This window comes from Zootoca vivipara, chromosome 2, assembly GCF_965207765.1.
Source record: "Zootoca vivipara chromosome 2, rZooViv2.hap1.1, whole genome shotgun sequence".
NCBI lineage: Eukaryota > Metazoa > Chordata > Lepidosauria > Squamata > Lacertidae > Zootoca > Zootoca vivipara.
The window spans coordinates 13,100,750-13,241,622 of NC_142584.1; the positions used below are offsets into that span (position 1 = coordinate 13,100,750).

A 140,873-nucleotide genomic window follows, 5' to 3' on the forward strand; every position below is an offset into this window, starting at 1 on the left:
ACACCTCTCAGCACCCTTAACAAACCACATTTGCCAAGATGCTTTTTGTGGGAGCTATGTCTGTTTAAAGGGATCAATAGAATCATAGAAATGTAGAACTGGATGGGATCTATCTCCTCATCCATGAAGAAGCCAAAGACTGCAAAATAAGGGGAGGGGCCTTTAAGCAGCAAGCCAGGTCCTCCAGGCCTTGGAGGTTCTAGCTCAGGCACCCCCAAACTGCAGCCCTCCAGATCTTTTGGCCTACAACTCCCATGATCCCTAGCTAACAGGACCAGTGGTCGGGGAAGATGGGAATTGTAGTCCAAAACATCTGGAGGGCCGAAGTTTGGGGGTGCCTGTTCTAGCTCCCTGCAGGGACAACATCTTCTGCAGATGTCCACGGAGTTGTCCAACGTTTTGTAGCTGACTAGATTCTGAATGCTTATTTTATGGGCCTCAGACTCCCATGGAATTGGACAGCATGGTGGTAAGCCAGGCTCTGCTTGCCACCCAAATCCAATTCCTCAGTAATGGTGAAACCTACATTCACTTCCCCCGCCCCCCCCAATATGAAACTCCTTATTGAAATTCCCAATTTTGAATGTAAAACCACAAGCCTATATGCATCTCATCAAAAGCAAGCCGCGTTGGTTTGAATGGGATAGACTTCTGAGTAGGCAGATAATTAAGATAATCCAGACTGGTGGGTTCCAAGGTTGCCTGCATATTTTGAATGCAAGCATATTTTGAATTTGGGGTGACGTTGTCAAGGTGTCAAGGTGATTGTTGAGGCTCTCCTGTTGGGTTGCAGTGGGTGAGGTTCTCCATGCAGGTCGTCCTGAGGTAAAACCTGGACTTCACAAAAGGGTGTTGATAGCCCATGATGTTCTGCTGATGTGTTTGCATGAGAGCTAGGGAATCTGGTGATGTTCAGAAGAGATTGCTCGCCCAGAATCCTCCCCTCTATCCACAGGATGCGAGCAATGTGTGTGAACGGAACAATTGTGGGGCAATAGTGGAGTTTGAGTGGAACAAAGGAAGAAAGTCAGAAAACGGATCTTTGTGCTCTGTAAGCATCTTAGGGTGCTGGTCCCTGGAGATTGGATGTGGGACTGGTGGATTCTAGTTATCTGCACATGTGACCTGCTCACTGAGCCTTCATCCTGATTTGCTTGCACAAAGCTTCTGCAGAGGTTAGACCATATCTTTTATTGAGCATTTGCTTTGATTTGTTTATATGACCAAGAGCTTTCATCCTGCATTCATCCTGATCCTGGGCGCCAACCATAGCTGCCAAGTCTCCCGTATTCCCCGGGAAACCCCCGTTTTTCTAGCTGTTCTCAGCTGAAAAAACGGATTTTTTTGTTTTTCCCCGGTTTATTCTGGCGCGGCGGGCATTTTGGAACTGGGCGGAGCATGCTCAGAAGCGACGTTTGATGCAGCTCTGCCCAGTTCCAAAATGGCTGCAGTGCAACTTCTGGCGCGGCGGTCATTTTGGAACTGGGCAAAGCAGCATCAAAAGTCACTTCTGAGCATGCTCCGCCCAGTTCCAAAATGGTGGCAGCGCTACTTCCGGTCTGCTACTTCCGGTCCGGTCCCTTATTTCTCCCACAGGAACTTGGTAGGTATGGCGCCAACTCATTGGGTCTGAGCCGTTTTTTGGGGGGGGCATATATTTGGGGAGGGGGAAGCCCGCCCCCCAAACGTTGAGGGGCTGAAGAAGCTGAGCGTGAGAGAGGAGAAGCCAACATCAATTGAAGCTGCGCTGCACTCGGATCTGTGCTCGGCCTTCTCCCAACAATGCAACATCGCGCATGTGAGTGATGCCGGGCACCTTCAAACTTTGGCACAAGTTGGCGCCCTGATCCTGATTTGCTTGTGCCGTGTTTACACCTCTTCCATTAGACACTTGTTGAAATCACTCTTTTTAATGCATCTCCCTGTCACTTTCCAAATCACAAAAATAAGAGGGATGCCTGGGAAGGTTCTCAGCTCCTGGAACTTCTCACCAGAGATGGTGTATGGTTCACAACAGTATGTTGACATCTCTAGTTCTCCTCTCTGCATTCATTCTCGAACAAAATTCATTGCTGCGTCTTCAGTATCCTTGAGATCATTTTCCTGTATCTTCTAAACGCAGGATCTTGTATCAAAGAAAGTAATATTCAATACAGTGGTACCTTGACTTACGAAGGCGATCCGTTCTGCGGCACTCTTCGTAAGTCGAAACCTTCGGATGTCGAAGCGTCCATTTTGCACACGCGCGAAGTGCGGCTTTGCGCTAGACCGCGCACGCCGCTTCTGCGCAGGCGCAGAACGCGCACGCCACGGAAATACTTCTGGGTTTTCCGACTTCGTAAGTCAAAACCTTCGGAAGTCAAGGCATTCGGATGTCGAGGTACCACTGTACTCTATTAGAATATAATTGTACACAATAAATGTGGATCACTTTTTTCCTTTTTAAAAAAATATATACAATGGTTTGGGCCATGATGATGCATACACCAGTGACCTGGATGGTAAGCAAATATCTTAGTTTATGCGTGTTTCGATTAAGACCACTTGAATTAAAAAAAGTCCTGATCCCTGGGATTGCATGGATGCACATGGAACGAAAGCTCAGCTGACGATTCTCCTAGGCAAATGCACCAGAAGGAGGAGGGGGATCTGAGAAGCCATGCCTGTGTTTAAGCCATGCTTAACCTTAGGGGCTGAGGTCCCTTTAGCCCCCCCCCCAAAAAAAAATATTTGAGAGGGCCGCCCTCCCAAAGTTGATGGGCATTGCCATTCAAACAGTGTGTGTGCATTGTGTCATGTGATCAATTCTGCAAGACAGGGCTTACCTGACCCTCCCCAATATCTTATTCAAGCTGGGACCCCTCCCCACTGGTATATCGCCTTCAGCACTGAATGGCATTGGTCTCTATTTGAAATGCCAGCGAACATTATGTCTTAGCGCTAGCGGCTGAGTCCTGCCTTTAAATTAATGCCGTTTGAAATCCCACCCCCTTACAAATCTTGTGTGCCTCTTTTCTCTCTCCCCTCCCTGGCTCCCCCCCCTCCAACCAGTCTTTCCCTTCTTGCCTGCCAGGAATGCTCTCGTAATCCCTGTGTGTCCCCCCCCCCCACCTCCCACCCTGTGTGCAGAAGCGAGATTTAGCTCCCATCTCCCCGTTTCTGACTTGGACTTTTAATATTTTAATTGAGTGAATTGGCCCGGAGTAGTCTATTGAACTCTACCTGACCTCTTAAATAACAGGTCAAGGATTTAGCTTTTGTGACTTTGACCCCTTCCCTTATCTGATAATGCTGCTCCTCTCTCAATTAGCTGCCTGCCCCGCACTTGGCAAAAGTTTGAACCTCTTTCGCAGGCGCCTGGATGGCTTCCCATCGTTCGCACGTGGATGGGATACAATTGTGGCCCAGCCACGGAGATAATTTGCGGGGCCTGCGCCCTTTGCTGCTGCCTCCTAGCCTCGGCTGGGTGAATCACACCTTTCCTGGGCTTCCCAGTCCTCCAGCTTTGCCATGCACAAGACCCTCCAGGTATTCCTATTTTCCAGGCACAACAATACAAACACAACACATAGGCTTAATAGTTAGTGGAGAATATATAATAGAATAATGATCTCATTCAAATTATAGGAATAAGCCAATCAAAGTTCATATGTACAATGGTAGAGAGGTAGAGAGGACCGTCAAGCCGTGTGTTCAAAACAGATGTCTAAGGACAGTCTCACAATAGTCTCTCAAAAATTTCAACAGAAGACGTCTCAAAAGCAAAGTCTCTCAATAGTCTTTCAAAAGTTCCAACGGAAGATGTCTCAAAAGCTTCAAAAGGACAGGGTCTCCGGAATGATACTGCTGTTTCGTAATAGTCTTCATCAGCTGTAAATAAGATACAAGGCTATTTTCCAGGGACAGTCCTGGATTTACGAAAGCCGCCCTGGTTTCTGATTTGATCCCAGAATGTCCCGCTTTTCCTTAGGACGTCCCTATTTTCACCAGAGAAATGTTGGAGGGTATGGAGTTTGAGACCCCCCCAAGCCATCTGTATAGGGAAGTTTTAAAATGTTTAATGTTTTGTTATGTTTTACTGTGTGTTGGAAGCCTCCCAGAGTGGCTGGGGCAACCCAGTCAGACGGGTGGGCTATAAATAGTAAAACTGTTATTATTATGAATTATTATTATAGTGAATCCCTATTTTTTATTGGCGAAATGTTGGGAGGGTATGCATACAAACAGATTGGAGCAAACCAGAAACCTCGACATTTTGGATCTCTCCATCTTTTGCCTTTTTTCATCATCATCATCATCTTTATTGAATAGGGCGTCCCTATTTTTATTGGAGAAATGTTGGAGGGTATGCATACGAACAGATTGGAGCAAACCAGTAACCTCGACTTGCTCTGATCTCTCCATCTTTTGCTTCCTAGCGCCACAGTTTCCTTTCACTTTGCCCAAGAGCACTCGATGCAGAGTGTGAGTTTTGAGTTGCACGTATTCATGAAATGCACAATGTTTTCCCAGGTTTTGGCCAGGTTGATGTCTAGTTTTTACTCTGTTTACTCTGTTTTTGTCTGCTGGAAAGGATCGAGCACTCGCTGCAGCTTCCTTGTGGCGATTTGCTCAGAAGCCGAGGGAGGGGGGGAAAGGGGACCAGGAGCAGGCGGGCGGGGGGGGGGAGGCAGAGAGCATGGAGTTAGTGAAACCATGACATTAGCTTGATCAAAAAGACCATTTCATATTAAGCTCATAAAACTGCAGCTGCAGCCAGAGCCCAAGGTCATGAAGTGTCATAATAATGCCTCCTCTCGAAACTAATCTTGGCCTCCTCCACCACTGGTAATATCCAAGAGGGGGCGGGTTCTGCTGCCTTCGAGTTAATCCTAGCCGGGTATAGAAATCCCACAGCAGCCTCAGTGGGAAGGCAGACCTAAAATCCTTAAATGAAGCTACAGTGGATTTTTTTAAAAAAAAAATTAAAATTGACCCTACGACGTGAGTCTGGCTTGACAGAACTAATCTTGCACATGCCCATGTCATGGAAGCCATTAGCTAGATTAGCTCTTCATGTAGCTCTTCCTCTTACCCTTCAGATGGGCTCTCTGCAGTAGTTTCTTTTAAGGGGTGGTTTAATAATAATAATAATAATAATAATAATAATAATAATAATACTTTATTTATACCCTCCCATCTGGCTGGGTTTCCCCAGCGACTGTGGGCGGCTCCCAACAGAATATTAAAAACACGATAAATACATCAAACATAAAAAAATATTTCCCGATACAGGGCTGCCTTCAGATGTCTTCTAAAAGTCAGATCATTGTTTATTTCCTTGACATCTGATGGGAGGGCGTTCCACAGGGCGGGCGCCACTACCCAGAAGGCCCTCTGCCTGGTTCCTTGTAACCTCACTTGGTGCTGGAGCTCAATGTCCGGGCTGAACGATGGGGGTGGAGACGCTCCTTCAGGTATACTGGGCTGAATTGCAGAACTGCTCTGTGCGCGTTAGGGACAGGGAGGTATAATGAGGACAAGCTTAAGGGCTTGCTATCGCTTCTGAAGAGGATTTACAGTCTTACGTCTCAGGGCCGGCTCTAATGTTGGGCAGAAGGAGGTGACTGCCTTGGGCCATAGCTGCCAAGTATCCCGTATCCGCCGGGAAAACCCCTTTTTTCTTACCGTTTCCCGGCGGTCTCCCGTTTGGCGGAAAATCCCGACATTGTCCCTTTAATTTGCTTCTTCCCGGCGGCCATTTTTCTGGTGCCGCTTTGCCCTTCTATGGGCACCAGAAAATGGCGGCGCCGGCGCCGGAAGTCGCTTCCGCGCATGACCGGAAGTTGTGTGACGCGACTTCCGGTTGCGGTTTGCCCTTCTATGGGCATCAGAAAATGGCAGCGCCGGCGTCGGAAGTCGCTTTTACGTGTTTCCGGTCATGCGGGGAAGCGACTTCCGGCGCTGGCGCCGCCATTTTCTGGTGCCCATAGAAGGGCGAAGCGCCACCGGAAGTTGCGTCACGCAACTTCCGGTTATGCGCGCGCTGCCGATCCCGGATCTTTACGATCCGGACTTGGCAGCTATGCCTTGGGCATAGATGCCTGTGCCACCCCATTGCCCGTGCCACCACTGCTGCTGCTGCTGGAAGGGCTGCACTGCCGGTTCCACATCCATGAGTCAGAGAGCCCAAGTAAAACCTGGCATTGGACCAGTGAGGGCCGGGTTCATATACACTGCCTTGGGAAAAGCTGGGTGCTTTGGGAAAGTTGCACCGCTCCATTCAAGTTTCCCATCTGATACAATAAAACAGAGATCCACTGCTCCATTCACCAACCTCACCCTGGCAAGTTTCATTGCCTCTAGAGAATGGGCCTTTTCTGTGGTGGTTCCCCGTCTGTGGAATGCTCTCCCCAGAAAGGCTCTCCTGGCACCATCCTTACACCCCAGGTTAAAACATTCCTCTTTACTCAGGCCTTCAGCCATTAAATAATCTATGGTCTGTTATATGGGCAGAGGGGATGGTTATTATGATTATTTTGTAATACTGTGCGTTACTATGCTGCATTCTATGTTTTTATTATTATGCTGTTCTTTTTTATTTTACATTCTTTATTGAAAAATAAAACAGTACTAAATTACAAGTGCACAGAGAAAGAAAAGTCACAAAAAAAGAAAAAAAAATAGTATCCATGTAGAAAACACAACAGGGGAAAAATGTATTGTGTACAAAAAAGGAGGAAATTGTTGTTATAGTTAACTAGACCTTAATCAAATATGGTTTTTTTAAAAAATGAATTCTTGATCCCGTTAAATGTATACATGGCAAGTCTACATTTGTACACAGCTTTTTCCTGTGTAGCGAGTTTGTACATATCTTCAATCCAATCGTTAAAGGGAGCTGCATTTTTATTTTTCTAGTTTACCAATACCAATAATAATAATAATAATAATAATAATTTATTTATTTATACTCCGCCCATCTGGCTGGGTTTCCCCAGCCACTCTGGGAGGCTTCCAACAGAAAAATAAAACACAGTAATCTATTAAACATTAAAAGCCTCTCTGAACAGTCTTTTTGCCATAATAAGGGCTGAGGGATTCCATTCATATTGTCCCTTTGTAAGTTTCCATGTGTTGGGTATCTAATTCAAAAGAATATTTTCCTCTGCAAATTTAAGATTGTTCTTTATAGCCATGCTGACCGTCTCTATTACCTTCTGCCAGAAATTTTTGAATGTAGGACAGTGTCTCAACATAGTGTTCTTAATGTTGTAGACCGCCCTGGGATCTTTGGATAAAGTGTGGTATAGAAATTCAAACAACAACAATATGGAACTGTTGTTTATCCCTCCCAGAGCTACAGTTCCCAGGATTCCTTGTGGCAGGGATTGTGCTTCAAATTCATGGTTGTGTAGTTGGCATTCGTGCGCCTGAAAAACAAAACGCATACAAGTTTCACCCCTGTTAGGACGGAGGATCTTCCCTTTTCTTGCCTTGGGCTTTGCAGCTATGCTGCAACCCTTCCCATTTTGCCGCAGCCGAGCATTGGTACCATTTCACAATTCTCATTAGCAGCAGCTGGCTTGTCCATTCAGGTGGCCCGTGAATTTATAGGAATTGTCAGCTTGGCTTTTTATGAGAAATCGGAGGGAGAGAAGGGGACAAATGCCAGGATTTGTAAGCCCCATAAACCTCGCCTGCTCCAGGTTTTTATCTCTGTGTCAGCCCAGTGAGCAGAGCGGCTTTTGGTTACCCCAGGCCTGTTAAATTAGTACTGGGCCCTGCATTCCAGGGTATAAATATCGGCCATTGTAATGCTCAGGAATGCAAGCGTGTTGGAGTCTAAAATTAAAGACCTAGGAATAAGGCTTCTCGAGTTACCAGAAACAAGACTCCATTGTGTCCCCTCTGGGCTCTGGCCTGATACCGGAAAGTTGCCTGTTAGTATTTAGAGACCATTCCAGGTTAAATGCACGAGCCAAGCAGCCCATGCGCTAGAAAATTAGGATACACGTCTTTAATTGAAACCCTATTGACTGCGCAGTTATCTTGTTCCAAAACCCCACTCGGTCTGTGCAGAGCAGGATGTGTTTCAGGAATCTGAGTATATCCCAAGAGTTTGATCTCCAGTTTGCAGTTTCTCTTGGTGGGTGGGTGTCCACAAACACGAGGACCTGTGTTTTGGAGACTGCCCTGGGAATGCCAATTGACCATTTGAGGGTGCAATATACATTTTAGAAATAAGAACATCCATGTGCCTGCGATTCCTTCCATTTATGCAGCAGCACATCTCCCAAGATTGCCAATAAAACAACTTGCGAAGGTGAGGCCCTACACCCCCGAAGTAATACTTTTAGCTTAGGTAAAGGTAAAGGACCCCTGGACAGTTAAGTCCAGTTGAAGGCGACTACGGGGTTGCGGCGCTCATCTCGCTTTCAGGCCAAGGGAGCTGGTGTTTGTCCACAGACAGCTTTCCGGCTCATGTGGCCAGCATGACTAAACCACTTCTGGCACAACAAGACAACGTGACGGAAACCAGAGCACACGGAAACGCCGTTTACCTTCCTGCCGCAGCGGTACCTATTTATCTACTTGCACTTTGACGTGCCTTCGAACTGCTAGGTTGGTAAGAACTGGGACAGAGCAACGGGAGCTCACCCCGTCATGGGGATTTGAACCGCCGACCTTCCGATCACCAAGCCCAAGAGGCTCAGTGGTTTAGACCACAGCACCACCCACATTCCACAAACGTCTTAAGAAGGTAGAGGTTCTAGGGAAGAGTTGTAGCTCCATGGAACAGAACCTGCCAGGTTCATTCCCAAGGATTTCCAACCAAGGCCGGAATGCCCCCTCTGTGAAATCATGCAGAGCGGCTGCCAGCCAGGGTGGACAATACTGAGCCAATGGTCTGACTTGGTAGAAGACAGCAGACCCTCCAAGTGTCCCTATTTTCCAGGGATAGTCCTAGATTTGCAGTAGCTGTCCCGGTTTCTGATTTGATCTGGAAATGTCCCACTTTCCCTTGTTGTTTGTTGTTTAGTCGTCTTAGTTGTGTTTGACTCTCCGTGACCAGGGCCGCCTTAAGCATATCTGGCGCCCTGGCACCGTGGTGTGAAGATCCCTCCGGCGTCCCCCCCGCCCCGTTTCCCAGCGCAGCTGTCTGGCGGGTGGAGCACAGCTGCTGCAGACTCAGCAGCGCGGCGCCCCCCTGGCAGCCTGCGCCACCCAGCCTTGCCATAGGGCCGGCCCTGTCCGTGACCCCATGAACCAGAGCATGCCTTGGAAACTCTCACTTTCTTCTCAAAGCTTCTCCTTTTTTTATGTCCATGGAGTTTTTGTGGCAAAATACTGGAGTGGATTGCCAGTTCCTTCTCCAGGTGGATCACATTTAGTCTTGACTATGGCCTGTCCGTCTTGGGTGGCCCTGCACGGCATAGCTCATAGCTTCTTGGAGTTATTCAAGCCCCTTCGCCACGACAAGGCAGTGATCCATGAAGGGGCCACTTTCCCTTAGGATGTTGCTATTTTCATCGACAAAAATGTTGGAAGGTATGGTAGAGCATCTCTATTTTCAGTGGAGAAATATTGGAGGGTATGGAGTTATGCAACCTCCAAGCCAAGGGGATAAGTATACAACCTTTAGAAGACATCTGAAGACAGCCCTCTATAGGGTAGTTTTGTAATGTTTCAAGTTTTATTATGTTTTTATAGATGTTGAAAGCTGCCCTGAGTGGCTGGGACAACCCAGTCAGATGAGCAGGGTATAACTATCGACAACAACAATGGAATAGGAGAACAATGGAATATTTGCATGGGAAAAATGTTGGATAGTATGCACCAGCTACCACTGCAAGAGTCTCTGCCAACCTTTTTGACATGTGGGAACCATCATGGTTTGAATACACACAGAGAGAGAGGGGGGGGATGACTGTGTTGAATTATCATGTTGGACTAGGACCTGCGAGACCAGGGGTGGATCTACACACAGGTGAAAAAACGCTATAAAGAAGTCAGAAATCAAATCGTTATAACGAAAGAAAGAAAAAACTGCTATGGAAAACTGCTCAGAAATATTTTTTTGCTCTCCAGTGGCATCTGGTAGTACATGTTTATAACACATTCAAAATGTTGTTTTTTGACTAATGTAGCTGAATCCCAGGTTTCACATTCCTACTCAGCCCTGAAAATAAAGAAGTGGCCTTGGGGGAGACACTGTCTCTCTGTCTGACCCACCTCTCAGGGTGGTTGTGAGGATAAAATGGGGAAGAGGAGAACCACAGAAGCTATCTTGAGCTCTCTGCATGAGAGCTGGGATATCAATGTAACAATAAAGAGAGTTGTGGCCTCATATTGGCAGAGGGAAAAGGCTCCTCACTGCTTTGGCTGGCAAATAAGCCCAACCAAGAAGCTTTTCTAAGAGTCAAGGAGGATCACTTCAGCCGCTCCAGCAAACAGATGCAAAGAAGATTCTTTGCTGGTTTCTCTGCAGTTCTCCCCTTTGTCCCAAGCTGGGAGGTGGCAAGCGGACCGGATTCCTATCTAACGTTCCCCCGGAATGACAGTCAAGCCAGGACTCACTTGAGCCTTGACACTTCGTCCCTGACATAGGCAAGTTGTAGATGTGCTCTCTCTTATCCTTTTGCACCCAAACTGCTGCAAGTCGAATGAAGAAATCAGATTTGCAGCTGTTTCTCTTTATCCAAATGTTTTATTCAAGCAATAGCCTTCTCGTAGTTCTTGTTTCCCAGCAACTAGCACTCAGAGGCATGTTGGTGCCTCTGACTTTGGAGAGCCCATTCAACTTTTGTGGTGTGTGTGGGGGGGGGCACACCACATGGAAGTCACACACTGAGTTTTCAATCAAAGCTGCCTTTAAGACATGCAACATAATCTTAAACTGCTTTCTTCACAGGTTCACATCGGACTTAACTCCCTTGTGAGTTTAGGGTTCAGCCTTCAATGATAATATCTCAAACGATCCCTGTTTAAAGCACATTCAACACGTTTAAAGCATATGGTCCCCCAAAGAATCCCGGGGGTTGTAGTTTCTTAAGGATACTGGGAATTATAGCTTTGTGGATGGGGGAACGACAACCGCCAGGATTCTCTGGGGGAAGTCATGTGCTTCAAATGCATGGTGTAGATTTATTTGCTAGTGAAACAGTGATTATGGTTCATAACAATGGTACAGCTTTATTTTATTTTTTGAATGTGTCAACATGAGCCTTTGCAAGCACTGCAAATGATGCAAATGCCATCTTAGAAGGGGCATTTCCTCCTGTAAGAAAAAGAAGCGACGCTTCTGTCCGGAGACTCTGCCCACTGTCCATAAAGTTCTCCATCTTTTTCTTCAGAACGGTTGCCTTTTTTCTCGAGTGCAAGTTTAGAGCCAGTCAATTCATTTACCAATTGGCTGAAACGCCTACAATAAATAAATGGAAATAAAAGTGGGAAACGATGTGTGTGCCTTTCTCTCTGTGTGTATACTGTAATCACTTTTCAAGGTAGGGTTGCCAACATTTATCCCCGCTCCTGTGCCTTTTACAAGGTGTGACCGGAAGGTTCGGGGAACGGTCACAGAAATCAAACAGCGAAAAATATTCGAACATACAATCGGCATTGGAAACCCACGAAATGCTCACAATTGTGAACAGAGATGAAGTTGTAACTCAAAAGACAGTGTGTGAGTGGTTTAAGCATTTCCGTGAAGGCCGGCAAACCACTGAAGATGACCCTTGGTTTGGCAGACCGTCGACGAGCAGAATGGCGGCAAATGTTGACAGAGTTCGTGAGATATGGGATTGCCGTTTGTCTGTCCGTCCGTCTGTCCGTCCGAATGATGGCGGAAGAATGGTATATTCCGCATGAAATCATTACTGAGGTTACTGAGTTGTCCCACCCTCCATATTCTCCTGATCTGGCCCTACCGGATTTCTTTCTTTTTCCAAAACTGAAATCTGCACTGATAGTGCATGGATTTTCCAACATTTCACACGTCCATGCTGTTGTGATGAGGGAACCGAAAGCAGTACCAAAAGAGGACTTCTCCAGAAGTTTCCAACCAACAGTTCTACGAACGTTGCATTGTATCAGAGGGGGCCTACTTTGAAGGCCTGTAAGGTATGTAAGTTCGAATATTTCTCGCTGTCCGATTTCTGTGACCATTCACCAAACTTTCCAGTCACACCTCGCATATCTAGTTGGTGATATGCTCAAGACGTTAGCAGATCACAGAATTGTAGAGCGTGAAGGGACCATGAACCTCATCCAGTCCAACCCCCTGCAATGCCGGGATCTTTTGCCCAACATGGGGCACGAACTAAGATTACGAGTCTCATGATTTACTGTCTGAGCTGTGATCCTATTTATCTACATGCTGCAAAAAGTTACATCTATGGATCCTTACATATTAAACTGCTGCAAGAGGAACAGGAGGAGGCCACGTTTCCCCTCCCTCCTTTGGTTCGTTTGTTGACAACCCTATTTTAAGGTGAGCGATGAAGCATTTCATCAAATTGCCACAAGGGCAGTACAGTGGTACCTTGGTTCTTGAACTTAATCCGTTCCGGGAGTCCGTTTGACTCCCGAAACCATTCGAAAGCCAAGGCGCGGCTTCCGATGGGCTGCAGGAGCTTCCAGCACTCAATCGCAAGTTGCGGAAGCCGCGTCGGACGTTCGGCTTCTGAAAAACATTCGCAAACTTCCGGGTTTGCAGCGCTTGGGAGCCGATTTGTTTGTCAACTAAGCCGTTCAGGAACCAAAGTATCACTGTACACAGTGCCACGTGCATTGCTGAAACCTCCCTCCCCAGCCTTGAAGTACATTTTCCTTTCCCAAGCAATGCTGCTTGGGGGCGGCTGGGTTCTCTTCCCTACCAATAGAGCCCCTGGCTCCAGCCTTCTGCTTCATCTGTGTGCTAGGCTCCCCCCCCTCTTTCCCTTTTCTTACAAGCAACCCTCCCCCATTAGCAACATGAATTTTAAGCACAACCAGATGTAGGAGGTGAGGCTGATGGACCCCTGTCCCTCTGCCTTTGTGCTCTCCGAGGAGGTTCTTAGGGGAGAGTTACCATCTCAAACCTCTCCTTCTTACATTTCCCCCCCCCCCCCAGTTTTGAAAATCAGCATCTTTATTTGTTCCAGGCAGGCAATAGAGCCAGTTTATATATTGACCTCACAGGATGGACTAGAATTGGTTCAGGGTGTTTAAAGCGGCAGTGTCTTAAAATGGTTGGAAGCCTTGTGCATTAGTAAAAAAAAAAAGCGGGGGGGATATAAACACTTTGGCTGTCCTCTTCATTGCCAAGGAGTCTGAATTCAACACTTCTTGCTCATGGAATTGCTTTTCGGAAATGACTACAACATTATGGGGGGGGATTGTTCTTTACATGCACCATTTTCAGAGGGAAATCCATGAGCAGGCCCTAACAGGAATGTAGGGCTCATTCATAGGAATGGCCCCATGGCTATAGGACTGAGCAATCCAGTTTTTTTGTTTTTTTACGCTACAACATCCCATTTAGAATGATCAACCTTCCTTCTCAGTCTTGAGGCATGTTTGCAAGATCACTAAACGTAAAGGAGTTCTGACAGCGATTCCGATCTGCTTTTACGTTTAACATGCTTAAGGTGCTACAGTGGAACCTCGGTTTTCGAGCGTCTCAGAAGCTGAACCTTTCAAATGCCAAAAACCCAGAAGCAATTGTTTTCAAATGCGCCTTGGAAGTTGAACGGCTTCCGAGGCGCGTTCCCCCATTTTCTCAATGGATTCTGCCAACCGTCCATTGAGCCTCGGTTGCCGGACGTTTCGGAAGTCAAATGGTCTTACGGAACGGACTACGTTCGACAACCGAGGTACCACTGTATTTGCAATACTAGGGTTCAGCCAAAATTTCTCAGAATATATTTTCTTCTACTGTATTTCTTTTCTTTTTGACATTCGTCCCAAACTGTTATCAAGAACTTCAGTCCTCCTCTGGAGACCAGTCAATGAAATGGCAATCCTCCAATTCTGCTATCTATTGGCTTGGGGGGCAACTGTGGATTCCATGTGAACATTGTTGGATATTATTTTAATATAGTCGAAGGAAACAATGGGCTTGGCCCCCGACTTCTCCTGGTATTCCTCTCTTAACTCATTGCTTCCTTCATTCACCCATATGAACTAACAACAATAGACAGAGGCTCTGAGATTACATCTTCAAGCTCCTTTAGTACCCTCGGATGCAGCTCATCAGGCCATGGAGATTTAAATTCCTTTAAAGTTGCCACGTGTTCCTTTACCACCTCTTTTCCTATCTTGGGCTGCAACTCCCTCTTTGCGTCATTGATTCTGTTATCGCCAGGTTTGAGCACTGCTTTCCATTTGGGTGAAGACAGAGGCAAAGCAGGTGTCGAGCAATTCCAGCTTTTCTCGGCCACCCTGCCGCATTTCTCCATCTTCTCCACACAAGGGACATACTAGTTGCATGTTGTTCCTCTTGCTTTGAACGTAAGCAAATAAACCTTTATTATTGCTTTTTACCCTCTCATGCAAGCCCGAAATCACGAGAATTGTGCTGTAAGTGAGTCAATTGCCTTGGATTCCAGAGTCATTGTCTTGGAGTGTTCTCACCCTTACAGACCAGACGACACTCTCTTTATTCTTTAAATGAAAAGAGGCACCATACGCATTAAATAAATTGCCATATTTTTGCCCCTTCTTTTTTATCACACTGCTAGGGAAAGAACAACTCTGCCTTGCCTCATTTGTGAGTTACGTCAGCAGAAGAATTTGAAATTCAAAGACAGCTTGGCACTGCGCTGATGGAGAGGAATGGAGAGATAAGTCATTTAGGCCCCTCTTAACACACATTTTCCCCCAATTAGTGGCATAGCGATATTTGTTAAGCATGCAGATGCATTCATACTTGCGAGAGGTTGAAAAGCACATCCCAATTTTTCCTCTCTGGGGAGCAATAAGAAGAAAGAGTGTTAAATCAACCACCCAACACAACTTTATGTAACGTTAATAAATCAGACAAATGTAATTAGCTCAGGCCACATAAGCTGTTAATCAACTTGCCACTCTGGCATGGCACTTGAAAATAAATTGGCAGATGCAAGACCACCTAGGTGTGAGCTGGGAAGTTTTCTTTTAATGAACATTGTAGTACAGTCATACCTTGGCTCCCGAATGCCTTGGGAGTCCAACGTTTTGGCTCCAAAACAATCGAAAACCGGAAGTGAGTGTTCCAGTTTTTGAACATTCTTTTGGAAGCCGGATGTCCGACAGGGCTTCCGATTGGCTGCAGAAGCTTCCTGCAGCCAATCGGAAGCTGCGTTTTGGAAGTTGAATGTTTCAGAAGTCGAACGGACTTCCAGAACAGATTATGCTCAGCCTCCAAGGTACGACTGTACAGTACTATGATCTCTCTGGTGATCTTCTTGTCCCCAGTTTAATCATCGCACACATACCTGCGAGCAAGAAACTAGGCAATGCTAGATCTTTGATCTCTTGTTAGTCCCTTTTTAGAAGAGGGGCTGTTTGAAATCTGCAAAACTGGGAGCAGTTCATATTCAAATCTGAAAGCTGCACCTCCCCGTTAATTGTTGTTGGTGTTCCCTAGAGCAAACACATGGTGTAATCAGACTTCCCAGGCATGTGTGCATCAGTGTTTAAAAATGTGTGAGTGCGATGGACACATGTTACATGTTTGGTCACTTGCCCCATCCCCAGTTGTCTTTTGCCAATGCTGTGTCTTTTAGGAGATTTTCTCATCCCCAAGCTGATAATTTGTGAGATATGCACAACTGACAGCTCTCCCTTAGCGCTTCATCATCATAGTGGTTACCTATCCTCTGTAGTTTGGAGAGAAGTCAGGATTTTTGCAATAAACAGGAAGGAAAAAATTTGCTGGAATTTTTGCCCTCAAATGACATACCGGTATAAACCGACCCAGATTCTGCCTTCATCATCTGCTTTAATAACTGCTTCTAGTCTTGTTTTCGCACTCCAGTCCAAAGCAGTTAAGTGTCCCTGCTACATATAGGGTTTTTTTGTGATTTTTGCACTAGTGTGTGCTTTGGCGTGTACCACCATCAACACTATGTGTGTATTTTTTTGGGGGGGGGTATTGTGTTTCTGTTGTTGTTATGTTGTGTACTTTCTACTTTTATACAAAAGTTTTTTTATACAAGTTTTTTCCAAAACTTGGGTTGGGTCTCCAGCTGGTTTTGGACTACAACTCCCATCATCCCTAGCTAGCGAGACCAGTGGTCAGACATGATGGGAATTGTAGTTCGAAAACAACCATGCTTGGGAAACACTGTTTTATAGTGCAAACCACCCTGTGATCTTGGGCTGAAGGGCAGTATATAAATTTAATGGTAAGAATAATAATGTCCGTATAGTTAAAGCTATGGTTTTCCCAGTAGTGATGTATGGAAGTGAGAGCTGGACCATAAAGAAGGCTGATCGCCGAAGAATCGATGCTTTTGAATTGTGGTGCTGGAGGAGACTCTTGAGAGTCCCATGGACTGCAAGAAGATCAAACCTATCCATTCTTAAGGAAATCAGCCCTGAGTGCTCACTGGAAGGACAGATCGTGAAGCTGAGGCTGCAATACTTTGGCCACCTCATGAGAAGAGAAGACTCCCTGGAAAAGACCCTGATGTTGGGAAAGATTGAGGGCACTAGGAGAAGGGGACGACAGAGGATGAGATGGTTGGACAGTGTTCTCGAAGCTACGAACATGAGTTTGACCAAACTGCGGGAGGCAGCGCAAAGACAGGAGTGCCTGCCGTGCTCTGGTCCATGGGGTCACGAAGAGTCGGACACGACTAAACGACTAAACAACAACAACAATAATAATGTGCTGGTGAAGGACTTCCTGAAGACATGGTTTGTTTGATGCTGCCACCCTCCTCCCAGGAAAATTAAGAATGAGTCATCTGTCACAAAAGGGGGAACTTGTTTTTGTTAGAAAACTTTAAACTACAGTATACAGTGGAACCTCGGTTGTCAAACGTAATTTGTTCTGGAAGACCGTTCGACTTCCGAGGCGCGTTTGAAAATGGAAGCAATAACTTACGGGTTTTCGGTGTTCGAAAACCGAAATATTTTGCTTCCAAGACACTCGAAAACTGAGGTTCCACGGTACATGGTGCTTTGTTTTTAAATGTGTCTTTTGTTAAATGCAACCTGGACCATTCTGTAGCAGCTGAAACCGAGGTGCAATAATCCTACGGAAATCTTGAGCATGTTTGTCTCCTTCCTCATAGCTTAAGGCAATGAGTCCCGAACCGGGTGCCAGAGCTGCGCAAAATGTCTGAAGTGTGTCTTAGAAAATTAAGCCACAGCACTGGATGCATCCATCCCATGACGCCTGTGGGAGCAAGGAAGCCCAACGCAACATTGATTCCCCTTCTCTCCACTGACATAAAGGCAGTGACAAGCGAACAAGGGAAGACACTCTGGGATTCTCTAATGTAACCAGCACAATTGCTGACAGCTACGGGGGGATAGAGACAGAAGGATGCTCATTGCCTGGACAGCCAAGTCCCATCCTTGAGCCTTGACTGATTGGACAAACAGGAGATGCCAGGAGGCAGCAATAATTGGGCTACCCTACAGTTGCAAGGCGGACGTTTGCTTATTGTCCTGGAAGCTGATTGGATGGACACCCAAACACACACATATATAGATAGGCATGTTGTGGGAATGTTGAGGAAGGTAGGAGAGGATATATTGATTAAATATCATCCCTCCTCACCCACACTAGTGAGCAAGCAGCAGAGCGCACTCCCTTGCAGATTGCTGGAAGCAAGTTGATGGATTCGTTAGAATCATTTAAATTAAGCAATCCCGTCTGGATCGTTCCTCGTAAGTTTCCTCTTTTATTTCCCTCTTAAAAGAACAATAACATAACAATAATTTTCTTTACAAGTAAGAGTAAAGTTCCCTTACATTCAGTTCACAGCAGAAATCTGAAGGCAGGCTTTATCTTGTGGTTACAGTTACATTTGTAGAGAGAAGAAGTCCGAGCTAAACTTTGGACTTTCTGCCTTGTGGAAGAGATGTGCCATGTGATGGCTAAGAGCCGGGAGAAAAGGTCCAAGAGAGAAGTCCGAAAGGAGAAAAGGAAAAAAGAGAAGATGGCCTTTTACTGATCACACCCAGTGCCAGATTTATGTACTGTATAAGCCAAACAAGCTCTAGCTTAGGGCCCCACTCTCTTGCCCCCCCCCAAAAAAAATCAAAGGGGAAAAAACCTGGATGTACATTTCCCAAATATAAGATAAACAAAAAAACAAAAACAAAAAACCCTACACACAGCAACAGTGTTTTGTGTTGTGTAGGCTCCTATGATGTAAGTACAGAGGTACCTCGATTTACGAATTAAATCTGTTCCAGAAGTCCATTCTTAAACTAAAACCGTTCTTGAACAGAGGCGCGCTTTCCCTAATGAGGCCTCCCACCACCGGTTCAGATTCCGTTCTTAGGCCAAGGTAAATTTCGCAAACTGGGACATTACTTCCGGTTTTGTGGAGTTTGTAAACTGAATTGTTTGTAAACAAGACTGTTCTTAAACCAAGGTACCACTGTAATGGGCCCTGCCTGCTAGCCTGCTCCCTAAAATATCACTGGATTGCTCATTTCAATATAGAGTAGTACCTTGGTTCTCAAACTTAACCCGTTCCGGATTTCAGTTCAACAATTACTTTGAAAAAAATACATATTTTGTTATGTGCAAATAATAACAACAACAATACTTTATTATTTATACCCCTTCCATCTGGCTGAGTCTCCCCAGCCACTCTGGGCGGCTCCCAATCGAGTATTAAAACAATACAGCATTAAATATTAAAAGCTTCCCTAAACATGGCTGCCTTCAGATGTCTTTTAAAATTAGGATAGCTGCTTATTTCCTTGACATCTCATGGAAGGGCATTCCACAGGGCGGGTGCTGCTACCGAGAAGGCCCTCTGTCTGGTTCCCTTGTAACCTCACTTCTCACAATGAGGGAACTGCCAGAAGGCCCTTGGCGCTGGATCTCAGTGTCCGGGCTGAATGGTGGGGGTGGAGACGCTTTAGAAACCTATTAGATCCATAAATTACCATATAGCATATATTCAACACAAAAACAGTGACAATTTGTTGTTGACAAAGGACAGCTGGATATATAAAGGGCCCCATTAACTTCAGTAGCTTAGGGCCTCATCAAACCTAGATCCAGCCATGGTTACGCCCAACTACCTGGTTACACGCAAGGGGAGGAGGCTCCAGAACAGGTATGACAGGAGGTCCTCCTTGTCTGCAGCCACATCCCCCTGGGTGTCCACTCTAGGCAACAGGAAAATGTTGTACTTGACTGCTTCAGTGATGATACATCCCACACGTTGAGCAGGAGCGTGGAAAACACATCCAAGTTTAATATCCAGAAAAACCTGAGACCTAGCTAGGAGATGTTAGGGAAATGTTGGCTTAAGGCCATAGCTGCAGGGGTGATGACATGAATAAAATATTGGGGGAGTGGCCAGGTAAGCCTCACCCTGCATAACTGATCACAAGACATGGGGGCATGCACACCATTTGAATGGTAATGCCCATCAACTTGGGGGGGTGCAAGGCCCCCTCAAATATTTTATTGGGAGAGTTGGCTCCTATGTGAGGAACTGATGCACTTTGCACCACATTTTGTGTGATGTGTGTCCTTCTGTTCCATCTCCCAGAGATTTCTGCTTTTGTTGCGCAAAATTGTGCCTTATTCGTTAGTCACAGCGAGCTGCTCCAGAATTGCTTTGAACAAAAGTCATCTTCACTTTGCTACATTTCCCCAGCTAGCTTCTTTGAGCAGAAGTTAAGCCAGCCGACCCATTTCAACACACACACACACACACACACACACACCACATCCTTTTTGTGTCCCCAAGGTCACATTCACAGCATATTTTTAAAGCACCATTATACCGCTTGAGGCGGCCGTGGCTTCCCTCAAAGAATTCTGGGAGCTGTAGTCTGCTGAGAGTTTTTAGGAGACCCCTATATCTTGGGGGCTAGCTGAAGCCTTATATACAGTACCAGCTGAGCCACAGAGATGATTTTGATTGTCCCTCGTGTTGGCAAAGCTCGTTTGACAACAACATGGCACAGATCTTTCACTGTCATCAGCCCAGTATTGTGAAATAATTTGACGACAGAGGTTCATCAAACGCCGCCTGTTTCAACTTTTAAACACCTTCTGAAAACTCTTCTATTCCGTCAAGGTTATGCAGGCAATTGAGAATATATCCTTCCACCATGGTTAGCTGATTTCTGATTTTAAGGTATTATTAAAAATGCAGTTAAATGGTAACCTACAAACTCAATAAAACAGAGAATACAGCACAAAGCAATACATACTGTAGTGTAACAGCAGCAGTTTCAAAGCAGCTCAAAAAACCCAGCCACGATAATTAAAACCTGAGAAAATAAAATTATTTTATTATATGAAGCAGGTGCCAGGCAAATGTCATATTACATTTTAACTTTTTGGTATGTTTCTTATTGTATGTTTTTATGTACAATTATTCTAAAGTGCTCTGATTTTTTTTATGAACAGCAATTTATAAATATTTTTAATAAATAAATTCCCAAAGTAGTTTAACCATCAATCCCTCTTCTCAGGAAACTCTGGGAATGTGTCCCCAAGTTGCGTCACCTCCCTCATCCCAGGGACATGGGGACAGGTAATAAATACGTTAATTAATAAATCACATCTCTGGCCACCACATGGCATTTTGAATTAAATGTCTTGTATATTTCTGTAACACACACACACAGGCATTGGGCTTTAGTGAGTCCTTGGGAAGAGATGAATTTCAAAGTAGAAGGCAAGCCATTTAGCACTTCTTGCTACGCCACCTGTATAATGAGATATTTAAAAGAGGGTTGCCATATTTCAAAAAGTAAAAGCCAGGGCACCCTGGTTGCTGAGCTTTTTTTTTAGACAAAGCCCAAAATTGATGAGCTTCTTCTCCTTCTCCTCCTTACAAAAATGCGATTTTTCAATTGACTTTCCTGAAATTTCAGGACAAAGCAACACATTTTGGAAATTCTCCCTGGATATCAATTCTGCCTTTGAAATTCCGGGAAAACGGCAGCCCTAATTTAAAAGAATTCCAGATTCATTTTAGAAGTTGTGATGGAACATAACGGTGGAAATAGCATCCGAGCGCTGGGTCCAGGCTGACTAGGCTTTTATAGGCCATCATATTTTGCATTATTTGCCTTCCCATTCCTCACGGCGGGGCCCTGAACTAGATGTTTTAGTGAGCTATCAGCAGTGACACCAAGCTCTGTTTCCTGAATAGCGGCACAGCTATAAAGTGGGTCTTAATAGGCCCATCAATTAGAAGGAATGACTGTTAAGTGTGACCGTTCTTTGACCAACATGCTACGAACCTCTTGAGCTAAAAGCATTAAGGTCTGCAGCTTGAACAAAAGTGTCAGGGGGTTGCGACACTCAGAACCATATGTAACCCATGTCTCAAAACCTCGCTTGTCACTTGTTCGTCGCCTCACGTACGGAACGCGGACCCGAAATTCCGTCCCAGCAAGGAAAAAAGGGGGATTACGGACAACGAAGAGCCTCGCTTCCAGCAGGAGACTCTTGAAGCTGAAGAGTTTCTTCCCCTAGGAGCAAAGCTGCTCGCATTTTCTTAGCACAGCTGTGCATTGCCTACTGAAATATAATCTAAGCTGTTGATATGTCACACCCCCACCCCGACCCACCCCAGGTGAACCAAGAGGCCAGGACGGGGCGGGGAAGAGGAGGGAATTATCTGCCGTCACATGTTCTTTCTTTTAAAAAAAATAAAAAATAAAATTCATGGATTTAGGATTATCATATTTTTCTTTTTTTTGCTGTCAAACCACTAATGAGCTTCGAGGAATGTCAACCCCCCCCCCCCGGCAGGATCAACCTGATGTTTTAACAGGGAGGTGTCAGCCTGGATTTCTGCTGATGGTGTCTATGCCTGATCAAACGGAGAGGTAATTAAACAGCAGAGACTTTTTGATCATTGTGTTACTTTTGAAGGGGAACGGGGAGGGGAGGGGTTGCAGGGGAAGGGATTTTTAATCATAACGCTGCGTTCGTTACCTGCGTTGTAAATGATTTGGTTTTTTTAATGAATTGGAATCAAGATTTGATGCTATGTTGCTGTTGCTATAATATGCAGTTTAATTCTCCTCTTGGCTTATGGCAGCGGCAATAAACCCCATATACATAAACAGCAACTTAAAGTATTAAATCAGGCTTCCTCAACCTCGGCCCTCTAGATGTTTTGGACTACAATCCCCATCATCCCTGACCACTGGTCCTGCTAGCTAGGGATCATGGGAGTTGTAGGCCAAAAACATCTGGAGGGCTGAGGTTGAGGAAGCCTGTATTGAATCAAATAAAAAGAAAAAAGAAAATGCCTACAATCACAGCAAGGGACAGTCACCTCAAACAGCAACCAGTTTTCACATAGCTTGTTCAAATCATATTGTAGAGTTTGTCCCAAATCCTGTGTCCTGTTCCCTTAAGCCATGGGTAGGCAAACTAAGGCCCGGGGGCTGGATCTGGCCCAATCGCCTTCTAAATCCAGCCCGCGGACGGTCCGGGAATCAGTGTGTTTTTACATGAGTATAATGTGTAATTTTATTTAAAATGCATCTCTGGGTTATTTGTGGGGCATAGGAATTTTTTCTCTTCAAAATATAGTCCGGCCCCCCCACAAGGTCCAAGGGGGACAGTGGAACGGCTCCCTGCTGAAAAAGTTTGCTGACCCCTGTTTAAGCGATGAACTTCCAGTTTATGCAAACATGGTAAAATAGGTACAGTATCAACTATTGTAATTACGTTACTATGGTCTGGAAATGCGTACGCATGCCCATTTTTTTCTCAGTCCCTTCCTGGGCATCTTGAGTTTTTGTGCCCCTTTCACTAGCCAGCAAGTCCCATCTTCCAATTCTTCAAGGTTTGGAACACACCACAAACTATGCCATGCTTCAGTATTGAAAACTCGTAGAACGCAGTGCTTATTTGCGAGGAAAAACATTTGCGCAATATCCTTTATGCTCAGCCGGAGGTGGAAATCTCCTACGCGAGGGCAGTCTCATTTCCCTCCATGTTATAACCAATTTTTTTAAAAAAATGGTGGCTGCAATCCTAACCCCACTTACCTGGGTGTAAGCGTCATGGGAACTTACTTCTGAGTAGACATAGTTAGGATTGCACTGTAAGCGTCTCCTTTGGGGTCATGCCTGCTACTCTTCTTTCCTTCGGTTTAGAATTCTGGGCTTTCATTCTTCCTAAAGCATCAAAATAACAACAGAAAAAATTCACCACCAGCAGTGATTTGGTCTCAAAGATCCATTTTCTTAGTTGGAAAGCCATGTAGCTCCGTTCTGAGCCTTTAATCACAAGCGTTCGCAATTGAGATACAGTGGTACCTCGGTTTAAGTACTTAATTGGTTCCGGGGTGCCATTCGCTCCCCGAAAAGTACTTAAACCGAGGGGCGATAGTGCGCATGCGTGAAGCGCCGACAGAGCGCTTCTGTGCATGCGCGGACCGCGCAGATCGCTTTTGCGCATGCTCGTGACAGAACCAGGAAGTAAACACTTCCGGGTCCGCGGAGTACTTAAACCGAAAGTACTCAAACTGCAGCGGACTTAAACCGAGGTATGACTGTACTAGTTTCGCAGTTGGTTCTGACTGAGGCCCTGTTCTGGTTAACCATTCCCCTTTTGTTTTGTTTTTACTCTTGCATACTGCTTCCTGGTCTGTTCCACATCCCCCCCATTTCCCAGCCTACAGGATTTTATTCATGCTGGTAGTAAATGGTTACTTGGGTAATTTTCTCCCTGGCTCAGTCCTCTTCCGCGCCCCTCCTTCTGGGGATCCTTTCCTGTTTCTATGGAGACAACCTGTAAATGTGAAGCCCGATCCTTCGTCCACAGAGGCCAAAGGCAAAAGCTGCCACTAATTTTGATTGCAGCGGTGTGCCAATCTCCGCCGGCATCTTCTCTTACGAACAGTTGGGTTTCCGTACAACATTGTACTGAACAGTAATCACTAACATAATGGAAAACACACAGTAATGCATCTGAAATATCACCACAGTCCCCAGTATAGCCTATATATCCTCCAATTAATCCAACCCCAGAATCATAGCTGCCAAGTTCCGGCCTGAGAAATAAGGGACTGGACCGGAAGTAGCAGACCGGAAGTAGTGCTGCAGCCATTTTGGAACTGGGCAAAGCAGCATCAAAAGTCTCTTCTGAACATGCTCTGCCCAGTTCCAAAATGGCCACCGCGCCAGAATAAATCGGGGGGAAAAACAAAAAAATCAGGTTTTTTGGCTGGGGACAGCTGTAAAAACGGGGGTTTCCCAGGGAATACGGGAGACTTGGCAGCTATGCCCAGAATAGCATCGAAAGCATAAACTGTCCCAGAATCTGCGTTCATAACCTGAGGCCCTTCTTTGTGTGTCTCCTCCATGTGAGGTCTGGAGGGTGGCAACAAAAAAACGGGCCTTTTCTGTAGTGGCTCCCTGTTTGTGGAATGCTCTCCCCAGGGAGCTTTGCCTGGCGCTTTCATTATATGTCTTTAGGCACTAAACGAGAACAATCCTCTTTAACCAGGCCTTTGGCTGATTAATATCCTACATCCTTTTCAATGGATCTATGGGAGGGGGGTATTGTTTTGGTTGAATTAATTACTTGTGTTTTAACTGGTATTTTATTGTGTGAACTGCCCTGAGATCTTTTGATGAAGGGTGGTATATAAATTTAATATTATTTAGTAAGGAGGAGGAGGAGAAGGAGGAGGAGGAAATGACCATAGCTGCCAAGTCTCCCGTATTCCCCGGGAAACCCCCGTTTTTCCAGCTGTTCCCAGCAGAAAAAACGGATTTTTTTGTTTCCCCCCGGTTTATTCTGGTGCGGCAGCCATTTTGGAACAGGGCAGAGCAGCATCAAAAGTCGCTTCTGAGCATGCTCCGCCCAGTTCCAAAATGGCGGCAGTGCTACTTCCGGTCCAGTCCCTTATTTTTCAGGCCGGAACTTGGCAGGTATGGAAATGACTACCTAGTCATGTTGAGATTATCCGGTCCATGTCTGGCTTCTTTTTTAAATCTTTTGTTATATGAAATAATGTTTTGAAAAACCCTCCAAACAACAACAACAACCTAGATATATGTAGACTCTGTATAATCTGGGCATGAAGTGAAGATGTGAATTTTGTAATATTCCTGCGCAGCCTTCTCCAACCTGACACCCTCCTTGTTTGTCCTCAGTAACCAAAATTATATTATCAACATATACAAGCAGAAAAGTTGTTTTCCTTCATTTGCAAGGAATCGTACAAAACAAAGTGGCACTAATAAAGAAACATTCCAGGTTAGAAACAGAAAGCAAACTAAAAATGCTTTTGCGGTTCATCAAAACCATCCAGGAATACCAAGTTATGGGAAAACTGGTGCTATTAACAGTAATCCTTCTTGTTGGTTAATTGGTTTAGCAACTTCTATGCACATGGCATGTGATGCTAATTATTTCCCGCAAGGGTTAAATGATAACTAATCAAAGGCAGCTACACTTGCGAATGGCAACAAAATATCTGTGAAAGGAAGAGGAGCAGGTTTGCTCAAGTGTGTTGCAGGTAGAAATATACTGTTTGTAATGAAGTAAGAGCAGTAATTTACTTGCTCGAATTAACAAATAAGAAAGTTTAGAGAATTTAAATTCTAGATTAAAATTGATTACTTAATTGAGAAGGGGATTGTAACAAAAACACTGGGGCCTAATTTGAATAGTAGAGTGCCTGGTATCTGGTGGGCAGACCAAAGCACTCATTAGGAGAGCTACCGGTAGGAGATTCAGGTGAGGGTCAGATGCCTTGTGAATCCCAGCAGGTATATAACAGGAAGACCCGGATTGCCCAAGCCGAGCTATGGTTAAATGCCATGAAGGTTGAACTTGATTCCTTAGAGAGGAACAAGACATGGGAACTAGTTCTAGGCCTGCCCAGGTCACAAAATGATGATGATGATGGAATAGGACTCCCTATTTTTATCAGGGTATGCTTTTTCATTTTGTATTTATAGGTACATAAGGGGGAAAATGCTTTGCGTGAATGTAAGCAAATGCTACAAAGCACCTTTGGAGAGCTAGGTCTATACATGGGTGTAGCCAGGATTTGTTTTAGGGGGCACAGGCTTTATGTTGGGGGCAGAACCGAGTTATCTGCCATGCAATTGGTCATTTAGTTAAGTATTTTTATTTACTTTTGTATTTTGTTTATTTCATGCACCCCCCTGGCTACGCCTATGGATCTATATCTACATACTGTATCTTTAATTGCGTACACACTTAACCAGATTACCTGACCGTGGTGTTTTAAGGGAGGGAATTCCTTCTTTCCTAGGCAGCCTTCGGCAACATTTTGCGGGGCTTCTCCGCGCGCCCAACGCGACGCCACCTCCCCTCGCCTCCTCGCCTGGTACGCGAGGGGAAGATAAGCCCGAGTGGATGGATGGACGGACGGACGGACGGACGGGAAGGGTTAGGTCATCGGAGGCGGGGGGATCGAATGGGCGGTGAATCTGGAGCTGGGAGCCGAAGGGGAGGGGGTGGAGCCGGCTTGAGAGGCGGGTGGGCGCATCGGGGAAAGGGGCGGGTCGGAGCGGGAGACGCCGAGCGAGGCGGGGAGGCAGAGCCTGCCTGGGCAAGCGGAGGGCGGCACGCAGCCTGGAGCTGCTCGACCAGCGGAGGCAGTAGCAGATCCCGGCTCCGTGTTGTCCCGGCCGGGCGGCGGCAGGAGGATGCCGAGTTCCACGGCCACCCACAGCTGCGCCGCGCCCGCCTGCGCCGCCGCAGCGCTCCGGCCACGCGGACCAGGGGGCTGCGCCGGGTTCCGCTAGGGACGCGCCGGGATGAGTAGGTAAGTTAGGGGGCGAGGTGCTGACAGCGGGCCGCATAGGCGACGGGCCGGGCCGGGTTCCGGGCGGCCCTCTCAAGAGCGTCCGGAGGGGTTGGGATGGGGATCGGAGGAAGGGAGCGCAACTCCGGACGGGACCTTTTGGACTTTGGAGTCTCCCCCGGGGCACGGGGTGCGGGTGGGAGACGGCGCTCGGGCTGCCTCGCGTCGAGGCGGGAAGGCAAGCCCTGGGAGACGGGGATCTGATGTGCTCCTGATCCACCAGATCATCGGCAACGTAGGGTGGGCTGAGTTTCCCCGGCCAAAACACGCAGCTCCGAAGGCTTGCTTTCCCTGAAAACTAGCCGGTTGTCGTTTGTGCGGCGGAGCCAACTCCTAGGGGGCGAGGAGTCTTCGCTCCCCCATAAAATATTTGAGGGGGCGCCCCCCACCCAAGTTGATGGGCACTGCCATTCAAATGGTGTGTGAGCACCGCGTCGTGTGATCGATTATGCGGGGGACTGCTTCCCCACCCCACCCCCAATATTTTATTCAAGTTGGCACCCCTGAGGGGAAAACACACGTACATGGGGGGGCGGGGTTCTTTGCTTTGCAAAACGGCCTCTCGGGGGTCTGAGACCCGTGTTGAGGGACATATAGGGAGGTTGTTGTTGTTTTTTTTGCTTTTGTTTTTTGCTTCCTCCTACTTTTTTGGGTCGAGAAACAGGAGTGTCTGAAGCTCCTGTGTTTACGTTGCGCAGGGTAGGCGTGCGCCTGGTGACAGGGTTCCCCTCGTGGATTTTACGCGCGACCTTTATGTCGTGCCAGGCGCGAAACCTCTAAACCACCTAGATCGGGGGTGGGGGCGGGGGCGGGGGCATCTCCTGATCGCCCTTAATAGGGGTGCGGTCATTTTTCACTGGGGCGTGCGGGTTCAGTATTCGGGAATCATTCTCGTGCCGTCGGGGCATAAACCCTGCGCGCAAGAGCAAAGGTCGCCGGGGCTTGTGGGGCGGGGAGAGAGACCTTCCCTGCACGGCTTTTGGGTCTTCGGAAGGCTAGCTCTGTGCGTGTCCGGGGCTGGGAGATGTCCACTATTGCGCGTGGATTGTCTTTCGGAATTGGGGCAGCAGGTTGAGCCATCTGGGGAGCTCGGGAAGGGCCGTGGAATTTATAGGTTTATTGGAAACTGCAGAACTAGTGGAATATGGAGAGATTTCTCTGGATGAGAGCAATGTGGGGCTTTTAAAGGGAACCGGGTGGGGTGGGGTGGGGGGAAAAGATGCTCTGCTTCTTTGTCAGTGCGTTTGTGTACATTTATTTAGCGCCAGTTGGAGAGCAGGGAGCAAACACGGGTATATTTGGGGGCAACCAGAAACCAGGGCCCTTTGTTTGGATGCTGTGTCTGCCCTGACCCCTGGGGCGAGAGAAGCAGCCGTCTCTGGAGGAATTTTGATTCAGCGTGGCAGTGGCTGTTCCCTTTTCTTTGCCACCGTCCAGGGTCCCTCGCTTGCAGGCGGTGGGAGGGAGGGAGCGGGCGGGGCGGGGGGCTTAAAAAACCGGGAGCCTCCCTGGGCTACACATGCATTTCCTATTGATTGCCTTTGAAAATCCCCTCAGGTTGTGGGTTTAGTGAGTTGTCAATTAGCCCAACTTGCAGGGAGCATGCAGAGCGGCTTCAAACAATGTCAGTTTGAGGCAGCGTCTCTCCCATCATCCATGACATTATTTTGCACACTCTAGAAATGCAACCCCAGGCAGGGGAAGGGGAGGAGGGGAGCCTGCGCAGGAATGGAGGAGATGGGGATCATCTCTGGGGGCCCCTTCAAGTATTTGATTCTTGAGTGCTTCATAGCCTGTTAATCGCATGCATGCATATGTGTGGGGGGCAGCTTTCATAAATTCACATGCATGCATGCGCAAGCAGTTTATGGAGGCTGCAAAGGAGAAGATGCCTTTTTGGGGGAAAGTCCTCCTGGAATTCTGAGGTCGCTCTGATTAATCCCAAATTGTTTCTCTGTATCTCTTGCAAATAACAATAACAATTTTATTATTTATACCCCAGCTGCTCTGGGCAGCTTCCAGCACATATAAAAACATAATAAAATGCCAAACATTAAAAAACTTCCCAATGCAGGGTTGCCTTCAGATGTCTTCTAAAAGTTCTGTACTATATATTCCTGCGTATAAGACTACTTTTTAACCCATGAAAATCTTCTCAAAAGTCGGGGGTCGTCTTATACGGCAGGTCGTATTTCTTATACGGCGAGTATATCCCAAACTCTATATTTTAACTGGAAAAGTTGGGGGTCGTCTTATACGTCCAGTCGTCTAATACGCTGGAATATACGGTAGTTCTTTATCTCGTTGACATCTGATGGGAAGGCGTTCCACAGGGAGGGCACCGCAAATATGATGGCTCCCCGTTGTTGTGGACGGGGAAGAGTGGCAAATTTCGAGCACTGTATTTTCTCTACTAACTTCAAATTAAGGAATGCGCATGGAGCCCACGCCAGAGATTATTGGACTCCAACTCTCCTCCAGCAGGGCCTATGGTCAGAGTTGATGGGAGTTGCAGTGCAGCAGTATCTGGAAGGCACCAGTTTAGCTACAGGAGAAGTTGCTTGCTCTGTATCATTCAGTGCCCCCCTTTTCTTGGTGCGGCATGGAGAAAAGCATCAGCAGCAGGTGAGCCAATTTCTGGCTCATAAGGAGCATCATCTTAAAACAGCGGCCGTGATTAGGCTAGGCTGCCTAACAATTGTGTTTTCTGCCAATGGCTTAGTTCTGAATCAGCCTTCCCCTGATTTTGTTGGGGGTTGCAGCTCTCATCTTCCCTGACAATTGGCCATGCTGGTTGGGGGTGATGGGAGCCCAACAACATCTCAGGACTTAAACATGCTGCTTAAGGGTGTGTGTGTGTGCTTGCTTTTGCGAAGCACCATTGAACAGCAAAGTTTTTTTTCTGAGATAATTCAGCTGCCCACTGTTAGATCAAGCTGGCTGGTCCTAGTGGGTGTTTCTGCTGTTGAAATCTAGGAATGCTGAATAGTAGGCTTTACCTACGGTAGATTTATATCCCTTCTCTGCTTTGGGAATCCTTCGAGCAGACATATTAATAATGTTCCTCACCCACCACTCCCAATTGCCCCTGGGAAGAATTACTATACCCTAAGCCAGTCATCCCCAAACTTCAGCACTCCAGATGTTTTGGACTACAATTCCCATTATCTCTGACCACTGGTCCTGTTAGCTAGGGATCATGGGAGTTGTAGGCCAAAACATCTGGAGGGCCGTAGTTTGGGGATGCCTGCCCTAAGCCCAAACATGGCCTCTAGGTTATGTATCCATGGGTTTTGAAGCCCAGGCATTGTTTCTGTTTAATGCGCACATATTTACTGAAGGAATGTGATCTCCAATGTGGTGTGCCTGTAATGGTGAGAAGATCTGTCTTTAATTACCAAATTGATTATGCCGATATGGGATATATGTGCTTCCCCCTCCAAAAATGACAGAGAATGCTTTGTGTGAATTCTGCAGTTTTTTAAGTTGAGGTGCCTGCCTGGTTTTAATTTTTACCCTAGTTTTATCTTCTGCAGTCCTGAAAGTGCTATATACCACTAGGGTGGACTCAACCACAGTTTCTTTGACTGTGGCTTCTTCTTCTTTTTTGGTAAATTGTCAATGGCTGGCCAAATAGCTGCAGTTCAGTCAGCAGGCAAAGCAGCCCAATACAAGGGAGGTTCTTCAATTGATTGTTTTGTGTATTATATATTGTAACTACTGAGTAGTTAAAACTGAGGCTGCAAGATTTAATTAGGTTAATCAGTAGATGGATCAATGAAAGTTTTAGTTGATTAATTGCTGGTACTACAGTAATGATAATCAGTGAGATTCTGAGTTAAGGCTACACTTGCTTTAAAAACAAACAAACAACTATCATGCTTTTGGTGCAATACTGTAATAGGGAGTTTAAACCCTCCCACCCATTAAATATGATCTTGCAACAATGAGTGGAAGCATTTGATTGTTAAGTAACCCTGCACTCCCTTCAGTATCACAAATGGATGTCTGTACTTTGGTTTTGATAAGATGCAAACGTGTTTCTATCTAATCAGTTGCTTTAAAAGCAGATGGCTAATCGACTAAACATTATTTAAGTGACAGGCACTGTTTCAACCGAAGCAATCCTGTGCACATTTACTTAGGAGTAAGTCTCATTGATCTCGGTGGGATTTACCTTTTGAATAAGCATGTGTCGGATTATGCTGTTACAAAGGTTACTTTATTGCAAAAGGGGAGGTTTTCATGATGCGGATCCTTGAAGGATTGTGAAAGAGAGTGCATCCTATAATTACTTTGAAGAAAATAATAATAATAATAATAATAATAATAATAATAATAATAATAATAATAATAATTTATTTATACCCCGCCCATCTGGCCGGGTTCCCCCAGCCACTCTGGGCGGCTTCCAACAAAACATTAAAATACAGAAATCCAATAATAATCCAAAATAAGCACTTAAGCTTTTTTTTTTGCGTAGTTATCCCTGATAACAGAGATTCCCCCCTCCCAATCCAAATTAAAGCATTTTTGTGAAAAGTCTAAATGGAAACAGTTTTGCCTTTTTAAAAACAAACAAACAAACAAACCTGTTACTCTGAATTCAGCAATTACCAGGATAGTGATAAGGAGAATCCCTACTAGTGTAGCACATTTATTAAACTGAGCATTTGCCTTGGATCAGTTTATGAACCATGGACGATTTATTAACCACAAACAAGGTTATACTTTCTCTTGCTGCTCTTTGAGGATTACTTTTGACAAAGAGTGCGTTAACACCATTTGGAAAGGGGTTTGCTGTACGGCGAAGTAGGACAGTAACTTTCTCAAACACACAACTTGCAGAGTCTTGAAGACTCCAGGAGGCCGAAAATGGTCGGCTTGGAGCTTTGCATGATGCAGTTAAAACTTGTGATTGATGAGGTGCATTGCGTTCGTTTTCTGTAGCTGGCGACCTTTAATAAAGAATCCTGCCAGAATTTCCCTACATATAACCGAGGTGTTTTGTTTTGTTTTCTAGCGCAGGAAAAAAACGAGCCTGGGCTTCTGGGGCTTCCTGGTCTTGGATGTGCCAGCGAGTGGGGTGGGGGTAGGGGTGGGGGTGCAGTTCCTTAAGCTGCAAAGAATCAGAAAGCTGCAGCTCCTTTTCACAATGAGTTTTTCTTTTAACTCAGCTCCAGAGAACGCTTTAACTAGCAGGCTTTGTCCCAGCTCTCATTCTCTCCTAGGAACCCCCCCCCTTCCCCTTCCCCTGCATTCTTTGGCCATTATCATTTTGGTTAAACAGAAAGGCAACTTGTGTACCATATGGATCATGTTAACAATTGCTTATCTGGGGAGACCACTGTTTTCTACCCGCTTCTCCCGCACCTCTCTGGCAGACTCTTAGAGTTGGTATTTTTAATAATAGCATCTTAAGGCAAGCAAGTGCTGCTGGTGGAGCCAGTTTGACAAGGATTCTATTAAGAAAGAGAGAGACAAGGGGGCACATATATAGAGTTTTCTTTCTGCCTGTGTTTCTGTTTCGTTTGCCACTGGATAGAAATGTTAGTTTTCTGTTTCTGCTGCTGAGCTTGTCGTGGATAGGAGTGTTCAATCAGTCCTGGAGAAAAAATCAAGGCAGCCAGAACAGTTTGTACTCCCCCAAGTTACTGGGAACACTGCAGGACTCTAGGTGAAAGCCAACCTTTTTTCCAGGGGCCTTAGGGTAGGAGGCTGGGAGGCTGTTGCGGTTCGAGGACCCGCCCCCCGCAGGAAATAAAGACACAGCGACACATGGTATTTGAGTTAATGGGTAGAATAAGGCCACAACTTTATTGGTTAGAGCAAGTGAGAGGTATTGGCTTAGGCATTGGACTCGCTAGCAAGCGTGACTCCACCCGCTCAGTGGGGGGGGGGGTGTCATATCAGGTTAACACCCCAAGGGAGGAGCCTGTTGATGCAAATACAACTGAAAGCTCCCCCTGGTGTCACCGGGGGTCGTGCCATGGCCCTAGCCACCAGCAGGGCGTAGGACGGGATCCACGACCGCCGGATCCCTTAAGGGGATACCCCTATAAGAGGAGGGTTGGATGATGGCCACAACCAGTCCTCGAACACACCAGACAACTCCATATTCCAATGCCTACCGCCAAATACTGAGGAAGTTGTGACGAATTGCTACGAGGTAGGCGAAAAAACCAAGAGGCCGGTGCCAATTAGCCAGTTGGATAAAAAACTCCTACCAGGCCCCTTGGGCAACCAAGGCGACCAACCGAAGTCCATAGCAAGGTCAAAGCAAACACCCTAAGGGAAGACCTAAAGGGAGGGTAGGCGGGGAGATCCGAGGAGCAGCGCGAAAAGGGGCGATTTGGAGGCTGCTGCGCTCTTTTGAAACAGGTAACCCTGCCCACAGCTGGCCCTATTGGCCAGCCAGGGCCCTGAGCGCGGCAGGTACAGGTGGAGCAGGGGGCCGAACACGCCCCCCTGCTTGGTGCGTAGAGCAGGTCCCGCCCGCAAAATTCCCCCCTCTCTGAAGAGGAGGGATCTTCCCGACACACACCAACGAAGCCTGGTTTTGCAATGTTTGTTGATGTGGGTTTAACTTGGTAGCGACTCCCCAGGAAAGAGAGCTTTGGGTGTCCGGAAGGGTTGCAGTGGAAGAAGCTCTTTGGACCATGTCAACTCTGTAGCATTGCTGTGGTAGCGAAACCTTCCGTGTTGCGAATTGTTAGGGCAGAGGCTCAGAATAAGGCGAGCAGCATTATGTCACTAAACAGTGTTAGAAACTCGGAAATATAAGCTAGGCGCCAAATGACTACTTAAACCAGGGTTTACAGTCGCCAAAACAGAGTGCCTAGTTGCTGCCTGGGAGCCAAATGGCTCCAAAGTCGAACTTTTCAATACGACTTTTTGGTTTCTGAAACTAATTCTGATTGTGCACCTAAAATATAGGAGAGAGAATTCTACAGGATGTGTTGCTAGTGTGTGAAAACAGGCAAGATCCAAAGATCCCCAAGCATGCACCTCCAGATGGTGGAGACACCATCCTTGTTCCCGGGCATCTTCACTTGGTCGTAAGTGGTTGATAGAAAGGTGCAAAATGCCCCTGGCACCTGGTGAAATTCAAACTAGGCATATCTAAGATGCATTTTAGAGTACAGTCATACCTTGGATTTCAAACGCCTTGGCTCTTGAACAAATCGGCTTCCGAACCATCGAAACCCGGAAGTGAGTGTTCCGGTTTTCCAACTATTTTTGGAAGCTGAACGTCCGGCACGGCTTCTGATTGGCTGCAGGATGCTTCTGGAGCCAGTCGGAAGCAGCCCCTTGGTTTTTGAATGGTTCCAGGAGTCGAATGGACTTCCGGAAATCATTCTGTTCGAAAACAAAGGTACGACTGTAGTTCAAAAAAAGAAAGAAAGAAAGAGGCAAATGAGTTCTGAATTACTTCCCCTATTTCATCCCCCCCCATCCTTTGAGAACGATTTTTGGGCCCAGTAGTCTGATTATAAAGCCTCAATCCCTTAGACCAGGCATGTCCAACTCCCAAGAGACTGTGATCTACTCCCACTATAAAAACCGGTAGTGATCTACCCATGGTTATTGCCAAGAGTTGTTGATCTTTTTGGGGGGCAGGGGTTGATCAGAGTTGTTAAGATTTGGGGGGAAGGGTGACCCAGAGTTGTTGAGCTTTTCTGGGGGATCGATCAGGAGCACCCCAGAGATCTCGTGATCTACCTGGAACACCCCCGCAATATACCGGCAGATCAAAGCCCACTCCATTGTACCAGCCACGTATCTCCTCCTGATCTCTTCCTTGCTATCTCTTGACATAGCTGCCAAGTCTCCCGTATTCCCCGGGAAACCCCCATTTTTCCAGCCGTTTCCCGCTGGCAGCCCGGATTTTTAAAAACCCCGTAAATCCCCAGGATTCTTACCGGCCTGGGGAGGCTCCTTCTGCGCATGTCTGGAATCTCTGGACATGCGCAGAAGCGATTTCTGGCGCTGGGGCCATTTTGGAAATGGGCAGAGCATGCGTAGAAGCAACTTCCGGTGTCACTCTGCCCTGTTCCAAAATGGCCACAGCGCGACTTCCGGCGCCACGCCACGCTGATCCCGGATTTTTCAATCTGGGAGTTGGCTCCTATGTCCCTTGACTCATTCTACTCAAGTCCAGTAGCCCAGCTCTTCTCTAGCCCAGCTAGAGCTTCTGACCCTTGCCACTGGGCCATGTGTTTAAGCTGCGCAGCTAGGTTTATGCTGCTTGCCAGACTCGGGACACTTTCTAGGGATGCTGTTTGATGGCCACATCTTCCTTCTCCTCGCTTCCAACTGAAGCATGGCTGGTTTCCTGAGGATCTGACACCACCAAAGAAGGAAGGTTAGCTAGATTACAAGTACTGCTGGAGGAGAGAGTTGAAGCCAGTGGCAAAGAAGGCTTTGTTCTCTCCACTGCCACAGCATCTGCAAAGCCTCATTTGCTGGGGGATTTCTTGATGGTGAATGGCCTGGTAAATCCGGGCTGTTTTCACCCAGAGCCAGAGATAAGTCCTGTCTGCTGTGATGAATTTGCCACCTACTTAGCAGATGCTGCTGCTGTTTCAGGGGGACTTGGGGAGGCAGCGGCAGCTTGAACAGGGTGGCAAGGGAATTTGTCTTGCTCTGTTTCAGCTAATCTTTGTGGTGGAATGCAAGCGGCCTTTCTTGTGAGGTGGAGGCTGTAGTGAGCTGTGTGTGTGTGTGCTATAAAGGCCCTCCAGAAGTTACGCTGAAGCCACTTTTCCCTGAGCAGTACATCGCTTTGGAAAATGTAAGGCTTCCAAATTTCCTGGCTTAATGCCTTCATGTGGTTTCCCCATAAGTGAGCTTGGTTGCTTGAATTCCCCGCTGTCTCTTGTGATATTTCAGGCTCCCTGCCTTACTCTGCTTCACCTCGCTTGTTCTTGACTTTCCCTGTGCCTGCGTAATTATCTTGCTTAGTAGACTTTTGCCAAACTTTCTGAGATGGCAGGAGATCAGTGATCCAGCCCCCTTTGTGGGAAACCTGATTGTGGATTTTGTCCAAACAAAGCCTCTAAATACTGTAGTACCGATAGTAGTAGTAGTAGTAGTAGTAGTAATAATAATAATAATATCCTGCCCATCTGGCTGGGTTTCCCCAGCCACTCTGGGCGGCTCCCAACAGAATATTAAAAACACGACAAAACATCAAACATTAAAAACTTTCCTAAACAGGGCTGCCTTCAGATGTCTTCAGATAGTTGTTTATTTCCTTGACATCTGATAGGAGGGCGTTCCACAGGGCGGGCGCCACTACCGAGAAGGCCCTCCACCTGGTTCCCTGTAACCTCACTTCTCGCAGTGAGGGAACCATCAGAAGGCCCTCGGAGATGGACCTCAGTTGCTGTTTCCACATTGTCTCCTGACCCTGCAGGCTGTCACTTAGATTCCCAGTCCCACCAGTCCCTGCCCCTTTCTTACCTGTCTGGACTGCTTTCCATGAATTGGCATGAATTCCATCAATGGATGATGTGTGAAGAAAAGCACTTCCTTTTTTGTTTGCCCAGAACTCTCTCAATTTCTCAGTCCTGAATGCTCATCCGTTTCATTGGATAACCCCCAAATTATAAGTCGGTGGTGAGGAACTTCTGGCCCCCCAGATGTTTTTGGGCTCCATTAGTCCCAGCCAGCGTTGGCCAATTGGCCAAGGGAGTCTAGGAGTTGGTGTCAACATCTGGAGAACCACAGTTTCCCCCATTTCTGCTTTGGTATTGCGAAAGAGGGAGGAAAGACCTGCCGTTTTCACCACACTGTCCAGAACTTGATAGAGTCTGTCAAGTCCTGTCAAACCCCTGTCATACCCTGTCGTCCCAACTCTTAAACCAAGAAAGCCCAAACACGTCACAGTAGTCTTTCCCTTGAAGTGAAGGTCCCTTCGTCCCTTTGATCATTTGGTTTTCCCTTTCTAGCTCTGCGATATCCTTTTAAAATGGCGACTTCCTAACCTTATATCCTGTCATCAGCTGCAGTTGGAGTGAAATGGGACATGCTTTCAGCCTGCCTTTCTTCAGACAGTATTAACCCTGGCTGCCTGTTATCAGGAGACTCTGATCTTTATTGCACCATTTCAGCCTCCACCCCACCCAATAGACATGGGCTGAATTGCTTTCAAGATCATGAAGTAGTGCCATTAAACATACAGCTATTTCCTCAAGTATGTAAACAAACTTCTTCTACCTGAAATACCGCCTAAAATTAATTTCTAGCTTTGCTAGTGAAACTTACCACCTTTCCCCCTTTTTTCTAGTCATTATATTTTATTAAATGTTAAAAATTTCACATGTGCTCTCCAAATCATAATAATTTTTCCTTTGGGTTTTTTTCCGACTTCCCCTCCCATTTTGCATGGTGTTTTTACTTTGTCCCTCATTGCTGCACCCCGTCTTCTCTCTCTCTTATATCGTAACCAACACACAATAATTCCTCATTCCTTCTGTTGTTCACAGTTCAAATCCTGCTCGCGAATTCATCGTACTATAATATTTCTTTAAATATTCTGGAAAAGGGCTTCCATTCTTCCACAAAACAATCGCCATTAGGTTCTCTTATTTTAGCTGTTGGATTTGCTGATTCCACCTAGAGTATCACATTCTTCTTTGGTGAGGAAACAGCTTCCTTAAATTTTTGTGCACAGAAAATCCTAGCTTTCTGCCTTTACATGCTTAAACAGCCTAGTCATCTTGTTTTGGAACTTCTGTCCCGATAATCCCGAAGAGAAAAGCTTCAGAGTTGTTTTTTTGGGGGGGTTGGGTTTATAATTACTATAAACATCTTTTTTATTTCATCATGTATCATATCCCAAAATACCCTCACTTTTTTACAAGTCCACCACGTTTTTTTAAAAAAAGATCAGGAACCATCACCATTCAAGCCCTCACATTTAAATTACAAAAACATTGTGGAACACACAAATCTCTCTCTCTTTCTATCACCTATCTAATAATAATAATAATAATAATAATAATAATAATAATAATAATTTATTTATACCCTGTCCATCTGGCTGGGTTTCCCCAGCCACTCTGGGAGGCTTCCAACAGAAAAATGAAATGAAATAACCGATTAAGCATTAAAAGCCTCCCTAAACAGGGCTGCCTTCAGATGTCTTCTAAAAATCTGGTAGCTGTTTTTCTCTTTGACATCTGATGGGAGGGCGTTCCACAGGGCGGGCGCCACTACTGAGAAGGCCCTCTGCCTGGTTCCCTGCAACTCTATCTATCTATCTATCTATCTATCTATCTATCTATCTATCTATCTATCTATATCTATCTCCATCAACTAGCAGAGCATAATGCTTCTTATGGAAAGAACACACACCAGAATATGTATAGCACATTGCTGCTCCCAATCATTTTGGAAAAAGCAAACCAACAGGAAAAGGCAAAAGCTTTCGTCAGGATATTTGGTATGTACGGTAGTTGTATTGTTTCAGGGCCTCTGTTCTAAAATGGGCTCGGGTGGATGACAAGCTCTCAAAAAGGATGCTGCCAGGAGGGTGGATAGTGGAAGAACAATGGGAATGTGAGAATATTTGTGAGCATGTATGTGCACAGCAACGCAGCCTGTAGTTGTGCATGATGCTCTGTAATTGACAGGTAAAGAAGAGAGGTACTTGACTGCTTGCTAGACCCTTAATGCTTTTTTCGCCTTTTTCCTTTTTTTGAATGGGATAAAGCTCCCGTAATTGATGGCATCAGGATTAATGGTTGCAAAGATGTGTAATTAAAGGGCCAGGGGTGATGCACTGCTAACCCGATCAGTGCAGCGGAGGTTAGCGAGGTTGAGTGTTTTGAAGGTGATGTGTCTTCTCTAGAGTCACAGCTTGGATGGGAAGGTTTGGCGCTTGTTCCGGGTGGCGGCTCCTGTTCAGCAACCTGGCGAAGGTTGTTTGACACGCAAGAGCAAAAAGCACAGTTTAAAAGCATAGTGATCACCTGTGACCCTTTTCTAAACCGCAGGCATGCAAATGTTTTTGTTCTTCAAATGTGGATTGGCTACAATTCTTAGGAAGAAGAATTCTGTCGATCTTCTAGTTTCTCTTTGTTTCTGCAGAGCTGTAGCACGCACAAAATACCCACTGTTTCTCTACTGCAACGGTGTCCTCTTTTGAGAAGGGGAAATTGGTAGCTGAGTGCCTTTACAACTGTGTTTGTGTGAGTGATTTTGCAGAATGGCAGGAACTTAGGTGTCCATGGGATAAACAGGACTACAATACAGTGGTACCTCTACTTACGAATAACTCTACTTATGAATGTTTCTACTTACGAATGGAGCTCCGTCCGCCATATTGGATGTGGTTTAGATAGGATTTTTTCTACTTACGAATTTTTAGATAGGGTTGCTTCGACTTACGAATTTTTTCTCCCAATGCATTCCTATGGGATTCGACTTACAAATTTTTTTGACTTACAAATGTGTGTTTGGAACGCATTAAATTCGTAAGTAGAGGTACCACTGTAGTTACTGGCCATCCTGACTGCCCGAAATCTTTCTGGGATATGACGTAGTATTTGAGATGGAATAATAATGATGATGATAATGATGTGATAAAACATTGAACATTAAAAACTTCCCTAAACAGGGCTGCCTTCAGATGTCTTCAGATAGTTGTTTATTTCCTTGACATCTGATGGGGGGGTGTTCCACAGGGCGGGCGCCACTACCAAGAAGGCCCTCTGCCTGGTTCCCTGTAATTTCACTTCTTGCGGTGAGGGAACTGCCAAAAGGCCCTCGGAGGTGGACTTCAGTGTCCAGACTGAATGATACAGGTGGAGACGCTCCTTCAGGTACACAGGGCTGAGGCCGTATATGGCTTTAAAGCTCAGCCCTTTGAATTTTGCTCGGAAACGAAAGTGAGCATGAAACTTGTACGCTGAATTAGAACTCAATGCACTTGTCTAAGAAGGAGAAGACTAGCCTCCATCATTGGTTTAGTGAGTTCCAGCCCTTCTGTCTTGCCTCAAGACATTGTTAGGAGTTGTTTTCTAGTAGGCAGAAGTTGAAGCACAACAGCAGGGAAGTGCAAGGAAATGTGTCATAGGGATGTCATGCTATTATTCTTCCTGACGTCAGACTTCAGCTTGATTTTTTTGTAAGCCGCTTTGATACCCCTTCGAATGCTTCCCTGCTTGTGGAATATTCTCCCCAGGGAGGCACACCTGATACCATCATTATCTGCTTTTAGGCACCAGACAAAAATTTCTATCCTTTCCTTTGCCCCTCAGTCTGGAGCAGGCATAGGCAAACTTGGCCTTCCAGATGTTTTTGGCCTACAACTCCCATGATCCCTAGCTAACAGGACCAGTGGTCAGGGATGATGGGAACTGTGGTCTCAAAGCATCTGGAATGCTGAGTTTGCCTATGCCTGGTCTGGAGGGGATTTGATATATTTGTGGCATCCTGTTTGGCTGTCTTTTTAGTGGAATGGGCTGAGATACCCTTGCTTACTATTTTGTAGCTGGCTGATGGATCTCTGGATTTTAGCAAAAAAAGAGTAGTGAGCAAAGTAGATACCACAAAAGTCAGCCTTAAAAGTGGGCCTTAGTCCCAGAAAAAAAAAGTAAGAGATATTAGCTCATAGCACAGGGTGAGTATGGATGATATTATATTCTGCCCAAGTTTTATGTCTTCTCAGAACTAGTGCAGTCATAGAATCGTAGGGGTAGAGTGGATCTGAAAACCATCAGACTATGGTCTGTGTTGTAAGACCGCATCTGCCATATGCTAAACTACCTTTCCTAATACCAGTTGTCCAAGGAAAAAGTTGTGGTTATAGGAGCCATTATAACCTGCTTATCAGTAAGGGGATACTGGGTACTTAACTCAATTCCGCTGCAGGATCAACTGTAGGAGAATACATCAATAATCCACCAGGTTCAATTTCCGATTCAGATATTATTTTTCTGTTGCTGCAGACAGGGAGCCTGAATTTCCCTTCTGTCTGATTTACTTTCGGTTCAGCGACTGTAATAATTGGTGGCTGGGGGCACAAACTCTTTTGCAAGCTTGATGGAGATGGGGGAAACAGTCCGAATGCAGCTGTTTCCCAACACTGCATTACTAGCAAAGGGATGCACACTTGAATATTCTTGCCCATAAGCACAACTAGGTACATGCAGCCGAACCTGAACGTATTTTAGGCAACATAAACAAACAAAGCCATAGTTATCTTGGGGTTGCAGCTAGCCCTTTTCAGAATGATCTGTGTGCATCGAGATCCATCTTTGATCATCTCTTCTCAAATTGCACAGGTGTTTGCACATCATGGCAGAGTGGCAAAGTTGAGTAGAAATTGTGGGGCCACCGAGGAACGTTGCACTTGAAAAACACCATGATGCATGACTGCTGGGATAGCTCAGCCAATAAAGCTTGAGACTCTCAATCTCAGGGTTGTGGGTTTGAGCCCCACGTTGGGCAAAAGATTCCTGCATTGGCGGGGTTTGGACTAGAAGTTCCTTGTGGTCCTTTCCAACTTTACAATTCTAGAATCTATGACCTCTGTGCCAGTTTGCTGCTCTAATTCACATTGTTTTGGATAACTGGTTTTTCAGGGAGGGGGGAGAACACATGTACAAAGGTTGTACAGATGAAGATATCCAAAATACTCCCATAGAGATCTGAGAGCGTGGGGAGACAAAGGGGACAAAGAAGTCGAAACTGGGGGACAGGTGTCACAAAAGGTTGCTGTTAGAATGGTAAAATGACCTCATGGATCTATCTCTGAAAATGGTACATTTCTGTGCTATTGTAGCTCATGTGTGTGGATAGAGCTTGAAGCTTGTTACGAAAATTTTGATATATCTGAAATCATATACCGGTACACAGGAATATTTGTCCAACACTTGCCCCATTTATCCATATTTCTTGGTGATTTGAATGCTTTTGATGGCTCTCCAGATGAACAGGACAAATGAGATTGTGGCGGTGGGGGGAAAAAACAACAACACACCCACCAGGTTGACTCTGAAGCCCAGCGACAGTATATCGGCCCTTGGTGGAAATTATATTAATAGCATGATGCTGTAGGCAATTTGCACCCCTCCCCTTTCTTTCAGGGTGACAACTCTTTAATGAGCAGCTGCTGAAAACATACACAATTAGCTCCAGGGAAAAGGAGAGGGTCTGGCGCTAAGAAATGGTTTTGTACAGAACTGGCAATGCTCCGTGTAACCTTTGCACAACACAGCAAGATTCTTAAGAGGCAAAGAAGGCGCCAAACCTTGTCCTTCTCGGAGGCAGGGGAATTTTCTTCTCTCTATGAAGAAACTGAAAACCAATAGGCTTATTTTGTTGCAAGGAATTATGTTTCTTATGTTAAGCTTGTGAAACTTGAAGCCAAAGAGATAGCGGATATACTTGTAGTTTTTTGGTGTGTGTGTTTTTTTAAAGAGTATTTTGCATATCATTGGCTTGCATGTCAATGAGGCTGTATGTACAACATCTGGCATACAATGGTTTGAGGTGCATGGCAGGGAGAACTTGCCATGTGCCGTATTTCACGCTCTAGGTCTAACCTGTGCTCAGTGTTGGATATATAAACTAGGCTCCAAATGGCTCTTTAAACCAAGGTTACATTTGCCAAAATGGAATGTCTAGCTGACGTTTTTGGGCAAGACGCCTATAAAGTCTTGTTTTTCAAATGATGGACTGGCTGGGACTGAATATTGATTAAACATCTGGCTAGTTCAGATGACAAACGTGAGCTAGGTTAAGAACTTACGGAACTTAAAGAAGAAAAGTCCCTTTGTTGTTCACTGTTCCTGCTCAGGCTGCACAGAAAAAGCATTTTGGTGTCTCAAATTCATTCTGATTGTGCAGATAAAATATAGCAGATAGAATTCTGCAGGATGTGGTACTAGTGTGTGAAAACAGTCCACATCCCAGGATCCCCAGGCATGAACCTTCAGATGATGGAGTTGTCAGGCGATGGCGCCCGGGTATCTTAACTTGGTCGCAAATGGTCGATAGCCAGTTGCAAAATGCGCCTGGCGCCTGGCTAATTTCTAACACTGCCTTTGGCCTTCCAGATGTTCTTTGACACCAGTTCTCAAAAGCTTCAGCCACTGTGGCCAGTTGTCAGAGATTATGGGACATGTATGGTGGGGCTCACAGGATAGCTACACCCAGTCTAGACTAAGAAAGAGGCCTGCCAAATTTTGTGTGCCAAGAAAAGTGGGATTTTGCATCATTTTCTTTCTCCTGTGCTTTCCATACTTTATTTTGCGTAATTCTGCTACTGCTAACTGTAGTGAGGGTCAAAGTACAAGAACACTGAAACTCTGCTTCCCCCTCCCGTCACAACAAACACTGGAATCCTTATTTATTTAAGCAACTCCTCTGGCTTCTGAGAGGTAGGCAGGGATTGCCCATATACTTTCAGGCATCATTGCAATCGCAAGTACTATATTTATTTATTACTTAATTTTGAAAGAAAGCTTGAGATCCTTGAAAAGGTGAAATCTGCACCCAGCGCAACATTCTGTGGGATTTTTCTGTGCTCCTGAGAAATTGCGGCTTACACAGCCTCCTGCTTCTGAGTAATGATCAGTTGGAATGCTTGCTTTGGCTAGCGGTAATTTATTTATGCAACACTGCCTAAATATTTTATGTTGGCTTTTTTTAATGTCACATCGTTGGGAAAGGCAAATTGTACAGCCAGGTGTTTATGGCATTCCTGTGTTTTCGAGGATGAGCAGAAGGGATGATTAATACCAGCTATGTAGTTTCTACAGTGCATTGCTATGAATGAACAAACTGATGCTAATTCCTGGATGTTATGCGAGATGGATTCCGAGGGACTAACCCACCAGATTTTACTGAATATCCTGAATAACTTGAGTGATGATAATGGAAAGCCTGACTTCCTTTCTTTCTGGGCTAGGGGCCTCGTGTAGTAGGCTCTGGCTGGCTAGTATTTTGAACCAGGGAGGCTTGGGTTCAAAATACTGTTCGGTGATCTTTTTTAAAAAAATAGGTATTTATAGTAACATTTCTATAGTGCCCTTCTCGGTAGCATTGATCACACAAGACAGCATTACAAAAATCTGGAGAAAACGAAATGACAAGAAGATGATTAAAATCTTTTTTAAAAAAAATGCAAGAGCAGTAAAATCAACAACACAGTTGCAATGAAAGAACAGTCATAACTGAAAATAAAAATAAAACTCCTAAGGACCAGATTAAAGTGGGTAACAATTCCCGGCAGCCCTTAACAAAACTACGGTGCCCAGAATTCTTTGAGGGAAAGAATGTGCTTTGAACATAGGCACCGGGTTCTGCCCAACTTTGGAGGGGGGCATCATACGTGTGACCTCATGCACACAATGCACATATGTGACGTCATGTGGCAGGAGGAGGCCGCAAGATCAGTCAAAGCTGCAGGTACAGTAGGCCTGGCGAGGCCCGATGGCTGTGGGAAGGCCCTATGAGACTCAGCCCCTTGAGATGGGGTGTGTGCATTCATATCTGTCCCAATGTACAGTGGTACCTCTACTTATGAATAACTCTACTTACAAATGTTTCTACTTATGAACAGAGCTCCGTCCGCCATCTTGGATGCGGTTTAGATAGGATTTTTTCTACTTACAAATTTTTAGATAGGGCTGTTTCTACTTACGAATTTTTTCTCCCAATGCATTCCTATGGGATTCGACTTACAAATTTTTTCGACTTACAAATGTGCGTTTGGAACGCATTAAATTCGTAAGTAGAGGTACCACTGTATTGTTTTTGGGGGCTGAGAATCTCAGTCCCATAGGGTTGGCACTTATGGCTTTAAATGTGCTTTAAAGGTATATCAGTGTGTACAAAACCTGGAGTTTCCTGGAGATGGTGAACGTATGCCTGAATTGTACTTCTTACCCAATAATAATAATAATCAGAACACATAGAAAATTACCATAATATATGGAAAGCTAGGATAGAACCTCTCTCTACCTGACATCTAGCTTCTAGTGAGGAGGGAATTTCTTCTTGTGCAGTGAAGAAATATTCTTCGGAAACCGGTATAGACACAGCTTTATCACCTCAAGGAGAGCTAAGCCTTGGGACTGACCCTGGGATAGGCAATCTCTCTCTTGGCATGATTTGTTTTGAAAATAGAGTGGTGCCTCGCTAGACGAACGCCCTGCGAGACGAATTTTTCGCTTAATGAAAGGATTTTTCGAGCGGAGGTTGCCTCGCTAGACGAATTCGTTTTACAAAAAATTCGTCTGGCGAATCGTGGTTTCCCATAGGAATGCATTGAAATTCAGTTAATGTGTTCCTATGGGCAAAAAATGGGACCCAGGTGGCGCTGTGGTTAAACCACTGAGCCTAGGGCTTGCTGATCAGAAGGTCGGCGGTTCGAATCCCTGTGACGGGGTGAGCTCCCGTTGCTTGGTCCCAGCTCCTGCCCACCTAGCAGTTCGAAAGCACATCAAAATGCAAGTAGATAAATAGGAACCGCTATAGCGGGAAGGTAAACGGCGTTTCCATGTGCTGCTCTGGTTTGCCAGAAGCGGCTTTGTCATGCTGGCCACATGACCTGGAAGCTATGCGCCGGCTCCCCCGGCCAATAATGTGAGATGAGCGCACAACCCCAGAGTCGGTCACGACTGGACCGAATGGTCAGGGGCCCCTTTACCTTTACCTATGGGCAAAAAATAAAATAAAATAAAAATTCAATGCATTCCTATGGGATTCGTTAGACGAATTTTTCGTTATAAGAATTGACCCGTGGAACGAATTAAATTCGTCTAGCGAGGCACAACTGTAATATGGGGAAACAACCCCCCCCAACCTTGAATCCTACCAAAATCTCCTTGGAAGGCTGTCATAATAATAAATGAAATCAAAACGGGTTGGAATTCAGTTAGGCTATGAGCATCGCCACGAGGTAGCAAAAAAGCAAGCATGCCGACAGGAAGGGAGATTTTGTATAAGATGCTTCCTTAATACACATGCATGCAAGCACACACACACACACCCCTTTTGAGGGGGAATCCAGGGGGTTGTGATAGGGACCGAGTGTGGGGCGCACACACACAGGCCTGCTAAAGTGGTTAGGCACGGGAAAAGCCTGGCGGTTGGAAAAGCCCATCAGCAAATGGAGCAGAGCAACACTCCAGGCCTTTCAGCCCATAGAGGTGGCATTTAGAAAAGAGCTGTCAGTCAGGGAACAAAGGAAGCCTGGAGAGGCCTAAATGGGCCTAACATGAGCCAGATTGAACATGTCGTCCTCTGAGGCACTCCTCAGGGGTGGGGACTCCTGAAAGCTTCCTCCGCTTATAAGGAAAGGCCTGGAGCTTTGGGAATATGAGATTCCTTTTGATCTCTGCAAAGGGAACAGTGGCTTTTTGGGGTGAGGGGTGTGGGGGAATCAGTGTTTTTTTTGGTGTTTTTTTGCAGGACCCCAATTCCCGAGGCAGGTTATAGCGATGCACAGTGTAGCCCAGGGTTGTAGAATGAAACGGGCCAATATTCACTGTTGTTGTTGCTGCTGCGGTGTGTGAATGGGAACGAAGTTCTGAAAGTGTGGGCCTGGGATAAATGTTTAATATCATTCGGTAGCCACAACGCCAGCCGTGCTCATGTATGTATGGCAGCTACTTTGAGGCCATTGCCCTTTGCTCCATGGTGAATCAGGCATGTTCATACAATGCTTTTGTTACCCCTGGATAATTGCATAGATTTCACAGAGTCCAAGGTCAGAAAGGGTCAGCACATCATCCAGCCCGGCCATTTTTATTTTATATATATATATACTCCGATTTGCTATAGTAGCATATGCATGGAGCAGCTGCCGGCATACTCTAGCTTTTATATTGCAGAAATAACTTCACTTTTTCTTTTTCAATTTGCACATTGTGGAAGCTGATCTTTCTTTGTGATAGTACGGAACAAAGCCGATTAAGCCAGTAACATATCCCAACAACCATTTGTTAATTGTGGATAGCAGGGAGCCAGCGTTATGTGTGCACGGATACACCTGAAGAAGCAGCTCTGATTTACATGTGCAGGTGTGGAAGAACCATTTCCGTGCAACTGTTCATGGCTTCTTCCCAGCAGAAAGTGGTACCGTAAGCTTCGGCCCAGTACACCTGAAGCAGTGCCCCCACCTCCCATCGCTCAGCCAAAACACTGAGGTCCAACTCTGAGCGCCTTCTCTTGGTTCTCTCACTGCGAGAAGTGAGGTTACAGGGAAGCAGGCGGAGGGCCTTCTAGGTGGTGGCACCCTCCCATCAGATGTCAAGGAAATAAACAACTGTCTGACTTTTAGAAGACATCTGAAGGCAGCCCTGTTTAGGGAAGTTTTTGATGTTTTATCACTTTATTATTATTATTATTATTATTATTATTATTATTATTATTATTATTATTTATTCTGTTGGGAGCCACCCAGAGTGCCTGGGGAAGCCCAGCCAGATGGGCGGGGTATAAATAGATAATATAATTCGTGTGCATGCACACTTCTTCAGATACACGTGTATGTATCTGAGGAAGTATGCATGCACACGAAAGGTTATACCCAGAACAAAACAAATAATAATAATAATAATAATAATAATAATAATACATCTACAGATAGACATTCCTGCAGTTTCTGAGCAAGTGATAATCTAGGAGCCCATTGTATTCATATGAGGAGGTCATGCCTTTGGGATGAGATCAGCTGGCTTTGGTGCAAGCGCCAGGAGTCCAAGGGTTTGGACTATGTGGGGTCCTTCCCCAAATCCTTCTGTACTCTCATCCGCTTCCACATTCACTGCAGCCCCTTGTCCTGACCATTTAGAGTAGGGGTCAGCATCTGGATCTGGGCCGTGGGCTCTGCTCCCAAATGCCCTCAAACCCCCCCCCCAATGATGGGACACGTTGACAAGTGGGCAGTGTTCAGAATTAGCCAGGCACCAGGCACACTTTGCGACTAGCGCGGGTCCAATTGCGACCACGTGGAGATCTCTGGATGCCAAGGTGGCGACTGGGGAAAGCAAAATGTCACTTAGAGAAGGATATGGAATATTGCCATTGAAGCTTGCATTCGTTTTATTCTGGATTGTTTTATTTGATGTTTTCATGTTTTGTAAACAGCTTTGAGATTTGTTCTTTGAAATATAAACTGTAATGGAAATGAATAATAATAATAAAGCCCACTGCAAAACAAAGCAAAACAAACTAAAATGGTACCTAGACACCCCAGGTTTAAGGCACCATTTGGCAATTAGATCATATGTCTATATATGAGTTTCTAACACTGCAGGTAGGTCTGTCACCTGACATCATTATGATGCCAGGTGACCACTTAAAAGGGGGTGGTTGTCAATGCTGACAATGAGCCCCCGAAATGGTTATTTGCAGGCATGGTTCGAATCCAAGCTGCACCTGCAAATGGACAGCTTCAGAGGGGCTTTCCTATCAGCGCCAGTCAGCTGATTGGTGCTGTGAGTGGCACCCGCTTGCCTAGGAACAGTTGGGACGGTGCTTTAAGGCTGATTGCTCCTTTGTAGGTGTGGGGTAGTTGGGAGCAGTTTGGGGGAGACTAATTAGGGCCCCTGGACCTGAGGTTCCTCACTGCTAGCTTAGAGATCTCAATGGCCTGCCTCGTCTCGGGAAGTGCAAGTGTGAAAAACGGAAAAGATGGTTGCAACTGTTTTGCTTCAATACAGCTTTAAAACGCTGCAAAAGTGCTCTGGGGAGGGGGAGGGATTTCAAAGCCACAGCCAATTCATTGCTATGCAGAGACAACGTCATATTCCAGGCATCCCCAAACTCCAGCCCTCCAGATGTTTTGGACTACAGTTCCCATCATCCCTGACCACTGGTCCTGTTAGCAAGGGATCATGGGAGTTGTAGGCGAAAACATCTGGAGGGCCGCAGTTTGGGGATGCCTGTCATATTCTAATTGGGGCTTGTTTCCCACAACCTTGGTCTGGGAGAGGCGAGCAGAGCAAACTTCTCCTTGTATGTTTGTCTGCATGCATGAGCTTTCTGCCTTTATCTCACAAAATATTCCTCCTCAGGATCTTTGCTCCTTGCATCTTACCACCCAGCCCTCATCTTCATCTGCCACTCTTCTATTGTTGGAAGTTCCTGTTGCTTCCATTTATGGGCTAAAAGAATCCTAGCTGCCGTTGTTGCATACATAAACAATTTTTGATCTCTCTTTGGAATTTCCTCACCTACTATATCCAATAAAAATGCTTCTGGTTTTTTAACAAATGTACTTTGTACATTTTCTTTAACTCATTATAAATCATTTCCCAGTAAGCTTTTTCTTTCGTGCAAGTCCACCACATATGGTAGAATTTCCCCTCCTTTTCTTTACATTTCCAACATTCCTCATTTCTACTCTTATACATTTTTCTAAAGTCACCTGCTAGTATCCCACACTTACAGCAGTTAATGCCCACAGGTGGTATAACACCTGCATTACCCAGCTGTGTATATTTTGATTTTCTCTCTCGTGTGCACACACATCACAGTCATGTACTAAGGTAAAGGTAAAGGTAAAGGTAAAGGGGCCCCTGACCATCAGGTCCAGTCGTGTCTGACTCTGGGGTTGCGCGCTCTATAGGCCGAGGGAGCCAGCGTTTGTCCGCAGACAGCTTCTGGGTCATGTGGCCAGCATGACAAAGCTGCTTCTGGCGAACCAGAGCAGCACATGGAAACGCCGTTTACCTTCCCGCCAGAGCGGTCCCTATTTATCTACTTGCACTTTGATGTGCTTTCGAACTGCTAGGTGGGCAGGAGCTGGGGCCGAGCAACGGGAGCTCACCCCATTGCAGGGATTCGAACCGCCGACCTTCTGATCAGCAAGCCCTAGACTCTGTGGTTTAACCCACAGCGCCACCTGGGTCCAGTAGGTATCCTTAATTCTGACGATCTACTGCTGCTCTTCGTTGCTATTAGTCTGGTCGAGTGGTATACCATCAGCTGTCACTGTGACGTCTGTCAAAACATGGCTGCGTTGGTGCCATGAGCTTCCACGCAAGCCTTGTTTGTTCTTTCGCTTTTGTTAACCCTGCAGGCTTTGTTATCAGCAGGTTGAGTGGCTCAGATATGTTAATTCTCTCCCTTGGGGATCGAGCCTCTGTGTGTCTATGCATGTTGTGTGTAAATTCTTCGGAGCCTGGTTGCCACTGGGCAGGTGCCTAAAATGAATGTAAGCTGCTTCCCTGCCTCTTGTATAACAAGCAGAGGATTATTAATTCATTATAATCACATAAGGGGAAGGTTTTAAGATAAATGGAAAAATTTCTTTGTTTGCACCTGTCCAGTTGTTCCTGGATTAGTTTGCCAACATGAGTTCCCTTTTAGAACCAGGCTATCAATATGTTATGTGCTTTGATGTGCCTTCTTGGTGGGTTTTTTTTTTTTTTACTTGGGAAATGGTATGCTTGAAGGCTGGTGTGAAGAATACTGGTGTCTAGGGTGGCCGATGTATTATCCAAAGCCCATTTGGAAGTCTATATTGTGAGATCAGTTTCATAATTTTCACCATTCAGCCCGGACACTGAGATCCAGCACCGAGGGCCCGGTTCCCTCATTGCGAGAAATGAGGTTACAGGGAACCAGACAGAGGGCCTTCTCGGTAGTGGCACCCGCCCTGTGGAACGCCCTCCCAGCAGATGTCAAGGCAATAAGTAACTATTCTACTTTCAGAAGACAACTGAAGGCGGCCCTGTTTAGGGAAGTTTTTAATGTTTGATGATGTACTGTTTTTAATATTCGGTTGGAAGCCACCCAGAGTGGCTGGGGAAACCTAGCCAGATGGGTGGGGTATAAATAATAAATTATTATTATTATAATTTTTGACCTAGCAATATATCACGAATCATGATTTGTATCAGGGCTGGGCGGTATATCGATATATCGTCCCAAACCAGTTTGAAGTCCATATCACGATATCGGTTTCAAAAATTTTAAGGTGCAGATATATCGCAAATCGTGATGTGTGTGTGTGTGCTCTCTGCAAAAATCACAGTGTGGGAAAAGCTGTGAAGCCAGCCAGTGTTTCTCTCGATTCCTGCAGCTCCTGTTAATTCTGCTGGCTCATCTCTCTCCCTGCCTCAGTGGGGGGGGGGGGGGGAGCAAATCACAGGAACCAGCGCTGGCCAAAATCATGACACGGGGAAAAACCACGAAGCCAGCCAATACCTCTACATAGCTCCATCCTTATTTCAGACATTGTGATATATTTCTATATTGTGATGTTTAGATGGTGATATATCATGATGTTGAAAACCAGATACTGCCCAGCCCAACTGGTGTGTCCCCCTCACTCTGTACAGGTTAGCGTATTCTCTGTTTTCCCTGGAACAGCTTCTGATTTAGGTCCTTTCCAAATAACCAGTTCAAATAATGCACAGTTGTTACTAAGAGTTGTTACTAGTGGGGGAATTCTGATGCCTCACTTACTGAGATACTGTTATTTTCCTGATTTCAAGCTGCAATTTTCGGTGGCTGGGATCACCTCCCCACCCAGCTAGCAAACAGATTGAGAAAGTGTATTTTGGAAAGCGATTGTGTGAGCCACGTTCGAAATCTGCCAGGTGCCAGGCATGTATTGCGACTAGCACAGGTCCAATTGCGGCCACGTGGAGATATTTGGGCGCCAGGTTGGTGACCGGGGAAAGCAAAATATCACTTGGAGAAGGATCTGAAATATTTTCCTCGAAGCTTGAATTTGTTTTATTGTGGATTGTTTCATTTGCCGTTTTAATGTGTTGTAAAGTGCTTTGAGATTTGTTCATTAAAATTGTACGGCACTATAGAAATGAAATTAACAACAACAACAACAACACAACTGAAAGAAAATAGCATCTAGACCAAGCATCCCCAAACTGCGGCCCTCCAGATGTTTTGGCCTACAACTCCCATGATCCCTAGCTAACAGGACCAATGGTCAGGGATGATGGGAATTGTAGTTCAAAACATCTGGAGGGCCGAAGTTTGGGGATGCCTGATCTAGACGTTCCATTGTGGCGACCGTCACCTGGGTTTAAGGTGGTGCCATTTGGCAATTAGATTATACACCTGAGTTTCTGACATTGGTGGATACTTGTATAAGTGAATCTGGTCTAAAAGCAGAGTTCTGCCTTTCACAGCCACCTGAGTTCAGGGGAGTAAGAGTTAACCTACCTAAGGCCAGTGCAGCCTGCCAGTCAGGTTCTACAGGTGAGATGGGACTGTTAAACTGGCCACTCTTCCTTCAAAAGGAGTCTCTGATCCCCTGCGGTAAGGTTGCCAGATGGTCCCTTATATCTTTGAGTAATGTCAGTTATTTTAGAAAGACTTTTGTGCTTCAGAGCATAAAAGCTATCTATCTAGAATGTTACGTGGGCTTCTCCTTCCAAGAAGCCTGCTCTTTATGCACCTCTGGCCCTCCCATTGACTCAGTTCCTGTGACTGTCACAGAATGTCCGTGGATGCTCCGAGCGTTGAGCGAAAGGGCCTGTTGCAGTATATTAATAATAGCAAGCGCAGCAGCTGCCATGGGGAATTTTGAAGGCTGTGTTCAGTTACAGGGTCTAGTAACAAGAGGAACGCCGTCATACAACACTCTGACGTTGCTGGAATGCCGTGGACAAAGTAGGGTAGTGGGAGGGAAGGAATGTTTTCATTTATTTGTAGGGAAGCTGGTGGCACTGTGGTCTGAAGCGCTGAGCCTCTTCGGCTTGCTGATCAGAAGGTTGGCGGTTTGAATCCCTGCAACCGGGTGAGCTCCCGTTGCTCTGTCCCAGCTCCTGCCCAACCAGCAGTTTGAAACACACGCCAGTGCAAGTAGATAGAAAGGTACCGCTGCGGCGGGACGGTAAGCGGCGCTTCCGTGCGCTCTGGTTTCCGTCATGGTGTCCCATTGTGCCAGAAGCGGTTGTCTGTGGACAAATGCCGGCTCCCTCGGCCTGAAAGTGAGAAGAGTGCCGCAACCTCTTAGTCGCCTTTGACTGGACTTAACCATCCAGGGGTCCTTTACCTTTACCGTTGCCTTTTTATTGATTTATTTATTTAAAAACACCCCCCCCAATGACTGCTTCTGCCACCGTTATGTCAAAGGCATGCATTCAAATTTTATTTTGAGATTTATTTGTGGGAAGGAGCCTATTTAAAAGGCCCAGAGCCATTGACAGACAGCACAAACTAATTCCAGTTTCACCCCCATCCTCCTCACTGCTGGGTTCTACCCTGAGACAGAAGAGGAGCAGGAAGCTGACAGGCAGCAGACTGGTTATATGTAAGAAGGCAGGCAGCCAGGGCCTGGCTGAGGGCGCAGGCAGATTGAGGTTGCCCCAATTGCCCTAATGGACCAGCCTCCATTTGGGTTTAATATAAGCCAGTCTTTCCTTTTGGCTAGAGGATAAACCTTTTTCGTCAGGGCAACATGTAGGAATAGTTATTAAATCGGTAGTAGGAAGGTCTGTCGTTCTTGATGGTTAGCATTTTTTTCATTCTTTAGCTTTCTTTCTCTTGCGGGCAAGCAGCCTGCGGTCCTCTCCGCTCCCATCTGTTTCAGAGCAGACCCCGCCTTCCTTCTCCGGTCTTTGGCTGTCCACTTCCCATGAAAAATGCCCAGAGTTCTTGGTTCAGTGTTTACCTCGGGAAATGTTCCCTTTGTTCTTGCTCAGCCCCCCCCCCCCATGTGCTTTTGCCCAGCTACACAAGATGCTTTCATTATTATTTCCTCCTGGAAATAAAGAAGAACCGTCCCTTTCTTCCCCCTTTGTGAAAAGCAAATAGGCCGACTCAGCCAAAAAGAGGTGTCAGTGGTCCTTGCGGAGAGATTGGATCGCCTAGTTCACTTCCCTGCGCTGCCCACGCGGTGGAACGCAGCATGTCCCTCCTCTGTCATTGTGTTTGCCAGCTGCAAAATGAGAGCTGCCTGAGTATCTGTGTTAGACCGCAATGGGCATGTCTATGCTACGAGCTTATTTGGTTCTATAAAGCTGTCATAGCTTCCCTTCAAAATTTGCCAGGCGCCAGGTGCATTTTGCACCTGGCTATCGGCCACTAGCGACCAAGTGAAGATGCCCGGGCACTAGGATGGCGTCTGACGTCTCCATCTGGAGGTGCATCCCTGGGGATCATTGGATCTTGGCTGTTTTTGCACACTAACAGCACATCCTGTAGAATTCTATGCATGATGTTTTATCTGCACAATCAGAATGAATTTCAGGAACCAAAAAGGTGTATTGAAAACTATTGAAACTAAACATTCCTCTTTGGTGACTGTAACCCTGGTTTAAAGAGACATCTGGCACCTAGCTTATATATATACAGTATAGTGGTGCCTCGACTTACGAATTTAATCCGTTCCAAAAGCACCTTCGTAGGTCTAAAAATTCGTAAGTCGAAAAGTGCCATTGGAAACGTGATTTCCCATAGGAATGCATTGGAAATGGAGAAATTTGTAAGTAGAAGCAACCCCATCTAAAAATTCGTAAGTGGAAAAAACCCTGCCTAAAACTGCCACAGTTTCCGTTCGGATGTCAAGAAATTCGTAAGCGTGCGGCCATTTGCCCCATTCGTAAGTCGAAAAATTCGGTTGTCGAGTCGTTCGTAAGTCGAGGTACCACTGTATCTGAGTTTCTATAACACTGCCTGAGGATGGTGTCTTAGGGAGTGGTACAGATCACTAGACCCTCTCAGAGAAGTAAAAGTCCCACTGGAAGAGGGAATTACTACGAAAACATCTTACATCCATTGGACGAAGCACAAGACGAACAAAAATGTCAGCTAATAGATAAATCTTTGCAAAGGAAGCCCTTTGCTCTTCGACTGCTCTCCCCTGCAATCTCCATTTCAGACTTTGGGAATCCTGGGCTTTAAACCAGGCATAGGCAAACTCGGCCTGCCAGATGTTTTGGGACTACAATTCCCATCATCCCTGACCACCGGTCCTGTTAGCTAGGGATGATGGGAGTTGTAGTTCCAAAACATCTGGAGGGCTGAGTTTGCCTATGCCTGCTTTAAACTATCCGTGCGGAGCAAATCTGCATTAGTTGCCATGCATAATTTGAATAAGTGTTGTCACCAGGGGTAGCACAGCACATTGATGAAGAGTCATGACGGAGGAAATGCAGTAAGCCATTGATAGTTACCTGTGCCATGTGTGTCATTTCAGTGCTAACACACAGCATAAGCTCTAGCCAGCATGGCCAGTAGTCAGAGATGTCCAGAAAAATCAGGTTTTCTATTCAACCACGCTGTGTTTGGAGGCTTTTTTTTTCTTTTTTTTGCTCCAAAAATAGATTTTATTTTTCTAAAGGAAAATTTTCTGTTGAAGACTGTCCAAACTCTGGATGTATTCCCCAACGATTTCAAGTGAAAGTTTACAGGTGTGCGAAGTAGGCATTCTAAGGGCCCAGACATGGCGAGATAAAACACGTGGCAGGATATGGCAGGGCTAGAGCGAGAAGCCATCGGTTTTGCCTGCGGCTGCAGTCAAAACTAAAGCTTGGGATTTCTTTTTTTGGGACTGAAACATCCTTGGGCTCCGGGTTAGCCCCACCCGCCCAGCTTGGTCACTGGATCTTCCCGGACAGAAATAGTGGGGGGGGGGGAAGAGAGAAAAAACCTCTTGTTGCTGCACTAGTTCCCAGGATGATGCAGCAAAGAGGCATGCATTGGGCCCTTGTGATCCATTGAAAGCGCAAAATACCCCATATGCCGCTGAGTGGATTCTGTTGCCTGTTGTTTCCAGCTGCCTGCTGTTCTGATGGGTGAATCGGACTACTTCTCTGAGGTAGGGCTTCCCCTTCAGCAGTGGAGGCTCATTGAGCTGGGGAGGCCTGGGGGGGGTAGTGATCTTGCCTGCCACTCTACCCAACCCCTGTTGAGCATGGGCATTGCTGTGGGATTGCTCTGTTATTTCCTAACCAAATAAAAATGATTTGGCGGCCAGCCCACTTATTAGTAGGCTCTTTCTCCACCCCGGTAACTATTAAAACTTGCTCTGCTGCAGCACCCTAGACCAGCCCCCAGAGTCTTGCAGGTACAGAACCCACAAGAGCCTCTATTTTCCATGGACAGTCCCAGATTTACAGCAGCCATCGCGGTTTCTGTTGATTTCGGAATGTTTCGCTTTTCCTTAGGACGCCCCTCTTTTCATCGGAGAAATGTTCGGGGCTATGCAGGTGCTCAGTGATGGACAAGTTGATGTGGAAATTGTTCTCTGCCATAACCAAGTCCGGAAGCCACCGTTTGGGGCCCACAAGAGCTCTGCAGTCCCCCTACGAACTGCTTTAGCCCATCATCTTGTGCGGACGTACTCACCACAAGGCAACTCTGGCTCAGCCGTAAACATTTTGCTCATAGGTAGAGTGCATGTGGGTTTTCATAAGTTGTGATCCCTAGCAGGAGCGGTGCTAGGGCTTTTTGCGCCCTAGACAAAAACACCTTCTGGCGCCCCCTGGGCGCATGCATCATGACGCACACACGCACACACACCGCTGATGCCTCTGCGTCCCCTCCATTGTCGGGAGGAGCGCAGGCCAAGGGGGGAGCTCGGCGCCCTCCCGCCTGTGGAGGGGACGCTTTGAGCTCCTCAGCGCGGCGGCTGCAGCGAGCGAGCGAGCGGCGGTGGCGGCAGCAGCGCCCATAGCTGAAGGCTTCAGCTGCGGGCGCTGCCGCTGCTTGCTCGCTGCAGCCGCTGGGGAGCTCACAGCGTCGCCTCCGTGGGCGGGAGGGCGCTGAGCTCTCCTTTTGGCTCGCGCTCCTCCCGCCTGTGGAGGGGACGCTGGGGGCTCCTCGGCGAGCGGGCGGCTGGGCGGCGGCAGTGCCCATAGCTGAAGGCCGCCGCTGGGGAGCTCTCGGCATCCCCTCCATAGGCGGGAGGAGCGTGAGCCCACGCCTTGGGAGGGCGGCGGTGGCACGGGGTTTTTGCGGGGCAGGCTCGGCAGCGCCCCCTCCATTTTCGCGCCCTAGGCAATGGCCTAGTCCGCCTAAATGGACACACCGGCCCTGATCCCTAGGATACTGCTTTTGCGGGGGTTACATTTGGATTAATAGGCAGCACAGGATATCGCTGGGGTACTTGATGCCTGTAGCAGTAAAATATCAGGCATCTATGAAACCCCACCTTTGCTATAACCACTTCGTATGGCCATGGGCCTTGCCCTTTTTGCCTCAGTTTCCCATCTGCAGCACAGGAATAGCCGTACCCTACATCATTTGTTCCCAAACTTTGCCTCATAATTAACTTTTCTTCTCCAGGTCAGTGGGCTGGATTCTCTTACCATCTCCAGCTCATGTTCACAGATGGTTCCTATTAGTCTCCTTAAAAGCTGTGAGGCCCCTTAGTGGCAGTAGGAGGCCAGCTGTAAGAATTCCCTGTTAGCAACTCCCTGGCACATTTTCATTATTTTCATTTCATTATTCATATATATAGGACGAGATGCCTCCAGAATGTCCCGGTTGGAGGGCTCCCACCAATAACGTTGTGGAACCATAACGATAGAATGGCTTTGACTTTGAAATTAATTAGGATGTTCAAAGTCTTCCTCTAAAGGAGAAAACCCAGAGGGGAGAAATTCTTACAATAAATATATGGGAGTTTCCCGTCCCGTCCCCCCAACAAAAATGGGCTGAGTGGGCAAATAGGGGTTTCTATCTGCAGCTGCTAGCACTTCCATGGAGAGGTGTGCTTCATGCTCTCCAAGAACTTGCTGTCTAAAAAGATCCTGCTGAGCCCATTTTAAAGGCTTTTCTGAGCGTGCCAGAACCATTTGCGCTGAATGAAGGAGACCCCTGCTTTTTATAGCTCTGTGGAATCTGAGTGCACCCATTGATAAACAGGAGTGGAAATTTGATCTGCTCTGGCCTGCTTGTCTCCCTGCCTTGATCTGCCACCTCCCTGACAGGGATTCCCTGCCAAAGCCTTCATTTTAGCCTTCTAAATAGCTACTTGTCAGCTGAGCTCTGGCAGGCAAAGGCTTAGCTTCTACGCCAGTAACAGATTATCTGGAGATCAAGGCTCACATTTTGCTACATTCTCCTGTGCAAGAAAGGCAAGAGTTGGGACTCAATGGCTTGCACAGTTATTGTATGCCCCGGGAGAAGAAATTACTGCATAATGTGCAGTTGAGTTTCTTCTTCTTCTTCTTCTTCTTCTTCTTCTTCTTCTTCTTCTTCTTCTTCTTCTTCTTCTTCTTCTTCTTCTTCTTCTTCTTCTTCTTCTTCTTCTTCTTCTTCTCCTCCTCCTCCTCCTCCTCCTCCTCCTCCTCCTCCTCCTCCTCCTCCTCCTCCTCCTCCTCCTCCTTTAAAAAAGCTTACCTGTTTTGTTACTTTTTTCTTCTCATTTGCAGATGAGACAGAAATCTTGCAAAACGCATGAAATCAGATAAAGAGATTCCTAGGCAGCTGTTAATAGGACGGCAGTTAAATTTTATTGCTGGGTGCACCATTTCGTGTTATTACATTCAGAAACGCTGAAAATGTCATTTGTAGTCTCTCCCCCCCCCCCCCCGATTTTCTACCTTTGTGGATCATTTCCCACATCTGCCACAGAATTCCTGCAGGTTCTAGGCTACACGCAGATCAGGTGTGGAATTGGCTTCACTACCGCTGTGTGTGAACTAGTGAAACCTAGACCATGCACACCAGTTCTCTGGGTTTGCACATTTGCCAAGAGAGATCGCTAGTAATACTGTAGATCAGTCATGGTAAGCCAGCTTGTCAACCATTGCTCAAAGTTCCCTGGTACAATGACTTTTTCCAGCTGTTTTCCAGTTGAAGGGGAGGAAAAGAGAGAGAGAGAGGAATGAAATGCCCTTCACTCAGCAAGTTAAATTCCTCTCCAATGCGCCCACTGAGTCCCTGCCTCTTCTCCTATCAACCCCTAATTCACATAGCCATCGCTCTTGCATTTCTTAGTTCTACCCATTGGTTGCCAGTATCCTAGACCCAACCATCAGGTTATCGTTATCATAACTCTGCGCTGTCTCAAGAGATGGTGCGTATGACGGGGCACCGGCAAACCATCAGGAATGACACAAGAAGAAAGTTTTGTGGGTAGGTGGTTCCCGTGTCCAGGAATTAGATGGATGACCTGGTCTGGGAGTGGCTGCAGGTTTGTAACCTGGGAGTTCTCCTGGATCCCAACTTGCTAGCCTAGCCTCAAGCAGCTTCAGGAGTGTTTGTGCCCATCTTAGGCTGATTCTCCAGCTACTGCCATTCCTGGACTGGGATAGCCTAGGTGGGGCTGCCCTTGAAAACAGTCTGCAGTCTGCAGCTAGGGCAGAACGCATCTGCTAGGCTGGTAAGGGGCACAATCCTATGGGACCGTGTTTCACCGTTCGTGAAAGCACAGCACTAGATGCCAGTGAGCTTCTGGGCCAAATTCAATGGGTCTGTACTAGTATAAAGGTAAAGGGGCCCCTGACCATCAGGTCCAGTCGTGTCCGACTCTGGGGTTGCGGCGCTCATCTCGCTCTATAGGCCGAGGGAGCCGGCGTTTGTCCGCAGACAGCTTCCGGGTCATGTGGCCAGCATGACAAAGCCGCTTCTGGCGAACCAGAGCAGCGCACGGAAACGCCGTTTACCTTCCCGCTGGAGCGGTACCTATTTATCTACTTGCACTTTGATGTGCTTTCGAACTGCTAGGTGGGCAGGAGCTGGGACCGAGCAACGGGAGCTCACCCCGTTGCAGGGATTCGATCTGTCTCCCTCATTACTGACTTGCAGGAGGAAGTTGAAAATATTCATATTCCCCCGGGCGTTTGATGGCTGAAAGACACTGTTCCTGGCAACCCTAAAATCACTGGTTGAATATCTTAAGTCTTAGCTCTCTTTGCAGCACGGTTTTAGAATGCTTATTTAAAAATAATAATAACATGGTTTAGATCATTGATCCATCTGCTGTCCTGGGTGGCTTCAGGAGCTGGAGGAGGGATATAAATTGAGTGGGGGGGAAAATAAACGTTGAACACATGATAGTTGCCAGGTGTCAGGACAGAGGTGAACTGGGTCATCTTGCAAAATAGGTAGAACCTCTTTGGCTGCCTGGGAAGCCCCCGAGTACTAAGCATGCACACGAAAGGTTTTCGGGAATTGCAACATTGGTGAGGTAAAGTAGGCAGCAACATACAGCAGATTTTCAAACTGTGCTTTTCGAGCTCAGCGTGAAGGGAACCCTGGAAAGATACCATGCTGTCCGCGAATCTTTCCCCCTGTAACGTTTAGTCACCGAGGTGTATTGTGGTGGGATGCTAAGTTCTGGTGAAGCGACACTGGTGCTCTCCAAGAATGCACCCTAAATTATCTTAGAGGTTCTTTGGCAAACAGGGTCAAACAGAAAATGCTATTTAAAGATAAAGGGACCCCTGACCATTAAGTCCAGTCGTGACCTACTCTGGGGTTGCGGCGCTCATCTCGCTTTATTGGCCGAGGGAGCCGGTGTACAGCTTCCAGGTCATGTGGCCAGCATGACTAAGCCGCTTCTGGCGAACCAGAGCAGCGCACAGAAACACTGTTTACCTTCCCTCCGGAGCGGTACCTAATTATCTACTTGCACTTGACGTGCTTTCAAACCGCTAGGTTGGCAGGAGCTGGGACCAAGCAACAGGAGCTCACCCCGTCGCAGGGATTCGAACCGCCGACCTTCTGATCGGCAAACTCTAGGCTCTGTGGTTTAACCCACAGCGCCACCCGCGTCCCTCTTGAAAGGTAGAGAGCATAAAAACATTGCTTTCAGGAATTCAGCGTGCCAGCAAATGAAGAAAGCCACACTGTGTTATCCTTTCCCCACATTGCATTTCCTTCCTCTGTGTGTGTTCCTAGCCCTTATTTCATGTGTGTGCGTTTTTTAAGGGTGGTGGGGCTTCTGCCAAATTAGCTGCTTCTCCTTATCCTAGAGAATGTCCCAAGATCTGCCAACAGACCAAGTATATCTTGCGCTCTCTTTCTCTCCTCTGCTTTTTGCTCCTCTCCTCCTTGCATTTGGCCGAGATTATCCGCTGTCAGCCTTGACAGATGGGTGATGCTCAGCTGCTGGCCACGTACAAATGGATACATATTAATTTTTCAGTTGCTGGACGGAGAGCAAAACGGCACAGATGGGAAATGGCCTATTGGTCAGTGTGATGCCCAGCTGCTCTGCCCTTGATATATGAGTGGACAGAGACTGGACATTAGAGAGCCACAGGGCTTGTGGAAACAAAACCGGGCCGGGGGGGGGGGAAGAGAAAATGTGTGTGTGTGGGAAGAGAGAGCAAGCGTTGAAACCTGATTCCAGGCAGGGGCTGTTCCAGAGAGTGGGGGCAGAATAGGGGCACCATTGAAGTTCGCCTCAATCCTTTTAACATATGTACATTGACCCTGCTTTGATTGCAAAACCATCCTTTCCTTTTGTCAACAAGAGTCACGAGTGTGTGCATTGGTCTACTGCCCCCCCCCCCAAAAAGCAGCAGCAGGTCCAGATCGTTTCGTTTTTAACCTCTGTCCCCAGCAGCCAGAAGCCTTGGGAATTTTATTTTTTTTATTTTTTCCAAGTGCCGCCTTTCCAACCCAGCAATAACTCCGGATTCTTTGATGGTTTGTTTGTTTGGGTGTGGGTCTTGGCTTGGGTCGAGTCAGTGGGAATGATGTCATTTTAGGGAATGCCTACACAACAGATGCCTGGGCTCCTGGGTGGACATTGCAGGGCATAATTGGAAGCACAGGAAAGTCCCCCCCGGGGGGGTAGAGGCAAGTACCATTTTCTTCCAGGGACACTCCCCATGCTGGAAGGAGAGAGGTGGCTTTGCAGACTCTGCAGCCTGCAACGGCCCTACCTATCTGCGCCTTAGAAGAGGACCAACATGAGCTTAAATCCCCAGCTTTTTTCAGTCTATCTATTGTCTCAGCCTCAAAAATCAGCACTGTGTTGGGTGTGCCCTTATTAAATCTTGGGATGGGCATTAAGACCATCTAGCGCAGGGGTCAGCAAGGTTTACCTCACCTGGGCCTGTTCACTCCTGCGGAGATCGCTCTGTGGGCTGGATCGCGTCTACGCAGATGTGATTTCCGGCACTGGGGAAGTGAGTCTCCGCTCCCCGCTGTGCCTGTTTAGCGCAGTGCGCAGGGACTCGCCAAGTGGGTGGCTCAGTTCGGGGGTGGCTCGTGGGCTGTTTAAATGACCCCTGTGGGCCGCTTGTGGCCCATGGGCCGCTGGTTGCCGACCCCTGACCTAGTGAAACCATTTGTTGTTCGGTGGCATGCCTTATGTCCATTGGCATAGCGTGGGTTCATAGAATCATAGAGTTGGGAGAGACCACAAGGGCCATCCAGTCCAACCCCCTGCCAAGCAGGAAACACCATCAAAGCATTCCTGACAGATGGCTGTCAAGCCTCTGCTTAAAGACCTCCAAAGAAGGAGACTCCACCACACTCCTTGGCAGCAAATTCCACTGTCAAACAGCTCTTACTGTCAGGAAGTTATTCCTAATGTTTAGGTGGAATCTTCTTTCTTGTAGTTTGAATCCATTGCTGGTTGCTGGTGCCCAGGGCTGCACAGAGTGGGGTGGATGGGAGGCAGGGAAATGGATGCAGTACATGTGCACATTCAACTGCCCCTAACAGCATCCACATCACCCAGGAGATCGCAGCCACAGAGATAAGAAGAGTCGTTTCATTGCCTGGAGAAGCCACTTCCTGGTTCGCATGGAGAAGCTGTTTTCAACGGAGCCCAGTGACAGAAGCACACAGCTGAATCGAGGCAGCACCAGGTGTTTGAATTTCACGCCCCTGACAATTTTGTGCCTGGGGCAATGGTCAGGGGTCCCTTTACCTTTACGAGTACTTTAGTCCGCTCCTCACCTGAGCACCACCTGACTGTTTTGATTCTGGCGGCCCCCATTGAGTCTTTAGAATGTTACACTTCTGGGTTTGCTTCTGTCCGAATTCTAGAAGGCGGCTTGATGCTATGGAACTTGGATAGGTAGTTCAAGCTGCCGTCAAGATGCTATGGTTATATTTTAGAGAGCCCACTTGGTGTAGTGCTCAGAGTGTTAGACTGGGACCTTGGAGACTAAGCTCTTGGGGTGACCTTAGGCCAGTTTACTATGCCCCCGTTACCTTCCCTCGTAGGATTGTTGTACGGATAAAATGGAAGGAAGAGCCATGTGTGCCTCCTTGGAGGAAAGGTAGGGTAGAAAAGTTAGCTAAAATTGTGACTCTGTGTTTAGAGGTATTGTGGTTGAAGACGGGAGGTGGCACATCAATTCCAGGAAATATTCACATTGATTTCTAATTGCCTTTTTATTGTTTCTTTTTTTCTTGTTCATTGCATTTAATTGTACTGGGATTTGCACTCTGTCACCTGGCATTCAGCACAATTGCTACAGCAGGCAGACACACTGTTTAGTGGTCTGCCAAGGTGCCCAGCAATTTTCAAGTGATCTGTGGGGAGAGAAAAGTTTGGGAGCCACTCATCTAGAGGGCCACGGGGTTCCCCAGCCCTGAGTTAGATGGTCTCGAAATTTAGACATACTGTAAAGTGTGTGGCTTGTGGAGGGCAGATTCCATGTGCTCTGAGGTACAATGTATGAATAGTCGTATTTACCAGACCCTCCAAATGTCCAGCTATTTCCCAGGGACATTCCCGGATTTACAAAAGCCGTCCTGGTTTCTGATTTGATCCCGGAATGTCCCGCTTTTCCTTAGGATGTCCCTGTTTTCATTGGAGAAATGATGGCGGGTATGGAGTTATCCGACCCCTCGGACCAAGGAGATACTGTAAGTAACTAGACAACCTTTAGAAGACATTGGAAGGCAGCCCTGTATAGGGAAGTTTTTTTTAATGTTTAAAGTTTTATTATGTTTTTATATATGTTGGAAGCCGCCAACATATACAAAAACGGAGTGGCTGGGGTATTATTATTAAGGACACCCCTATTTTCATCAGAGAAATGTTGGAGGGTATTATTTGCTCATATCTGCAGGAGAATCTGTATGTGCTGATCTAGCACAAAGCTAAAGAGAAGATGACCTTTCTGCCCCTCCTCCAGGAGGCACAGAAATGTGCAACCTGCCGTGAGCGCTCTCTCTGTGTGTGAATCTTTACTTGTACTTGGAGCTCTCTAGTAAAGGTAAAGGGACCCCTGACCATTAGGTCCAGTCGTGACCGACTCTGGGATTGCGCGCTCATCTCGCATTATTGGCCGAGGGAGCCGGCGTATAGCTTCCAGGTCATGTGGCCAGCATGACAAAGCCGCTTCTGGCAAACCAGAGCAGCACATGGAAACGCCGTTTACCTTCCCGCTGTAGCGGTTCCTATTTATCTACTTGCATTTTGACGTGCTTTCGAACTGCTAGGTTGGCAGGAGCTGGGACCAAGCAACGGGAGCTCACCCCGTCACAGGGATTCGAACCGCCGACCTTCTGATCAGCAAGCCCTAGGCTCAGTGGTTTAACCACAGCGCCACCTGGGTCCCTGGAGCTCTCTACTATTCTCTTATTTCAGTGCTTCAAGAAGATAGGGTTTTTTCCTGTGTGTGTGTGTATTTATTTTAAATGCAAGGAAACTGTTGCCTGTAAATAATTTTGATTGCTTATGTAAAGCCACGCGCAGCCAAACAATGCGGAGCCAAGGGAGAATATGATGAGCTTGCTGGAATAGATTGGCAGCATTTTGCTTAATAACCAACTTTCCTTTCTGTGTGCGATCTGCTCCGTTAATGCAAGTGCGTTAATCATGTGTCCTTTGTGGTTAGCAATCTACAAATTGCTAGGCGGAATTAAAATCATCCAGGCCTCCCCTGCATCTTGTCAGGGATGCTTCAGAGGAACAGCGTGCAAAGAGACACAGAGAGGTCTATGGCTGCACAGGGAGTTTTGTGAGGAAAAATGGTAGGATGCAGACTTTGAAGGACTCTAGCTTGTTAAAGCTTGTGTCTTCTTCTTCTTCTTCTTTGGCGATCACTCATAGCCGAGTAAGATTGTCTTCCATAAACACGGTTTTAACAATAAGTCTGTAATTGACTGTGGAGGCCAATTCTGGATCCACACCTCGTTCCACAGTGGGGACATCGGTTTCCGGGCGGTGTGGATTTGCCAAGCATGCCTTCCTCTTAGCACGTTTCTCCCTTGCATCCTGAGTTCGAGGGTCTTCGAAGCCCATGGCACCTTTGGTAAAGGCTGTTCTCCAACTGAAGTGCTCGCAGGCAAGTCTTTCCCAATTGTTGGTGTTTATACTATACCTCTTTTGTTGACCACCAGCATTACGCTTTCCATTTTTGAGTTCGGAATAGAGTAGTTGCTTTGGGAGACGATAATCGGGCATCTGCACAAAGCTTGTGTATATAAGTGCCAACAGTGATTTACACCCAGACAGCGAATATAACCATGTGATGCAAATCAGGCACTGAGAATTCATGTCCGTCCAACTGGTGGTTTCCCCCCCTGCAGATATATTTTGTAACATGCCACAGATGCAATCATAGTACATTGGTGGTGGGTTTATACAGGGCTGTCCACACGTCACTCCGCTTTAGTGATTGTTCAGCGATGCTTCCCCCATGTTACAGCATCATGGTCTTCCAGAGGTCTTCCTGCATTGTAGCACAATAAATGTGGGATTAAAAAAAAAACACCTCTAATCCAAAACACTTGAGGGATGAAAAGTTACAGGATTTCAGCAGGCAAGGACTTGAACTGACTGGAAGCCAACCAGGGTGTCCGCTGTGAAACTTTTGCAGGTGCAAACGGTATCCAAAGTGTGATCGCTTCTAATCACCCCAATACCATCATGAGCACAAATGATCAGGAATGAACAGTAAATGGGACACCTGTCAAGACCTTTAGGCACAGGAGAAAAGGCACCCTAAATACTGAGCTCAAGTAACATGTTTGTGGCATTTTATGGAATGGTAGAGCTGGAAGGGACCCCAAGGGTCCTCTAGTCTAACCCCCTGCAATGCAGGAATCTCAGCTAAAGCATTCATGGCAGATGGTCATCCAACCTCTGCTTAAAACCCTCCAAGGAAGGAGAGTCCACAACCTCCCGAGGGAAACCATTCCACTGTCAAACAGCTCTTACCATCTGAAAGTCCTTCTTGACATTTAGTTGGAATCTCCTTTCTTATAAGGTGAAGCCATTGGATCAAGTCCTACCCTCCAGAGCAGGAGAAAACAAGCTTGTTCCACTCTCCATGTGACAGCCCTTCAGATATTTGAAGATGGCTATCATATCTCATATCTCCAATACATTGGCCACCTCATGAGAAGAGAAGACTCCCTGGAAAAGATCCTGATGTTGGGAAAGATGGAGGGTACAAGGAGAAGGGGACGACAGAGGACGAGATGGTTGGACAGTGTTCTCAAAGCTACCAACATGAGTCTGACCAAACTGTGGGAGGCAGTGGAAGACAGCAGTGCCTGGCGTGCTCTGGTCCATGGGGTCTGGTCCATGGCGTGCTCTGGTCCAAGAGTCGGACACGACTGAACGACTAAACAACAACATCATATCTCATCTCAGTCTCCTCTTTTCCAGGCTAAATGAGCTCCTTCAACCGTTCCTCATCAGGACCCTTGATCATCTTGGTTGCCCTCCTCTTCACACCTTCCTAAATCGTGGTACCCAGAAATGGACGCTGTATTTCCAGGTGTGGTCTGACCATAGATTGATAAAGTTGGAAGGGACTTCCAAGAGCCAGCTAGTCCAACCCCCTGTAATGCAGGAATCTTCTTCCCAACGTGGGGCTCGAACCCACAACCCCGAGATTAAGAGTCTCCTGCTGTACCAAGCGAGCTATCTGCATCTTTGCAGCCTTTGTTAGAGCTGAGCACGTCAGCTGCCTCTTGGTATAGCAGCCACCAATACACTAGGAAGTCAAAGCTTTTGAGGTTCTCTTAGCCAGAAGCTACTACCCTATTTCTTTGTGTTTCGCCTTGCGAAGAGGCCAAGGTGCAAATGTCTTTCTGGAGCAGTGGGAAAGCTTGATATGAAAAGAGTTCTAGAAACGAGACTTGTAGAACTGGTATTGTTTAATATGGCATTACAGTATTGCTCACTGTAAAGATGCATATATAATTTAACGAGGATGGGGGAACATGTTTCCCTTTCAAAAAATAAATAAATCACAATCAAGGCTTCAACCCTGCCCAAGACGAGCACTTTGATTCCCATTAATTTCAACAGGAGAGGCCGAAACACATGTGTTTAATTCTCTTATTGAAATAAATGGGACTTAAAAATGGCTGAATGATGGCTTGAGCGTTTTGTTTCTTTCTTGATGTATCCCCCTTTCCCTAGCGGCAGCGATTGCAATGCACCATTAGCACACGCTGTTCGGGAGAGGAGGGGCTTCCCACCATTCACTCACTCCCCGACGCAAGCTAGATGCTCTTCGCTAAGCAACTGAACAGCAGAGACATACCCTTCAACATTTCTCAGATGAAAATAGGGGCATCCTAAGGAGAAAAGCAAGACATCCTGAGATCAGATCAGAAACCAGGGCAGCTTCTGTCAATCTGGGTCTGTCTCTGTAAAATAAGGTCTGCAGAGTGTGTTTTTGAATCTAGGAAAAGACATATACATGTATAGAAATATTTCCTTGACCCCCTGCTCTTGGGCAGGCCTGGCTTTTTTGGTGGCCTTTCCTGATTTTGTAAATCCGCCTACAGATGTGCCATTCGTTGCGTGCTTCAGAGGCGCCCCACACAGCCGTGATATTACATTGGTGCACATTGGTGCAAAGTACACGCTGATGTGCTCCTCTTGGGGCATGTAGGTAGAAAACACGGCTGTGCCTGGGAAATTCTAGATTTTGAATTGTTTTGCAGATTTGTGCTCGCATGGGATGGCAACGTCTGGCTGTTGTTTTTTTGTTTTGTTCCTGGAGCTGATTGCTAAGTTTTTTTTTTGTTTAAATAATAAAAAAGTGGGGGGGGGGGAGAGAGACTAGAAAGGAGTTTTTACCTCTGCTGTGGAAGCAGCAGCCAGCAGCCCAGGTTTGGGGAGCAGCAGGGGTGTGGGCTGGGGGAGAAGACACCCATTCAAAACACCGAACAGTTGGAAACCCCTTTGCTGTGGGGAGCAAAAGAGCTCTCTCTTGCCTCCCCTCCGCCCCTCCCCAAACAAAAAACCAGTCCATAGTTGCTCCTGAATAGATTAACCAGATTTCCATAATTAGAGTGTGAGAGGACAATGGGATTCTCTCCTGACCGGCCCCCTCCCTCCTTCCTTTTGTCTTGTGCTTTTAGATAATGGGGAAGCCAAGAGGGTGGGAAACTGACTGCCATTTGGCCACTGGACAGTAATTTTCTCACACTGCCAAGGGAGAGCATTGAAACATCTGCCTTCTCCGGGAGCAGCGTTTATTCACGTTCCATTTCAAATGCTTGACAACTGCTCTCCTCTCCCTCTGGGCCCCTTCCGCCTCCAATCCTGCTTTCTTTCTTTCTCTCCAACTCTCCTTTTCTTATTTACTTACTTATTTACTTTACATTTTAAGGGCCTGCAACTGGTTCGGCTTTTCCCCCCCTTTTGATTTCCATCAAAGGCCGCCTTAATCACACATTCTGTTGTCTTATACCATCTTGCAGATATAATTTCCTACCAGCTCTACCAAAAATTTGGAGGCGCTCCCAACACACACACACACACACAGAGAGAGAGAGAGGGAGAGAGAGAGATTGCTTTTATAAATACATATATTTATTTCTCATATTCAAATGTCCAAAGGGCATTTAGCTTGACCTTCCAAGCAAAGCCCGCCTCCCGGCTGCCATCAGTAAATAAAAGATCGGATACAAAGAAATTGCCCTTAGTTAAAGCATAACTTTTGGAAGAGCAACTTCATTTGAAAGCTGCAAATGACAGAGGATTTTTACTCCCTCCCTTGGGGTGCTGTTCCAATGGTTAATCACCCTCATTGTTAAACCGGGGGGGGGGGGGTCTTAGAGAATTTTGTTCTCTCCACATTTTTAAGTGGATGGCTTTAATTCATACCTCCCGGATCCTTCAGAGCTCACACTTCTCCTAATTTTTCCAATGCAGATCTCAGATCAAAAACATAGCAACTTTTGTTAAGAAAAAAATGACAGATACGGTAGTATGCGTTTTGCTACCCACTTGCACCTGAACACAGTTTTGTAAAATGCGTATGAGAAACACAAATCTATATTTATTTTGCATTATTTACATGCCATTTGATTGCAATAAAACCTCTAAAGTGGTTTACAAAATAAAAATAAAACATCAAACATATCAATAAAAGACGGCTGAAAACAGGTGTTTGAAAATATTCAAAAGTTAGTTAAAATCAGGTAAGCAAGAGAGAGAGAGAGAGAAAGAGGTTAAATTACAGGTCAGCATTGTACATACCAGTACTTTATCTGAATAAGCTTAAAAATGGTTTAAGCATGTGTCAAAAAGAGTGGAGCGAAGGCATCTGCCTGATGTCATGAGGCAGAGAGTTCCAAAGACTCCTTACCAGCGTGGAATAGGCATTATGCGGCACCTGTAGCACTGCCAGTTTCATAGATCAAAGTGGCTGGGTAGGCAAATAAAGGGTAAGGTGATCCTGGAAGTAATGCCACAAAAGGATGTCACAGACTTAGGAAATGAACGCATGCAAAACGGACACTAAGATGGAAAGAAGACTTGATTTGTCCACCCCTAAACATGAGTGTCTGAATTCCTGCTTTATATTCTCCCTCTGTGTCTTAAATTCTAGTCTGGTTGGTGTGTGTGTGTGTGTATGTATCTATACAGTGGAACCTCGGTTTATGAATTTTCGGTTTATGAACGCCGCAGACCCATCTGGAACGGATTAATTCACTTTCCATTACTTTCAGTGGGAAAGTTCACTTCAGTTTATGAACGCTTCAGTTTATGAACAGACTTCCGGAACCAATTGCACCCATGCCTCGGGTTAATTGCGCTTCAGGTTGAGACTCCGCGGACCTGTCTGGAACGGATTAATCCACTTTCCATTACTTTCAATGGGAAAGTTTGCTTCAGTTTATGAACGCTTGAGTTTAAGTACTCCACGGGCCGTCTGGAAAAGATCAATCCACTTTCCATTACTTTCAATGGGAAAGTTCGCTTCAGTTTATGAACGCTTGAGTTTATGAACAGACTTCCGGAACCGAAAATTCCGTAAACCAAAAATTCGTAAACCGAGGTGTTCATAAACCAAGGTTCCACTGTACTCAATAAAGGGTGATGGGAATTGTAGCACTGTTGAGAGTGCTACAACATTCGGGAGTCTTTGGAGGAAGTCATCTGCTTCAAATATAAGGCATGTTTATGTCTTACATAATTTAGCAATTTCGTGTTCTGCTCACATTTTGACTCAGAAAAGGCCCCTTTGCATTGCGTGTTTGTGTGTGAGAGATTTAAGGATCCCTCTCCATTCTGAATTGTAGCACGGATAAATGAAAATTGCAAGATAAGGTAGGCCCCTAGGAGGCTAGAGTGGTAATAAACTCTCCTGTCTCCTATTACATACACATAGTCTGAATTTAAATGGATTGATCTCATAGAATTACTCCTGGGGTGATCGCAGTTCTGCGAGGGGGATTAAATTTTAAAGAACCTTCCGCAAAGAATTTCCAGCAAACCAGTTCCCAATGTCCTTTGCGGGGGGAAAGGTGCTGTTAAAGTGGCAGGACGTGATTTTAAACATAGCTTGGGAGTCTCCAGTTCATAGGAAAGAGTGTGCCCAAGGCTATTTTCAATTTTTTTAAAAATGAAGCGTTTATTTGGAAATATCAACAGAAGCTTCTTAAGGAGAAGGGGGGGGAAATACCTGAATCGTTTTAACAAACCGTGCTGTAAATATTAGAGCACCACTAGCCACAAAGAACAAAGGGCATCAAGATTTCCCCCACCCCCCTTCTGCTGCTTTCAGATGTATTTTATTTTCCTCCGGGGATCCTTTCCTAGGGGACTGTTTTCCTCCAAGACCCTCCCCCTACATCATTTAGTAAAGTGCTAAGGTAACCTCTCTGAGGAATTGTCAGTAGCTCGAGAGCCCAATGGCGGCCTAGGAAACACCATTGGCATAATTAAGTTCACATGCTGTTGCCTGAGAGCGATCTGCGATGAAGCGAGAGTCTGACAAGGTGCTCTCAGTGTTAGGCTGTGGCTGCAGCCAGGAAGGAAACTCAGTGTTTAAAGTCTTCGGAGCTTTAAGCCGGATGATTAAAGTGCACATCTTCAAATTTGTAAAAGCCAGCATCGGATATTTTAGGGGAAAGAGCTACCACATTTCATTTTTTAATTATTATTTTTTGGGGGGGAAATCATTTTTATTTGATTTTACAAATACAAAATATAAACGAACCAAATACCGTACATCTCCATGTGTAGAGCTTACTCTGAATCTCACACTATCCCCTTTGTGGGTCTTGTTCTGAACTTTTATAACTGCATAGTATTCTATAATCTATATTTTATATCAATCCATATTACACATAGTATTTGTTACAAGCGAAATTAAAATCCTGCTAGTTTCCATCTGCTTGCATTGTCTCCTAAATACCGTAATTTTTTTTCTCACGAGCTACCGCATTTCAGATCCCATGTCGTTGGAATCCATTTCCTAAATTGATGCTTTTCCAAGCATAATTCAAAATGTTGGTGCTGAGCTTTACAGCCCTAAATGGCCTCAGCCCTGTCTCCACCCCCATCGTTCTGCCCGGATACTGAGGTCCAGCTCCGGGGGCCTTCCAGGGAACCAGGCAGAGGGCCTTATCGGTGGTGGCCCCCTCCTATCAGATGTAAAGGAAATAAACAACTATCTGACTTTTAGAAGACATCTGAAGGCAGCCCTGTTTAGGGAAGTTTTTAATGTTTGGCCCTCCTAGTGGTGCCGCAATAAAACTACCGCCACATTTGCAAAGCTAAGCAGGGACCAGTATGGTTTCAAGTTGGATGGGAGATTGCATGGTGAGATTCCTGCATTACAGGGCTTAGATGACTCTCGGGATGCCTTCCAACTCTTCAGTTCTATGATTTATTATGTTTTTGTAAGTGTTGGAAGCCACTCAGAGTGGCTAGGGCAACCCAGCAAAATGGGCAGGGTAGAAATAATAGCATCATTAGTCCAGGGCATCCGGGCCCCTGGGATTTTTATAGCCTTGGTTGAGACCTGGCTTGCTTTCAGTAGGGATCCAGTCAAGAGGGAGAAGTTACGGATCACTGTTCTTAACTACGCTTCCTTTTCTTGGTGTAAATAGCAACACTTTTTTAAACAACCAACAGCAACTCTGGATCGCATGCTGCAAAGGAAAAAGAGACCTGTTTCATGTATTGCAGCTACCAAGCAGCTGAGCTATGTGCATTTTGCACCTTTGAGCCCCTTGCTATTTAGTACATATATATATATTTATATGCTGCTAGCATTTCGGCAGGAATAATAATTATCCCAATCAACCTCAGGTTCCACATATATATATATATATATGTATGTATGTATGTATACAGTCATACCTCGGTTTAAGTATGCTTCGGTTTGAGTACTTTCAGTTTAAGTACTCCGCGGACCCGTCTGGAACTTATTAATCCACTTTCCATTACTTTCAATGGGAAAGTTCGCTTCAGGTTAAGTACTCCAAGGACCGTATGGAATGGATTAATCCACTTTCCATTACTTTCAATGGGAAAGTTCGCTTCAGGTTAAGTACGCTTCAGTTTAAGTACTCCATGGACCGTCTGGAACGGATTAATCCACTTTCCATTACTTTCAATGGGAAAGTTCGCTTCAGGTTAAGTACGCTTCAGGTTAAGTACAGACTTCCAGAACCAATTGTGTACTTAAACCGAGGTACCACTGTACTAGGCTTGGAATTGCGTGTCCAAAGGGAGCGTTTTATTGGAAGGCCCCCATTGTCTTCATTTTTCCAAAGCTCCTTCCCCTCCGAGTCCCTTTTATTTGTTTACCCACCCGCCCATTTTAATTTATTTATTTACTGGGCCGGGAGTGGGGTGGGGGTGGGGTAGGGATGAGAGCCCCCTCTCCGTGGAGCTTTCGCCTCATTGTGGCACTTTTTAATATATAATGGGGAGTAAATGAAGGCGGGGAAAGCCCGGTTAAAGCTGCCATTTAAATCCTCCTGTGTAAGTTTTGATATCCAGAGTGAACGTACAAATGCCATATAAGTCAATTAAAGCATTAGGTAATCTAATTGTACTGTGGCCACAAAGTGGCTTAGAGGCTGAATGGCAATGCTAACCCTGATTTTCCCCCACCCACACTTCAGCATTCTGTTCCCCCCTCCCACCCCTCACCGGGCCTTTTGTGAATGAGCAGAGGAGGAGGGACCCTTGAGAAGGCGGGGGCTGGGGCTGGGGTAGTAGATCTGGTGAGCAAATGCACACACACACAACACACACACACACACACAACACACACACACACACACACACACACACCAACAATGCTAAGGAAGGGACCTGGAAATGAAAAACTCGAAAATTTCCCAGAGAGTGGGATATACACAGAGTTTATGTAAAAGAACATTGTCAATCTGTTGGCAGGTTTTGGTTGAGCTTCAGTGTGCCAATAGGATAGTTATATAAAATAAAATTCCTAGTAAGTCAAATAATGCAGAGAAAGTGAATTTTAAGCGTGCTTTTACAGAATTTAAATCTGGAAATGCAAGGGGAAGATCGGGGCTCTTGACTAATTTAATCACAAAGGGATGTACGAAGCAAGCATTGGTTAATGAATAAATAACTCTTCATTTTTTAAATTTCTCATTCTGCCTATAATATCTGTTGTACACTTCTGCTACAAAGTTTTCAATCAATAAAGCATTAAAAAAAAAACACACACACACAGGAAATGAAAAACTAGGATTGCAAGCAGCTGCTTCTTCTTTTTTGCAAGGATTCTGCCAATCTCTATAATGCGATACGTGCTTCTTCTTCGTTCTGTTTTTCCTCCCCTCCTCCTCCTCCTCCTCCTCCTCCGCTTCTCTCACACCCCCTTTCTCTGGAGCCTCGAGGTTTTTTTGGAATTTGCTTGGCCCCACAGCAAGGCTCCTGAAATGTCTCTACTCATTAGATCAGGAGGACGAGAGGAAGCCACGGGGCAGGGGCAGAAACACCCCGGCACAATTAAAGTTACTTAGGTCGGCGGAACTGGTGAAGCATTCCTCCAGCTCTGCCCTTGATTGCTTCATTGTGTGCATTCCACCGCCTGCTTGCTATGAAGCAGCTGAGACCAGGAGGGAGGAGGGAGGGGACTAGAGTTTCAAGCCTTCTGTGTCTAAAGCGGGCCCCCACTTTGTGTAAGAACATGGTTGCCCAATTGAGTAACTCAGGTTAATCATCATCATCATCATCATCATCATCATAAATTTCAAGTTTTTCATTTATGCTAGGCATATATCTTTCAGAAAGTGGGAAAATACCCTAGCAGAACGCCGTACACCAGTAGTTCTCAAAGGATGACAATTAATGGCGGGAAGATTCAAGGACAATCAGTATTGTATTTTGGGAAGAATTCGTGTTCTCATGTAGCTGCATTGCTTTATATTTCCTGCATGTCCCACAATTATAACGTAACTGTGTTACGTGTTACAATTCAAGCACTGCTAGATCTATCTCTCCCCCCTCCCGCCCAAAATGGTATTTCTTATCTTTTTTTAAAAAAAAAAAAATCAGGGTGGCACAAGCAATTTTTTATTCTGAAAGTGTGGCTCCGAGGGAACCACACTATGAGAACCATGTTGCCTGCATGTGTGCAAATACCGTAGTAAAAACAAAAACAAAACCCTCTTAGTGATAGTGATAGATTTTAAGGATAGCAGAGACAATCCTGAAGAAATTGGTCCAGTTGCCAAGACAGGCATTTCCCTGGGGAGTTTGATTGAAGGGGCTGCAATGGGAAGGCGGGTAATGAGGGCGTCAGGAGCTTCCCTTGAAAGACAGCTTGCTTGTTACTGCTGATTTCCCCCTGTAGCCAGGAGGTGCATGGAGGAGATCTGGTTGGGAGCACACTGCTGGGAGCAATCCTAAAGCTTTACCCCTTCCTTTAAGCTTTTCCCCCTCCCAACTCTTCTGTGTTAGGCAGCTGGGTCTGGGGCCATAGCTGCCAAGTCTCCCGTTTTCCCCGGGAAACCCCCGTTTTTCCAGCTGTCCCCAGCCGAAAAAACGGATTTTTTTTTTGTTTTCCCCCGGTTTATTCTGGCGCGGTGGCCATTTTGGAACTGGGTGGAGCATGCTCAGAAGCGACTTTTGATGCTGCTCTGCCCAGTTCCAAAATGGCTGCAGCACGACTTCTGGTGCGGCAGCCATTTTGGATCTGGGCACAGCAGCATCAAAAGTCACTTCTGAGCATGCTCCACCCAGTTCCAAAATGGCCGTCGCGCTACTTCCGGTTTGCTAATTTCGGTCCGGTCCCTTATTTTTCAGAGAGGAACTTGGCAGGTATGTCTGGGGCTGCCATTTTAATTCCCCACAATTCCCCCTGTGGGACATTGTTCCCGAGCACCCTGGGAAATAAAAACGATGTCCACCTCCCAGTAGAGATCTGGCAGCTGCCATTTTGATTCCCCACAATTCCCTGCCAGTGTCGCATCATCTGCATGATTTAAATTTCCTGGACCGGCGTTACATTGGGGGAATTGTGGGAATATAAAATGGCAGCTTCCTGGCTGCCTAGTATTTGATTTGAGTGCTGCCACCAAGTAGGTCAGACTCAGGGGGCGGGCACCAGAGAGCGTTGTGTATACAGTTGTAATTTGGAAGTCACACGGAATCCATTCGACTTCCAAAATGTTCAGAAACCAAGGTGCGGCTTCTGATTGGCGACAGGAAGCTCCTGCCACCAATTGGAAGCTGCGCCAGACATTCGGCTTCCGAAAATCGTTCAAAAACTGGAACACTCACTTCCAGGTTTTGATCATTCCGGAGCCGATTTGTTTGGGAGACAAGCCGTTTGGGATCCAAGGTACGACTGTACAGTGGTGCCTCGCTAGACGAATGCCCTGCTAGACAAATTTTTCACTAGACGAAAGGGTTTTGTGATCAGAGGTTGCCTCGCAAGGCGAATTCGTTTTGCGAAAAATACGTCTAGTGAATCGCGGTTTCCCATAGGAATGCATTGAAATTCGATTAATGCATTCCTATGGGCAACAATAAAAATAAAAATAAAATTCAATGCATTCCTATGGGATTCGCAAGACGAATTTTTCGCAAAACGAATTGACTCACAGAACAAATTAAATTCGTCTAGAGAGGCACCGCTGTAATGTCTATTTGAAGTCTTGATGTAGCAGTTAACTGGAAAGCTTTCCCTGACTTAGGTGCACAAAGCTCATATTCACAGAGGCGCCAGTTGCGCCCAACATTGGCAGGGCCTGTTGTGTGTGTGTGATATCACACATGCGTCCCCCCAACTTGGCCAGGCCAACTCAGCCTGCCATACTCCACCCACCCACTGCCAGCCGCCTTACCTTTGTGAAAGGATGCAGCAGGACTAAACGCCTTCACCCTGGCGTGTCCTTTTGAGGATCGCCACAGAGGGGTTTTGGGGGGGGAAGCCCCCCCTGAATCTTTGCCTCCCGCAGCCCTCCCTTGATGGTGTGCCTGCTTGATTAAGTGGCTAAATCCTAACTTAGTTTGCATCATGGGTTTTTGTGTGTGAAGGTGAATAAAGACATCTGAGCCCTCAGTACGCCAGTCAAACTGGAGAAAAGATAGATAATAACAATACATAAGACCCCTCTAGCCCCATTGAGGAGTGGCATTTCCTTACGGGACAAAATCTTTTGGGTTTTTTTTTTAAAGTTTTTATTTATACATTTCATTAGTTTTACAGTCAGTTTAACATTTCAAAGTTTGACATCCTTCCCCGACTTTCAGCGGTTCCTTAAATTAATTTTCTGCATATCCAAATTAACTTAATTTGCTCATTTAATGATCTACTTTTAATATATACTCTTATGAAACTGCAGGTTATTACCATAACCCTGCTAATGTTTTTATCTGTAAATATTCAGTAAACAATTTCCATTCTTTTATAAAAAAGAATTTCTTATTCTTCCGGTAAGTTTTGCCATTTCTGCATATTCCGCAAGTTTTTGTATCCATTCTTCCTTTGCTGGGACTTCTGCTTCTTCCCATTTTGGGGGCAAGTAGGATTCTTGCTGCTGTAGTAGCCAACATAAATAAATTCCTATCCAATTGAGGTAGTCCTGTCCCTGTTATTCCCCAAAGACAAACTCTAATCCTGGTTTTCTTTGCTGCTCTTTCCCTAGCTCTTTTGTCAAACATGCACTGGACACCCGAACATGCTCAGCCCCTGAACCAGTGGCCGGAGCAGCACCTTGATGTCTCCTCCACCACCTCATCCCCTGCCCACAAGTCCGACCTCTACCACAGCAGCCGGCAGCGCTTCAACTACGCCTGGGCCAACGATGACATCTCTGCCCTGACCGCCTCCAACCTGCTGAAGAGGTATGCCGAGAAGTATTCCGGAGTGCTGGACTCCCCTTATGACAGGCCGCCGGGGCTCAACACCTACGGGGATGGCGCCTTTGGGCCCCTCAACGGTCAGAAGGGAGAGATGGATCCTTGGCCGATGGCGCACAGCTCAGAGGGGGCTTACCCTTTGACCCCGATGCACGATGGATTGCCCAGCTCCAAGGGGATCATCCCTCCTGCTGTCACCCCAGGGAACAGCCTCGGGACCTCCCCGGTGGTCTCCAGCAATCTGTCGGACTCCATTTACCCCAGTAACACATGCGGGGGACCCCCCACTTCTGGCAGTCTCGGGCCGTCTCAGGAGTACCCTTCAGGCTACAGTGGGGCCTACCTGCCCTCGGGCTATTGCAGCCAACCTTCCTCGGCGCTTCCGCCTCCACACCCGTCAACCTTGCATAGCTCAGGCCTCCTTCAACCCAGCCACCCTTCCACGGCGCTCGTCCCCAGCTACAGCTCCTCAGGACCCATGTACAATTATGCCTCAGGCAGCTACCCACCCCAGCCTGGCTATGGCACCATTCACCCTCCCCACCCGTCAGCCTCGTATTTGCCCTCGGGCATTGCTGCCCCCACACCCATCCCTCCCTCCTCTCGCCCCCCTGTCGTCCCTGGGTACAGCTACCAGAGCCCCCTCGCTGTGCCACCCCTCAGCGGTGATTCGGGGAGCTCTCTGAAAAGGAAAGCCTTTGATATCGCCGGCGGCAAGGATGACGGCGAAGGCCGGTATCGCAAATACAGCTATGAGCAACCAAAGTCTCCGTATCAGATGTCCGACAGCGGTGAATGTAGAGGAAATGGGTTCAGCCGCAGCTCTGAGGTGCCTTTCAAAGGTGGGAAGAGGCCTGCCGGCGTGGCGGCCACCACCGTGGCTTCAGAGGAGCCCGTGGGGAAGTACAACAGCCAGCCCATGAAAGGCCTGGTGTCTCCGGCTTACAGTGTGGGCGAAGCCCCGCTGAGGCCTAGCGAGACCTTTGAGAAGTTCACCCCTCCGGCTGCCAACGGGGAACACGGAGGAGAGCCCTTTGCCCTCAGGATGCAGCCCAAGCCGCCACCGTTCAGCAGCGACAACAGCAGCCAGACTGTGGAAGAGCAGCTGAAAGCCATGGACCCCTTTGTTCTGGAACTGGTGAACAACAAGATAATTGATTGTGGTCCTCCGGTTCAGTGGACAGACATCGCAGGGCAAGTCTCTGTCAAAGCTGCCATCGAGGAAGAGCTGGTGTGGCCCACCTTGAGGCCAGGTGCTTACACGGGGGCAAGCCGGCCACCCAAAACCATCCTGCTCTTTGGACCTCGCGGCGTCGGGAAGACCCTGTTGAGCAGGTGCATTTGCACCCAGCTGGGATCCACCCTGTTGAAGCTCAGCGGGACGGCCCTGGTCTCCAAGTGGAAGGCAGAAGCCGAGAAGATCCTGCAGGCCACCTTCTTCGTGTCCAACTGCCGGCAGCCGGCGGTCGTTCTCCTCACTGACGTGGAATCCCTCCTGGAAGACACCGCTGCCCTGAAGTCCCAGCTCCTTTCCTACCTGGATAACCTTGCTACCTCAGGCGAGCAGAACGTCGTGGTCATAGCAACCACCACCAGGCCTGGCAGCCTGGACGAAGCCACCCAGAGGAGGTTTGCCAAGCGCTTCTACATCTCCCCGCCAGACAGCGTTGCCAGGCGGCAGATCCTGCACCACGCTTTAGCCCAGCAAAACTACTGCCTCAGCGAGAGGGAGATGGCCTCCATTGTCCAACTCACCGAGAGCTATTCCGGCAGCGAGCTCCTCCACCTCTGCCAGCAGGTTGCGTCCAGCAAGCTGCAGGGCCTGCCGGGGCAGCTTCAGCCCACCTCCTACAAGGATTTCGAAAGCGTTTTCTGCAAAATCCACCCCGCTGTCTCTCAGAAGGAGCTGGACTTGTACGTGGAATGGGATAAAATGTATGGGTCTCAGCATTAGTGGAGAGTGGCCGGCTTCTTCTTTTTCGATGGTCTCGGCTCTCTCTGAGCGGAAGCTGCTGGGAGATTTTGAGTTCCTTCTCTTTCTTTTGCTATTAAAAGCTTTGGCGCTCCGAGTGCTCCCGTCTTCCCGAGAGGCCACAGCCTACCTGCCTATGAAAAGCAGGCGATGGGTGAGGAGTCATCTGTTAGAAAGTCACACCTAAGTTTGGATGCAAGGACTTCCCCCCTTAGATTGATTTGCGTACGTTTCCCCCCCTTAAAAAATGTCTGAAATTTTGACTGTGTGGTGGTTGTTGGGTCTCTATGTTTATGAAAAGTAGTTGCTCAATGAACTCAGGATAACCTATTTATTATTAATCTGTTCCCCCCAGTCATCCCTTCCTCTACCAGCATTGTAAAGTATTCTGCCAGGTATTGTCCCCTTCCCAACTCTTTTAAACACTTTACCTCCTGGTTATTTCTGTAGAGTTCTTAATTTCCATGGAAATGGCACGATGCAGTCATTCACTGCTTTATACTCTGATACAGACTCATTTCCAGGGGCATAATTTAGCCCTTGATGTTCTTTAAAGCCAATCAAGAGCATCGTTGTTAAAGCAAATGGCATCAATGGGTTTTAAGGGAAGGCTTTTGGGATTTTTTTAAAAAAATGTAGATTGTTTATTAAACTAGCATCCTTTTTATTTTCGTAATGTATGTAGTGGGTTCTGTTTTTCTTTTTTAACTACTCAGGAAAAAATAATTTACCTCAAAACAAGAAAAAGAAAAGAAAAGAATGTTTTGTTTTGTTTTTAAACTCAAGGAAAATAAAATATGACCTGGAGGGATTGCAAATGTGTTTTAACACACACTTGATTCCCATATTAAAAGCAAAAGGTAAGGAGAGGGGGAAAAAGAACAAGAATAAACTTGAAGTCGTTACAAAGATGAAAGTTGAATGTATTTCAGGGGCGTTTCACAATATATTATGTCATAACTTTATTTTCGTTTTTTAAAGAAAACATTTTTACCATAGCGTTTTGGTGGAGTAAGTGTCTTCAAAGGATAAGTATTAGTGCTGTAGTTTTGAAGCCATGGCTAGTACCACTTTTTGAAGGAATGTTTCTATTCATTTCCAAATTCCAGGTTGCCGATCCATTTCCCTCCAATCCATTTCCCTTTGGTTGTGGCCTCTGATAGGACCTCTCAAGCTTTGTCACAACAAGAAAAAAACAAACCTCAAACCACTAGTTCTCAAACTTCCCAAAGTTATGGGAAAGCAAATAAAACAGGTGCAATTGGCATTTTTACAATTACATTTTTAGAGTCTGTGTGTGTGTGTGAAGAGAGAAAGCAAACCTACCTTTCAGCATTTAATGTAGGGTTTCCCAGACTTGGGTCTCCAGCTGTTTTTGGACAACAATTCCCTTCGTCCCTGACCACTGGTCTTGCCAGCTAGGGATGATGGGAGTTGTAGTCCCAAAACAACTGGAGACCCAAGTCTGGGAAGCACTGATTTAATGGATGAGCCTGGAGACATTCGTCCCTATGAACATGCCACTCTGCCTTGCCTGCCGTAACACACTGCAAAATACACTTTTGCTTGCCTATGGGCGCATTGTCCTCATTTACTTTGCCATAGCCTATAATATGCTGTCATCTTGGAGTGTTCAAAGTGAGCTTCAGCAGCTGCAACATGTGAACTTGCACCCTAGGCTTTAACATTCACTGTGTGTGTGTGTGTGTGTGTGTGTGTGTGTGTGTGTGTGTGTGTGTTGTTAAACTCAAGGTGCATCTCCTAAGCCAGCCCTGGAGAACCATTCATAAATTACTTTATATGGTTATTGAGAGGGCTTTAGGCACAACCTAGCACCCCAAGCTCAGTACTAACCAATGTTTTAACTAACGTCCCATTTGCTTTCTGAAAACATGTCTTTATTGAGTCACTCTTGGTCTTCTGTAGTCCTACATTCTTCTGTTCTCCAGCCTTTCTCCTCCCTCCTATTTACCTGCTTCCCTTAGAAACCAACTGTTGACCCCATTTTAAGTGTCCATAGTTCGCAGGTTTAGGCTTTGACGCCTAAAGATACAGTCCTATGCATGGTTTGGATTTATTTCAGAGTCCAAAAACTTTCTAGGAATCCAGAGTATACTCACTTCCTTTTAAAGGCCAAAGATTGAACTGGCAAGACTTTTCAAGCACTGAAAAACAAAAACAATAACAATTGTATGTGTTTTCCCTTTTTAAGAATTTCTCACTTGAATATATTACAAGTGCATAAGGAAACTTTGCAAGCAGTTTTCGGGATAAGCTGGTGAAAGATTAAGTTGAATGGTATGTCCATAATTTTTGCAGAGTAAGCTTGAGGGAGGGAAGAAAGAAAGAAAGAAAGAAAGAAAGAAAGAAAGAAAGAAAGAAAGAAAGAGGGGAGATGTCCCTTTTTCTGCAGACTGGGATTAGTTAATACATTTATTTGGCATATTTGCAACTCTGAACAATTTTAGACTTCCCAGTGGCGCTTTTTCAGAATCCTAAAAGACCTATCTCTGAACTCCCCTACTGAGCAAAACCAGCAGTGCAAAATTGACCCAGACATAACAGGGAGGCTGCCTACACACACATTTTGAAGGCACGGGTTGATACCCTATTCAACTGAGGCTAGTATTAACACTTAAATCGTTCCTCTCCTCCTGATATTCTGGAAGGCTTTGCAGATCATCTTGGAAGTACCATGCACTTTGGTGAGATGGACCTGGTCAAATTTCTCATCCAAACCCAAAGATTGACTCCCCAGAATTAGTTTGCAAGGATATTTTGCTTCCTAATAGTTGTTCACTGACACTTTGTAACAGGGGTTATCCATAAACGCAGAAGATAACAAAGCTCAGCTAGCCTAAATACAGGGGGAAATATCTCAGTGCTGTTGACTTGAGAACCTGTATGTCTTGTTCTAGATTCTGCTAAGCAGGCCTTTCTTCATTGCGTCTTCCAGGCCAGTTGTCTCTCTTTCTTTCCTGGATTCTGTAAGCTGATTTACATTATATTACTACATAGTGGTAAATGGTTTCCTGAAAATCTTCAAAAACAAAACAAAATGTGCAGGGCTTTTTTTTTTTCAGCCAGAGCTCAGGTGGATGCCATTGCCGTTCTAAGAGAACAAGGGAGAAGTTCATGGTGAGCTCTGGCACCTCTTTTTCTAGAAAAATAGCACTGGCAATGTGACTGTGGTCAGTGAGAGCATCTGTGATATTTAATAATTATGGGATGAAGCTGCAGAATGGAGTGGCAGTTTTATCTGAAAAGTTGTAAATGGACAACTGCTTCTGATTTGAGGGTGAAGAGCTCTCATTTAAGTCTCAGATAAGCCAAAGCACTTAACACCATAAAGAGAGGATGGAACCAGGAGACTTGGGTTCAACACCAAGCTTAGCCATGAATATCATGGGTGGCCTACTCTACTTACTTACCTGTTTCATATGTAATAAAATAAAATAAAATGCTTTGTGAGGATCGAGCATTGTAAGGCACTTTGCACATTAAAAGTGCTATATGTTTGTTAATGTAAAAGATACCAGCCAATTCTCCTCTTCACACATTTTTCACTAAACAACCAATTCAGTAAGAGAACTTTATAAGTTCATTTCAAGAGCTGTTTCCATACCCTCCAATATGTTCCCAATGAAAATAGGGACACCCTATTCCATGATAGTGATTGATTAATAATAATAATAATAATAATAATAATAATAATAATATCCCGCCCATCTGACTGGGTTACCCCAGCCACTCTGGGCAGCTTCCAACATAATAAACCATTAAACATTAACAAAACTTCCCTATACAGGACTGCCTTCAGATGTCTTCTAAAGATTGCCTAATTACTTATCCCCTTGGCTTGCATAACTCCATACCCTCCAAAATGTTCCCGATGAAAATAGGGATGCCCTACCATACCCTCCAACATTTCTCCGATGGAAATAGCGAATGTCCTAAGGGGAAGTGGGACCTTACGGGGTCAAGTCTGAACCTGGGACGGCTTCTGTAAATCCAGGACTGTCCCTGGAAAATATGGAGGGTCCCTTGTGCATTATCTCACTAATAACCCACAACTGAGCTACCTGCCTTTGAAAAGTATTTGAGGGAACTGAACACAAAAGCACATGGCCAGTGCTTCATGGATACAAATTGTTTGGCATTACAGGGCATTTCACACATAAAAAGAGCCTACTGGATCAGGCCAAAGGCCCATCTAGTGCAGCATCCTGTTCTCCCAGTAGTCCATCCAGATGCCTATTGGAAGACCGTAAGCAGGATCTGAGCACAGAAGTTCTCTCCTCACCCGTAATTCCTAGCAACTAATATTCAGAGGCCTCTGACGGTGGAGGAGGTAGAACTTAGCCATTGATCGATCCATGCATTTTTCTAATCTTTAAAAGCCATCCAAGTTAGTGATAATGTAGTACTTCTTTTTCTCTATCCTGAATCTCCTAACAATCAGTTTCTTTAGATGGCCTCTGGTTCTAGAATCATGAGAGGAGAGCAACTTCCTATCCACTTTCCCCATACCTTGGCTATATATCTGCTTTTTCTTGCTTTTTCTTAAAACTACCTCTCCCCCCCCCCCGAAGGGTTGTAACCTTCCCTTGAGGGGGAGCTGCTGCAGCCCCGTGATGATTTTGGTTGCCCTCTTCCAAAACTTTTATCGGCTCTACATTTCCCCCCTTTTAAGGCATCATGAGCAGAATTATTCCAGGTTTGGCTTCATAGATTTGTAGAATGGTGTTACGATATTGGCAGTTTTAATTTCAATCCCTTTCCTAATACAGTGGTACCTCTACTTACGAATGTTTCTACTTACGAATGGAGCTCCGTCCGCCATCTTGGATGCGGTTTAGATAGGATTTTTTCTACTTACGATTTTTTAGATAGGGTTGCTTCTACTTACGAATTTTTTCTCCCAATGCATTCCTATGGGATTCGACTTACAAATTTTTTCGACTTACAAATGTGCATTCAGAACGCATTAAATTTGTAAGTAGAGGTACCACTGTAAAAGGTGCCCTAGATCAATGTTTCCCAACCTTGGGTCTCCAGCTGTTTTTGGACTACAATTCCCATCATCCCTGACCACTGGTCTTGCTAACTAGGGATGATGGGAGTTGTAGTCCAAAAACAGTTGGCGACCCAAGGTTGGGAAACACTGCCCTAGATCATTGATGAACACATTTAAAAGCACAGTCCCAATCCTTGGGAAACTCCACTTTCCACCTTCCTCCATCTGAAGAACTCTTCATTTATTCCTGATCTCTGCTTTCTGGACCTTAACCAATTCCTTCTCTTATTCCATGACTGCTAAGCTTTCTCAGAAGTCTTTGGTGTGGGTACCTTTATAAAGATTTTTGAAAGTCCAAGTACGCAGTGTCAACTTCTTGGCACTCTCAACTCTGATTGGTGAGACAGGAATTATCATGCGCAGCAATGCTCATTCTGTTTCAGCAAGACTTGTTCTTCCATATGTTTGGTAATTCTATCCTTGACAATCCTTTGCACCAGTTTTCCTGGAGCAGACATTAAACTAACCAACCTGTAATTTCCCAAATCCCCTCTGGATCCCTTTTAAAAATTGGCGTTACCGTACATGGGCCAATTTCCAGTCCTCAAGTACGGTGGCTGATCTTAGGGACAAGTGACTTTTGTTTTTAGAAGTTCAGCAATTCCACATTTGAGTTCTTTAAGAACTCTTGGGTGGGTGCTATCCAGACAACGCAATTTATCATCTGTTAGGGCTAGAACCATAGCTTGTCACCACCATTTGCCTAAGTAATAATACTATTTTTTTTCAAGCTCTCTACTTGAGAAACCTCAGGCACAGGGGTCTATCTACCTGATATCTTCTGCTGTAAAGGCAGGTGCAAATAATTATTTCAGCTTCTCTGCCATTTCCTTTTCCTCCTTTATCACACCTTTGATTCCCTTGTCATCCAAAGATGGTCTCCTGCCTCTAATGTATTTGAATAATTTGTTGGTCTTTAAGTAATGTGCTTCACGGAATACTTCTTTTTGCATTCCTCGTTGCCTTCCTGCATTTATTTTGTCCGGGGAGTAGACAGTTAAGCAGGGAGTAGACAGAGGGTAGCAATGAACTCCCTGTCGAAGTTTTCATTTAAAACTGAAACTAGCTTTTATCTGGTTTTATACTGAGCTTGAAAGCTGAAATGTGGACTTGGACTGAGGCCTACTGTTTGGCTTCAGCTTATGTTGTTGTTTTTGTTTAGTCATTTAGTCGTGTCCGACTATTCGTGACCCCATGGACCATAGCACGCCAGGCACTCCTGTCTTCCACTGCCTCCCGCAGTTTGGTCAAACTCATGTTTGTAGCTTCAGCTTATATATGGCACTTAACCTAAACCAGGACTGCTCATACTGAGAAGGGTTGCCATATTTGAAGAAGTGAAAATCCGGACAAATTGATGCTTTTCAGGACCCCCCCCCCCGATATCGCTTCTGCTGTTGAAATCCCGGCAATACTGTTATTGGGAAAATCCAGGCGTATGGCAACCCTAATAATGAGGCTTTTAAAAGCGAAACTCACTCTGTATTTTTAAGTAGTCTACTCTATTTTTTTAAAAAAATGAACTAGTTTTGAACAGGTTTTAAACTGAACTGAAGGCTGGAACTCACAGCTGTGTCCTTCCCTTGCTCTTTAGCATGTATGCTATTCTTTTTTTTTATTCAAAAGCCCCCAACCCCCTTTTTAACCTATAAAACAGAACTTGACGTAAAAGCTGAGTCTACCTTTTGGATTCTCGCTAACTAGATCTGTATTACGTGGAACTACGTATTTGCAGTTTTCTTTCTGCGTCTTTCTCTCTTTTTTCACCCCCACATCCAAAATTGCGATTTAATCTAGCTTTCTGGTTTAGTGTGGCCCCCTCAAGATTTTCCCGCTAAGGTAGAGGTAGCTCCCATGCTTGCATAGAGTTGAAAACTAGGTTTCTGTGCTCTTGGAGTTAACACCTCTTACATTTTTGCAGGATTCAGCTCCTAGCACACAGTGCCCCCTTTTCCAGTTTAAGCTTTATTAAATAGGGTGGTACTTAGCTTTCTAGTCACCCAGCTGTTTAACTCTCTTGTTACCTCGATGCTTTGTCACCGAGGCGGAGATGCTTCATCAGCTGGGCATCCTCTCTTGCTTGTGGACCGGTAAGAACACCCAGTTTGCTAACCTTTATCCCCCCCCCCAATTAGCATAGCTGCCAAGTTATCCCTTTTTTAAGGGAAATTCCCTTATGCTGAATAGGCTTCCTCGTGAGAAAAGGGAAAACTTGGCAGCTATGCCAATTAGTGGTAAAGCAGCCCAGGGTGCGGGGTTTGATTTCTGAGCAAACAGCAAGAAGAGAAAGGGTGAAGTACCCTGTCCTCTCCTCTGTCGTCTTCTGCTCCTTGTTTCAGCCTCCTCACAGCTGCTTTCCATGAAAACACTGAACTGCCCATCACCTGCAAATGTGTGTAGCCGCTCACCAATACCGAACCAACATTAACATGCCAGCTGATCTCTCACTCCCTTAGAAGTCACTGGAGAGAACATGTGGTGTGACAGTCCAGACCACAGCATCCTCTCTGCCCAGATTTTATATTGGCAGTGGGGTTTGACCGGTTTTGATGCAACGATGGGAAGCTTTTGGTCCCCCTACACTCTCTCAGCAAGGCAATTGCATCTGATAGCACTTGGTTTCGGATTTATGACTGTTACCCTTCCGGTGACACAGTTACGGGTGCTGTGGTAGTGGTGGTTTTCCTGCTTGCATATACACAGTGGTACCTTGGTTCCCGAACGGCTTAGTTGTCAAACAAATCGGCTCCCGAACGCTGCAAACCTGGATGTACGTGTTCTGGTTTGCGAATGTTTTTTCCGGAAGCTGAATGTCCGACGCGGCTTCCCCTTGAGTGCAAGGAAGCTCCTGCAGCCAATCGGAAGCCACACCTTGGTTTTCAAACGGTTTTGGGAGTCGGAACAGACTCCTGGAACGGATTAAGTTCGAGAACCAAGGTACCACTGTATCCATTCTCGCCACTGTTATTTCCATGGGGAGTGATGATCCCTGTTATATAAGGGCTCATATTTCCTTTCCTTTCCATTTCTTTCAACCCTTTGATGGACACCTCCCGAGGGTAGCAAGGTTTGGCGTTTACCAGGGCCCCAAGACCAGCAGAGTGCCCACTGCTCTAACCATGCTACCATTTCCACTTGGAATTGTAGAATCGTAGAGTTGGAGGGGGACCCCAAGGCCCATCTAGTCCAACCTCCTGCAATGCAGGAATCTCAGCTAAAGCATCCATGACAGATGGCCATCCAACCTCTGCTTAAAAACCTCCACTGTCAAGCAGCTCTTAACTGTCAAAAAGTTTTTCCAAATGTTTAGTTGGAATCACCTTTCTTGTAACTTGAAGCCGTTGGTTCGAGTTCTGCCCTCCAGAGCAGGAGACAAGTAGCTTATTTGCTCATCCATGAGACAGCCCTTAAGATATTTGAAGATGGCTATCATATCTCCTCTCAGTCTCCTCTTTTCCAGGCTAAACATACCCAGCTCCTTCAAGCTCTCCTTGTAAGGCTTGGTTTCCAGACCCTTGATCATCTTGGTTGCCTTCCTCTGCGCACATGCTCCAGCTTCTCAACATCTTTCTTAAATCGTGGTGCCCAGAATTGGACGCAGTACTCCCGGTGTGGCCTTGCCTCCTCCGAGCTGCTATTTGCCCCATAGGGCAAAACCTAAAGGCACACAAGCAAATCTCTCTTCCCCCCTCCCTTTTCCTCTTAGCCATAATGGCAATAAACAGTAGTATTCTGGAGACAGAAATTAAACTAGCACTTTTCTGAGGCTTGATTGGAAGCTGAACAAAGCGGTGTGCACCCTGCTGTCAGCCTTTTCCATTGACTTGTAAGCTTTAAAGGTAATGTGTGAGTTCAGAACAAGAGTGAACACATGCAGGTCAGGAGATGGAAAGAATTGCAGTGTCACTGTGGAGCTGGGTGTCAGTATATTGCACTTCAATTGTGTTCTGGAAGAAACAACACAGCTTCCATGTCATGCTAAGAAATTCAGTTGTTGTTGTTGTTGTTGTTTAGTTGTTTAGTCGTGTCCGACTCTTCGTGACCCCATGGACCATAGCACGCCAGGCACTCCTGTCTTCCACTGCCTCCCGCAGTTTGGTCAAACTCATGTCCGTAGCTTCGAGAACACTGTCCAAACATCTCGTCCTCTGTCGTCCCCTTCTCCTAGTGCCCTCAATCTTTCCCAACATCAGGGTCTTTTCCAAGGATTCTTCTCTTCTCATGAGGTGGCCAAAGTATTGGAGCCTCAGCTTCACGATCTGTCCTTCCAGTGAACACTCAGGGCTGATTTCCTTCAGAATGGATAGGTTTGATCTTCTTGCAGTCCATAGGACTCTCAAGAGTCTCCTCCAGCACCATAATTCAAAAGCATCAATTCTTCGGCGATCAGCCTTCTTTATGGTCCAGCTCTCACTTCCATACAGAAATTCAGTAGTTTCCATCAATTGGCTGGATGTACCCAATGCCGTTCACCCTCTCTGTTTTCTAATACCAAGCGTGGATCTACACATGGGGGGGGGACCACTATAAATAAGTCAGAAATTAAATTGTTATAACAAAAGAAAAAACCGCTATGTAAAAATGACATAGATTTCTTTTTGCTGTTTGGCGCCATCTGGTGTTGCATGTTTATAACACATTCAAAGCATCGTCTTTTTTTTTTTTTACTAATGTAGCTGAGTCCCAAATGTAATTTATGGCACAGATTCCTGAAAATAGTAACTCCTATGAGAACCAAATTTCTGTTCCTCGTGGTTGTAGCCAAGCAAATCTTCAGAAAACATTGGCGACTGCTTGGAACTTAGCAAAACCGCTTCTGGCTGATTAAAATAACTCAAAAACTGTCAGAAGGGAGGGAGGGAAGCATATTCTTCTTCTTCTTCTTCAAAAAAAAAAAAACCACACCCAAAAAACGATAATGCATATACTTTAACTTTTTGGTAAAATAAGCAAATGTTCGTGTTCGTTTTGAGCACTGAATTTGACATTCCTTTGCACAGAGCATAGTTTGTATACGTAGCGCTTGGAGGAGAACTCCCCTGAACTTCTCTAGAGGCAATTGTGGTAGCATTAGGTGAAAATGGACTGAGTGAAAGACAAGTGTATCTAGCCTGGCTGGAGGACTGCCTCTCAGAACCAAAGATTTATGTATGCTGGGCTGTGGTTTTCATTCTCGGGACTTCTCTTTATAAGACATGTCTAGGATGGCGCATTGTAAGGTGAAGAAGATGCAGCTTTGTTTGTAATGAACATGGCACATCACACCAACTTTAAGGGCACTGCCATTTTTTAAATTGCCCGTGAGATAGTTCTGGGGTATGTAGGTGGGCAAATGGAGTTCACGGGGTTGTTGGGGTTTTTTTACCCCTTGCCTGTCCCTATAGGTGAGATGCAAGTGTTCACGAAGGTGAGTTTGGCTTATTCACACTGATGGGCGGATAGATGCCAATTGGCCATCTGGCCCCTTTAAAAAAATCAAATTATATCTCTTTTGTTCTTCTGCTGCTTTAAGGTGGAGGTGAGAAGGAACCCAGAGTGAATGCAGGATTCCCCATAGGGAAAATGGGGCTGTTCTATACAGCCTCACTGACAATAATAATAATAATAATAATAATAATAATAATAATAATAATAATAATATATTTCTACTCCACCCATCTGGCTGAGTTTTCCCAGCCACTCTAGGAGGCTTCCAACCAAAGATTAAAAATACATTAAAAGTGAGTGAGGAAAACAGGATTATTAGTTTAGGGCAGCCTTTCTCAACCTTGGGTCTCCAGATATTATTGGACTACAACTCCCATCATCCCTGACTGCTGGCCTTTCTACAAATGATGAGAGTTGTAGTCCGTCAACATCTGGTGACCCACAGTTGAGAAAATCTGGTTGGGGGGGGGGGACAAGAGGAAACAATTTTGGGAGAATGGAGTTTTGGAAAGAAAAAGTTAATTTGGAAATGAATTTGGGGGAATCTGATTCAAGAGGAAATCATTACAGGGGCCCATACCTCAACTTGTGCTTGGGTTTCCGTTCTTGTCTGTCAATCTCACTGGTTTACTTCTGCAGAACTGATGTGCTGCTACAGCAGCAGTGTGAGATTTGTTGTTTGGGACTCAAATTCTTCCTATTTCTGCTTCCAACAGCCGTGATCTAGATGCCTTTCAGGAGGCTTACAAACAATCAGGGAATGAAAGCAACAGGCATCCCTGATTGTTTGTGCCCAGAATACTGGTATACTGTCTCCGAGCATGGAAGCTCGTATTTTTCTGTTGCAATCAATAGGAGGACTTTCCCATCCACAGGTAGGGCTGGAGCAGGTAGGAGGAGTGTCAAGTAGATGGAGCAGAGAGCCTGTGGCTTAGCAGAGCAAGGGGGACTTGTCATTACTACCGGTAGTAGCATATTGGAATCACCAGGATGTGTGAGAGGGGGGAAAGGTTAAGCTATTTACACCAGTGTTTCTCAACCAGTGTGCCTCCAGATGTTTTGGGACTACAACTCCCATCATTCCTGACCACTGGTCTTGCTAGCTAGGGGTGATGGGAGTTGTAGTCCCAAAACATCTGGAGGCACACTGGTTGAGAAACACTGATTTACACTATATCTGTGCTTGTTGTGGAATTGTAGACATTTGCGTAAGTTACAACAATCACTAATAACTTCAGCAAATTCTGGTTGTCCAAATTCTGGTCCAACTTTATGCCATCGCTATATGTTGGAGCACAGCCACGCGGCCGCCAAAAGCAAGTCTTTTTGCTCATTGCATCTAAATGCTTTTGACCGCTTTGCTATATGGTGTGTGTGTGTGTGTGTGTGTGTTTAGGCAGTTTCTCGAGAGTTCTAAAATGAAGTCTCTTTGAAAAGCTGTGGAAGGGAACAAAGTGTGTCTTGACTCTGAGCATCATTTTTGTGCTTCCCGACAAATGTTTAAGTGTGCCTCACACTCATTTTTGGCATGCAATTTGCTGTTACACATGTGAAAGCAAGTTAGCTTTTGAAAACAAGAGTTTCAATGCCTGCTATTCTCCCTCCCTCCCTCCTCTCTCTCTCTCTCTCTCTCTCTCTCTCTCTCTCTCTCTCTCTCTCTCTCTCTCCCCTCTCTCTCATATACCAAAGCCTATAGCTGTTCCTTACCTACATGTCATGCGCTGAAAAATCACACACTACTGAAAATAAGCTATGAGGCTGTTGCTCAGTGATGTGCTTTAAGCATGTTGCCAGAAATAGCCCCTTCAAATGTGTGTGGTGGAGAGCACAACCCACCAAAAACACACAGACTCGCAGCGTGAGAATGCGATGAGTGAAGCCAAATTTCGCGATCTCATAGACCCACTATAATAAAGTTACCAGATTGTTTTTTTTCAATGAATCCGGGGACACGCTTTAACTTCAATGGATTTTGTATGAGGTCTGATTTGTAAATCCGGGGACTGTCCCCGGGAAACGGGGACACCTGGTAACCTTACACTATAACCTCTGCATTTTAGGACCACTTTTCTCTCTCCCTGCCAAGTAGCAGTTTCCCAAATGGTTCAAATAAAGTCTGAGGCTCCTTATGAGCAGTGCTATTTTTTTCCTAGAAAAAGAGGTGCAGGAGCTCGCCACGAACTTCTCCCTTGATCTCTTAGAATGGCAGTGGTGCCAACTTGAGAGGCGTTGGAGCTTAGCTGGAAGAGAAAAAAAAAAGCCCTGCTTATATTTGATTAAGATTAGCAATGCAGACAAACTTCCCAGAAAGAAAGCTCTCATGCCACCACTACCAATCTTTCTGAGCGATGTACAACTAGTCGCAGGAGAGTCTTGCTTGTGTCCTAGATTTCCCTCTCCATTCATGCCGGGCAGTGATGGGGCCCAATAGTTCTGGACGGAACTTTGGGACAATGGATTTTGCATTCTAGAATGCCCCCCACCCCCGCAGAACCCTTCTAAGATGCATAAGAGTTCTTCAGCAAGCACATCAGTGGGGAAAGGAATCTAAAAAGCGCCACTGATTGTTTGTAACTCACAGCTTTTTTTTCATTGCGACCACCCGGACATCTCACTCCAATAGCGGACAATCCATCATCATGGTAAAGTCCTATGATGCTGGTAAAAATTTAGACGGTTGTTGGTTTTCCAAAGGGAGCTTTCCTTTGGAAAGAGGGCACATCTCTTAATATCATTTGGGCGCCTTCGAATGTATCTTACAGGTATTGCAGCTCTATACCTCAGGAAGATAGCCTCTTTTTGTTTTATTCTGTTCTGCTCCTCCAAAAAGTGGTACTGGAATTTTGAAGACTTTTTTTTTGTTAATCGTTTTTGACTTTGTACATCCTTTGTAACCATTTCTACCTCATTTTGCAACATATTGTACATGAAAGTATTTAATTCATGTCTTATTAATGTCTGAAAAAAATGCGTTTGAACTGTAATGGTCTACCTCAGAAAATACTGTATTTTAAAAAGAAAAGTATTTCGCAGTATTAAAGAGATTACATGGAATGGAATCGTGTTGCGTGGTTTTTGTTTTTTTAAAAAACTTGGCTTATCAGTCCTCCTTGGGTTTTTCCTTATTTCAGTAATGGTGCTGAGAAACATCTTCGGGGAATGTTGCGCTCTGTTACATGAATAAATGCACACTGAAAACATCTTCGGGAAGCAGTTTGATAGAGTAGCAGCAATAGGAAAAAGAGGAGTTTTGCACGTGTGATACGGAGTTTAGGGTTTTCTTCAACGTACTCTGCCAGTTGTTGCAGTTACACTTCTAAAAAACAAGCTTAGAGATAACGATGTACTCTTGTGTCCTGCGATTCTTATAGAAGCAAAATAAACACAAATATTCAGGAGATCTCAAATGTTGATGAAGCAGTACCAGCGGGTGATGGACTCATTGCATAGAAGTCCAAAGGTCTGACTTAAAAGCAGAGCATCACAGGGGCATTGAAAAGAAGGTTGATTATAGCCATGTACAGGATAACCCTTGGCGTATTTATTAAAAAATGAGATCTTCTGAATTCAGTGGGAATTCAGTGTGTTTAGTTCTGCACTTACAAAAAAGACACAAGTGCAGTTGGCTTACCTTCCAAGTTCTGGACTGCAGAATCCGGGACTGGCAGCCATTTGACACCGGAAGTTGCATCAATGTAACTTCCGGTGTCGCTTTGCCCTTCTATGGGCACCCAAAATGGCCGCCGCCGGCTTCGAAAGTCGCTTGTACGCATGTCAGGAAGTCCGCCGACGCAACTTCCGGTGTCACTCCGCCCATCTATGGGCACCCAAAATGGCCGCCGCCAACCCCGGAAGTCACGTCTATGCACTTCCGGACATGCGTAGATGCGGCTTTTGAAGCTGGCGGCGGCCAGTTTTGGTGCCCATAGAAGGGCAAATCGGAAAGAAAAAAAATGGCCGCCGGCAGGAGAAAATGACGGAGAAAAACGGGAGACGAAGTAATATGGGGGACCCCCGGGAAAAGGTAAGTAAAAAAGGGGTTTTCCCGGGGAAAACGGGAGACTTAGCAGCTATGGCAGTTGGATCATACGCAGTGAAATTCACCCCAGTTATCTGTCATTCACATCTAATTTTCTGTATTTACAATGGCTCTTTCTCAAGCTTAATAATAATAATAATAATAATAATAATAATAATAATAATAATGCTTTTGCGAGAGGAGCGGACCTAATTTACACAACCGGTTGTGGAAGTTAACACCGGTGTAGGACACCAAATGGGTCACCAACACATTTCCCTCTCCAGAGCAGTTTTGCATTTAAAGACAAGCAAACGAGCAAGTGATGAACATTTTAAATAAATGAAGAGGTCTTTTTTTAAAAAAATATTATAAAGCGATGTCTGCCTGAAGCAGGAGGAGGAGCAAATGCTTGATCTGCTGGTATGTACGTCCCTCATGAGGGACGCGGGTGGCACTGTGGTCTAAACCACTGAGCCTCTTGGGCTTGCCAATCAGAAGGTCTTCCAACCAGCAGTTCGAAAACACGCCAGTGCAAGTAGATAAATAGGTACCGCTGTGGCGTTTCCGTGCGCTGCTCTGGTTTCTGTCACGATGTCCTGTTGTGCCAGAAGCGGTTTAGTCATGCTGGCCACATGACCCAGAAAAGCTGTCTGTGGACAAATGCCGGCTCCCTTGGCCTGAAAGCGACATGAGCGCCGCAACCCCATAGTCGTCTTTAACTAATTTAATTGTCTAGGGCAGGCATCCCCAAACTGCGGCCCTCCAGATGTTTTGACCTACAACTCCCATGATCCCTACCTAAGAGGACCAGTGGTCAGGGATGATGGGAATTGTAGTCCAAAACATCTGGAGGGCCAAAGTTTGGGAATGCCTGGTCTAGGGGGTCCTTTACATCCCTCATATACAGTGCCAGATTTACGTACTGTATAAGCTAAACAAGCTATAGCTTTGGGCCACACTCCCCCCCCCCCGTTTCACTATTAATATACTACTTCTTAATTGTATTTCAGTTCAACAATTACTTTGATAAAATACATATTTTGTTATGTGCAAATGGCTTTAGATACCTATTAGGTCCATAAATTACCATATAGCATATATTCAACACAAAAACCAGTGACACTTTGTTGTTGACAAAGGACAGCTGGACAATATAAAGGGCCCCATTACCTTCAGTAGCTTAGGGCCTCATCAAACCTAAATCTGGTGGGTTCATAGGGGCTGAAGAAATCAGCATGAATTATTTCTTTATCATAAGCTCATCACCACCCTGGCTTGTGGGAAGTACAAGTATTATTCATTTCATTTCTGAACCGCTTCCTAGCAAAATCCCCAAAGCGATTTGACAACATAAACATCCAGCTACCAAAAGGTATATACAATGACTTTCAAACAACAAGCGTTACATACTTTTGTCTTACCTCTTTGAACATCCCTCCCCACATATAAAATAAGGTGGTTGTGTGAATTAAAACCAAACAAGTAAGCCAAGCTTTGTTAAGAAAGGGATATACAGTCTTACCTCGGTTTAAGTACGCTTCGGTTTAAAGGTAAAGGGACCCCTGACCATTAGGTCCAGTTGTGAACGACTCTGGGGTTGCGCGCTCATCTCGCATTATTGGCCAAGGGAGCCGGCGTACAGCTTCCGGGTCATGTGGCCAGCATGACAAAGCTGCTTCTGGCAAACCAGAGCAGCACATGATAACACCGTTTACCTTCCTGCTGTAGCGGTTCCTATTTATCTACTTGCATTTTGACGTGCTTTCAAACTGCTAGGTTGGCAGGAGCTGGGACCCAGCAACGGGAGCTCACCCCGTCACAGGGATTAGAACCGCCGACCTTCTGATCAACAAGCCCTAGGCTCAGTGGTTTAACCCACAGCGCCACCTGGGTCCCTCACGCTTCAGTTTGAGTACTGTCAATTCAAGTACTCCGCAGACCCGTGTGGAAAGGATTTCCATTACTTTCAATAGGAAAGTTCACTTCAGGTTAAGTACGCTTCAGGTTAAGTACAGACTTCCGGAACCAATTGTGTACTTAAAACGAGGTACCACTGTACAAAATCTGGATTGGGAGCCTGGGAGGTTTCATGTGCAGCCGATGATCTGCAGTTGGGTCTCTTGGCTTGCAAATGGGGGCAGGGATGGGTGGGTGGGAGGATCCCGGAATCCATATGGTGGGATGCTGCTGCCCCCTGGCGGCACAACTACCAATCAAAATGATAAAGGTATTTGCATATACCAACCTCTGTAGTTCCTAGACAGGAAAGTATGCGAAAACAGGCCTCTCAAAACCCGTCACCTTGTTGATGAGCACTGAAATTTGGAGGAAGAGAACACAATTTCACCCAGCATCCAACAGTTGTAGTTTGTCTTGAGGTTTGTCTTGGGTCCAGTCTTATTCAACATCTTTATCAATGACTTGGATGATGGGCTTGAGGGCATCCTGAGCAAGTTTGCAGACGACACCAAATTGGGAGCGGTGGCCAATACCCCAGAGGACAGGATCACACTTCAAAATGACCTTAACAGATTAGACAACTGGGCCAAAGCAAACAAGATGAATTTTAACAAGGAGAAATGTAAGGTACTACACTTGGGCAGAAAAAATGAAAGGCACAAATACAGGATGGGTGACACCTGGCTTGAGAGCAGTACATGTGAAAAGGATCTAGGAGTCTTGGTAGACCACAAACTTGACATGAGTCAGCAGTGTGATGCAGCAGCTAAAAAAGCCAATGCAATTCTGGACTGCATCAATAGGAGTATAGCATCTAGATCTAGGGAAGTAATAGTACCACTGTATTCTGCTCTGGTCAGACCTCACCTGGAGTACTGTGTCCAGTTCTGGGCACCACAGTTCAAGAAGGATACTGACAAACTGGAACGTGTCCAGAGGAGGGCAACCAAAATGGTCAAAGGCCTGGAAACGATGCCTTATGAGGAACGGCTTAGGGAGCTGGGTATGTTTAGCCTGGAGAAGAGAAGGTTAAGGGGTGATATGATAGCCATGTTCAAATATATGAAAGGATGTCATATGGAGGAGGGAGAAAGATTGTTTTCTGCTGCTCCAGAGAAGCGGACACGGAGCAATGGATTCAAGCTACAAGAAAGAAGATTCCACCTAAACATTAGGAAGAACTTCCTGACAGTAAGAGCTGTTCGGCAGTGGAATTTGCTACCAAGGAGTGTGGTGGAGTCTCCTTCTTTGGAGGTCTTTAAGCAGAGGCTTGACAGCCATATGTCAAGAATGCTTTGATGGTGTTTCCTGCTTGGCAGGGGGTTGGACTGGATGGCCCTTGTGGTCTCTTCCAACTCTATGATTCTATGAAAAAGGTGTGGCTCCCAGTGGAAATAGGCCCAGTTTCTCTATCTAGTCCCTACTAAGGAGTTTTGGTTTTGCTGCTGCTGCAAATGTTGTCAGCATTGTCAACTGATTGCATCCTCTGAATAAAGCCTCAGACCTAATACCATGCAGTGCCAGATTTTACGTATAAACTAAACAAGCTATTGCTTAGGGCCCCGCTCTCTTGGGAGCCCCCCAAAAATTTAAAGGGGGGGGAAACACCTGGATGTACATTTCCAAAATATAAAATAAAAACAAATAAAACAAAACCTACATACAGCAACAGTGTTTTGTGTTGTGTAGGCTCCTGTGATGTAGGTAATGGGCCCCGTCTGCTAGCCTGCTCCCTAAAATATCACTTGTTTGCTCATCTGAGAACACACTGATTCCCAGACCATCCGCAGGCCGGATTTAGAAGGTGATTGGGCGGGATCCGGCCCCCGGGCCTTAGTTTACCTACCCATGGTCTAAGGCAGGGGTTGGCAAGGTTTACCCACCTTGGGCCGGATCGCTCCCACAGAGATCGTCCGTGGCTGAGTGGGGCTCCAAACACTAGTACAGCACTCTAACCATTACATCACAGTTTATGTGGAAGAACACTCAAAAATGGCACCCCACTTGTTGTCCGGAGAGGTAAAGTCCACCACTCTGCCGCCTTATTCATTTTAAGGCAGTGAACAGCTCTTCTGTGTCCTTGCTGTCATTTCCCAATACCTTTTCCCTTTGCTGGGTTGGTTAGAGTATAATGCTGATATACGCCTCAAGGTTGCAGGTTCAATCCCCGTATGGGGCAGCTGCCTATTCCTGCTTTGCAGAGGGTTGGACTAGATGATCACCAGGGTCCCTTCCAACTCCACAATTCTGTGATTCTAGTGCCATCCAGATCGAGGGAATGTGAATCGAGGGAACCAGGAGAATGGACCGGTTGTGAGCTTTCGATAATTAAAAAACCTTTTGCTAGCTTGGGGGGGGGGGAGATCTGTTTATGGCCCCTGATGCAACGGCCAATGAATGCCAGATGTGCAAAGGCCACAATCTTGCCTCAACAGAGGCCTCTTGTCTCCTCGCCGCACCATCCAAGCTACAAACTCGCTGGCAGAAGAATGTGCGATCGAACCCCCTGCAATGTCCGAAATTCTGGGCCGCGGTATTTCATCTGCAAGTATCGCATCCAGTGAACTATTTCTCCCGAGGAAAAGGAAGGCCCAGAGGGATCGCCTTAATTGCAACTCAATTAAACAGCGTTTTTCGAACTTCAGCCCAGCTTGAAGAGAGAAGTGTTTCAAAAGCGCTTCTCTGCCCTTTGGAATCTATGAATGAAATTCAAGTAGCGAACAGGACCCTTCGTGGGCCTCTTTGCACAGTCACAAACCCTGGATTATTTGTTTTCATTCCACAGCAAGGCAGTAACTTTCTTTTTTTTTAAGTGTGTGGGGGGGCAGATTCCTTGCAGGGAACAATGAAACCACTGTGCTTTTCTAAGTGGCGCTCTGGAAGATTTACAGGAAAGCGCTTTCCTACAGCTAGTAGAAGTTCTCCATATATCAGACACACACTTATCCAAGGGTGCAACTAGAAAGATGCGAGAAACATGAACTTCTTAAAAGATCACAACAGCGAAATAGTGGCTGAAAGTGGTCCTAGGAGAATACTGTGCCTGCCCGTGCAGAAATACAAGAATTTGGGAGGCCAAATACTACACCTTCCCTTGCTTACAGGAGCCCCTTCCATTTTCAACACTTGAATTTGGATTCTCTTCTCCCTTCGTGCTGAGACCCTCCAAGTGTCCCCGTTTTCCAGTGACAGCCCCTGATTTACAGAGGCCGTCCCGGGTTCTGATTTGACCCCAAAATGTCCCGCTTTTCTTAGGACGTCCCTCTTTTCATCGGAAAAATGTTGGCGGGTGTGTGACTCCCAAGCCAAGGAGATAAGGAACTGTACAACCTCAAGAAGACGCCTTGAGGCAGTCCTGCATAGGGACGTTTTTACTAAAATGTTTTATTATGTTTTTATATATGTTGGGAGCTGCCCAGAGTGGCTGAGGCATACCCAGTCAGATGGGTGGGATATTAATTAATTAATTAATGATACAGTAGAACCTCTACTTACCACCGCCTCTACTCCAAGGTGCGACCGTGGCAAACCCGGAAGTAAATACCAGGTTTGCCGCGATTCTTGCGCATGCAGAAGCGGCTTCTGCCGTTTGCACATGCACAGAAGTGCGCTGCCGCCAAATGCACCTGCGCACAACGACCCGGATCGACTTATGGACAGACCTCTGGAACTGATTATGTCCATAAGTAGAGGTTCTACTGTAATGTAAAAATAAAAATGGAATAGGACGTCCCTATTTTCATCAGAGAAATGTTGGAGGGTATGTGATTCTGCCCCTGGTATGGTGATCAGGTCTGTACACAGTATTTTACCTCCGGCTGCACCTCGATGGGCGGTGTATAAAAAATACATTTATTATTGTTGTTGTTGTTGTTGTTATCAGCTCATGTGCATCTTGGTGTTTTGATTTCTTTCTGCAGCAGAGTTCTTTTACACAAACGTCTTCCTGCATCTTTTACTTCTTTACAACAGCAGCATTCCAGCTATCTCTTAGTGAAATTCCCATTACAGGAATAAACAGCATTTGGTTCTGTTTGTCAGAGGCTTTATTATTTACAAAACGTCACACTGGTCTTTAATAAAAAAATTTTTTTATAAAACCAAATAAAGCAACATAATCTTTTTCTCTTTTAGCCATCCGGCCAGAGACGTAACGCTGACTCATTCGCGTGCTTATTTACACAGACCCAGTCTTAGTTGATCACATGCTCCAATAAAGACACCTGTTGCTGGGGAAATTTCCCATTGCCTAGCAACTTCTTCAAAACCATTTTCAAGTTCCTTATATTCCAGCAATGGATCAGTGCTACAATGGATCATTGCACCTGGCTGCTAACCAGGAGGTTGGTGGTTCACGCCCACGCGGGGATGGCCGTGGTCAGGATTCCTCCATTGCAGCGGGTTGAGCTCGATGACCCTCAGCGTCCCTTTCACCTCTACACTTCAATGATGTTTGATACTTTTCCTAATGATCCCTCATAAGGAATTCACCCTTTTCACAGCTGCTGCACAAGGGGGACACCTTCGTTGAGCTCCCCACCACAACCCAAAGCTCTCATTGTCAGATGCCATGAACCTACATGTGAAATTAAGGTTTTTTGCTCTGCAAATATTGTGGTATTTTGCCACTTGTAGTTTAATGGTTTTCCCAGTAGTGATGTATGGAAGTGAGAGCTGGACCATATAGAAGGCTGATCGCCGAAGAATTGATGCTTTTGAATTATGGTGCTGGAGAAGACTCTTGAGAGTCCCATGGACTGCAAGAAGATCAAACCTATCAATTCTTCAGGCAATCAGCCCTGAGTGCTCACTGGAAGGACAGATCGTGAAGCTGAGGCTCCTATACTTTGGCCACCTCATGAGAAGAGAAGACTCCCTGGAAAAGACCCTGATGTTGGGAAAGATTGAGGGCACTAGGAGAAGGGGACGACAGAGGACGAGATGGTTGGACACTGTTCTCGAAGCTACGAACATGAGTTTGACCAAACTGCGGGAGGCAGTGCAAGACAGGAGTGCCTGGCGTGCTATGGTACATGGGGTCACGAAGAGTCGGACACGACTAAACGACTAAACAACAACAGTTTAATGGTGAATTTTGGATATAATAGAGATGTAAAAGATTTGGATTATTATAAAAAGATGCAGGAGGAAACGACAATAGGATCTACAAAGGGAAGGAGGGGAGTCCAGGAAATCCATATAGGGGTATATATAGTCAACTTGGAGAGATCCTTTCAAAGGTCCTCACAATCCATTTTTATTTGACACGATCCAGAATTATTTGGTGTCATCAGCAATCCTGGTCACCTTACCTGAAGCTACGGCATCATGACCAACAGCCAACCCCCTCGAGAGTCTTGAACAGAAGAGAAGATTATTTATAAATAACCAATAAATAATAAAATTATCAACTTTTCTCTGGGTAGGATAAATCTTCGGCAGAGTAGTGCCACCTGCTGGCCGATAAAAAATTACAAGGTTGAAAACAGTCCATCTACGGCAGGCATCCACAAACTTCGGCCCTCCAGATGTTTTGGACTACAATTCCCATCTTCCCTGACCACTGGTCCTGCTAGCTAGGGATCATGGGAGTTGTAGGCCAAAACATCTGGAGGGCCGCAGTTTGGGGGTACCTGATCTATGGTAAGCCAGGCTTCCTCAACCTCGGCCCTCCAGACGTTTTGAGACTACACTTCCCATCATCCCTGACCACTGGTCCTGCTAGCTAGGGCTCATGGGAGTTGTAGGCCAAAAACATCTGGAGGGCTGAGCTTGAGGAAGCCTGATCTAAGTGCTGGCACTGCCTTATATCAAGTCGTTCAGTTACCTCAGTGTTGTCAGCACTGACTGGCAGCAACTACCCCAAGATCTGAAGCAGTTTCCTTCAGGAGCGAGGAATCTCCAACAACTGAACTACAATTCCCATCAGCACCAGTTAGCATGGCCAATGGTGGTGGGAGTTGTAGCTGAGCTCAGCCACAAGCTCCTCTCCCAATAGGCAGAATGGAAGTGGACTCCCACCTCCGTTTATGACATCAGATACTGAAGCAGATTTCAAATTCCACAGCAAATGCTCTGCGGTATTCCAAGAGAGATGTCCCCTGTTCTGGGAGATAAGCCAGGTGACACTCTCTCTTTGTCCTCACCTTACAATCGCTTCACATTTCACTGCATTTCTATCTATACCACCTTTTCCTCCAAGGATCTCAAGGTAGCATAACTGGGTTCTAGACCCTCCAAGTGTCCCTGTTTTCCTGGGACAGTACAGATTTACAGAAACCATCCGGGTTTCTGATTTGATCCTGGAAGGTCCCGCTTTTCTTTAAGGCATCCCTCTTTTCATCAGAGAAATGTTGGAGGGTGTGGAGTTATGTAACCGCCGAGCCAAGGAGATAAGTAACCAGACAACCTTTAGAAGACATCTGAAGGCAGCCCTGTATAGGGAAGATTTTAAATGTTTAAACTAAAGTTTTATTATGCTTTTATATATGTTGGAAACCGCCCTGAGTGAATGGGGCAGCCCACTCAGATGGGTGGGGTATGAATAAATAATAATAATAATAATAATAATAATAATAATAATAATAATTCCATCTCAAATACTATGTCATATTCCAGAAAGATTTCAGGCAACCACGATGGCCAGTAATTATTGTAGCCCTGTCTATTCCATGGACACCCAAGTTCCTGCCATTCTGCAAAATTCACACACTCCACAAACACAGTTGTGAAGGCACTCGGCTGCCAATTTCCCCTTCCCAAATAGGACACCTTTGCAGTAGAGAAACAGTGAGTGTTTTGTGCATGCTACAGCAGTGCAGAAACACAGAGAAACTAGAAGATGAGATACTGAATATGTACAGAATTCTGCTTCCTAAGAATTGTAGCGGATCCTCATTTGAAGAACGAAAACATCTGCATGCCTGCAGTTTAGAAAAGGATCAGAGGTAATAAGAATAGAATAGGACGTCCCTATTTTCATCAGAGAAATGTTGGAGGGTATGTGTTTCTGCCCCTCTGATTTAATTCTCACAGCAAACCTTTGATGTAGGTTAGTCTGAGAAGCAGTGACTGGTCCAAGATAAGCCAGTGGGCTTCAGGGCTGAGTGGGGATTGGAACCCTTGTCTCGCAACCCTCTAGTCCAACCCTCTAAGTAATACTCCACACAGGCTCTTTGCTCCCTTCTCCAAACAGATACCCATCTCTTTCCTCTTCTCTCAGGCTCCAGGACCGCCTCAATGCTGACTCTCATCGGAACAGCCCTTTTCCTCCTGGTGCGTCCTGCCTTGCCCGACGACACGGTGGCCGACGACATTGGCAGCCACATGATGGGCCGCATCTCAGAGCTCCTGTCCCCCGAGGAATGCCAGGCCTTCTACGCCAAGCTCCTTGGGCCTGAGGAGAACGTGAACGAAGAGTTGCAACGGCTCTCGGCAGAGAGGAACCCCATTCGCAGGCGGCGGGAAATCATCACCAGCGAGGACTGCAAAGCCACCCTCAATGGCTGGCTGGAGACTGAAGGGGACACCATGTATTGGGACCGCTTGGCGAGGGCTCTCCAAGCCGTAGGCCGCCCTGACGTCTCCCTGGAGCTGGGCAAGAACCTCAACCAAGACAAGAGTCTGGAGATCAAGAAGAATGTGGAGGGATATCACAAGACGGTCCAGCGCTTGACCTCTTCGCTGCTCCTGGAAGAGAACGAGATGGGTGGGAGCGAGGAGCCAGGAGGCCGGCTGCGGAGGGAGGGATCTCAGGCCCAGCTGGAAGAGGTAGATTGGGACAATTTGGAGCTGATTATAGAGAGGAGGCCCCTCCCACCATACAACAGGAGTCTCTTTCAGTGGGTCACTCCAGTGGTGACGGGGGTCGTCGGGGGATTCCTCTCGTCCTTCGTCGTGGTGGCTCTAGCCGTCTATTCTTTCTTCTGGATCCTGAACCAAGAAAGTGCCACCCCCACGACGCACAACTGGGACTCTGTGCCCGATATGATTTTCCGCTCCCCTTCGCCCAAGCGTGGGGCCATCTACTACTCATTCGATGGTCTGGGGTATGGTCAGCAGTTCGATGGTCTGGGGGAGCGTGGTGACAAGACGGAAGATTACGGCAATGATGACGATAACAAAGAAGACTGGGAAAGAGAGCCCATTGTTAGGCCTTAAGTAAAGACAACCTTACTGCAACTTGTATTATGGAGAATGGAGATTAAAAATAAAACATGTTTGCTTAAGAGGTCCAAAATGTGAGCTTGTTTTACAGTAACATAACAATTGCCATGTTGAGCCAGGTCATTGTTCTGATGATGATGATAATGATAATGATGATTATTATTTATTTGTACCCCGCCCATCTGACTGTTTGCCCCAGCCACTCTGGGTTGCTTCCAACACATATAAAAACATAATATAACTTCAAACATTGAAAACTTCCCGATACAGGGCTGCCTTCAGATGTCTTCTAAAATAAGGTTACCAGACGTCCCCTTTTCCCGGGGACAGTCCCCGGATTTACACATCAGTCCCCATACAAAATCTATTGAAGTTGAAAAGTGTCCCCGGATTCATTGAAAAAAATCTGGTAACCTTATTCTAAAAGCTGTGTATTTAGTCCTTTATCTCCTTGACATGATGGGAGGCTGCATGAATAAAAACCCTCTGCATGCTAGGTCAAATTTCCAAACACTGTCCTGGGTTGCTTAATACCCAGTGTAATCTCAGCAAGGGATGAAATGCAAGGGAGGACAGGAGTCTGGTAGTATTATTAGTGGCACAGAAGGGGGGACATCCTGTAGATGCTGCTTCCCCCCCCCTACATGTCAAATTGCTCCCGCCAGAATTCCCTCTCCTCTTGAAGGAAAAAAGGCCTGTCCTCTTCCCAAGTTCAATCAATTCCTTCTCCACCCTTTGCTCTGAACAGGGCAAGGAGAAGCAGCCGCAATGAGAAAAACAAATCAAAACTGAAAAGCTCCTATTTCCAAGCAAAATGTTATTAGCATGTTCTTACAAACATGTTTTAGTGGGGGTGCAATGGAGTAGATGTATTATGCATATGTAGAAAACAATCACTAAACAAAAAAATCTAATCTCTGGCATGTAGTATGTGCAGAGTTAAAACTTTTAAGAGTGGGATTTTCAACCTAGTTTCAGCTGTAAAAATAATAATAATAATCCTCTCCAAATAACTTCTTTACTGGGTGGTTTAAGATGGGCATCCTTAAAGCCAAACTACAGAGGAGACACCGAGTCACAATCAAAGGCAGAAAAGTCGCTTAAACCTCTGTTTCAGTTGTTATAAGCCCTCTTTAAGCTTTTCTACTCAAGAATGGAAAAACACAAAGGTTTATTTAAAGAGAAGGAAAGAAGTAAAACAGTGGGTTTGCGATTTGTGATTAGAAACGACTCCACGATTTTGGAGCGTAAGTAAATATATATAATGTAAAATAGCGGGAATATACTTTCACAGATGTTATGAGAGTCTTAAAAGAAACGTTCTGATCAGAAACCCCCAGGGGTATAATCCTCTCCAGAGAGCATTTTCATAAAGTCGTTTAGTACGGACATTTTTTAATCAAACCATAAGGAACGTCGGAGAACTGAGCTGTATCCAGGGAGAATTAACATTGCTTAGACCTTCTTGTTACAGGTAGGTAGCCGTGTTGGTCTAGATCGAAGTAAAATAAAAAATTCCTTCAGTAGCACCTTAAAGACCAACTAAGTTTTTATTTTGGTATGAGCTTTCGTGTGCATGCACACTTCTTCAGATACAGTGAAATGGAAGTTTCCAGGCACTTATGTAGAGAAGGGGTGGGGAGGGGTGGGGATGGGGAGGGGGGATCACTCAGAAGGGTGGTGGAAATGGGTGATTGACTGACTGATAGCTGTTGATGACCGCAAACGACTGCAAATGGTTTTGCATGAAAAAGCAAGGGTTGAGATGGCTGAAGATCGCTTATCATGTATAATGAGATAAGAACCCGATATCTCTGTTCAAACCAGGTCCCTTCTTGTTATCATAAGCGCCATTAGGTTTTTCGCCTCAATAACGGCAAGATAGGGAAACGATAAATCTAAGTACTGTAAGTGGAAATGTCTCAAACGTTTTAAAAACTCAAAAGAAACCCCAGGGCTCTCGGAACGCGCCAAATCTCGAGTTTGAATTTGATTGGCCGATTTATCCTGTCATTCATTCACCCAATCGGAGGCTAAGGGGGTGGAGCCTAAGTGTTTCAGGCGGAAGTTTTCCCTCCGGTCCGATTCCACAATACATAAACAGAAAGGCAACTCCGAATAGCTTCACTTCGGGGAGTCGTCGGAAAGAGCAAATCATGTCTGGTCGTGGCAAAGGAGGCAAGGGGCTCGGCAAAGGAGGCGCTAAGCGCCACCGGAAGGTCCTTCGAGACAACATCCAGGGCATCACCAAGCCCGCCATCCGCCGCTTGGCTCGCCGAGGCGGAGTCAAGCGTATCTCGGGGCTCATCTACGAAGAGACGCGCGGCGTCCTCAAGGTCTTCCTCGAGAACGTCATCCGCGATGCGGTCACTTACACGGAGCACGCCAAGAGGAAGACTGTCACGGCCATGGATGTGGTCTACGCCCTGAAGCGACAAGGACGCACTCTTTACGGCTTCGGAGGCTGAGCGCCATCTTGCATACAATAACTCTTAAAAGGCCCTTTTAAGGGCCGCTCAATCTTTCCTAGAAAGAGCTGTAGACACTGGTTAATAACTTAGTCATTGCTTTAAAAGTTTCCTCCATTCCCGCGTGCGCAAAGTATTTTGTGATGAGCCCTAACCCAAGAAAGTCTTCAAGTGCCGAAAAAATACATTGTACCCTACCTTTCGGGAGGTTCTGAACCAGTGGCGTAATGATTACTGTCAATGCAAGACCAGGGCTAAAGTTATTCACGAAGGGCCGGGCCAACCTCTCAGTCTTGCCTACCTTACTAGGTGGTTTGTAGGATGGGGAGGGCGGGCTGTAAGCTGCCTTTAACTACTTGAAGGAAAGGTAAATTGGGTTGGATGAAGTGCCACAGTGGAAGTAGGCATGCTCTCCCCCTGTTTGCCTCTTTCAAGTGGTACTCTGTTTGAATCAATGAATCAATGAAATGGTGAAATCAAATCCGTCAAAATAAATTGTCCAGTAGCACCTTAGAGATCAACTTAAGTTTGTTCTGGGTATAAGCTTTCCTGTGCATGCACACTGCTTCAGATACACTGAAACAAGTCACCAGACCCTTATCAAATCAGTATATGTGGCGAATGTTATAAAATGGGCTATGCATGAGGCCTCGTTAATAGCAGAATCAGAGAATTGTAGAGTTGGAAGGGACCCTGACGATCATCTATTGTAGTCCAATCCCCTATAACGCAGGAATGTGCAGCTATCCTATATGGGAATCAAACTTCCGTGCAAATAAAGCATTATGAGAAAAAGCACCAAGGTGCCTGTTTAGAGGTCACCGAATACAGCACCTTGTACATATACATGGAACATTTCTTCCTGCTTTCCTATATTCACTTACCCCCCCCCCGCTTTTTTTATTACTACTTCGGACAGATTCCTTTGCCCTTCCTAAAAGCAGGATAGGAGCAGTGATTGCAAGGGTCTTTGCCGCGTGATCCATAAAAGCAATCGGTTATGTTAGGTAACCTTTATTTAACGAATTTACTTTCAGACATTCCTATGAATTAGTTACCTAGTCATGATTTGAGCAGGGACTAGGTGGATTTCATGCTTGCCCCATTCAATGCACGCCTGTGGCTGAAACGAAGCAGGAGAATGTGTTAGAATTGTAGAGCTGGAAGGGACCCCAAGGGCCATCTAGTCCAACCCCCTGCAATGCAGGAAACGCAACTAAATAATCCAAGACACATGGGCGCGAACGCTTGAATATGACCTGATTGTTGATAGTCTATGAAAGGTTTACCAAATAAAGAAAAAGTTTGTTCACAGTTGTTTTTCTCTCGGTCGGTCGTATTAAAAGTTGTTTTTTCCCGCGAGCAGCAAATGCCTCGGCACCATCCTCTTTCATATGTAAAAGACAGGACTGTAAAATACACGTTTCCTATTGGAAGCCTGCTTTGGCTGCTGTTTCTATTGATCAAAAACGAGAACCTTACTTTTCATTGGTTGATTTAGTCCGATGTTCTCTCCAGCCAATCACGGGCCGGGACTTACAAGTCAATGGAACGCATAAAAGGCTGAAAGTTCCTTTTCCGAATTGTAGCTCGTTTCGAGTAGCACGTCGATTCTGATCTAAGAGAAGAAGAACTCTATCATCCATGTCTGGACGCGGGAAGCAGGGAGGCAAAGCTCGGGCCAAGGCAAAGTCCCGCTCTTCGCGGGCTGGCCTGCAGTTCCCGGTCGGCCGCGTGCACCGTCTGCTTCGGAAAGGCAACTACGCTGAGAGAGTCGGCGCCGGGGCTCCGGTTTACATGGCTGCCGTGCTCGAATATCTGACCGCTGAGATCTTGGAGTTGGCGGGCAACGCGGCCAGAGACAACAAGAAGACGCGCATCATCCCTCGTCACCTGCAGCTCGCCATTCGCAATGACGAGGAGCTGAACAAACTCCTGGGCAAAGTGACCATCGCGCAGGGCGGAGTCTTGCCCAACATCCAGGCTGTGTTGCTGCCCAAGAAGACCGAAAGCCACAAGGCGAAAAATAAGTAAAGGCTCCAAGCTTTTCGAGCAGCCTGAAAACCAAACGGCTCTTTTAAGAGCCACCCACGGTGTCAAAAGAGGAGCTGTGATTCTGGTTTGCTAAAATCAAGTAGAAATAAGTACAACATTTAGTGCGTTTTTATACAGAAAGGGAGGCTAGTGAAATATGATTTGATTAGACTAAAGCAAGAGGTAAGTCTTTAAAATAGGATAGCAATTCAAAATGGTCGAAAAAGAGCTTCCGGGTTACTTCGGACGCCATTTTTTTTTTGTTTCATGAGTTTTATTGCTAGAGCTTCAAGCTAGATCGGAGCTTTCCAAATTCGCGGCACGTTAGTGTCGGCTGCAGTATGTAGGTAGTAAAAGTGTTTGCTACCGGTAGTAAAACTGAATTACTGTGTCGCCAACATGAAAAATCTTCCCTGGTTCATGAAGCACTCGAAATTCACCCTGCCATGTAGCCCATCGCTTTTAGCCCCGTATTGCTGGCTGCTGAAGCAAAGACTAGTTTTCACAGCCCTGCAGTTTGATCGGATGACGTTAAGTACTGCAACATCGGGTGTCCTATATGCAACACTTTCCAAAATCAAGGTACACGTCAGCTGGGGATCCACGATCTATTATTAATTTAAGGAAAATGCGGGGGAGGGGGGGGGAGTTCGCAGTAGCCCGGTTTTATTCCCCACCGGATGCTTTCCCACCCGATCGGGGGGGGGGAAGCAAAGTATTACGACCCCTTTCATCACAACAGTTGCTGTAGCAAAGGGCTTCATCCCCTCGCTGTTTTCCTGTAATCAACTTAGTAAAATCGGTTGCCGGTTTCTTTCCTGCCTCCAAAACAAAAAACCGATCAGAAGATGGATCACTTCCGGGGTAGTTTGTAATCAGGCTAGTTAACCAATGTTTCCAAATGGTGATGAAACTTACGTCCCCGCCCCTCGCCCTGCCTTTTGTCAATGGCAGCAGATTGCAACAAAACACTTGAAAATGTCCCTTCAAACGTCTCCCAAACCATAACGCGACCGAATGTGATGGAAATGCCTGGTGCTCCATTGACTTGAATTCAGACCCTCGCAAAGCATGACTCTTATATATCATATCGGAAGCTAGTGGTGTGTGCGTGACTCTACCTTTTCTGATCTCTTATACCGGGGGTGGACGTAACAGGGGAGAATGAAGCAAATACCCAATCGCGAACAGGCCCGGGAATTTCAAATGTTTCCAACGGCTGCATGGCTGTTTTCAGCCAATCAGAACAAAGCGAGCAAGCTATATAAATGGTTCGCAGGAGGCTTGCTCTTTTTATGATTGCTGGTGAGGTGAAGGAAAGAGGAGTTCGCGCTCGTTGTAAGGGGAAATGGCTCGCACCAAGCAGACCGCTCGCAAGTCCACTGGCGGGAAGGCTCCGCGCAAGCAGCTCGCCACCAAGGCAGCTCGGAAGAGCGCTCCGGCCACAGGCGGCGTGAAGAAGCCTCACCGCTACCGCCCGGGCACCGTCGCTCTGCGCGAGATCCGCCGCTACCAGAAGTCCACGGAGCTGCTGATTCGCAAGCTGCCTTTCCAGCGCCTAGTGCGGGAGATCGCCCAAGACTTCAAGACCGACCTGCGGTTCCAGAGCTCAGCGGTGATGGCTCTGCAGGAGGCCAGCGAAGCTTACCTGGTGGGGCTCTTCGAGGACACCAACCTGTGCGCCATCCACGCCAAGAGGGTCACCATCATGCCCAAAGACATCCAGCTGGCGCGCCGCATCCGTGGCGAGAGGGCTTAAAAGGGAGCCGCAGCCTGCCGCTCTCCCTCGCCGCCACCCACCCAAAGGCTCTTTTTAGAGCCGCCACTCCTTCAACAGAAAAGCTGAAGTCACATTTCTGCCACGATTGTGTGCCGCTTCGTCCTTTTGCAGTATATGTCACCTTAGTGTCGCTATAGCCATGTAAAATGAATCTTACTGAGGTGCGACATATCCGAAGAATTGATAAAACTGTAAAGCAGCTTAGTATCTTATAAACAAAACATGAGGTAAGCAGGCCAATGTAGTTGATCGTATAGCAACAGCTAAAGAGAAATTTGTTCCTCGAATCTGCTTTTGTTTTTCATTGAAATAGTGATTCCGCGGTGCAAACGTCCCCAGTCATTTGCATAGCTGCGCCTCTGGAGGGAAGCCAGCTTTCTAGGTTTATTCAGAGTATTCATTCCCCCCCCCCCCGCAACATTTGTACAGTAGTTTTCGCCGACCTTCTGATCAGCAAGCCCCACTCTGTGGTTTAACCCAGTGTCACCTGGGTCCCATTCTTCAAAGGAATACTGTAGTTTAAAAACACAAACAGCTTCCGCCCTCAGTTTGTGGCAGAATTGGGCTTAATTTTTATATACACGATAAAATTGCAGATGCGCACGTTTGCTTCGAAAGCGATAAAGCTCTTAAGTGAGAAAGTGGGTGGCCCTTAAAAGGGCCTTTTGAGATATATTGTATGCAAGATGGCGCTCAGCCTCCGAAGCCGTAAAGAGTACGTCCTTGTCGCTTCAGGGCGTAGACCACATCCATGGCCGTGACAGTCTTCCTCTTGGCGTGCTCCGTGTAAGTGACCGCATCGCGGATGACGTTCTCGAGGAAGACCTTGAGGACGCCGCGCGTTTCTTCGTAGATGAGCCCCGAGATACGCTTGACTCCGCCTCGGCGAGCCAAGCGGCGGATGGCGGGCTTGGTGATGCCCTGGATGTTGTCTCGAAGCACTTTCCGGTGGCGCTTGGCGCCTCCCTTGCCGAGCCCCTTGCCTCCTTTGCCACGACCAGACATGATTTGCTCTTTCCGACGACTGCCCGAAGTGAAGCTATTCGGAGTTGCCGTTCTGTTTATGTATTGTGGAATCGGACCGGAGGGAAAACTTCAGCCTGAAACACTTAGGCTCCACCCCCTTAGCCTCCGATTGGGTGAATGAATGACAGGATAAATCGGCCAATCAAATTCAAACTCGAGATTTGGCGCGTTCCGAGAGCCCTGGGGGTTTCTGCCTAAAGGTAGAGAGTTTCTTTTGAGTTTTTAAAACGTTTGAGACATTTCCACTTACTTAGATTTATCATTTCCCTACCTTGCCGTTATTGAGGCGAAAAACCTAATGTCGCTTATGATAACAAGCAATGTTAATTCTCCCTGGATACAGCTCAGTTTTCCGACGTTACTTATGGTTTGATTTCGAAGATGTCCGTACTAAATGACGTTATGAAAATGCTCTTTGGAGAGGATTATTATCATTAAAAGAGTTGGGTTTAAAAGTCCACCATTAAAAGCAGCTCGTTTCTCTGGACATACACACCAGAAGCTAGATTTTAATAACTGCTTACTTTGTATGTACACTTAGTGGTTTGCTTTAGTGGTTCAAAGCTTATTCCAAAGATCAGCAGTCAATTCCTTTCTAATCTTTCTCTCTCAAAACTCATTGAGGCCAGGAAAGAAAAAAGGGTGGGGGGGGGGGGTAACCCCAACAGGATAGAATTCAAGATACCAGGCTTCTATCGCACCCTACTTTCCAAGGTCTGAAATAAATGCTTTTGCAATTATAACAGCAATAATCACATGCTGCAACGCTAATAGTTTTTATTAAGTTCCAGTATTAGAGTGCAGCAATCCCCTAAGCCCAGAGGTTTTCAATCTTTTTGGGTCCATGGCTCCCTTGACCAACGACAGTCTTTCTGCAGCACCCCTATGGGGCTCAGGACCCCTGTTGTGTTACCCCTTGCCAGCAGAGCCGGCAGCCCCTCGCCCCTTTTCAAACACCCTTCCTTGTGAAGTGTTCCCTCAGCCTCCTGTCCTCTCCCCACTCCTTAGGAGTCTTCTGGGTAGCCGCAGATGCCACCCCTGGTCTCTGAGCGCCCCCGCCCCAAAGAGAGGTGCCTCCTCACTCTGCCCCACAGGGGCCTGGCCAGCCCCTGGGGCACTATTCGCCTGGGGAGAAAGATAGTTGCTATCCTGGCTACAAAGAGGTGTGCAAGCCTTTGGGAGGCAGAGATGTGAGAGGGCATCAGAGGAGGGAGGGAAGGAAAGAGGGACAGAGCCCAGGGTTGTCCACAGCACCCCTGACCATCATTCAAGGCCACGGCACACTGGTTGAAAACCGCTACCCTAAGTACAGGACCCAAAAGAAAACCAACAGAAAAGGAGAGTATCTGTTGTTGTTGTTTAGTCGTTTAGTCGTGTCCGACTCTTCGTGACCCCATGGACCATAGCACGCCAGGCACTCCTGTCTTCCACTGCCTCCCGCAGTTTGGTCAAACTCATGTTCGTAGCTTCGAGAACACTGTCCAACCATCTCGTCCTCTGTCGTCCCCTTCTCCTAGTGCCCTCAATCTTTCCCAACATCAGGGTCTTTTCCAAGGATTCTTCTCTTCTCATGAGGTGGCCAAAGTATTGGAGCCTCAGCTTCACGATCTGTCCTTCCAGTGAGCACTCAGGGCTGATTTCCTTCAGAATGGATAGGTTTGATCTTCTTGCAGTCCATGGGACTCTCAAGAGTCTCCTCCAGCGCCATAATTCAAAAGCAGGAGAGTATCTACATTTGACCAACTGGAAGCCGAGCTGCTCTTTCTATTCAATGGGAATGGGGGTGGGGCGAGCCACTTCATTTGTATTTATATCTACCAACCGAAAGCCCCAGTGATGGAGTTAACCAGACAGCTGGAATTAAGCTGCTTTCGTGTGCATGTTGAGTTAGTATTGTAGAAGCACCCCTAAGGCTAGTATGAAAATTCCTGTGGCAGCTTAAAAACTGAAAGCCCGCTGCATCAAGTGCATGAAATACAATCTGCTCAGTATTGCACACATGTATATTGGGGACTGGGAGGAGGGAGACGTAGCGAAGTGAGTTTAGGGGGAAGAAATAATCATCTACGACCAGGCAGCGACGATCACCTAAAAGCAAAATAATTTCACTGGCCAATTAACAAGCACATTGGTCACTGCCTGTTCCCACTCACTACAATTACCTGTGACCAACCCCTCTAACCGTGTGGACATGTGACTGCCAGGTTAGGATTGCTCCTCGTGTATCTGATGAAGTCTGCGGTCACCCACCAGATGAAACCCATTTGAAAAAGCAGACAAGAAACTTCCTCCATTGCTGGATAGTTAAATGCTGAAGCACTCCGAATATCTCCATCTAGACGTCTCCATGCCACAGGTTCCCTACGTTTTATTTGAGTGAACCTCTGAACTTATTGGAAAGATCTGGCTGAACCCCATGCTGGAACTTACATATCCGTTAGTACAGTGGAACCTTGGTTTATGAACACCTCAGTTTACGAATTTTAGGTTTACGAATGCCACGGACCCATCTGGAACGGATTAATTCACTTTCCATTACTTTCAATGGGAAAGTTCGCTTCAGTTTATGAACGCTTCAGTTTATGAACAGACTTCCGGAACCAATTGTGTTCATAAACCGAGGTACCACTGTAGTTTGGTTGCCATAATATGCCTGACACCTGCAAAGGTTTTTTTTTTAAGGAAGACCCCAAATTTGTCGAGCTTTTTTAAGGAAACCGCCAAAGTTGTTCAGCTTTTTTGGGGGGGGGGGACAAACCCGAATTGTTGAACTTTTGGGGGAAAACTTAACCCAGAAATAGTGATTTTAAGCTTTTAGAACTGTTTCCGCTGCATTTTCCATCACGTTGCCATACGTCCGGGACATGTCAAAAACCAGGACATGTCAGCCTGAAAGTGACCCTGCTGTTGCATAGTCTGCTCTGAACTCAGGCTGGTGGCAGAATGAGAGATATTAAACTGGATTAATAAATATTACTAAATAAACCGGATTAAAGTTATTAGACTGGTTAGAGTGTGGTGCTGATAACGCCGAGGTTGCAGGTTTGATCCCTGTATGAGACAGCGTCATATTCCTGCATTGCAGGGGGTTGGACTAGATGATCCTTAGGTCCCTTCCAACTGGACAATTCTCTGTGGGTCCTGATGGTAAAGATTTCAGTGCATCTCAGCTGAAGGAGTGGCTTTGGGGGACAGGAGCTGAGAAAACTGTTGCTCTAAGTCAGCCATGAAAATGTTAGCATACACGGATCAAAAAGCATTGGCCTTGCGGTCCTTGCCCTCTCAGATTCCCCCTGCCCCACAGTCCCCTAGTTGTTCAGATTAGCTTCCTTCACCCAGCCACACTTTTTGCCTAGGTTTTTAGCAGAGCCGCCTTTGCCATTGGGTTTACTGGCGCGTTGCGCCAGGGTGCCAGCCTCTCAGGTGCACACCGATGAGTGCAGGAGCTGCGTGGCTTTGCCAGCGGCCTCCCCTTTCCTCCTGCATGCCCGCCAGCTGGTGGACATGCAGCTTCCTTTCCAAGCTCCACAGAGGCTTGGGAAAAGGGTCGACAACTCTGGAAAACGGGGGGGGGGGGCGCCGGGGGGATCTTTGCACCACAGTGCCGGATATGCTTAGGACGGCCCTGGGTTATAGTTCTCTTAAGACTTAATTCTTTGTCACTCGCTTGCCTTTGCCCTCTCCCCAGTCAAAGACGGTGAAGCAGATCCACAGACCTTACCTTCCAAGTCCCGGACTGCAGAATCCAGGACCGGCAGCCGTGTGACATGGGAAGTTGCGTCGACGTAATTTCCGGTGTCGCTTTGCCCTTCTATGGGCACCAAAAATGGCCACCGCCAGCTTCAAAAGTAGCTTCTATGCATGACCGGAAGTGCGTTGACGCAACTTCCGGTGTCGCCCCGCCCATCTATGGGCACTAAAAATGGCCGCCGCCGACATCGGAAGTCGTGTCTACGCACTTCCAGTCATGCGTAGATGTGACTTTTGAAGCCAGTGGCGGCCATTTTTTGTGCCCATAGAAGGGCAAATCAGGGGGGGGGGAAGGCCGCCGGCAGGAGAAAATAACGGAGAAAAACGGGAGACAAAGTGATACGGGGGACCACCGGGAAAAGGTAAGTAAAAACGGGGGTTTCCCGGGGAAAACGGGGTACTTGGCAGCTATGCCACAGACCTAACTGGGGTCAATGGGGAAATTGCATGCTCCAGCCGCCGACACAGTTGCACTGCCTTTTGCAGCATGCAGTAGCACTGCATTATGTCTTTGGGGCATGGCAATTTAGAGCTCATTTGCCCCAAAATTAGGGCAAGGATTAATCCCTTAAAGTTTACACAACCTTCATGACAGAGCAGTAATTGAAACAATGAAATACTTTGTTTGCCTTTTATTTTAGGTGTGAGGAAATTGCTCTGAGGCGTTTGTTTGTCACTGGTTGGGTTTTTCTAATCTGGTCTACTTCCTCTTCCTTCACTAGCAGTTTACACAGACATTGAAGAGGCACAGCATTTCCTGAAAGCAGCTGTATACCAGGTAAAGGTTTTGCTCCCCAAATGTCTCTTTATGAGGCATAGGAACAGGGACTGTGAAAAATATTGCCATGATTAAGAAAGGATAGACCACCCCGCAGGCTGGGTGGGTCAGGCAATTTTGAATTTGCAGAACCCATCTCTGAATAGGATTATCCAATAACCTGTAATCTAAAGGTAAAGGGACCCCTGACCATTAAGTCCAGTCGTGACCGACTCTGGGCTCATCTCATGTTATTGGCCGAGGGAGCCGGCGTACAGCTTCCAGGTCATGTGGCCAGCATGACAAAGCCACTTCTGGCGAACCAGAGCAGCGCACGGAAACACTGTTTACCTTCCCGCCAGAGCGGTACTTATTTATCTACAGTACTTGCTCTTTGATGTGCTTTCGAACTGCTAGGTGGGCAGGAGCAGGGATCGAGCAACTGAAGCTCACCCCATCGCGGGGATTAAAACCACCGACCTTCTGATCGGCAAGCCCTAGGCTCTGTGGTTTAACCCACAGCGCCACCCGCGTCCCTAATCTAAAGGTAATTGTTCTTAAAACAGCAGCTCCAGAATATAGAGTGCACTGGATAGTTTCCCAACTAAATGAGCACAGGTTTGCAGCCATGTATCACATACCCTCCAACAAAAATAGACGTGTTATTCAATTATTATTACCCCACCCATCTGACCGGGTTGCCCCAGCCACTCTGAGCAGCTTCCCTCCAAGACTTCTCGGATAAAAATAGGGACGTCCTATTCCATAATAATAATAATAATAATAATAATAATAATAATAATAATTTTATTATTTGTACCCCACCCCACACAACTGACTGGGTTGCTCCATTCACTCAGGGCAGTTTCCAGCATATCATAATAAAACATTAAAGATTTTATTAAAAAAATCCCTATACAGTGGTACCTCGGGTTACAGACGCTTCAGGTTACAGACTCCGCTAACCCAGAAATAGTATCTCGGGTTAAGAACTTTGCTTCAGGATGAGAACAGAAATCGCTCGGCGGCAGCAGGAGGCCCCATTAGCTAAAGTGGTACCTCAGGTTAAGAACAGTTTCAGGTTAAGAACGGACCTCCAGAACGAATTAAGTTCTTAACCCGAGGTACCACTGTACAGGGCTGCCTTCAGATGTCTTCTAAAGGTTGACTAGTTAGTTATCTCCTTGGTTTATGGGTTGCATAACTCCATACCCTCCAATATTTCTCCGATGAAAATAGGGACGTCCTAAGGGAAAGTGGAAGATCATTGGGACCAAATCAGAAACCGGGACGACCTCTGTAAATATGGTACTGTCCCTGGAAAAGAGGGACACTTGGAGAGTCTCCTCTCTCCATTGCTTTCAATGCATTTCGACATGCCTAGCTTTGCATAGGAATGGGCATGCAGACATTGAACAGTTTTGGGATGTGTCGTTGGTAAAGGTAAAGGGACCCCGGACCATTAGGTCCAGTCGTGACCGACTCTGGGGTTGCACGCTCATCTCGCATTATTGGCCGAGGGAGCCGGCGTATAGTTTCCAGGTCATGTGGCCAGCATGGCTAAGCCGCTTCTGGCAAACCAGAGCAGCACATGGAAACACCGTTTACCTTCCCGCTGTAGCAGTTCCTATTTATCTACTTGCATTTTGACATGCTTTCGAACTGCTAGGTTGGCAGGAGCTGGGACCAAGCAACGGGAGCTCACCCCGTCACAGGGATTCGAACCGCCGACCTTCTGATCAGCAAGCCCTGGGCTCAGTGGTTTAACCCACAGCGCCACCTGGGTCCCACAGGTTGGTTGGTACAAACCATTTAAAGCACATGAACCACTCCAATCCTTGAAACCGTAGTTAAGACCTCACAGAGTTACAATTCCCAGAACCATTGACAAACAACATTTCACACTTTCCCAAAGGATCTTGGAGATCGGCAATCCCCAGCACCCCTAACAAACCATGGCTCCCAATGTCCTTCAGGGGCCATCATGTGCGTTAAATGAAGGGTCTGTAAACAGCCATTGTTACTTCCACTGGTATTTGGACTACGTTAAAAAGTTGGGTGAGTGCTGTGTCTGAGCTAGAAACGGTTGTGTTTCTTTTCTTTACAAATAAACGCCAGTCGATAACAAAGTACATAATTTCCTGCTCCCTCCCTCCCTCCCTCTTGAACCCATGTGCCCATGATTGCATGAGTTGGGGATTTTTAATTCTATTTCCTCTTCGTAAAGGAGGTCAGGTAAGCAGAGCAAAAGTGACTCCTGCTCCACCTGTCATTCAGTAAACAATTCAAGGTTGTTGTTTTTTCTAGAACCTTCCCAGCTCTTGGTTCCTACTTGAGACAATGCTAGATGTTGAAAGTAGCTCTCTGGTCCTCTTTGCAGATTGGCTATGTCACAGTCAGGGCCGGATTTAGGTTTGATGAGGCCCTAAACTACTGAAGGTAATGTGGCCCTTTATACGTCCAGCTGTCCTTTGTCAACAACAAATTGTCGCTGTTTTTTGTGATGAAAATATGCCACATGGTAATTTATGGACCTAATAGTTATCTAAAGCCATTTGCACATAACAAATTATGTATCTTATCAAAGTTACAGGTAGGTAGCCGTGTTGGTCTTGTGTAGTTGGAACAAAATAAAAAAATCCCTTCCAGTAGCACCTTAGAGACCAACTAAGTTTGTCATTGGTATGAGCTTTCGTGTGCATGCACACTTCTTCAGATAAGTGTGCATGCACACGAAAGCTCATACCAATGACAAACTTAATTGGTCTCTAAGGTGCTACTGGAAGGGATTTTATCAAAGTAATTATTGAACTGAAATACAATTAAGAAGAAGTATATTAATAGTGAAATACAATTAAGAAAAAGTACAGTCATACCTCGGTTTAAGTACGCTTCGGTTTGAGTACTTTCAGTTTAAGTACTCCGCGGACCCATCTGGAACGGATTAATCCACTTTCCATTACTTTCAATGGGAAAGTTCGCTTCAGGTTGAGTACGCTTCAGGTTAAGTACGGACTTCCAGAACCTATTACACTCATACTTCGGGTTAAGTATGCTTCAGGTTGAGTACTCCGCGGTCCCGCCTGGAATGGATTAATCCACTTTCCATTACTTTCAATGGGAAAGTTCGCTTCAGCTTAAGTACAGACTTCCGGAACCAATTGTGTACTTAAACCGAGGTACCACTGTATATTAATAGTGAAATACAATTAAGAAGTAGTATATTAATAGTGAAATAATTATTAATTCAAATGCTTTGGTTTTGGAACAGACTTCCAGAACGGATTAAGTTTGAAAACCAAGGTACCACTCTATATAGAAATGGGCAAACCAGTGATATTTTAGGGAGCAGGCTACCATGACCTACATCACAGGAGTCTACACAACACAAAACACTGTTGCTGTATGTTGCTTTTATTTTTTTATTTTTTATCTTATATTTTGGAAAAGTACATCCATTTTCCCCCTTTAATATTTTTTGGGGTCCCCAAGAGAGTGGGGCCCTAAACTATAGCTTGTTTAGCTGATACGTAAATCTGGCACTGGTCACGTTTCCCAAACTGTGGTCTGTGAGCTTCATTCGGGTGATTTGCAGTGTATCTGTGAAGAAACACTTACCATAGAACTCACATTGCAATCCAATAAAATCCAGTGTAAGAAACGGAGGAGGCAATAAAAATGCAATTAAAAGCACACAGCACCTAACACAGCACATTACAATTGCTACAGCAGGCAGGAAAAAGAATTAGTGGTCTGCTACGACCCTCAGCGATTTTCAAGTGGTCCACAGATGGGGAAATTTGGGAACCATAGGAGCAAGCTCCTAGGGGCCAAGGTCCCTTTGCCCCCCCCCAAAAGAATATTTGAGGTGGCTGGAATTCCCCCCCCCAAGTTGATGGACACTGCCATTCAAATGGTGTGGGTGCACTGTGTCATGTGATCAATTATGCCAGGCAGGGCTTACCTGCCCCCTCCCCAATATTTTATTCAAGTTGGCACCCCTCTTGGGAACCATTGGGTTGTTGTGCTTCTCAAACACCTAGGTCAGGCATCCCCAAACTGCGGCCCTCCAGATGTTTTGGCCTACAACTCCCATGATCCCTAGCTAATGGGACCAGTGGTCAGGGATGATGGGAATTGTAGTCCAAAACATCTGGAGGGCCGAAGTTTGGGGATGCCTGACCTAGGTAGACAAAACTCCCTTAGCAATTTTGTAGAAGAAGAAATTGCATCAAGGTTTTAATTTTTTATCATATCATATCATATAATCATATCATATCATATAATGTAAAATGGGTTAGATACCTTACCTTTATAATATAATATCATACAAAGGCAGCCATGCAGGTCCGTAAGAAGCTCCATACCCCATAGATAGGCAATATCTTTTATGAGGGTCAACCAAAATATGACAAATTATTGCAAATGCCTTTGAGTTAAATATGCAGACTGAACACATTCACATTTTTAAATGCTTCTTTAAAATATCCTTTAGCGATCTAACTCAAACTCAAGACGAGAGAAAGAAAATTCACATAAAATGTATAATATTTGATGTCTCACACAATCAGTTCTGTAGGTCCTTTCCTAAAACCCATACATTTCCCCCACCATTTCGACCCATTTTCTCTATCTGATGGGATGTGTACAGTTGCCGTGTTCATTATCTGAAAATAATATGGGATATAGGATGCTGATATTCTGTGTCAGGACTCAGCAGCATTAGATTTCTTCCAGTTTGGGGTACTTTCAATCATCATATATACATTCAGAAGTATTGCTCTTGGAGAAAACACAGATTTATCTTCTGTAACATTTTGTCAGCAATTCTCATTCCAAATGGTTTTGCAACTTTCCAGCTCCACAAAATACGGTGGAGAAAATCGGCCTCTTTCATCTTTTTCCTGCATCTCAAACATACATTACATTTGTGTCTGTACATTTTATTCAACCTTTGCCGGCTTGCAGTACCACAGTGAGATTATCTTACAGAAGCTTTCTTTAAATGCCACATTCAATGTATCCATTAATCCCGCTTTATAAATATATTTCCATTTTTTTTCAATCTGAGAAACTGATTTTAATATCTTTCCCCGTTGCATCTTGAATTTATTACGCTTAGATTCCACTTCCATCAGTATTTCATAAATGCATGCCAACACACCTCTGCTACATCTAAAATGGCCTGTTATGCCTTTGCATCTCATCATTTAGCGTCTAATATAGTTCCATAACGTAAATGTCAAATGTTTATGGGCATGTACTGAAAGTTTGGGGAACTCATTCTGGACTTCTGCAAACCTTTCCCCATCCCCCAAAATATTGCATCTTTTATGCACATCCTGAACAGTTCCTAGGTGTCAGGAGTATGGGCAGGAATCGGGCTGTGGGGCCTGTAGTGCTTTGCAGGACTGGGGCCTGCCTCAGCTTGTGCTGGAGAAGCAAGGAGTGGTCACTCAGGTGAGGCCACTCTGCACCTGGTGGCAGGAGCTGGGAGGGATAAAAGCTCAGCATTTCCCTTCAGCTCTTGGCCACAGCAACGCTATCCCTGCCTGGTTGCCTCTGGCCTCTCGCTCCTTGGACCCTTGCCTTGCCGACGCCTTGATCCTCGACCCCTGGACCTTTGCCTTGCCGACGCCTTGCTCCTTGACTCCCAGACCTTCGCCTCTGCCTTGCTCCTTGACCCTGTGACTGCCTGCTGCTGGACCCTCAGCCCTGCACCTGTTCCTGCTTCTACATCACCATCTTGCCTCTGGTCCTGACGTCCTCAGTCAGGGCTTCAACTGCCCGCCGACCGGACCGTGACACTAGGGAGAAGCAGAGCAAGATTGCAGGTGATTGCCTACCCACTGATGCTTGCCAAAGTGGAAGGTGGGGCGAATTTTTTCCTTTGTCAGGTGCAGACAGTGGCATACCTAGGTCTAGGTTGGCCCCTGCCAAGGGTGCAGGCCCAGGGTGTTCTCTGCACTCTGGCTTGGAGTGGGTAGGATCCCACCCACCTGTGTGCTCCCCAGGGTGCTCCTCTGGGCTCTCTGCATGGGGAGGTGGGGAGGAGACAGGCAGGCAGGCAGACAATCGGACAAACAGAGGAAGAGGGGGAGGAGGAGGAGAAGTAGCTTGCATTAAAAGCGGATACAGTGGTACCTTGGTTCTCAAACGTAATCTGTTCCAGAAATCCGTTCAACTTCTGAAACGTTAGAAAACCAAGCTACAGCTTCCAATTGGCGCAGGCGCCCCAGAAACAATAGCCAACAGCCACATCGGACGTTCGGCTTCCAAAAGACGTTCAAAAACCGGAACACTTGCTTCCATGTTTTCAGCGTTCGGGAGCCAAAATGTTTCCATACCAAGGTGTTTGGTAATCAAGGTTCCACTGTATAGTGGTACCTCGGGTTACAAACGCTTCGGGTTACAAACACGTCGGGTTACAAACTCTGCTAACCCGGAAGTAGTACCTCAGGTTGAGAACTTTGCCCCAGGATGAGAACGGAATAAATATTTGAGGAAGCTTCTTTTGCAAAGGGGGAAAGCTCCATTTTTTGTTAGGATCAGCTCAAAGTTGTGCAGCTTTTTTTGCAAATGGGGAAAACCCCATTGGGGGGGCAGCTTAGAGTTGTGCATCTTTTTTGCAAAGGGGGAAAGCTCCATTTTTAGGATCAGCTCAAAGTTGCTGAGTTTCCTTGCAAAGGGGAAAATCCTGTTTTTATGGGGTTCAACTTACTGTTCTGCAGCTTCTCAAGGAAAGCGACCCATTTCTACAGTTTCCAGACAGATAATCTAATCAGCCAGTCACATGTCTCCCTCTGCAGACAACAATTGAGGCCTAGGCAAGGGGCCGGGAGGGGCCGGGAAGGGAACTAGCTCTCTTATCTCCCTCCCCGATCTCAGCTGGTGAGTGGGTTCCTTTCAACTGGCTCATTCCCTCTTGTTAGCCTTTAGCTCTTTCTTAAAAAACAAAACAAAAAGCAACACGATTTGCCTTTAGCCCCTGGGCAATTCAGCTCCAGGGACCATGCATTCGCTGTATAAGACGCGCAGACATTTCCTCTTACTTTTTAGGAGGAAAAAAGTGTGTCTTATGGAACGAAAAATACTGTATTTAAAATGCATCTCTGGGTTATTTGTGGGGCATAGTAATTTGTTCATTATTATTTTTCAAAATATAGTCCGGCCCACCACATGGTCTGAGGGACAGTGGAAAAGGTTGCTGACCCCTGTGTCAGATAGTTGTTTGACATCTGATGGGAGGGTGTTCCACAGGGCGGGTGCCACTACCGAGAAGGCCCTCTGCTTGGTTCAGCATGAAAGGGAACCTTTTCACCACTGAGAAGTGTTCTCACTCTTTGTGCTGATTGGAGCCAATCAGAGCGAAAGGGGGTGAGCTGGATCCTGAGGATTGGCTCCTAGGGTCACTCTGGAGAAGACACGTTTGGAGTAAATGTGCCGAGTTGCTCCTTTAGCATTAAAAAGCAACAACCCCAAGTTATGTTCTGTTGTTGTTCTCTGGGTCTGAGGCTGCACAACTGAAATGTTGGATAGTTACCTCCATAGGTAGTCCAACTTGGTGATGGTGATGATTGATTGATTGATTGATTGATTATTGACGGTGATATGGGGAAGGGCCGTAACTCAGTGGCAGAGCATCTGTGTTGGATGCAGAAGGTGCAAAGTCCCCGGCATGGCTAAGAGAGAGATAAATAAATGTCATAAATCGTGGAGGGCCACCATGCTTGTCATTGCATGCAACACTGAGCCAGATGAGCCAAAAGTATGACTCATACTAACCCTTCCACGGAACAGCTCCTCTTCTGTTAGCTGCCTTTTTCTGTTAAAACTTTGCAGCCCTGGAATGTCATCTCTCAGTTTCACATCCTGGCGCATTAAACCTGGTGTGTTTGCGTTTCTCACACTGCGGGTTTGTAAATTGACTTTGCCACATTGCACAGAGAGGTGACATTCCTTCTACATCCTGTCTCTGTGCAAGCGCTGAGGCTGCACTGCACACCATAGTCTCTTGTTGCACATCACCTCAATCTCTGAGTGGTGCAAGATTCCAGGGGTTCCAGGCATTTACCCGAGGTTTGTAAGATCCCGGCTTTGAAGGACCAGGTGTGCATTCATTTTGGGAGGCGGAGGTCAGTTCTGTGTCCAGGACAGCTGTCTACCAGCTCCATCTGGTACGCAGGCTGAGACCCTACCTGCTCGCGGGCTGTCTCGCCAGAGTGGTGCATGCTCTGGTTATCTCCCACGTGGACTACTGCAATGTGCTGTACATGGGGCTACCTTTGAAGGTGACCAGTCATTTTTAAAAATATTTTATTTTAATTTTTTAAGCAGTGTTTTTATACATTCACATCATTTTCAATTGTTATACTCCTGGGATTACTTAGACCCCTTGGACCCCCACCCCGGTTTCCAATTTTTCCATATATATATATATACACACACACACACACACACACACACACACACACACACCAGTAGGTGTCCGACTCTGGGCTTGCAGCGCTCATCTCGCTCTATACGCCGAGGGAGCCAGCTTTTGTCCGCAGACGGGTCATGTGGCCAGCATGACAAAGCTGCTTCTGGCGAACCAGAGCAGCGCACGGAAACGCCGTTTACCTTCCCGCCGGAGCGGTCCCTATTTATCTACTTGCACTTTGATGTGCTTTCGAACTGCTAGGTGGGCAGGAGCTGGGACCGAGCAACGGGAGCTCACCCCGTTGCAGGGATTCGAACCGCCAACCTTCTGATCAGCAAGCCCTAGACTCTGTGGTTTAACCCACAGCGCCACTTGGGTCCCTATACAGTATGTATATATATATATATATATATATATATATATATATATATATATATGTGTGTGTGTGTGTGTGTGTGTGTGTGTGTGTGTGTGTGTGTGTATATATATATATATATATATATATATATATATATATATGCATCTAATTACATTTTTCTGTGGGACGCGCGTGGTGCTGTGGTCTAAACCACTGAGCCTTGGGCTTGCCGATCAAAAGGTTGGCGGTTCGAATCTGGGTAGCAGCCACTGCTGTCTCTTTTTTTGCCATGGGGCAGGGCAGGGACTGCCTCTCTCCCCTCTCGCATTGTGCTAATCTCTAGCAAGGGCAGACTGCCTTGCCAATAGCAGGTACATTCTCTGCAGCCGTAAAACCTCCTCTTTATGATGCAGCCCACCAGCTTTTCAATGACATGGCTGTAATGGCTCTTTTATCAAAACTGGAGATGTGTGTGACCTTCATTTAAAAAAAGGGGGGAAGAGCTTTTTCAAACAGGCGCTGTATCTATTGTGCTGTCTTCAGTAACACCAAGCATCTATTTCTGGTGCGTTGAAAGCGCCAGGGATGGGGCCAGGGAGAGTGTCAGGTGGGAAATAATGGCGGCTATTTTGACAAGTGTGAGGGAGACAATGTTTGCTTCATGATTGCTCTGTACAGCTCTTAATGTTTTCATGGTTTTATATTGCTGTATGCTAGCACAGCGGCATTTTATGAGACAGCAACATATAAATACTTTTATAATTATAAGAAAAACATATATGCTGAGGTGAGATATGGAGACTTCCTGGTTCTCACCAATATTTTCTCTCTCTCTCTCTCTCTCTCTCACACACACACACACAATGATGCTTACGCACAGAACTTTATGTTTAGGCGAGTCTCTCAGCAATCTCCGCTGCTGTTTCCTCTCCAGGAAAAAGCTTTATTTATTCTGCAAAAATTACATCTGCAAATAAAACCTCCCTGTGGTTTACAAGGAGAATAAATCATTTAAATTATCAATAAGTAGCAGCAGAAAACAGGGTGTTTAGAACATTAGAAGCGGAACTGAAATTGATAGCTAAAATGAAATTAAAACCCATGTAACTTTTTAGCACATCTGAATTGGCTTTTGCCTAAACGGAAGGATTTTAAGGAGGTGCCGAGTTCAGAAGGTGCCTGCCAGCTGTCAATAGGCAGGGAGGTTCCCAAGTAGGCACTGCCACCCTAAAAGTTTGATTCCTTACAAGTACAGAATGGATTATTATATGGCACCTGTGTTGCCTCTCCCTGTGTTTCCAAAGGAGGAGCCAGCAGCCCTCAAATTTCCTAATATCTCCATCCCTTCAGGAATGTGGGCAGTGCCATACAGAGAGGTGGGAAAATAAAGGCTGCTGTGATATAAACCTGAAGTTTCCTGGTCCAGCCCAGTATGTTGCAAACACTTGCTTGTTTGCTTCGTGCTTGACCATCAGGAGGAAAGGAATCAAGAGGCAAGGCAGAATACACACACAGAACCGTCTTCCAACCTCTTTTCAGGATGTGGAGGGAACTGCTGATGGTGGCTTTTTACCGGGCTGCCTTTGCAGAATTCCTGGCCACCGCCATCTTTGTCTTCTTTGGCCTGGGCTCGGAGATGAATTGGCCAGAGAAGCCCTCTGTCCTGCAGACTGCCATCACCTTCAACTTGGCTGCGGCCACCGCTGTCCAGATAGCCTGGCATGCCAGCGGATCCCACCTCAACCCGGCGGTGACCCTGGCGTTCCTGCTTGGCTCTCGTGTCTCATTGGTGAGGGCAGCCTGCTATGTAATTGCCCAGGTGGTCGGAGGCATTGCCGGAGCAGCCGTCCTTTATGCGGTGACTCCTGAGGACATACGGGGAAGTTTAGGCGCCAGTACGGTACGTCTGTCTCAGTTTCTGTCTTCTGAATGTTTGCCGTCTCCAGGAAAGGCAAGGATGAGGCAAGGCCTGTCTAAAACAGCCAGTCTGTTGTTTCTGTTGTTTCTGTTACATTTAAAAAATAATAATATTTCATTAGAAGAATGTCATTCATAAAAAGAGAAGGTAAAGGGGCCCCTGACCATCAGGTCCAGTCGTGTCCGACTCTGGGGTTGCGGCGCTCATCTCGCTCTATAGGCCGAGGGAGCCGGCGTTTGTCCACAGACAGCTTCCGGGTCATGCGGCCAGCATGACAAAGCTGCTTCTGGCGAACCAGAGCAGCGCACGGAAATGCCGTTTACCTTCCCGCCGGAGCGGTCCCTATTTATCTACTTGCACTTTGACGTGCTTTCGAACTGCTAGGTGGCCAGGAGCTGGGACCGAGCAATGGGAGCTCACCCCGTTGCAGGGATTCGAACCGCCGACCTTCTGATCAGCAAGCCCTAGACTCTGTGGTTTAACCCACAGCGCCACCTGGGTCCTAAAAAGAGAAGAAAGGAAGGAAGGAAGGAAGGAAGGAAGGAAGGAAGGAAGGAAGGAAGGAAGGAAGGAAGGAAGGAAGGAAGGAAGGAAGGAAGGAAGGAAAGAAAGAAAATGGTTACATCACCATACCTTAATATACAGATGTGTATATTCTTATTATCCTAATACACATCTAATTGTCAATAATTTAATATTACTCTGTGTAAACTATTTTGTACCCCACCCTTCTGGCTGGGTTTCCCCAGCCACTCTGGGCAGCTTCCAACAGAATATTAAAAACATGATAAAACATTAAACGTTAAAAACTTCCCTACACAGGGTTGCCTTCAGATGTCTTCTAAAAGTCAGATAGTTGTTTATTTCCTTGACATCTGGTGGGAGGGCATTCCACAGGGTGGGCGCCACTACCCAGAAGGCCCTCTGCCTGGTTCCCTGTAACCTCACTTCTCGCAGTGAGGAAACCGCCAGGAGGCCCTCAGAGCTGGACCTCAGTGTCCGGGCTGGACGATGGGGGTGGAGATGCTCCTTCAGGTATACGGGGCCAAATATCATGGTATTTATCCAAAGAAAGTCCGGGTCAATAAGCTGAGTGGTGCACAACGCAGCATCAGAGCAGAGCTGTGGGATGGGGAAGGGGAAGTTTCTGTCGTCTGTAGGCATGCCACCACGCTTTCCATGTTTCTTTTCCACTTGGGTGGGGATCTAGAGGGTCTCACCTGGTTCTGGGCATCTGGGCAATAAGGACAGACTAGGGGGTTTGGCTGCTTTACTTGCCCACCTCACCACCCTGCCTGAGCTGTCGGAGGTGGTCTTGAAGGTGGTGTTGAAGACTCCCAGATGGTTGATCCTGGCGGACTTGGACCTCCATGCTGAGGACTCCAACTCTGGGGCAGCTCAGGACTTTGTGGTTGCCACAGTAATCATGGGGCTGTCACACATGTCATTGAGTGGGTGGCAAAATGGCAGATTTAGTTCAATGCAAGCATGTGTACGTTGTTGCCACAACAACAACAACAACAACCACCCTTAATCTCACATATAAGCTTGTAGGGTCTGAACTGGTGAGTGCAGACCCTCCAAAGTGCCCTAAGGTATTATGTTCTTCCAGCCAGGGGGCGTCGCAATGGGGGGGGGTGATGGGGGCAGTCCGCCCCGGGTTCCACTCTGGGCGCCGAGTGGACTTTTTATTGGGAGGCTCGGCTTGGGAGTCATGGGGGTGGGCGCAGTGCCGAGCGGGCTTTCTACCTGGAGCTGGAGGCGCGCGGCTTTGGAGTCAGCGGGGCGGCAGCGATACCCCGCAGGATGCTGCGCATGCGTGTTGCATAGCGGGGTATCACCGCCCCTCGGCGCCTCCAAAGCCGCACGCCTCCAGCTACAAACTCCAGGTAAAAGGCCTTTTTGGAGGCACGGGGGGCAGTGATACCCCGCCATGTAACGACGCATGCGTCGTTACGTAGCAGTGCATGTGTTGTTACGATGCCACCCCCCCCCCCGGGTGCATAGCAATTTGCCGCTCCGGGTGTCGCGGCGGCTCGCTACACCGCTGCTTCCAGCCAGGGGAGGGCATAACACATGGGTAGGCAAACTAAGGCCTGGGGGCTGGATCCGGCCCAACCACCTTCTAAATCCGGTCCGGGAATCGGCGTGTTTTTACATGAGTAGAATGTGTCCTTTTATTTAAAATGCATCTCTGGGTTATTTGTGGGGCATAGGAGTTCGTTCATTTTCTTTCCCAAAATATAGCCCGGCCCCCCACAAGGTCTGAGGGACAGTGGACCGGCCCCCTGCTGAAAAGGTTTGCTGACCCCTGGCATAACATGTTCCCTCCAGGTAGCATTAGGGATGGAGAAGCTGTGGTTCTCCAGATGTTTTTGGACTCCAACTCCCATTAGTCCCGGCCAAAACAGTCACAGACCTTCCAAGTGCCCCTATTTTCCAGGGACAGCCCTGAATTTACAGAAGCCACTCTGGTTTCTGATTTCATCCCATAATGTCCTGGTTTTCCTTAGGACCTCCCTATTTTCATCAGAGAAATGTTGGAGGGTGTGGGTTATGCGATCCTTGAGCCAAGGAGATAAGTAACATTACAACCTTTAGAAGACATCTGAAGGCAGCCCTATATAGGGAAGTTTTCTTCATTAATGTTTAAAGTTTACTTGTGTTTTTATATATGTTGGAAGCTGCCCAGATTGGCAGAAAGGAAAATCAAGGCCTCCAGATCCCTCCCTCTCACATCCTTACTTTTTAGGTGAGGAGGTTTTCACTTTTCATCTGGTAGTGAGCAAGTCTAAGAGATTGGCAGCTTTGGTGGTGGTACACTGTGGTCCCCCAAAAGCTCTTTCACTATTTCCTCTTCCTCCTCCCCAGGTGAGGGTCAACGTCTCATCCGGACAAGCTGTGTCCATCGAGCTCCTTTTGACATTGCAGCTGGTTCTAAGCTATTTTGTGTCCACCGACAGCAGCCGAAACAAAGGTTCTCCAGCTATCATGATCGGTGTCTCAGTTGCCCTGGGACACTTAATTGGGGTAAGTGGAGGACCTGGGCCTGGGGCAGTTTAAAAACCTCAGGGGGTCTGATGAGCAAAGGAGGCAGTAACTTTTGCTGGTGACCAACTACTGCAATCTGTAGAATGCTGGAAGGAGATGCTCAAATTACAAAATGCAAAATAAAAATCAGAAGGGAAAGTTACCTGTATATTTAACTAGGTGCTCCATTAAAGAGCTGAATGCTCTTAAGAAGCAAGGTGTTAGTAAAGTTTAAACAGGAAACGTGTTAATTTTATGACAAACCACCCAGGCTTAGTGGAGGGATTGGTTTATAAATTCCACACAGAGGAAGTGGTAGATGGCAATTTTGTTTTTTGTTTTTTTTTGGGGGGGGGGTAGTGGCAGCAGGCAGGCCCAAGGCCTCTCACCCCCCTCCCCAGATGGCGCCTCTGAGTGGCAGTAAGAATGAGCCCCCAAATCCTATGATCATTGGTATTTGGGGCCTCCCCGACTGAGAATTTATAGACATAATCTAGATATGGGGTAACTCTCTAATGGGTGAGATCCTGGAGAGCACCTTACCCAAAGAGTGCAGAGGGCACCACAGATTCCAGCGTGTGGATCTTCCAGACATGTGCAGAAATAATGTGAGCCCATTGATTACAAGAGAGGGGAAGCACAGCAGCAATTCTGCCAGTAGGCTAACCTACTTCATTCTCAGAAGTCAGTCATGAGGTGGGGAACCTACAGAGAAGTCTTCTGATCAGGGCCAGTTTTAGGTTTGATGAGGCCCTAAGCTACTGAAGGTAATGGGGCCCTTTATATATCCAGCTGTCCTTTGTCAACAACAAATTGTCACTGGTTTTTGTGTTGAATATACAGTGGAACCTTGGTTTATGAACACCTCGGTTTTACAAATTTTCAGTTTACGAACGTCGCGGACCCATCTGGAATGGATTAATTCACTTTCCATTACAGTGGTACCTCTACTTACGAATGACTCTACTTATGAATGTTTCTACTTACGAATGGAGCTCCGTCCGCCATCTTGGATGCAGTTTAGATAGGATTTTTTTTCTACTTATGAATTTTTAGATAGGGTTGCTTCGACTTACGAATTTTTTCTCCCAATGCATTCCAATGGGATTCGACTTACACATTTTTTCGACTTACAAATGTGCGTTCAGAACGCATTAAATTCGTAAGTAGAGGTACCACTGTATTTTAAATGGGAAAGTTCGCTTCAGTTTATGAACGCTTCAGTTTATGAACAGACTTCTGGAACCAATTACACCCATGCTTTGGGTTAAGTACGCTTCAGGTTAAGTAGTCCGCGGACCCGTCTGGAACGGATCAATCCACTTTCCATTACTTTCAGTGGGAAAGTTCGCTTCAGTTTATGAACACTTCAGTTTATGAACAGACTTCCGGAACCAATTGTGTTCATAAACCGAGGTACCACTGTACAGTATGCTATATGGTAATTTATGGACCTACGTAATAGGTATCTAAAGCCGTTTGCAGATGTTGTCATGCAACCAGTCCATGCAGAATGTAGGCACCCTATATATAGAAAAGAGCAAACCAGTGATATTTTACGGAGCAGGCTAGCAGGCAGGGCCCATGACTTACATCATAGGTATGTAGGTTTTATTTTATTTGTTTTTCTATCTTATATTTTGGAAATGTACATCCAGGGTTTTTTTTTTCTTTACATTTTTGGGGGTCCCAAGAGAGTGGGGCCCTAAGCTATAGCTTGTTTAGCTTATACGTAAATCCAGCATTGTTTCTGATGACTCCAGTCCTAATGAGTAAGGGCTCATCTGGACTTCCTATTGTGCCACATTCCTAGGCACAGGTCCAAGCTTTAAAGTGTTGTGTCTGTGAACACCCTGTGAACACCCACTCTTTATCTCTGAATTGGAACAAATGGTAATCTGAGGGGAACCTGAACTGCCGTTTGCTCCGATTTAGCATTAAAGAATGGATTTTCATGGAGGAAAGCGCCTGGGGCGACAGACGACGACGACACAAAAACAAGCACACGCCTGTGCCTAGAAAAAGCATAGGGCAAAATGTAATTGTGGATGAGCTCTGACTGTAAGTGACTTGTAAAAGTCAATATCCGGGGACCTGCTATAGCAGGGATGGGGAACCTGTGGCTCTTCAAGTTGTTTGTGAGACTCCAACTCCCATCAGCCTCGGCCAGTATGGCCAATGGTAAGGAGTGATGGGCACTGCAGTTCACCAATATCTGGAGGGCCGCAGGATCTCCATTCCCTCAGCTCTTGGCATGCTTGTTTTCTCCAAAATTATTGCAGCTCAAAGTCGTGCATCTGATGCCCTTCACTTAATGGAGATTCAGAGAAGGGGGGAGGATGAACCCAGCAAAATATGCTTGTCCAGACACCTCTCTTCCCATTTCTCCTTCCTAGCATTACTACACCACCTGTTCCATGAATCCAGCCAAATCTTTTGGCCGTTCAGTTGTAGTCGGGAAGTTTACAAAGCAATGGGTAAGTCGCCTCCTTTCTGACCCTTTCCTTGAAGCCAGAAGGGAGCGGGGATTGTGTCTATGGGGTGAAGATTCAGCCACTACCTGGGATGGCCCCAGGCTTAAAAGAGGCCCCGATTCTCCTCACAGAACCTATATAGGAGAGCCTGTATGATATCGAGCGACAGAATGAGCTGGCCACAATAAGGAAATTTTATCCATGGTAGGATTATTGTCCTCCTAGTCATTTGACACTATAGGCATCCTATTTGCATAATTTAACGATTCTGAAATACAGAGGCGCTTTCACTTTTGCGAGATTGAATAATACTGCCTTCGGCTGTACTTGAGGGTCGGCTTCAAAAAATTCTGCTGCAAAAACAGTTGAATTTATGGGGTGAATGTGGCCTAACTTCCCTGGATCAGGGCCCCTTCCTTTCATTCTGACGCAATTCTTTTCTACCCCTATGAAGTGGGAGCAGGTGATGTTTTGGGTAATTGAACTGCATCCTCCTCTAGCCTTCCATCAGCACAAACTGTTTCTTCTCTTTGTCCCTGCAGATGTTCTGGGTGGGGCCACTGGCTGGTGCAATCCTGGCCTTTGTGCTTTATACCTTTGTCCTTCACCACGACCCAAAGACCTTTGCGGAACGATTGGCTATTCTCAGGGGCAGGGGCAGCTACGATGCAGAACCTTTGGAGAAGGATAAAGACCAGCCGACAGACTCTGTATCTCTGCCCATGCCCAGCCTTGTACATAGACTCTAGACTCCTAGGAGCATTCCATAGAAGAACATTGAAACCACTCTTGAAGAGAAACCACTCTTCTCTCTCTCTGGCCACAAGAGGGCCCCAGGTGCCTTTTCTCTGAAATCTGAAGTCAGATTGCATATGCACAGTGCCAAATTTACGACTCTTTTAGCAAGAGGAGCCCCAGACAATAAGAATGGATCTGTGGTGTTGTATGGCCAGCAGGAATTGGGTATGTGTATGCAATGCAGTGGACGGGCAGAGAGGAAGCCTGTTCGGAGGCCTATCGCTTATGGCACCCAGTGACGGTGAATGCTGCCAGCAGGGGTGTAGGAAGATGGGGGCGGTGGGGGTGGGCCGCCCTGAGCGACGGGCTCCAAGGAGCGCCATCACAGGCACCCGCCCCGCCCCCAGAACGCGTGTCACGCCCCTCCGGGAGGCGTGCCACACCCCCGGAACGTGCGCCACAGCCCTCCGGGAGGCGCGCCCCACCCCGGAACGTGGCCCACACCCCTCCGGGAGGTGCGCCCCCACCCCAGAACGTGCGCCATGCCCCTCCAGGAGGCACAGCATGCCCCGCCCCTCCGGGAGACGTGCCCCGCCCCCGGTGCCGGAGCATGAAGCTCCGCCACTGGCTGCCAGCTAAGGTAGCAATTATGATGCTCTCTATGTTTAAGTCTGCCATCATCTGTGCAAAACCAACTAGACCAGGCTTCCTCCACCTTGGCCCTCCAGATGTTTTTGGCCTACAACTCCCATGATCCCTAGCTAGCAGGACCGGTGGTTAGGGATGATGGGAATTGTAGTCCAAAACATCTGGAGGGCCAAAGGTTGGGGATGCCTGCATTAGGGTCTCCAGGTCAGGAACATCTCAGACCCTGAGATTTCAAGGCCGAAACCTGATGGCTAGGGGCAGCCTCTGGTGATGTCATGGCTGGTAGACCCTGATGTCATGGCGGCAAAACATGTCTCAAAACATCTGGAGGGCCGAGGTTGAGGAAGCCTGAACTAGACTGTGAGCAGTAGGGTCTTGACTTGCAGACTTTGCAAGTGTCCCTATTTTCCAGGGACAGTCCCAGATTTACAGAAGCTATCCCGGTTTCTGATTTGATCCCAGAATGTCCACTTTTCCTTAGGACAGCCTTATTTGCATCGGAGACACGTTGGAGGGTATGCGACTTCCGATAGGGCCTCAGTTGATGAGGGTGGCACTGTGGTCTAAACCTCTGAGCCTCTTGGGCTTGCCAATCAGGAAGTTGGCGGTTCGAATCCCCACGACGGGGTGAGCTTCCGTTGCTCTGTCCCAGCTCCTGCCAACCTAGCAGTTTGAAAGCATGCCAGTGCAAGTAGATAAATAGGCACCACTGCGGTGGGAAGGTAAACAGCGTTTTTGTGCACTCTGGCTTCCGTCAGTGTCCTGTTGCACCAGAAGCGGTTTAGTCCTGCTGGCCACATGACCTGGAAAGCTGTCTGTGGACAAACACCAGCTCCCTCGGCCTGAAGAAGAGACGAGTGTCACAACCCCATACTGTAGTTGCCTTTGACTGGACTTAACCATCCAGGGGTCCTTTACCTTTTACCTCTACTGATGCAGTCACCCACCATATAAATCACCACAAATTGTACATGGTGCAAACTCATACATTGTACTGAGCGCACCAGTCTCTTTCCTTAGCTTACTGTCGAAGGATCAGGGAGGCTCTTGTCTATTAGTGATTTCCTAGTCGTGAGACCTTTACTGCTGGCATGGCAGAAGGACAATGATCGAAGGAGGTTCTAGTGCATCCTTTGCTGTGCATAATATAAGCCAGTGAAGCCAAATACTCGGGGAAAGAGACTTAATATGAAATTTAAAAAACTCAGTCTAAATTAGCTAGTTACATGTTATATACTTAAGCAAAGGCAGTGAAATATAAGTGGGTTCCTATGAGTCAAGATACAGTGATAACAGCAAGAACCTTTACTTAACTAACAGAACCGGACAACAGGGGCAAAGCAACTGCTTATATACATTTCTGAAGGCCTGGGCCACTCCCACTCCCAACGTGATTGGCTATCTACACTTCCAAGCTGCGAATCGTAACTCAGAGTTTAAGGGCCAATGGCAGAGGCCCAAATCCTGAGTTGTTCTGTGATTGGATATCATGTATCGAATCAGAACACAGCGCTCAGAATCCTTAGTCCAGACTCAAGCTCAAGCAAACACACACCACTGAATACATAACAGGTGGGTTTCAGAGCATGCACAGAGTTTCTCACAGAAAGTACGGTCTGACTGAGTACCTTTTCAGAATCCTGCTGAGTTGATTTCAGGAGACCGAAACCCCAGAGTCAAACGTCCCATTTTTATGGGAAATCTGAGAAGTAATACAAAAAAGGGCCCTTTACAGAGGTAGACTATTGTTTTGTTGGTGAGTTATGCTCAGTGGCTGATGTCAGTAGTCTCTGTGGCCAATCAGAACTTTATTTAGAAGCTAGATCAACCTCCTTATAAACCCTGCACTTAAAAGGGCTAGCCAGGTCTGACTAGAAGCAATGTAATAAAAAAAAGGGGGGTAGATTAACTTGAGGGTGTTTGTTGGGGAATAAAACAACAACAGGATGTCTGTCTGCTGCAGACTTCCAGAGAACTAGCCTGATTGGAGATCTTCTAAGGGACCTGGTGATCTTTATAGGAATATAGGATTTGTCCCCCCAGAATAGGTGATCCAGACTCTGCTGAGAGAGACCTCAAAGGTTGTGCTTCCCTCCAAGCCAAGCACATAGAAAGGAAGTTCTTTCCCCAGTTCTGTGCACCCAGATAACCCCTGCAAGATGCTGCAAACCCTCCATGTTTTGATGGCCACCTTATTTCCATCGTGTTTCCTTACGGCCATTTCCTGATGCACATAATGAAGCAGGCAAAGCTTTTAATGGCACAGTGATAAGTGCTAGGAGAGACACTTCACTAAGACAGCGTGTGTCCTGTGTGTCAGGAAACCGCTAAAAACACAGAAGTTGTGCCTGTGTTGTTAACCTTGTGGCATTCCTCTCATGCCAATCTCGGTGATGGGTGTTTTGCTAGAACGCAGCACTCAAGACATTTAGAAGACAATGTTGCTGTTTACATAAAAGCGAGACTCGCAGCCATTGGTGGGCATTTCAGTTCCTGTTGCATTTCCCCAGAATATTAGGTCTCGGCTGGGCTGGGTTTTGCCTGAGGGTAGATGAGCAAATGCTTCTAATATGAGCAAATGCTTTGCTTTGGAATATGAGCAAATGCTTTGCTTTGGAATCAAAATGACCAAGGGCTGGAGCAACCCCCCCCCCATATGCGGAAAGATACAAACTTTTAACGCTTTTCAGTTGAGGGACATGGTAGAGATGTTTAAAATTATGCAAGGTGTGTGGGGGGGAATGGAGAAAGTGGTTTTCCCTTTGCCTCTTGTAATACTAGAATCAACCCAGCCAGATGGGCGGGGTATAAATGATAAAATTATTATTATTATTATTAAGTTCCACATGGACTGGAGAAAATACTGCCATCATGACTACTGGGGCTAACTTCCATGAACTGGCTCATTCTCTTTGAAAAAACATCCAAGTTGGTTCTCTTCACGGCATCTTGCAGAAATTCAGCTATACAGCTGCAAAAGTAACGTGTTAAGTGTGTTTTAAGTGCATTATACAAATGTGACACTAGGTGGTGATGGCGAGCTTATGGCAAATTCAATATATTCTTTAAAACATTTTTTTTCTTTTTCTTTTTTAAAAGGCATTTTCATACTTTTTTATATGTGTCTAGATTCCACCTTAGTTTAACTGGGCAATGTGTGTGAAGAAGTATGCTATTTTGTTTATTATAAAGGGGCTTCATAGCAACTTTATAATAATTTTATTGTTTGTATCCCCAACCCCCCTGGGCTGCTCCAAGTTCTTTTCACCACCAGGATATAACAGAGACAATATGGTTAGAAAAGGATACTGGCTCCTTTACCAAAAAGAAAAATCATTCATCTTGATATGATTCAGAGCAGTTTGGAAGAATGAAGACAGCCCTTCCTAAAATCCATATAATCGATGTCAATAAGGGGAAGAATGTTCGCTTTTGAGGCCGACCGAATGCCAGCCCTTATTTCGCAATCCACTTACAATCTCTCGCCCCCGCTTTGTAGATTTCTCTTTTCTTACAGTGCCAAGAGTCCTGTTGAGACAGCTTTCGCATGGAATTGAAATTTCATTTGCCCTATTGACAGCAGGGACAGTCCAGGGGAACGAGGATGTTCCGATTGCAGACAATTTATCTCTGGCTGCAAATTCACCCGCTGTCTTCCCAGCTTAGTTCATATTAGAAAAATGACAGCCCATTTCTTTGGAATGATTAAGAAAATGGACTTTTTTGTCAAGTGGCTTGCACCTCTGCCCTCCCTCTGCATCCAGCGGCACATTCCTACAGATTCCTTATGCTGTGCCGTTTCAATGAAAAATTATTTTTGCTGTTTTGGGGATTTTTAAAAATCATTTTTATTGAATTTCCAATAAAAACAGCCAATTAAAATATCCATCAAATCATAATCATAATCCAATTAAAAACAATAAACTAAAATAAAAACCAAACAAATTACAATCCAAATTATTATTAATTTTTCCGGGCTCCCCATAGTCTGGACCTCTGAAGAATATCGCCTATATCTTTGTTCCTGCCTTCTTTCTGTTGTTCTCATATTTTCCACATTCCGATCTTAACGCTTTAAAGTTCTCCGCCCCTGGCTTTGCAATTCTCAATCATGTCAGAAATCATATATCCTTTCATCCATCGAGTACAGCTTTATTTGTTTATATATGTTTTTTCAACTTTTCCTGTTGAAAAGTTGCAAAAAGCTGCAGCTTTTCCTGACTTCATTCCAATCCGATCTGTTGTCCAAGTCTATCATTTGAAGTTTAATGGCACAGTGCAATGTACCTCCCTTTCTCTGTTACTAGCAGTGTGCAGAAGGAATTCAGTTATCGTTCAAACAACCCACCCTTCCTTCTTTCTCCCAAGTAAACTCCCTGTTTTATAGGGGTTTGCTAGTACATAGAGTACAGTTCCAGCTTTCCAAATAACGTGGCTCTGTGTCCGTAAAAACTCCAGGCAAGTGTTACAGGAACAACCTTGTGCCCTCAGTAAGGTTTCCCTCTCAACTCAGGTTCACCTCAGCAGCTGTTTGCCTCAGCCCTTTAGCTACTTTCTGGCACTCTTTCCCTCCACTTGCCTCCCCTGTGCGTGACTTTGAGATGTAAACTATCCACCTGCTCCTCAGGCTTAGTTTTATCTCCCCTCTTCAAGTCACCACCCTTTTGAGTTTAGAAACGTTGCTGGGATAAGGAGGAACATCCCATTTGACACAACATAGATGAAAGCTTTATTCAACTGGAGAACATGTATATTTCTTTATGGTTTCATTTGTTTAAGCTCTTAGTTCATCATCTTCTTTTCATATAACACAGACTTGTTAATACAGCTCCTGCATCCCTCTCTAACACTCTACTCGAGTAACCTACACCACAACCTCCCACACGCTCCCGCTCCCAAAATCCTCTCAACTGAATTAATGGCTACCCATCCCCTTTAAACCATTGGCTGCCCCGCCCCTCATGGAATGGAATGTGTCAATCAACTAAGAGGCTGGGTTTAACACTTAACACCCTGGAGTTCTACTCAAGCCAGCCCAATCCGTCACACACAGCAACTCCCAAGTTGTTAAATTATTCCAATCTGGGCTGTTGTCGAAGCCTGTCGTTTTAAATTTAATGATGCAGTAACTTCCACATTGTTAAGTTGTTACTGATTTCCCATCGTTAGATTGTTGACCATGCTGTTTGCAATACTGCAGTATAAATGAACTTCATTCCACAGATATAAGTTATTTGGCAATCGATCAGCTTTCCTGGGGACCACACAATCCCCCCCGGCCCCTAGAAGGGGGGCTGCTAGACATCCATTTAGCCTTCTCTCTCACTCATAATGAAGAAATTCTGCAAACAGGTGCACTGTATGTAATCCCAAATTGTTGTCTCAAGTCATTATAAAGTCAGCTAGCAAGTATTCCCCACTTCCCTCGAAAAAGGGAGGAATTCTCATTTTTCCATGCTGCGTCATATTAACAAGTGCCATCTTGTTTCTTCTTTTGTCTTTATCAAGTCTAAGCAAAGCTGCACAATTGAATACTTAATTATAAATACAAGTCCATCTGTACTTCTCAACAACAACAAAAGGTTTCTTAATGAGGCTTGGCATGGAAAAACAATTGTAGATATTGAGAAGAAAAAGAAGAACGTACCAATCACCTCTGTAATCCAAACACCATGATGAGAATCTCTTTGAAGTCCGAGTTTAAACACCAGGGACTGTGCAGGTTTTTTCTCAGTCTTCTTCGGTCCAGACTATGTCTGTTTATTGTCCAAATCTAATTATTTTATCAAACAGATATTTCTGGCTATGAGAGTGGCTTTGGAGAGTGCCAGCCGTGTCGTGTTTTGGGACCCAGCATCCTGCCACTTGCGCCTTGATGCAAGCTGACAATCTCGGACGGTCTGTGGGTCTATGAGACAGTCCTCCCCCACCCTGGGGAGTCTGCCAGGGCTAATTACCCCCATGTCAACCCTGAATTATCAGCACGGCTGAGGTCCGGTCATGTGGGAGCCAGCCATTTCCCACCGCCGGAAACAGGAAGCCCCGAAAAATTACTTTTGCTGGTAGTCCGGTTGGTCCAGCTGGAAAGCGTTTTTGCAAAAAATATGTCTCTTCTGTGTACTGGCTGTAACCATTCCCAGTCCATGCCTTTGTTTTGTTTCTGGTGCTGCTCAAAGGCCATATACCCGGGGGGTGGGGGGGGCTGCCCCATCCACACAGTCTCTAGAAGCCAACTGAAGTCCCAGCACATTCTTTCTGCCCCTCTAAGCATGCTTTTCCCAATGTGGTACCCTCCAGATGTCTTTTTTTTAAAAAGACTACAACTCCCATCACCCCTGGCATTCCGCCGCCTTGGCTGTGGCTGATGGGAGTTGTAGTCCAGAACATCGTGGGGGGGGGCACCAGACTGGGGGAGGCTGCTCCAAGGTGCTGGAGAGACTGAAGTTAAGTGAGTGGAAGGCCCCCACCCTCTGCATGAGGAAACAGGGCTTGAAGGCAATTATCTTCTCTGCTGGCTCAACGGCTTCAAATTGTGGCGTTGGAAGGGACTACGAGGGTCATCTAGTCCAACCCCCTGCAATGTAGGAATCTTTTGCTCAAGGTGGGGCTCGAACCCATGACCCTGAGATTAAGAATCTCATGCTCTACCAGGTCTGATTTGCATGAGGGCTGCAAGGTGCAGGGCTGCCCTGGGACCACCTGGGGTCAGGGCGGGATTTAGGTTTGATGAAGCCCTAAGCTACTGAAGGTAATGGGGCCCTTTATATGTCCAGCTGTCCTTTGTCAACAACAAATTGTGGCCGTTTTTTGTGTTGAATATATGCTACATGGTAATTTATGGACCTAATATTAGTTATCTAAAGCCATAATGAGATCAAAACATAGCTACCAAGTTCCGCCCTGAAATAAGGGACTGGACCGGAAGTAGCAGACCGGAAGTAGCGCGGCGGCCATTTTGGAACTGGGCGGAGCATGCTCAGAAGCTATGCTGCAGCCATTTTGGAACTGGGCAAAGCAGCATAAAAGTCACTTCTGAGCATGCTCCGCCCAGTTCCAAAATGGCCGCCGCACCAGAATAAACCGGGGGGAAACAAAAAAAATCCATTTTTCCGGCTTGGAACAGCTGGAAAAACGGGGGTTTCCCGGGGAATACGGGAGACTTGGCAGCTATGGATCAAAATAAGTAATGTATTGCATGAAATCAATCAGTAAGCATAAGACTCATACCCTTAGTCTTTGCTGCCTGACCATCAGTCTACAAGCACTCTTTAATATTAAGGTAGATAACAGGTAGAACAGCTTGACCGACATTCAACTGGGCTGCACTGCAGTCTGCAGCTGCATTCTACATGTGGCCCTGCAACCGGTCTACGCAGAATGTAGGCACCCTATATATAGAAATGAGCAAACCAGTGGTATTTTAGGGAGCAGGCCAGCAGGTGGAGCCCATAGGT

General features: G+C 46.2%; 7 protein-coding genes and 1 long non-coding RNA gene across 11 annotated transcripts; 6 read left to right on the forward strand and 2 right to left on the reverse strand.

Moving 5' to 3' along the window:
- Window positions 1-17,838: 17,838 nt before the first annotated feature.
- LOC132591633 (uncharacterized) lies at window positions 17,839-26,555 on the reverse strand. Of its 4 annotated transcripts, XR_015947948.1 has the most exons (5): window positions 26,376-26,549; window positions 23,839-24,065; window positions 23,200-23,301; window positions 20,365-20,424; window positions 17,839-19,060 (listed from the first exon to the last, which is right to left on the reverse strand). It is a non-coding gene; the product is annotated as an uncharacterized LOC132591633 (long non-coding RNA). The 4 variants fall into 4 exon arrangements; XR_015947945.1 differs by lacking the exon at window positions 23,839-24,065 and having other exon boundaries at window positions 23,173-23,301; window positions 26,376-26,555; XR_015947946.1 differs by lacking the exon at window positions 23,839-24,065 and having other exon boundaries at window positions 26,376-26,543.
- Window positions 26,556-26,794: 239 nt separating this feature from the next.
- FIGNL2 (fidgetin like 2) lies at window positions 26,795-81,755 on the forward strand. The gene is made up of 2 exons (XM_035103266.3): window positions 26,795-26,933; window positions 77,181-81,755. The coding sequence occupies exon 2, from the start codon at window positions 77,195-77,197 to the stop codon at window positions 79,346-79,348; it is 2,154 nt and encodes a 717-aa protein (XP_034959157.3). The 5' UTR covers window positions 26,795-26,933; window positions 77,181-77,194; the 3' UTR covers window positions 79,349-81,755.
- On the forward strand, window positions 26,795-104,072 carry LOC118079245 (transmembrane and death domain protein 1). Its single transcript, XM_035103277.3, has 2 exons — window positions 26,795-26,933; window positions 103,073-104,072. Exon 2 carries the CDS (start codon window positions 103,090-103,092, stop codon window positions 104,008-104,010), a length of 921 nt encoding a protein of 306 aa, XP_034959168.1. The 5' UTR covers window positions 26,795-26,933; window positions 103,073-103,089; the 3' UTR covers window positions 104,011-104,072.
- Window positions 104,073-105,712: 1,640 nt separating this feature from the next.
- Window positions 105,713-107,242, forward strand: LOC118079275 (histone H4). Its single transcript, XM_088661331.1, has one exon. The coding sequence runs from the start codon at window positions 106,173-106,175 to the stop codon at window positions 106,482-106,484; it is 312 nt and encodes a 103-aa protein (XP_088517457.1). The 5' UTR covers window positions 105,713-106,172; the 3' UTR covers window positions 106,485-107,242.
- Window positions 107,243-107,490: 248 nt separating this feature from the next.
- Window positions 107,491-108,751, forward strand: LOC148686729 (histone H2A type 2-C). The gene has a single exon (XM_088661330.1). The coding sequence runs from the start codon at window positions 108,129-108,131 to the stop codon at window positions 108,516-108,518; it is 390 nt and encodes a 129-aa protein (XP_088517456.1). The 5' UTR covers window positions 107,491-108,128; the 3' UTR covers window positions 108,519-108,751.
- Window positions 108,752-109,676: 925 nt separating this feature from the next.
- On the forward strand, window positions 109,677-110,292 carry LOC148686730 (histone H3). Its single transcript, XM_088661328.1, has one exon. The coding sequence runs from the start codon at window positions 109,867-109,869 to the stop codon at window positions 110,275-110,277; it is 411 nt and encodes a 136-aa protein (XP_088517454.1). The 5' UTR covers window positions 109,677-109,866; the 3' UTR covers window positions 110,278-110,292.
- Window positions 110,293-110,942: 650 nt separating this feature from the next.
- Window positions 110,943-111,472, reverse strand: LOC118079263 (histone H4). The gene has a single exon (XM_035103296.3). The coding sequence runs from the start codon at window positions 111,301-111,303 to the stop codon at window positions 110,992-110,994; it is 312 nt and encodes a 103-aa protein (XP_034959187.1). The 5' UTR covers window positions 111,304-111,472; the 3' UTR covers window positions 110,943-110,991.
- A 14,148-nt stretch (window positions 111,473-125,620) lies between these two features.
- On the forward strand, window positions 125,621-132,922 carry LOC118081453 (aquaporin-6-like). The gene is made up of 4 exons (XM_060272027.2): window positions 125,621-126,511; window positions 129,401-129,559; window positions 131,956-132,036; window positions 132,576-132,922. Exons 1-4 carry the CDS (start codon window positions 126,152-126,154, stop codon window positions 132,780-132,782), a joined length of 807 nt encoding a protein of 268 aa, XP_060128010.1. The 5' UTR covers window positions 125,621-126,151; the 3' UTR covers window positions 132,783-132,922.
- Window positions 132,923-140,873: the final 7,951 nt, after the last annotated feature.

Bases quoted from the DNA above. Each gene is read 5' to 3' on its own strand.
- FIGNL2 (XM_035103266.3), top strand. From the start codon at position 77,195: ATGCACTGGACACCCGAACATGCTCAGCCCCTGAACCAGTGGCCGGAG.
- LOC118079245 (XM_035103277.3), top strand. From the start codon at position 103,090: ATGCTGACTCTCATCGGAACAGCCCTTTTCCTCCTGGTGCGTCCTGCC.
- LOC118079275 (XM_088661331.1), top strand. From the start codon at position 106,173: ATGTCTGGTCGTGGCAAAGGAGGCAAGGGGCTCGGCAAAGGAGGCGCT.
- LOC148686729 (XM_088661330.1), top strand. From the start codon at position 108,129: ATGTCTGGACGCGGGAAGCAGGGAGGCAAAGCTCGGGCCAAGGCAAAG.
- LOC148686730 (XM_088661328.1), top strand. From the start codon at position 109,867: ATGGCTCGCACCAAGCAGACCGCTCGCAAGTCCACTGGCGGGAAGGCT.
- LOC118079263 (XM_035103296.3), bottom strand. From the start codon at position 111,303: ATGTCTGGTCGTGGCAAAGGAGGCAAGGGGCTCGGCAAGGGAGGCGCC.
- LOC118081453 (XM_060272027.2), top strand. From the start codon at position 126,152: ATGTGGAGGGAACTGCTGATGGTGGCTTTTTACCGGGCTGCCTTTGCA. The intron at 129,560-131,955 runs GTAAGTGGAGGA...TCTCCTTCCTAG, and splicing joins CCCTGGGACACTTAATTGGG to CATTACTACACCACCTGTTC. The intron at 132,037-132,575 runs GTAAGTCGCCTC...TTGTCCCTGCAG, and splicing joins GGAAGTTTACAAAGCAATGG to ATGTTCTGGGTGGGGCCACT.